Below are 144,179 nucleotides of genomic sequence, written 5' to 3'. Positions count from 1 at the left end.
GCTATTTAGGACATCTGCCATTCTATGAGTCTGCTCTGTATCCTACTTCCCATGTTGGATTGTTCTCTCCCTTTTTAATTCTATCAGTTAGTATTAGCAGACACTAGTCTTGTTTATGTGATCCCTTTGACTCTTAGACCTATCAGTGTGATCAATTGTGAACTGAAATTGATCACTTGGACTAGTGAGATGGCATTGGTACACGCCACCTTGATGGGATTGAATTGGAACCCCCTGGCACATTTCTAACTCTACCATTTGGGGCAAGTCAGCTTGAGCATGTCCCAAATTGTACATCTGCTCCCTCTCTTATTACCACTCCTATATTTAACAGAGACCACTTTTTGGTTAAATTTAAACACCCAAGAATAATTGTGTGTTAATTACAGAGTTCAACTAATAGTATTAAGTAGAACAAAAAAATACTAAAAGGGATAAAGTATTAAGTTATGCAACAACAGTCAGGACAAGGGCTGATCAAGTCACTGTTTCTCATAGTGTCCATTTCACTTCAACATGTTTCCTTTTTGGTACTCGGTTAGTTGTCACCGATCAGATGAGATGATCTTACATATGGAAAACCTCGAAGACACTACCAAAAAAAGCTGTTAGAACCAGTAAGCAAATTATTCAAAGTTGCAGGGCACAAAATCAAAGTACAAAAACCAGTAGCATTATTGTATACTAAGAATGAATCATCTGAAAGAAATCAAGAAAGCAATCCCATTTCCAATAGCTATAAAGAAGTAAAGTACCTGGGGATAAGTGTAACCAGAAATGAAAGATCTGTATAATGAAAACTATAAATCAAAGAGGACACAATGAAATGGACAGACATCCCATGCTCATGGATTGGAAGAATCAATATGACTAACACACATATACTACACAAAACAATTTACAGAACATTGCAATCCCTATCGAAATGACAATTTTCAAAGAACTAGAAAAAATACTACCAAGTTTTTATGGAACCACAAAAGATCCCAAATAGCCAAAACAATCATGAACACAAAAAAAGCAGAAGGAATTATACTATGTGGTTTTAAAATATATCAGAGGGGCTGATATTGTAGTGTAGCGGGTTAAGGCGTCACCAGCAACACCAGCATCCCACATGTATACCTCATGCCCCGGTTGCTCCACTTCTGATTCAGATCACTGCTAATGGCCTAGGAGTACAGCAGAAGATGGCCCAAGTGCTTGGGACCCTGCACCCATGTGGGAGACCCAGATGAAACTCCTGGCTTTTGCCTGGCCCAGTCCTGGCCATTGTGGCCATTTGGAGAGTGAACAAGCAGATGGAAGATCTTTCCCATGTCTCTCTTTCTCTCTGTAGCTCTATCTTTAAGTATATATATGCATATATAAGTGTATATACATATATTTAAAGAGCTTGTTTTTTATATATACATATATAAAACAAATTTTGTTATATATAGTGTATATCTAACAAAGTCATAGTAATTAAAACAGCATTGTATTGACATAAAAACAGATCCATAGACCAAAGGAACATAATAAAGATCCTAGAAGTAAACTCATGTATCAACGGGCAACTGGCCTTTTTCGAAGCCGCTAAGAATATATACTGGAAAAAAAGATTGTCTTATTAATAAATGGAATGCCAGCATTGCAGCCTATGTCTTTACCTGCTATACCAAAACACCAGCACCTTTTTAATATATATATATATATTTTTTTGACAGGCAGAGTGGACAGTTAGAAAGACAGACAGACAGAAAGGTCTTCCTTTGCTTTTGGTTCACCGCGCTGATCTGAAGGCAGGAGCCAGGTGCTTATCCTGGTCTTCCATGTGGGTGCAGGGCCCAAGGACTTGGGCCATCCTCCACTGCACTCCTGGGCCACAGCAGAGAGCTGGCCTGGAAGAGGGGCAACCGGGACAGAATCCAGCGCCCCAACCGGGACTAGAACCCGGGGTGCCGGTGCTGCAGGTGGAGGATTAGCCTATTGAGCCGTGGCGCCGGCCCCTTTTAATATATTTTAATCAAATCAATTTTGAACATTTTTTTCTTTAGTTGCTTTTAAAATCTCTTTATCTTTTGTGTTCTATAGGATCCTTATAATGTTTTTCAGTACATTTTTTGTATTTTCTAAATCTGAGTGTTGATGGCTTTCGTCAATTCCAGAAGATTCTGTCATAACATCAGAAGTGGAACTTCCACTGTGCGCTATTTTCTTAAGCAGTGTGGGGGTCACCTTTGGTCTACAATTATAGAACATTTTCAGGTATGCAGTCACATAACTCAAATTCCGTTTCTCATAGGCTCTCAATTATTGTGACCCTTCTAAAATTAGAGATTCCTCTTACAAACCAGCAATACTCTGCCTCTAATTTGAACTGACAGAATATTGTCCTGTATTGTATAAAGTTCAGTATCAGCTGAGTTCACACTCCTTTGTAACCGCACTCTCCCCCACACCTCTGCTGCTCTATTAGTACAACAGTACCTCTTCTTCCTAAGCAAATTGAGACAGAGATGGCTGCTCAGCCCAAAGGGGGTTGTTTTTCTTAGAATTTCAGAATGAGGACATATGAGACTCGGTTTATGAAGAAAAGAAGAGAAAGAAACGAAAACAAATGTATGCAAGGTCTTTTGAGGGAGAGGCCAAGAAACTCCAACTAGTCACATCCCTACAACACACTGTCTTCCTCAAAGGACCAGATTCTACAGATTCCATCCCCTCAAACCAACCAAATTTCTCAAGATAGGTGATATTGGGGTTTTATTAAATAAGGAACTTCAGAAACCCCTCAGCATTTCAATTCTGCAGTCACTAGTTCTGAAACTTTGAGTCTGACAGTGGGCGAGAAATAAAGTAAATTTTTACTTCTTTTCGGAATAGTTTGCTTTGTTTTTTATGGCACAGAACTCTGTTTATTACCAATTAAAATTCTAAATCCATCTTGTTTTTGAAGGAATTTCTCACCACATGTTGTTAACAAACAGGCTATCTCAGCAGCTGATATATTTTTGTCAATTCTGCTCCTTACCGGGCGTTGCAGCAGAGAAAGGCTGAATGGGAGAATGCATTCTTGACATCTATTTGCCAAATCATTGATAATCACTTTTAGAAAACAAAGCTATTGACAAGGCTCTGTGATAGTCTGAACTCTGATTTTTCCACTTCCATAATTAAGCTTTTCCTGAAATAAATTTCTCTCTAGTGTGAAGCTTCTGCTTTCATAGATCTCAAGAACGCTGCTCCAAACCCATACATGATCCCATAATATTTTTAAAATCTCTCTTAGTTCATTTGCTGGTGAAATGAAAGCTGGCTCCATCTCCCAGCACAAATGTCCCTGGTAAGTCTCAGATACAGCCTGGGAACTAGCTGTCAATGTACAATTCATGGGCATAAAACACTAGAAAATTTCACTCAGAGAAATCCCTGGGAATACAACAATTGCACATGCTTCTTTTTCTGCCTTGGGCAATGAGTGATCCCATGTCTGCAAAGGCCCATTCCTGGTTTCCAGGTTGATATCCTCATTGACCATAGGAATGGTCACACTTCCTATTCTTCCATCTCACTTAAGCAAAAATAAACACACTTCCTTCATGGGCAAGAGTTTCGGTAGGAACATGTAAAGCAATTCAAGGTAGCCCATGATCAGAAAGGTCAAATTGTGAGCCCTGGAAGGAGGAGGACAAGCATTACTCTGAGAGACTGAGGGGTGTCTGCATCCGCCTCTAGCTCTCCATGGTGTTTCTCAACTCAGGGGCTGGAGTGCTGTGTGCTGCTGTCAAATCCTCATCATTCCAGTAACAAGGGGAAAGGCCAAATCCCGCACTCATTTTGCTTTAGCACTGGAGTCAGAGACATTTAATCAATTCACATATAAGCAGAACTTACAATAAATTCATATCAGCTCAACAAAAGATCAGTGCTACACAGCAGGACCACAACGGGGAATAAGCAAAGGATGAAGTAAAGACTCATATACAGGTATTGATACCTTCAAACAATTCTCTTAACTAAAAAAGATTAGAGTGAGCACATGCAGGAATTCTTCTTGCACACGCCTGAACCCATCACCCCTCACACTCAATTCCATCATTTTCATAATTATACACAAAAGAAAAGTAATTTAACAGCTTTGCTAGCTTTGTTTTCCTACGGAAAAAAAGTTCAGAGTTTAATTCATCATATTTTAACTGAATAATAAATAATTTTAAAATAATCCCAATATGCAACATAATTTCTATAAATTATTTTTCTGTCCCAAGTATGGATCATTAAGGAGGAAAAAGGAGATAAAGAAGTAGGGAAGAAGAAATACGAGAAAGGTAGTCAATAAAAACTAAGGGGGCTGACATTGAGTATAGAGGTTAAGACTGCATAGAATCTCCACATTCAATACTACAGTGCTTGGGCTCAAGTTCTTTTTTTTTTTTTTTTTTTTTTTTTTTTTTAATTTTTTTGACAGGCAGAGTGGACAGTGAGAGAGAGAGAGACAGAGAGAAAGGTCTTCCTTTTGCCGTTGGTTCACCCTCCAATGGCCGCCGCAGGAGCCAGGTACTTCTCCTGGTCTCCCATGGGGTGCAGGGCCCAAGGACCTGGGCCATCCTCCACTGCCCTCCCGGGGTGTAGCATAGAGCTGGCCTGGAAGAGGGGCAACCAGGACAGAATCCGGCGCCCCGACCGGGACCAGAACCCAGTGTGCTGGCACCGCAAGGCGGAGGATTAGCCTAGTGAGCCGTTGCGCCGGCCAAAGGGCTCAAGTTCTAAGTCCACTCCCAACTCCAGCTTCCCACCAGAGCTCACCCTGGGAGGCAGCAAGTATGTCTCAATGAGCTTGCTCAGCTGTTGCAGGCATTTGGGGAGTAAGCCAGTGGATGGGATCTCTCTTTCTCTGTCTTTCAAATAAAATAAATTTTTCAAAAGAGGAATAAAGAGAATGATAGAAAGACAATGAGGGAAGTAAAAAGTAGTAAGAAGGAAGTCAAATATAAATAATAAATAATAAATATTAAATAAAAATAAATAAACAGAATAATAACAGTTTTTTTTAAAAAAACTGAGGTTACTGTAAAATGCCTCTTTCCTGTTCTTTCCTTCTTTATTGAATTTATGATGACTTTTTAACTTAATCTTGATAATAGTGAGCATACAAACATTTGAATTTTTAAATTCAACTTATTTTAACTTATTCAACAAATTTTAACTTATTTAAAAAGACATATTTATTTGAAAGGCAGGGTGACAGAGAGAGAGAGCAAAGATAGAGAAAGAGAGAGATCTAAGCCAGTGCCGCAGCTCAATAGGCTAATCCTCTGCCTGCAGCACCAGCACACCAGGTTCTAGACCAGATGGGGCGCCGGATTCTGTCCCGGTTGCCCCTCTTCCAGGCCAGCTCTCTGCTGTGGCCCGGGAGTGCAGTGGAGGATGGCCCAAGTCCTTGGGCCCTGCACCCCATGGAAGACCAGGAGAAGCACCTGGCTCCTGGCTTCAGATCAGCACAGTGTGCCGGCCATAGCACGCCAGCCACCCGGCCATTGGAGGATGAAAAAAAAAAAAGAGAGAGAGAGAGAGAGAGAGAGAGAGAGATCTTCCCCAAACTACCACAATAGAAAGGTATGGGCCAGGTCAAAGCTGGAAGGCAGGAACTCCCTTGTCCGTTATCCTACTTTTTTTTTTTTTTTTTTAATTTATTTGACAGGCAGAGTTAGACAGTGAGAGAGAGAGACAGAGAGAAAGGTCTTCCTTTTCTGTTGGTTCACCCCCCAAATGGCCACTACTGCCGGCACGCTGCAGCGATCCAAAGCCAGGAGCCAGGTGCTTCTTCCTGGTCTCCCATACGGGTGCAGGGGCCCAAGCACCTGGGCCATCCCCCACTGCCTGCCCAGGCCACAGCAGAGAGCTAGACTGGAAGAGGAGCAACCGGGACCAGAACTGGCACCTATATGGGATGCCAGTGCCGCAGGCAGAGGATTAACCAAGTGAGCCACGGCGACTGGCCCTCTCCTACTCTTTTGAAAATCATCATGATATAATAGTATATAGTTCGGCTGAAATATACAAGGAGGGGCCGGTGCTGTGGCACAGCAGGTTAAAGCCCTGGCCTGCAGTGCCAGCATCCCATATGGGCCCTGGTTCGAGTCCTGGCTGCTAAACTTTCAATCCAGCTTCCTGCTAATGCGCCTAGGAAAGCAGCGGAGGATGGCCCAAGTGCTTGGCCCCCACACCTGTGTGGGAGACCCAGAAGAAACTCCTGGCTTTAGATCGGCTCAGTTCCAGCTGTTATGGCCATTTGGGGAATGAACCATAGGATGGAAGACTTTCTCTCTTTCTCTCTCTATGTAACTCTGTCTTTCAAATAAATAAAATAAATCTTAAAAACAAATAAATTAAATGAAATATACATGGAGATAGAGAAAAGCTTGTTCTTGTTTCCATTTTATGCTTTCAAAATTTTATGCTTGTATCTTTCTCATCAGAAAATGGATTCTGAGTTTGTATTTATGGGTATGTCAATTGTATCTCTGGACCAAAGGAGGCAATAAAAGAGAACTGCTTGTCCATGAGTGTTACTTAAAATGTTATGAAGCTCTTCCTTTCAGAGACAGAGAGGGCACAGAAAGGGTGCATGTTCAGCCGACACCTCCAATTATTTACTATCAAATGAGTCTGTCAGAAGTTCAATAAAGGGAACAGATGCAGGGAAAAACTTGCTGGATGCTATAATCATTACTTCCCATACTATCTAAAGTACTGACTAGTGCAACATGGCAGAAAAGGAAGATCGCAATCATCAAATAAAATCCACGCAAAAGTCTCATTCCCCAATAAGAACATGCTGAGCGATTGTTCCACATGGCTCACCTATTTAAATTTTTATCTCTAACAGGTCAAATTTTTCTGTTCTTTTATTTGTATCAACCAACTATGAAATTTTTTACATTGCTCTATAAAAACTCTGCACTGATGTATATGTGGTAACCATCATCACAATTTTTATCACTCCAAAAGGAAATCCTATACTCATTAGCGGTCACCTCCTTCCCTTCTATCCCTTGCCCTAGACAACTACTAATCTACTCTTTATCTGTATAGATTTGCCAGTTATGGACATTTCATATACATGGAATCACTCAATATGTCATCTTTTGTGTACTTATAATCTTTTAAAGACAGAAACCTAGAGTAAGACTTATTCACTCAAGAGGAAATTAGTGAGAAGGAATCGTGATATAATAAAAATAATAATTAGCTTGGAGTCAGACAGACCTGAATTAAAATTCCAATTCAGCTATTTACTAGTTGTGTAACTTTGGGCAAGGCACTTTAATCTATCTGAGCCTTGGCTTGCTCATCTATAAAATGGAGGTAACAAAGCTACTCTTGAAAGATAATTGTGAAATTTAGAAAGATGGTATCTAAAGTTCCCAGAAAAGGGATAGCTCAGTAAAGAGAACTTATTATTTGCATTTATCTCTGTATGTCAAATGGTATATGACACAAGAGATAGTATACTTGCTGGTTAATTAATTAATGGATGAGTGTTAAAGAATTCAAATGCCTTTCCATCGGAATGTCAATAGACTTCCAACAACTTAGAGGAAGGAGTCAAAGTTCCCAAGGCAATGACAGTCCTAAAAGACCTAAACTAGCTTCCATTTGTTTCCAGACACTTTTCTCCCTCAGAATAATATAAACCTCAACACAGGGGATAGCAGAGTTAGTTGATTTGAAAACCAGAGGGAACACAGTTGGATTATGGCCCTCATACTGGTACTCAGAATATATTTAGAAAAATCTGCTTATCCGTTTCAACTTCCAGTTTTCATTTGCATAGATGTTTATCTAATAAGCATTTCTACTTTTCCCATTACAGGACAAAGAAGCTTGAATCACACTTGAACCATATATGAATTCTCCCTTAGATGAGCAATACCATGTGATTCTTGAGGAGAAAAAACTACAGAAAGGAAAAGAGATGTTTTTCCAAAGAAAGTTCCACTGCCATAAAACAATTACATTCTATCTAGCAATGTCCAAATAAATTAGAAACCTTCACCATAACAATAGGGCTCTCTCATAGAAAACAAAGGTATTAGCATCCCAATACAATTGCACAAAATAAAGGTAATAAGGAATAAGAAGGGTGGGAGTGTGGGCAGGAGGGAGGGAGAGGTGGGAGAATCACTATGTTCCTAAATTTGTATATAAGAAATGCATGAAGTTTGTATTAAAAAAAAAAAAACCTTTAAAAAAGTCATACGTTTAGCTGAATCATGTAGTTGAATGGAGAATGTAATGATTGAATCAACAGCTTGAAGGAAATTGAATAGTATGCCTTAAAATAAAAGGAGTACATAAATAATTCAATCTCTATGGAACAGAAACATGGCAAGATTTTTAAGTAAGAAGGGATCTATCTAATTCCCAAAAGATTGTAGTGTAAATCTCATACGTTTTCTATGGAACTTAATTTTTTTAGAAAACCATAATCCTGTAAACCATGGGAGCAATTGAGGAAATCATTTTTTCACTGGAATAGATTATTTGGAAATTGACTATTACAGCATTTATTTTTACCAAAAGAGAGAAAAAAATAGAAATGATCTTGGAAACTTTATCCATTTCAACATTTTTTATAAAGAGCCAAATTACCTTCTAGCTAGAAGCATCTGTGTGAAATTCACATTGAAAAATATAAATCTGATGTCCTGGAAATGCTTAAACTGATCAATTCCAGCCCTTCCAAGCAAGCTGAGGAAATTTTCAAACATAACCATGAGGAGGCTCCATTATCGTCACAGAAGTACGCTGCATGCTTGCATTTCCAACTGCTCTAATTCCTTACTTTTATCCTTTTCCAAATAACTTATCCCTTGAGAAAATGTTTACCTTCTGATCTAAGGAAACAGGGCCAATAAGTTTTCCCATCCACTTATCTCTTTAAAAATAAGGCAAAACTGATAATAATAATAATAATAATAATAATATAGATTTCTAAGAGATCTGATTCCTTATATAGTCTGGTCACTTATGTTTGTAGACAACTCATTCTTTTTTTTTTTTTTTTTTGACAGGCAGAGTTAGACAGTGAGAGAGAGAGAGACAGAGAGAAAGGTCTTCTTTCCATTGGTTCACCCCCCAAGTGGCTGCTATGGCTGGCGCGCCCATCCGAAGCCAGGAGCCAGGTGCTTCCTCCTGGTCTCCCATGAGGGTGCAGGGCCCAAGCACCTGGGCCATCCTCCACTGCACTCCTGGGCCATAGCAGACAGCTGGACTGGAACAGGAGCAACTGGGACAGAATCCGGCGCCCTAACCCGGACTAGAACCCAGGGTGCTGGCGCCGCAGGCAGAGGATTAGCCTAGTGAGCCACAGCGCCAGCCTAGACAAGTCATTCTTAAACCTCATGCTACCACCTCATCTTCCTCTTGTGGAAACAGATACCCTCTTAGAAGACAGAAAAACTTATGACCTTGCTCTGAACAATGATATGACCCAGCTATCCCAATTCTGGATTTACAGTCAAAGGAAATACAATCAGCATATGAAAGAGATACCATGCTCCCCTGTTTACTGCAGCACCATTCACAGTAGCCAAATATGGAATCAAGCTACATATCCACTGATTTATATATATAATGGAATATTATTAAACCATAAAAAGAATAACATTCTGTAATTTTCAGCAGAATAGATGAATCTGGAGGACAATATGCTAAGTGAAGTTAGCCAGATACAGAGAGACAAATACTGCATGTTCTCCATTGTAAGTGGGAGCTAAAAAATGTTGACCTCAAGAAACAGAGTAAGAGTAGTTATTAAAGGCTAAGAAGAAGAAGGGGGAATTGGAGTTAGAGGGAGTTTGGATAACAAACACCAAAATACAGTTACATATGATAAATTCTAGTGTTCCATAATACAGTGGCATGATCACAGTTTATAACAACTTATTATATATTTTTTGAAGACCCAGAACAGAAGCCTTTGAAGGTTCAACCATAAAGAAATGATATGATAATAGAAATACCAATTACTCTAATCTAATCATTACACCTGTTATACACATATTGAATTATCATACTGGATCTTATAAATATATAAGTATTATGTGTCAATTAAAAAGAAAAAAATTGAAAATACTAAATAATTACAAGTGGGAACAGTTTCTAAAGCATTCTAAAGATACTTGGCTACACAGTCCCAAAGGGACAAATACCATATGTTCTCCCTGATCGGTGACAACTGACTGAACACCAAAAAGGAAACCTCCTGAAGTGAAATGGACACTATGAGAAATGGTGACTTGATCAGCATAGCCCTGACTGTTAATGAACAACTTAATACATTATCCCTCTTAGTAGTTTTTTTTTTGTCTGTTCTACTTAATATGACTGGTTTAATTCTGTAATTATCACACAGTTATTCTTAAGTGTTGAAAATTAACTGAAATGTGATCCCTGTTAAACATAAGAGTGGGAATAAGAGAGGGAAGAGATGTATAATTTGGGACATGCTCAAACTGACTTGCCCCAATTGGTAGAGTTAGAAACATACCAGGGGATTCCAATCCAATCCCATCAAGGTGGCATGTACCAATGCCATCTCACTATTCCAAGTGATCAATTTCAGTTCACAATTGATCATAATGAAAGGACTAAGAGTCAAAGGGAGCACATAAACAAGTCTAGTACCTGCTAACACTAACCGATAGAATAAAGGGGAGAGTGATCCAACATGGGAAGTGAGATACTCAGCAGACTCATAGAATGGCAGATGTCCTAAATAGCACTCTGGCCTCAGAATCAGCCCTAAAGGCACTCGGATCTGGCTGAAAAGCCCATGAGAGTATTTCAGGCATGGAAAGCCAAGACACTCTGGCAAAAAGATCTCTGTGAGTGAGATCCCAGTGGAAAGAACAGGTCTTCAAAGAAGGAGGTACCTTTCTCTGAAGGGAGGAGAGAACCTCCACTTTGACTATGACCTTGTCTAAACGAGATAAGAGTTGGAGAACTCAAGGGGCTTCCATAGCCTTGGAAACTCATGACTGGTGCATAGGGAGATTACTGATGCCATAAACAGGAGTGTCAATTTGTAAAGTCAACAACAGGAGTCACTGTGCACTTACTCCTCATGTAGGATCTCTGTCCTTAATGTGCTGTACATTGAGATTTAATGCTATAACGAGTACTCAAACAGTATATTTCACTTTGTGTTTCTATGGGGGTGCAAACGGTTGAAATCTTTACTTAATGTATACTAAACTGATCTTCTGCAAAAAAAAAAAAAATTATCAATTCCCAACTTGACTCTCACTGGGATTAAACATGACAATAGGTCTGATCTGATTTCATCATCATTTAAAAAAAATCATCTATTATTTTTCACTTTATGTTTCTGTGTGGGAGCAAACTGTTGAAATCCTTACTTAATGTATACTAAGCTGATCTTCTGTATATTAAGATAATCGAAAATGAATCTTGATGTGAATGGAAGGGGAGAGGGAGTGGGAAAGGGGAGGGTTGTGGGTGGGAGGGACGGTATGGGGGGGAAGCCATTGTAATCCATAGGTCGTACTTTGGAAATTTATATTCATTAAATAAAAGATAAAAAAAAAGATTATATCAAAAGAAAAAAAAAGATACTTGGCTACAGCAAATAAAGTAGTTACTGTCTGTGTTTAAGACCTGAAGTAAAGAGTGATAAATTTTTAAATTTCTTATCAATATTATCCAGATTCCTCCAAAGGTCTATTAGAACGGTTTTCTAACAAGTTTAACAATAAAGGCCACTTGAAGAGCAGGCTCAACCCAGCCTCAATGCTCAGGTATCATGGAAGGGAAAGCAACATCTGCAGCTGTAACTGGGCTTCTGCTTGTGTAAGAGACTTGATATAGAGACAGATTTTTCATTTCTATTGCTGACAATCTTGGGAACCCCGAAGAAGAGAGAAAATTGAAGTGACAAAATACTGCCATTCAGGATTACCCTAACCACAACTGGAGTGAACCAAAATCAAACCCCAAACAAACCAACATGAAACTCAAGATAAAATATAAACAGAACACAAATATACTCTCGTGTAAAAGGATGGCACAGGAAAATTGTGACTCGCCAATCTTATAAGCATCCCATATTGGAGTGCCTGGGCTTGAGTGCTGCTCCAGCTACTGACTTCAGCTTCCTGCTAATGCAGACTGTAGGAGGCAGTAGTGATGACTCAAGTAATTGGGTCCCCAACATTCAGGTGGGAAACCTGAATTGAGTTCCTTGCTCCTGGCTTTGGCCCCAGAGTGGGGCAATTATGGACATTTGGGTAGTGAACCAGCAGACATGAGGGTGTGTTCTCTCTCTCTATCTTTCCTTCACTGTCTTTCTCTCTCTCTCACTGTCTCTTCACTTCTCAAATATATAAAATTTTTAAGAGAAATACATCACTCGCTGATAGGTACACAAAATTAAGCCCTGTGATTGTATTTGGTTTTGTGCCCTTGCATTCCCTAAGAGTTTTGTTTCAAGAACTAAAAGTCTACTATTCAGGCCAGTAATCACTGTCCAGTCCTATCTTTCATTTTTCTAGTGACTTCTTACTTTATCCTGGCTGAGTATATACTTTTTTATTTCTCTCCCCAGTTTCTCTTTCTTAGCATGGGAATAATAATATAGTGTCTATAGTTTGCCTTAACAGAGCTATGGTAACTGTCTTGAAACTCATGGATAGTCTTCTGATCAAATATGAAGAGCGATTTCATATATTATGACACATGTTAGTAAAATATTAAAGTGAAACATCATAGTAATGATGTTTTCTTAGTGGCTAACAGAACTAGAAGTCATAATTACACATACACAGTAGCCCTCAGGATACCTGATTATTGCCTACAATCATTTTACTGCTCTGGAAGAAAAGACTCAATTGTCCATTCAATTTAACCCCTTGTCATAAAAATAGTTTATATATGTTCCTCTAAAAGGCTATTTGCCTGTGACTGAGATATTTTAAAAATTGATCAAGGTATCTTCATGCATCTCAGACCTTCCTTAGCCCAAAATAGGAATGTGAATCTGACTTTTAACATATTATTTTAAACATTAGTTTTATGGACAATCTAAGTCAAAAGGGAAGAAGTGGAGCAAGTATTTGATATATGGGCTAAGATACCAGTAAACAAGCCCACACCCCATATCAGAGACCCAGCTCTACTCCCAACTCCAGCTTCCTGCTATTGTGCGTCCTGGGAGGTGGCAGGTGAGGACTTAAATACTTTGGTACCTATAAGCCACTTGGAAGGTCTGGACTGAGTTCTTACCTCCTGGCTTCGGCCTGACCCAGGCCCAGATGTTGAAGGCATTTGGGGAATGAGTCAGTAGATGAGAATTAACACATTCTCTCTCTCTCTCTCTCTCTTCTTCCCTCCCTTTCTCAAATTAACAAAAATTAAAAAAAAAAAAACATTTTAAAGAGCAGGGGAAAGCAAATGTAATCTATTCTATATCTGTTATCATGGGGCTCAATTTACCAAATATTGGCTTTTCTGTTGCCTTAAGGATACGAGGATCCCACTATCAAGTGAGAATGGTACCTGATCACCTCTGTGCTCACTTTCCAGAGGTTTTATGGAATAACAAGGAGAGTTTAGGGTTTAAATTCTCTCCTGGGGGCCAGTGCTATGGTGTAGCGGGTAAAGCCACTGCCTGCGGTGACGGCATCCCATATGGGCGCTGGTTGGAGTCCCAGCTGCTCCACTTCCAATCCAGCTCTCTGCTATAGTCTGGGAAAGCAGTAGAAGATGGCCCAAGTCCTTGGGCCCCTGCACTCGTGTGGGAGACCTGGAAGAAGCTCCTGGCTTCTGGATGCAGATCAGCCCAGCTCCGGCCATTGCAGCCTTCTGGGGAGTGAACCAGCAGATGGAAGACCTCTCTCTCTCTTTCTCTCTCTCTCTGACTCTGCAACTCTGCCTTTTAAATAAATAAATAAATCTTTAAAAATAAAATTCTCTCCTCCTAAAGAGCTTGCATTTCAATCCTTGAATAGTATTGGACAAATCATTTAATTTGACCTCTTGGTCTCAGTTTCTGGTTTATAAAGAGGGAATAAAAACTCCAACTTTGAGATCTGTAAATGCTTTTGCTGCATTCATCACATCTAATTTTAATTGTTTACAATTCTGTTTCTGAGCTGCTTGAAAGCAGGGACTATGTCTTACCCATTTCTACTTCTTGAATTCTCAACACAGTGTCCAAAAATACTCAATAGATATTTATTGTATTGAATCACCTACTTGTTGCATATTTGCTCTATATGTTTGGTAAGCAATATACTTATTTTTGTAAAGATGAAAACACCTATTTTAAATTCAAATATATGGTAGATTGGAACATTGTTCAGCAAATATTCACAGATAAATAAACACAGATGTTTCCTTCCTCAATATCAGAAGTACATCACCTAACATCTTGAATTTTGATTTGCTCATATGCCTTGTTTTGACTAACAGGATGGTGGTGGCATGACCTGAGCAAAGCTTGAACTGGGGTTGCACAATTGGGCTTGTTTTCTTTAATTCTTGCCTTTCATCATGAGGAGCGCATGTCTTGGTTAACCACTAGTCCAAGGAAGATGACAGATGTTTGGTGCCAGGTGCTCCCAAAGCTGGGTTGTCAGTCAGTTTTCAATGGATATTCAGATGTGTCAGCTAGAAATACTTATTTCTTTAGGTCATGTTTTAGGTGGTCTGCTAGACAACATTATGGTGGTACAACTGATTAATTCAGATGGTATTTTATTAATGAATGTGTACCATTTGCTATGGTATTAGTTCTAAAAGAGGACTATGTTTTTTTCAGTTGAACTCACTAGTTTACTTACTAATGCAAATGGATTATTCATGTCTGGTTTTTTCAGTAACACGGTAGTTAAAAATGATGACAAATTATTTCTTGAAACAAGGTATCTTTCCTCCAGCAAAGTTTACTATAACCCATATTACTTGAAGTTTTATCTAATGGTGAAATATTCCTTTTCCATTATGTATCATCCCAACTAGACTACCTAATGCTAACATTTGGGACAGAATTCTCGATAAACCAGAACCCAGTGTTTTCTCCTCAGGCATGAGGAAACTCCCTTTGAGCCTACAGGTGCAAGCTGAGGGAGACAAGGCAATGTGCCAGTGTTCTAGCCGTGTTCTAGCCATGGGAGTAGAAGCTGATCTGCTCATGCCCAGCACCAAATATAACACTTTCATTTGATGATGAAGCACTTTTTTTTTATGTTTGTTTGTTTGTTTTGACAGGCAGAGTGGACAGGAGAGAGAGAGACAGAGAGAAAGGTCTTCCTTTGCCGTTGGTTCACCCTCCAATGGCCACCGCGGCCGGCACACCGCGCCGATGGGATGGCAGGAGCCAGGTGCTTCTCCTGGTCTCCCATGGGGTGCAGGGCCCAAGCACCTGGGCCATCCTCCACTGCACTCCCTGGCCACAACAGAGAGCTGGCCTGGAAGAGGGGCAACTGGGACAGAATCCGGCGCCCCGACCGGGACTAGAACCCGGTGTGCCGGCACCGCAAGGCGAAGGATTAGCCTAGTGAGCCGTGGCGCTGGCCGATGGAACACTTCTAGGAACATTTAACTTTATGATGAGCTGGACCTGAAATAACCAACTCTCAGTGGAAAGTCCTGGTCACAGACTCACTGGCGGGTCACTGGCCAGAATCCCAAGAACTGTTTTACAGAAATAAAATGACTTGAAAAACAGGTCTTAGCCTTGTTCCACAATCATAGGGGCTCAGACTTTTGTAGTTCTCTTCCTTCTTCCCACGGGCTCTATTCAGATTCCTTATCTGACACAGACACTTAAAAACATGATGATCTACTCGTTCAGATAAGTCTAAATAGCAGTCTCTTATACCGAAAACAGACCAAACATGGTGCTATTTTTGTTGCTCTGGGATCCATTGAAAAACAACCACATGTGATAGATGTTGCCTAAAAAATCCAGAGATTTATACCTCTTTCTTAATGGTAGGCACACAAGAGTGCCCAATCTTTACCTCTGGACAGAATATCCCAGGATGATGTTGACAACCTGACCTAGAAACTTCTACAGTATGGTAGGCACCCAAATTTTCAAGAATTTTATCTCCCAACTACTGGCACAGATGTCTTATGGGTATCTAGGGTATCTGTTATTTCCTGCTTTCCAGATATTAACAGTATAATGTCAAAGATGTCATGTACTAATGTGCAAGGTAAGATGTTAAAAATAGTTAAATTCCTTGGGACGTTATGGGGGGGGGTGGGAAGCCATTGTAATCAATATTATGTACTTTGGAAATTTATATTCATTAAATAAAAGTTAAAAAAAAATCTAAAAAAAAAATTCCTTGGGGGAAATGATATAAGTCTTAGACAAGACTGTTTTTTGAATAGTGTTGAAATGGGCCAATTAATTACCAGGTGCCAGGAGGTGTGGTGTTTTGGTCCTGTAAAAAATAGCTACATGTGAATCACTGCTTCATCTGAAAAAACCACCGAGTTTCAATAATTCACTGTCATTCGTCAAAGACCAGTCAAATTGACACATTACTTGGGAATATAATAGAAATCAAAATCAATTTGCTCTGTCTTGCTAAACCAGAACATTACAGGCTGGATAATTAAAAAGAAGAAATGTATTTACCATAGTCCTGGAGGCTGGGAAGGCCAATATCAAGTTGCCAGCAACTAGTGAGGATTTTCTTGCTGAGTCTTCCTATAGCAGAAGGTGAGAGAGTAAGATAGAATGTGAGATTGAATATGAAGCCTCAAGCCCTTTAAAAATTCGTATTAACCCATTCCTGTGGGTGGAGCCCTTCAGGACCTAAACACCTCCCATTAGGTCCCACCTCCCAACACTGTTGCACTGGAGTTTGAGTTTCCAACACGTTTTTATGGAGGACACTTTCAAACCATAGCCAACTTCTCCAATACGACTTCTAACTCTTTGACGATGGCAATGATCTCTATGATCCTTAAGTACGGAGTCTTGCTTTGGTTTATAATTTTGTTCATATGACAGAGCAGCCTATAATGGTTTTTACTCAAAGGTTCTCAAACTTTAGCATTATCAGAATCACCTAGAGGAGGGGCTATAAGACCTAAATTGTTGGATCCTACTGCAACAGCTTCTTGCTCAGTATATCAGAGTGGAAGCTGAGAAATCTGCATGTTTAACAACTTCCCAGGTGACACTGAGAGCAACATAGGTATGCCTGCAGATTGCAAATTGGATAAATACAAAGACACTTTAAAGGAATTTAGCAGCTTCAAGTGTTTAGCATGGCATGGCATCAGTGTTTCACATAGAAGAAAATGGGGATTAGTGGTGAACTAGGAAAGTCAACTAAATGATCATTGGTTAAGAGATCTCCTACTTTTTACCTCAAACAGCTGCTATAAATTTTAAATTTTAAATGAGGTTATGACTATAAAGTGGCAAATACAGTCCCTGGTATATAGAAACACTCAAGTGTTGTCATTACTACTGTAGTTTTCTTTTTATTGATTTAAAAATCATCTAACATAACCATTAATCATCTGTGAACCTTTGTATATGTCATTTAACCACCCAAGAACTTAGTTTTGTTCACCTGTAAAATAAAGTTGTTGTAATAGTTGACCTTTAATCTTCTTCCAGATCCAAAAATCTCTATTTTATATTTGTAGGAATCTATTAAAATTATCTTAATAAAGACATTACATTCACTGAGGGTATAAAAGCTCATCATAATCACAGCTCTGAGGTTCTGATAATCTTTTCTTATCTAAATTTTTCATCCTGTGTCATACAAACTTTCTAAAAACTAGATTGGACTTTAGGTCAGTTTCTACCTTTGTTTCTGCCTGGGAATATAGACCTGAGGTGCTATAAAGAGAAAACCCACATAGGAAAGGTTGTATTTTGTATTCATATTTTTCCAATTTGTATTTTCTCTAATGCTGTACTTCAGGGACATTAAGCCCCATTTAGAAGTGCCACAGAGGGGCCAGCGTTGTTGTATAGTGGGTAAAGCCACCATCTGTAATGACAGCATCCCATATGGGTGCCAGTTCATGTTTTGGCTGCCCCACTTCCAATCCAGTTCCCCACTAATGGGCTCAGAAAAGCAGCAGAAGATGGCTCAAGTGTTTGCGCCCCTGCCACCCATGTGGGAGACCCAGATGAAATTCTTGGCTGCAGTTTAGTCTAGCACTGGCTATTGTGACCATCTGGGAAGTGAACCAGTGGATGGAAAATCTGTCTCTCTCTCTCCATCTATATCTCCTTCTTTTTCTTAACTCTGACTTTCAAAAACTAAAAAAGAAAACTGTTACTGTTTTACGTAGATGAGTATAATTATAATCATGTAACAGATTATTTACCATACACTGAACACTGAGAATTTCAAGTTGTTCTAGGATTTAAGCTCCAAACAATTAATTTAGATACCATTGGAGGGCCACTCTCTAAAATTCTGCATAACATCATTCTTAGTATAATTTCAAATATAAGTATATGAGGAGTCTTAAAGATCATGGAATGTGTATTATGAAAAAAACAAGGATGGATTTTAAATTTTTGCACCAAAATAAACTTATCTTTTTTTAAAAAAAATTTATTTATTTATTTGAGAGGTAGAGTTACAGACAGTGAGAGGAAGAGAGAGAGAGGTCTTCCATCCGCTAGTTCACTCCCCAAATGGCCACAACTGCCGGAGCTGCGTGGATCCAAAGCCAGGTGCTAGGAGCCAGGATCCAGGAGCCAGAAGCCAGGAGCCTCCTCCTGGTCTCCCACGTGGGTGCAGGTGCCCAAGTACTTGGGCCATCCTTACAGCCTTCCCAGGCCACAGCAGAGAGCTAGATTGGAAGAGGAGCACCCAGAACTAGAGCTGGTGCCCATATGGGATGCCAGCACTGCAGGCGGAGGATTAACCTACTGAGCCACGGCACCAGCCCTAAACTTATCTTTTAATAACATTTTTTCCATGAACCATTTGGATTATCCTCATGAGCAGCAACTTAATGATAAGAAAGCAAAACAAGCCAGATATGAAATGTGATCTTGCCTAAAACAGTTAATTTACCATTGACTATCTGTTGGTCCTCTTTGGAAATGTCTCAGGTTTTGACTGAAAGCTACATTTTCACAGGAGAGACTGTTGTCTGTACACACACAGGATCCCACTGTCTCTTGTCTGTATAATAACTCCTCTCTTTTTTGTATCAAAAATTTTCCTTCTTTACCACATCATTCTTCTCTACACATAAAAGTTGCTGTGATTTTTCCCATCTTGAAAAACAAAAGCTTCATCTTGGACTCAAACTCTTTGTGGGTATTGCCTACTTGCACCTTCCTCTGTAGCCATGTACCTGAAAGGCACTGTGCCCATTCACCTCTCCATTTCTTCTTCTCCAATGCAGTCTTGAGCTGATTCTTGTTAAGTTCACCTCCATTTCAGCTAAATTTTTATCATCTTGATCACCATTAACTTCCACACTGCCATCCAAAGGCCAACCCTTGGTCTTAATTAAGTTTGGCTTCCAGAAGACTATACATTCTTGCTTGTCCTGCTACCTCACTGTCTGTTTCTTCTTGAATTTCCTTCCTGAATGTTCCTCATTTTCCCCATTTCTAGAAGTTGGAACATACCAGGGATGTGTCTGCATACATCGTTCATTCACTATATTATTCTCCAGGTGATCTCACTTGCTCCAGGGCTTTAAATACTAGCTATATGCAGATGACTAAAAATCATCGGGCCTTCCCTGACCATCGTATTGAACTCAACATTTTCTATTTTTCTTGCTTTATGTCTTGTCACTGCCTTTATTTCTTAGCCGTGACTTTATACTATATCTCTATTCACTTCTTTGCTCGTTGTGTCTCCCTGTGACTAGAATGTAGACTCCAGGAGAGTAGTAACTTGCTGTTGTTCTCTGCTGCATCTCCATCACCCAGAAGTTTGTGTGTTATGTCCTAGGTACTCAAGAAATATTTGTCGAGTGAACAATTAACACTCAAATTCATTCCTTCAAATCATTTAACACCCACTTACTCTATGTCACAGCACCAGACAAGCAATAGCTTTCCCTCAGGGTGGGGTTCCTGCAGGCTGTCTGAATTATTTTCTGCACAGCACAGCAAGATGGAGAAAGGTTGAGCTGAGAGGTGGGCAAGTGGTAGCAATTCTAATTATTGTCTAAACCGGGAATGGCAAACCAAGTCTAGTTCAAGACAGTTTAGATTGGAGTGGGGAAAACCATGGGATGGGCACAGCTTCATAACTATCAGATGAAGAATGGAGAAACAGTGCTCGTAATACCAAACAAGAATATCCAGGGAAGCTCTCAGATGTCCTGGAGCAGAAGAAAATTTGGACACCCATAGGAGGGCTGCCACTCTACTGCCTGCTTCCTTGATGTCTGTGTAGGATCATGGTTGCCTAGAGATGCTGCTGCTCAATCCAGTATCAGCTGCAGGGGCAGACCTGGGGCAGGTACTGTAGGGAACGCAAAGGTAAATACAACAGACTCTCTACCTTCAAAGTGCCTATAAACTAACAGAAGATGATAAGACACAGCTAAAAGGAGTAGGAAGAGCATTACATAACATATAATGTGCTCAGCAGAGCCATGGAATCATAGAAAACCACATCTGTAAAGGAAGCTATTTATGGATTGTGTTTAAATATAGAACTAGTCTCTTGGGTAGAAGAAAAAGAACAATTTTCCAGTCACATATCTCATCATCTGCACAATGTACGGTTTAGACATAATTCTTTTTTATGCTTCCTTTCAGTTCTAAATTGCAATGACTCTTAATTTACATGCCCTATATAGATATACACACATACGTAGATAATAAAATCTTATTAATTTGCAATTTATGGTCAACCATCAAAAGGAGACTATTTGCTCTATCAGTAACATTAGTAGCTTGTTCAAAAACAGTGTCAACACATTATAAAAGGAATGCTTATCAATTTTAAAGAACAAACTGTTTTTGAAGCATTTAGAACCTCTATTAGTAAACAAGCAACAGAAGTGGACGTCAGCCACTTATCGAGTATTTATCAAGGTCCCTGAGCTAGGGCCTTCTGGAGATAAGGGGGTTGACTCACTATGTTCCTGACCCTCACTTCACCTCAGGGCACCCAAAAGCCTTGACTGAAGGAGCAGCCAGAGGAACTGACTTACAGAAGCACCATGGCCTAGCAGGTTATTCCCAGAACCTCCTACTCCTATTTCTTGTTCTGGAAGTAAAACAGCACATGTGCAAAGAATATAACAAAGAAAATGAAGGCTCCTTTATTCACTGGTTATTATGTAAAAGTCATTCATTCAGAAAGATTTATTGAAAGGCCACTGTGCAGGAGGCAGTATTATAGATCCTTATGACACTGTAGATTTTTCAGTACCAAGTGTTTATTTCATCTGCAGCTCTTCAGAATATGTTATAAGAACATCTCATTATTATACAGTTAACTCTAATGGGAGTTTTAATTACATTGCCTCAAAGGCTGCATGTGGATCCCACAGGCAAATGGGAATGTAACCAACAACACAAATGAGGGTGATTAAGGAATACTAAAAATGTATTAAAAGCTTTTAGGACTAAGGTCAGAAAAGAAGAATGAGATGCAAATTGAAAAAGAGCCAGGTAAGGAATAGAAAATCAGAATCTGGGAATCACATAATTGGAACTTTTCATTATACCTGAAAACACTTATCACAAAGTGAATCCCAGAAAGAAGACGGATACAGGAAGCAGTAATGGGGACCACAACCATCAGATTAATTGAGTCATCTGTGGCTGAGTTGAAAGGCTAAGCAAGAGAGCACAAGGCCTTCAGTCTCCCTTGAAGACATCGAGGTCATTTGCAACTGGGTGCCTGCCATAATGCTGTTCCTCTCACCCATGCTCTGACTTCTCACACACTCATCCTTGAAAGCCTTGCGGCAGTTTCTGCTGACCCAGTGCAGCCCTCTCTAATTCCTCCCACTCCAAAGAGTCCCACTTTCTGAATGCCCAGTGAACATTTATAGCATCGCAGCTGACTGCTAAATGGTTCTTTGAGGAGTACTCAGTTGCTCTGGATTAGACCAGATTCCTTGGTTGCAGGATTTATACCTTAAACTTTTTAATAATTCATATCCTTACCTGAAAAATCTTCTAAAACATAATAATTAAATCACATTAATTAAATATTAAATGAATTGCATGTATTAAAAAAACTGTTGGAAAGTGAAACTATGTTGGATAATTGGGGACATAAGGTCTATAATACTCATTGCACCTAACTTGTTATGAAACCTAAAGGAGGCATTTCAATATTTTTGGCTGACAAATTGATCAATGCTAATAAGGAAATGTTTCTTTCCTGAGAACTTTCATTCTAACCAACATATTAATATATACAGTTTATTAGTGCAAATAGTCAAACAATATCTCCACAGGTAAATTCAGGATATTTACTACCAGTACCCTTTGAAAACTTCTTAGGCTCCCATAACCTCTATCTGCATAACAACACCACCACTCACCCAGGGACTGAGACCACGAACCTGGCACTGACTCAGCACTCTTGCCTCACTCTCTTATTTGATTCCACTCCATATTAAGTTGAATGTCTCCTGCCTCCCCTTCAGCACAGCCTCTTCCTTGGTCCCAGCCTTAACATCCCCACTCACTCAGGCTCTCTGGTCATTTTCTAGTCAGTTGCCATGGAACTGGCCTTACCTCTCTCCAGTCCTTGCCACATACAGCCAGGGATGATCTTTCTAAAAGGCAAACATGTTCATGTTATTCTCCTTTATAAATCTTGCAATCACTACTAATATCTAAAGGATAAAGTCCTAATTTCTTTGCCTGTCACGTGAGGGTCCTCATAATCTGATCATCACCTTTCTTTTTAATTATCAGCTTTGGCCACTTGCTTATACACATCGTACCTTATAAATTTTCTAAAATTGGCAGATGTTGAAGTACCATGACTCTTCACCTCACAATACAGAACAATCTTTTATCCTGTACCCATTTAAACTATTTGAGTTACCTTCAGACCTAATCCAAGGGACCAATTTCTTTCTTGGCCTATATTGCAGGACTAGCACCACTATGCCTAGTGAACCCTAATAGAATATATACCTATTTTACCTACTAGACTTTCTCTACTCATAGAGGTGTAGGAAGGAACATAGCAGGTTCTGGTATGGGAGGAGAGTATACAGTTTTGAATTTCATACATTACTATCATAATAAGCACTCAAATGCTTGATGAACACTGGTGAGTTGGTGATGAGAGTTTTGAAGAGAAGGGATTTCACGGAGAGACAACAGAAGCAAAGGCTCAGAAGCAGCAAGGAAGAAGGAAGCTGAGAACAGCCCAAGGTGTCTCATTCTTCCCCCCGATATTAATAAATTGTAGGTTTTCATGAAGGGGCTAAAGGTTCAAAGATGTATTCTCAAGTAAAAGATGAAATAAGACAAAAAAATAACAACTTCTGCCTGTGAGGCTGGAAAACTGGTGGTATTTTAATGGAAAGTGGTAAGCTTGGACTGTCTATTCAGACCAGTTCTTACCATCTGGATTTGAAACAAACATCCAGGTGGAAAAACAAACAATTATCTACAAACGTCTTCACTCATCTGTGGAATTATGCCACCTGGTGGCAGTTTCCTCAATTTTAAAAATTCAGTTTTTTAAAGTGGTACAAACTTAAATTTTGAACTTGCAAACCCAAGCATAGTACCAAGCATGAAGTAGCAATTGAAAAACATTTGATTAATTAAATGAATAAGCTAAATGTGTAAGTAAATGATTGAACAAGGCAAAGCTTTGTGGTGAAAAGAGCTTTGATTTGAGTAAAGGGAATTGTTATCTTGTTCCTTACTGCTTTCTATCCAGAGAAAACCTCCAGACTTCTCTGGGTCCCACACTGATATATATGCGGAGTCACTCAGTAGGTGATGTGTACAGTAGGGCCTATCTCTAACGGTCTTGGCTATATATTAGGGCTTCAGTTTAATTATATGAAAACAATTACTGGGAAAAGCCCGTTACAGTTACATTATTTGACTTTTTGAAACAAAATATATAATATATATGGTTTTCTAGAAAAGTATTCTCTGAGCTCAAAACTCATTGGAGGTTCAGAGCATAGGAGTTGATGTGCAAACTTCTGGTTGTTGAACTTGAACTTACAGCTGGAGAAACCTTTGGAGTTCTGACCAACACTCCTTTTCATTATGTCATCATCTCTCCTCAGCTAGAAGCTTCTCAACATGGCTTTCTAGATGCCATTACTCCTCAGGAACCTCCCACAGCACACTTTTTCATGTTGTAACATGAAAAATATTTGATGTCCAGTTTAATTTTCTTAAACGTTTTCACCTCTTTTCATTGAAGATAAATCTTATGCAGAGAAAGTTAATTGGTCTCATTCTGCATTTTGGACAAAATTCATTTAAGTGAAGAGACAACATGCCTTCCTAAGACTTTAGTATATGAAGTTCCAGAATCTGCCATATTTATCTAGGATGTATACATAATTAAAGGGGCTACATACAGTATTTATACAGGAGCATAACAGCCAATCACTTGATTTCACTGTGAGGGAAGTGTGATATTAAGAGACAAAATGGAAAAGGGGGAAAGTCCATTGTCAGGCAAGAGTCACAGAAACAAGAAGTAAGATACTAAGAGGACTGGAGTTGGAAAATGAATTAGGGGAATTTTCAAAGGGTATGTGTACGTTTCAGGAGTGAGGAATGAAACAGTATAAAATAATGAGAAATGAGAAGAAATCCACTTTGCAAAATGTGGTTGAAGACATGTTGACAGCAGAGAGAGAATGTATGGAAAGTAAATGCCAGGCGGTAGTAACAGCATTAAAATCTCTAGAGATGCCTCTAGGTAGAAGCTGGACTTTTGTCAGTACTTTTTTCTTAAGATCTGATGCAATGGCTACTTTCCAGATTTAAAAGTTTGACATCTTAAATTCAGTTATATTGAGGCAACTAGAAAGAGTAAACATTCTTGAGCATATATTGCCATCCAGTGGATGCATGAGCACAGTGCACAAAACCTTTGATAAAGTAAATACAAAGACAGTAAGAGGTTACGACCATGATGCTAGCTAGTTAGCCTTAAAGCTTTGTTTCAAGGAAGGCTATATCATAAATGACCCAAAACCAAATCACACTCCTCATTCAGAACACCAGATGTAATTTTAATAGACATTTTTCAAGTATTCTAGTAAACACTACCCAAGGGTTTCAGCAATGAATATTATGATATGTACATTTACCACCACATTAGACACTAAAGTCTCATTAGTGATAATGAAACTGGAGCCATGAATTCTCAAAAAGATGAGGCAAAGTTTCTTATAATAAACCAGAAAGAGGACTATTAAGGCAGTGACTAAACATTTACATCTTCACTCCCCACAGAATTCTCAGAGCTATGGTGAATTACATTTTTGGCATAATAATTTTAAATTTCCCCTTATCTGAATGCATATATACAGACAATGGGTGAAAGTGGGGTCATTTAAGTAAGTACTGAGGCCATGTTTATGTAAGGATTTCAATTTACAGGAACTCAACTATTCGAGCCATCATGGCTGCCTCCCAGGATCTGCACAGCAATATTCTTCATTTAGGATAGCCCCATAAGAGTCTTCTGGCATTCCGTAGACACATCTAAACCTATCTATTTTGTTTTCTTAAAAGAACAATAGAATTTATGGAATTAGAATGGCATGGGAAGTGCAAAGATATCTTCATCTCTGAGACTTTGTTTTCAGCTGTTTATACAGCATCCTTACCGGGAGATCTATTCATCTATTTTGAGTGCCTATAGATAGGGAACCCATGAACTCATGTCCTTCTCCATCTTTGGGCATGACATTTTTTTTTTCTTTTTCTGTTTGAGAGTCAGAGTTAGAAAAAAAGAGAGATTGCCCATCTGATGGTTCCCTCCCCAAATGCCCCCAAGAGCTTGACCAAAAGCATGAGTTGGTAACTCAATCTGGGTCTCCCACATAGGTAACAGGGACCCAAATGCTTGAGCCAATACCTGCAGCCTACCAGGGTCTGCATTAACAGGGAGCTGGAATTGGAGTGAAGCTGGGATTCTAACCCAGGAACTTTGGAGTCAGACACAGGCATACAAAGTAGTATCTTAGTCACTACACCAAATACCTGCTTCATTTAATAAAATAAAAACTGTAAAATAAGGTCCTTCTATTAAATAGTTGTTTCGTCATCCTAGCAGAAAAGTGTAATCTTTATTATCTCAATTTTGTGACTTATGGATCTCTTCCGTATAAACTATCTGTTCTATGTGTTACTGTAAATGGCATATGACTCCCACACTCTTGGTTTACGTAAATATCCAAAAGTCAGAAGCTTTTGTACCCCACAATCATGCATCCATGCAGAGGGAATTGACAGTGTTAGTCTTCTACTTTAACAAAAAAACTCGACATGAATATATACTTTTTCAAAAAGAGGTGTTACTTAAAAACTTATCACTAGGGCAATAATAAGCTTAAATGTTTTAAAAATTAGGAATTAAAAAATAAAATTTTAAAAGTCTCTTTAAATCTAATAGCCACCCTGCCACTTTTTTTTTTTAATTCTTGACATTGACCACTTGCAAACAAACAATGATTCAGTTTTCCCTCACTCTAACTTTGCAGTATCCTTTAAATTACGTCCCCTCCTCCATATTTCTTAGAAACTGGTAGTTAACTTTAAAGCTCAATTGTATTCAACCACAACATTTGTACAAGGACTATTTTAAAGGTTCTGTGCACTTCCTATTCTAGTAGATTGAGAAGAGTGTCTGATGGTCTTATGTTGATTAAATCACAGTAAGAAACTATCCACTGGATTATTGGATTGAGATGGCTTATCATCTCTCCTTCTTCCCTTCCTTCTCTTTTTGTCAAGAATGCATGATAAATATTTTCATGACTTTTAGACACCTAGGGAGATAGTTCCACGATTTTGTTCTTATAAATACTGTTATGAAGATTTGATAAGTTATACAAAGGGACTTTTAAATATTAAATTCTTCTGGAATTTCCAGAATGAATCCCATTTGCTTATGATGTATATTTAATGTTTTAGATGCTTATGAAGTATTTTAATGTTTTAGGTAGCAATTCATATTTTTATTCTACAAAATTTTTGCATTGATATTCACAAATGAGATTGGACTATAATTTTCTTTTTTGAGTAAACTTTATCAACCATTAGTCATGATCTATGGTGTACTTTATAAAAAGAATTTGAAAGCTTTATTTCTTTTTTATACTCTTGAAAAATTTAAATACTGTGGGGTTTACCAGATCTTCAAAAGTTTGGTAGGACTCCTTGGTGAAAACAATTGGCCTAGACAGATTATCATGGGATGAGGATAGCCAGGAGATTTTAACAACTTGTCAGTGCTGTCAAGAATTAAATAAAAGATTCTTTTATTTCTTATTTTCTCTGCTTCAAATATTATTTCTCTTGTTTATTTTTGTATTTTGTAAACATGTATTTCCAGTTAGGTCGATTAATAGCTTCTTTCTGTTTATTTCTTTAGCCAGCTTATTTTTCATAAGTTATCTGACCAAGTTCTGCTTTCATTTTTTTTTCATCAATTCCTTCTGCTTAACTTTAGTTTTCATGCTTGTTTTTACATTAAGTAGAAAATTCATTTCTTTCTTCCCATTTTTGTTGGTAAAGGTAATTAATGCAGTAAATGCGTCATAGAACACTGTATCCTCTGTGTCCCGTGTATTCTAATGTGTTTTCTTTATCATTATTTTTTTTTTTTGGGAATTAATAATTTCTTCTTTTTTTTTTTTTTACAGAAGATCAGTTTAGTATACATTAAGTAAAGATTTCAACAGTATGCACCCCCATAGAAACACAAAGCGAAATATACTGTTTGAGTACTCATTATAGCATTAAGTCTCAATGTACAGCACATTAAGGACAGAGATCCTACATGAGGAGTAAGTGCACAGTGACTCCTGTTGTTGACTTTACAAATTGACACTCCTGTTTATGGCATCAGTAATCTCCCTATGCACCAGTCATGAGTTTCCAAGGCTATGGAAGCCTTTTGAGTTCACCGACTCTTATCTTGTTTAGACAAGGTCATATTCAAAGTGGAGGTTCTCTCCTCCCTTCAGAGAAAGGTACCTCCTTCTTTGAAGACCTGTTCTTTCCACTGGGATCTCACTCACAGAGATCTTTCATTTAGGTTTTTTTTTTTTTTTTTTTTTTTGCCAGAGTGTCTTGGCTTTCCATGCCTGAAATACTCTCATGGGCTTTTCAGCCAGATCCGAGTGCCTTTAGGGCTGATTCTGAGGCCAGAGTGCTATTTAGGACATCTGCCATTCTATGAGTCTGCTGAGTATCTCACTTCCCATGTTGGATCACTCTCCCCTTTATTTATTCTATCGGTTAGTGTTAGCAGGTACTAGACTTGTTTATGTGCTCCCTTTGACTCTTAGTCCTTTCATTATGATCAATTGTGAACTGAAATTGATCACTTGGACTGGTGAGATGGCATTGGTACATGCCACCTTGATGGGATTAAATTGGAGTCCCCTGGTATGTTTCTAACTCTACCATTTGGGGCAAGTCAGCTTGAGCATGTCCCAAATTGTACATCTCTTCCCTCTCTTATTCCCACTCTTATGTTTAACAGGGATCACATTTCAGTTAATTTTCAACACTTAAGAATAACTGTGTATTAATTACAGAATTAAACCAGTCATATTAAGTAGAACAGACAAAAAAACTACTAAGAGGGATAATGTATTAAGTTGTTCATTAACAGTCAGGGCTATGCTGATCAAGTCACCGTTTCCCATAGTGTCCATTTCACTTCAACAGGTTTCCTTTTTGGTGTTCAGTCAGTTATATCCAGAAGTTCTGCAGTTTCATTTTGTAAACCTTTTCACTCTCAATGACTTGTACAATTCAGCTGCTCACCTTGCTTAGGGCCTACTACTTTGGTGATTTGGCCATGTCCACCCATATTCTGGGATTCTGAAGAATTTCATGTCACTGACTTTGGTTGAAGATGCTATTGATATTTGTGGTTTGTTTTTGGTAACTGTTGTTTTGTCTTTGTCTTTTATTCCCGTTAGTGGTTATTTGGTTTTCATAAGGTGTTCTGAAGGGATGAGCCAAACTGCTACTATGATTACAAATCTCCCAGTAGATCATTAAGTAAGATAACCAGTCAGAATTGCAAATACTTTTAAAAAAATTAAAAGTGACCCTTACAGAACATACTAGCAACCACATAAGCCCAAGTGTTTGTAAAATAAATCATTATTAGGAACATTTAAAAATATTTATTTATTTATTTGAAAGGCAGAGTTACAGAGACAGACAGAGAAGGAGAGACACAGAAATATTTTTTACCCGCTGGTTCACTCCCCAGATAGCCACAACGGGCAGAACTGGGCCAAACTGAAGCCAGAAGCCAGGAGCCTCTTCTGGGTCTTCCACGTGGTTGCAGGGGCCCAAGCACTTGGGCCATCTTCCACTACTTTTCCAGACGCATCAGGAGGGAGCTGGATCAGAAGTGGAGCAGCCGGAACTCCAACCAGGAACCTTATGGGATGCCAGCTCTGCAGGCAGCAGCTTTATGCTTTATGTTTTATGCCACAGCACTGGCCCCTAAAAACATTTTTTGCCATGATGGTTTTATAATCCAGAATAATATCTTTTTTTGCAACTCTAGAAGGGACGGAATTTTTCCTACTTATTGTGTGATTTATTTCCTTCACCAGCAGTCTGAAAAGCCTACAGTCTCAAGGCCAAGCACAGAAATCATACAGCATTGAGAGAGAAAAGCAGGCCTGAGAAGCTCAAAACTTATAATTTGGAAAGTAAAGGATAGAACAAGAATTTTAACAACTGAAACCTGGGGCATATCCTGCTCCAATTATATCTTCAACCAAGCCCACAGTTTTGGAAGGGAAGTGAGGAGTCAAGGAAAAAGATGAGTAAGAGCTACAATTAATCACTGACTTTTATCAAGGCCAAATTTTCTTCATGTACTTTAAATAGATGTGCTCTTTAGAGGGCCAGGAATTAAAATTTTCATGAATAAAATAATGACTTAAAAGGGGGAGCAGAAGATAAAATTGATAGCAGATTCTCTTATTTTGCCTCAAGTGGATTGGAAAACTGAAGATGTGATATATCATGAAGCTATGATAGAAGTAACATTAGATTTTTTTTCCCTATTGTGGTAGTCCTTGTTAAGGGGCCGGATGTGAGAACAGTGGCCCCATACTCCAAGAGAGGAACCAGGCACAAAAAGAACTGCCCCTCAACCATTATCTACCTGCAAAGACTAAAGCTTTGAGGGGGAGTTGATGGGGATTTTCAAATGGTTTTTAAAATTTACTTATTTCTGCTTTTCATTTTTATTATTATTTTTTATTTGACAGGTAGAGTTATAGACAGTGAAAGAGAGAAAGCTCTTCCTTCTGTTGGTTCACCCCGCAATGGCCACTACGGCCGGCGCTGCGCCGATCTGAAGCCAGGAGCCAGGTGCTTCCTTCCGTTCTCCCATGCGGGTGCAGGGGCCCAAGCACTTGGGCCATCCTCCGCTGCCCTCCCAGGCCACAGCAGAGAGCTGGACTGGAAGAGGAGCAACTGGGACTAGACCTTGGCGCCCATATGGGATGCCGGCACTGCAGGCAGAGGGTTAACCAAGTGAGCCACGGTGCCAGCCACCTGACTCTGACTCTCACTCTGCCTTTTAAATAAATTTAAAAAATAAAAAGCAGAGGGCCAGTGCTGGCCGTAGTGGCCATTTGGGGGGTAAACCAACGGAAGGAAGACCTCTCTCTCTCTCTCTCTGTCTATAACTCTACCTGTCAAATAAAAAAAAAGAGAGAGTGGAAGAGAGAGGTAGAGGGGGAAAGAGGGGGAGAGAGGATGAATATCTTCCATCATTCCACAAATTCCCAAAACAGCTGGGTCTGGGCCAGGTCAAAGCCAGGATCCAGAAACTCCCAACTGACTACCTAAGTACTTGAGCCATTATCAGCTGCCTCCCAGAGTGCACATTGGCAGGAGGCTTGTTCGGAAGTGAAGAGGGAACTTAAACCTAGGCTTCCCTGTTTATGCTTAACCCATTGCACCACAAAACCTGCCCCGGGATTTTTTAAAAACAGCATTGTCAGAGTCTTGTGTGTATTCTTTCCTTCCTAAAAAGAACTTCCACCTACCCAGCGAGGGTAAGGTGCTGCAGGGAATAAAGCAGCTCATTTAAGTTTTACTAAACTTGACATGTGGCATCCCAGCTGGGGAGTTGAGCACCTCCCTTGTTTAAGTCTAAAGGAAAGAGGCTGGCTAGCAACTAGGGCTGCATGAGTCTGCAGAGAAAAGAGCAAGGGCTATACCAGATGTAGTCTGCACATCCAGAATTCGATAGGGCACAAATATCAATTTTAATGTTAGCTAGACTTTTACTGTCTTTAAAAGATGTTGCCCTGAAGAACAAGAAGGCACTGTATAATCATATCATCAAAGGAGAAAATGGAAGTAAGTGGTCAACCATCGTGTTCCCAGTCTGAATGTGATGGGGGTGGGGGTGCTGAGGAGTTGAAGAGGTCTCTCACTAATATAGTCTACCTCTCATCCTTCTTGCTCACCAAACCCTGGTATCAGTAGGTGGAAAAGATGAGCACGGTAGGGAAAACTGAGGACAGATCATGCCTTCTTATTCCCCAGTGCTTGTCTGGTCCAAACTGGGAAGGGGAGAACCTTTCAACGCAGATCAGAGTAGACTTGTTAATATTCTACAATTTACCACAAGTTGTAAATAGTAAAATCTAACAATAGGTAAAGAAATGTGACAGTATGCCTTAAAACAGATCTCCATTGCAAAATTTTTTTCCTTTGGGGTAATTTTAATGTCATTAATATTTAAATAAATTCAACTAAACACTGAAGATATAGAAATACCTGGTAAACTGTGGTCCTTGAAATTGGCTACAAATTAGAATCATCCAGGAAGCTTTAAAAAACATTGGTGCTTGTCCTACCTCAGATTCTGATTTAATTGGTCTGGAATATGGCTTGGACATCAGGAATTTTAAAGCTTACCTGGTGATTCTGTTTTACAACCAAGGTTGAGAACTACTCTAGAAACAAGAGTCTACCCCCCCTAAAAAATACCATTTTACCATTTTACTATACAATAGCAATAGAGCTATTGAAAAGTTGGAGCTTTTTTTTTTTTTTTAAAGAAATCTTATTTATTCATTTGAAAGGCAGAGGTACACATAGAGAGGGAGAAACAGAGAGAAATATCTCATTCTCTGGTTCATTTCCTAAAAAATGGCCACAATGGCCAGGGCTGGGCCAGGCTCAAGCCAGGATCCAGTATCTTCATCTGGGTTTCCCATATGGGTGCAGGAGCCCAAGTAGTTGGGGGTCATCCTCTGCTGTTTTTCCAGGCACATTAGGAGGGAGCTGGATCAGAAGTGGACCAACCAGGAGTCAAACCAGTGCCCTTATGGGATGCTGGTATTGTAGGCAGTGGTTTAACCCGCTACGCCAAAATGCTGGCCCCAGGAAAGCTGGAATTTTCATGGAAAAGACCTACATGTTTGACTCTCTGGGTCACTGTCATAGAAATTTGATTACATGGTTTGCATTCATATCATTAAAGACATGTAAATGGGTAAGTTCCAAGGGCAGGGTGCGGTATAAAGTAAATACCAATATAGAAGTGAAAAGAAGTACAGTTTTGGAAATAAATACTAGTTTCTAAAATGCATGATTCTCATGGGAGGCATTTATCCTAAAGCAGTATTTTGAAGTTTATATTGATTTAGCAGTTTGAAATAGGGAGGTCTAGTGATGGGTTAAGGACTGAATACCTTAAAACAGATCTCTATTTTAAGTATTTTCCTTAGAGTGACTTTAATATAGCATTATTACTTAAATAAATTCAACTGAACACTGAAAATATAAAATACCAGGTTAAAAAAATGACAAAACACTCACACTCCAAAATACAGCTTATCATTTTTATCCTTCCTGACTTTCTATTGGATCATTAAAGGATTCTTTCCCCTTCTTTGGTGGGAGCTAGCTAAATGGAATTCTGTAGGACCTGAGGTAATTACAGAAAGGCTGGAGCATCTGGATGGAGTAGGGAGTGGAGAGAATTGAAGTAGCAAGCAGGGGCAAGGTCATGACAGAACTTGCAAACTTACTGAGTGGGTTTTCATCTTAGGGGCAGGTAGGGGAGCCATAAAATAATTTTGAGGGTTGTGGTATAACCTGATTTGCATACAGAGCAATCAATAATGTCATTATAAAAAGAGATTCAACAAGGAAAAATTAATTATAAAGTTGCTCTAATGATGTAGGTGAGAGATGACCTGACATATATTTTGACAGCTGAGATACAGACATGGAAACAGATGGCAAACGTACAAAATGTGGGAAGAAAAAGAGGGAGGGAAAAGGAGGCATTTAGAAACACTCAAGGGTTTCTGGCTGGGCAATTACGTGAAAGATTATTTTATACTCTAAGATAGAACACCAGAGGAAAGCAGGTTTTTGGCGTGAAGATTATGAGTTAGGTTTGGAGGATATTGTATTTGAGAGTCCACAGTGTATGTCCAACAAGCAACTCTATAGCCAAGTCTGGATACATATTTCAAAGTAGAAAACTTGGGGCAGGTGTTTGGCCTAGCAGGTAAAATGCTGGTTAAGATGCCCACATCCTATATTGGAGCACTCGAGTTCAAGTTCAGCCTCCTGTCCAAACACCTCTAATTCACACTCTGGGTTGCAGTAGTGATGGCTTAAGTAGTGGGGTCCCAGCCACCCCACAAGGGAGACTTGGACTGAGTTCCTAGCTTCTGGCTTTGGCCTGGCCCAGTCGAGGCTATTGTCGCATTTGGAAATTGAATCAGCAAATGGAAGATCTCTCTGTGTCTGTCTCTGTTTTTTAAATACATAAAAATAGTCAAAAAAGAAAATGAAGGGGATTAAAAACTCAATTGTCACCATAAGCAAATATATTTTCTACAAATGTTCTCATGAAATGGGGTTCTCTTTTTTTCTGGAAAGGAATGTGGTATTTTGAATTACAGTCTACTAGAAATTTTAATTATTTAACAGAATACAGTAACTGGACACCTTGGCTTTCTGAGAATTAAATAACACAAAGAACCTGCTTCAGGTACAGAAAAGATTTAGTTCACCTCAGGCAGTTGGCACAAAGACACAGAGAATGTGATGTAAACATGTTTTTTTCTCAGCAAAGACAATGCATTTAAGCAGAGTATTGTAAGTTTGTCTCAACAGAGTTGACATGTAATCACTGGGAGTTCAAACTGAATGTGCTATTCTGGAAAAAGCAGCACTAACAGGTTTCTTTTTCCTTCATTAAGCAATAACCTAGCACAGAACAATGTGTTGTACACAGCAACTGCCTCCTCTGTAATCACAAGTGAATTTTAAAAACACCACCTACAGTGGACTATACCATAGATCAGGGTTGCCATAAACACCCAAGCAAACAGATCATACTTTCCATTCTTTAGTGCACAGTTTATATTAAAAAATGTAGAGAAATCTAGATTCTCCTCCACCCAATGTATTTTGTGTGTGTGAATTTATCTTAACTAGAGCAAGGAGGTTCTACACCATACTTAACACATAACACATTACTTGTTTGCCATTTAACATGTGCAAGTATGTGTACACACACAGACACACATATAGATAATTGAGCAATGCTTTCTCTAAAGTTCTAAACTCCCTTAGATAGGTGCCATTCCCTAAGAGTTCACATAAAAAAGTAGGATTGGATCCATTGGATATAGAAATTGGGACAGCCAAATGAAAAGAAATATCAAACTCTTCTTCTTTAAGATTTATTTACTTATTTGAAATTCAGAAACACAGAGATCTTTCATCCACTGGTTCAGCCCCCAAATGGCTGCAATGGCCAGAGCTGGGCCAGGCCGAAGCCAGGAGCCAGGAGCTTCAACTGGGTCGCCCACGTGGGTGCAAGTCCTTGGGCCATCTTCCACTGCCTTCCCAGGTGCATTAGCAGGGAACTGGATTGGAAGTGAAGCAGCCGGGACTCAAACTGCATCCATATGGTGTGCGAGCATTGCAGACAATGGCTTAACCTGCTACATCACAATGCTGGCCTGTAGATTCCTCTTTGAAATATGAAATGATATAATTCATATATCACTGTTATTTTCCAGTTTCTAAATCCACAGGTTTTATGTTTATTTCATGTGACATATAGTAAACTCTGAATTTCCCTCAAAAATCTACTTACATAAAAGCAGTTACTGGATACACAAAAGTGAAATTAAGGTAGGTCAGAGTTGCTAAATGCCTTTATCTACTGACACTACAATGTGTTGTGCCTAGAGTAAAATCAATACATTCACACTAAATGTTTTTTCTTTTTTCACAATACAGTAATTAAGATTGGTTCTGTGGGGAGCAATCCGGACTGGACTAAGTTACTGAAATTAAGACTTATTCTATGCATCTGCTCTCCCACAACATGGCGTTGGGAGAGAAGTAAACAGCTTCCGCACAGCTGCCTCCAGTTCAGCTAATAAACTGTAGGACTTGCTCCTGATTGGAGGAGAGCAGCGTACTCGGCGTGTGGGCAGCCGAGTTGGGATTGGCGGAGGAGGATTATAAAGGAGGAGAGAGACGGCATGCACCGGGAACATCTATGGGGAACATCTAAGGGGAACACCTGTGCAGCCCCCAGAGAGCCGGCCGGCGGTGTGCCGCTCCCCTGCGGAAGTGGGGAATGTGGCAGGGGGAACTGCCCTTCCACGGAGGTGGAAGGGATAGTAGCCAACCCGGGAAGAACCAGCAGCAAACCCGGGGAGGGCCGAGCAGACGAAAGAACAGCGCAGGGTCCTGTGTCGTTCCTCCACGAAGAGGGGGAGCGACATAATGGTGCCGTGACTCGGATATGAAGCCTAGGCAGGGCTTAGTGTCGTTCCTCCATGAAGAGGGGGAGCGACAGGTTCAACTTTATACCAAGACACAGAGTCATGCCACTTATAGAAAAGTGCTTTCCTAAATGGTAAGGTCAACTCCTTGTTTGTTTTATAAAACATTGGAATGGAACATATTTAGTCACTACGCTATTTTCCATAACTTAAAATTACAAATAAATAAATGTCTAGTAAATTGTGGTTTGATAATTAGTACTTCCAAAAAAGTTGTCATGAACTCTCACTTGATTTACAAACTTAATTCTTATTAATAATGTGGCAACCAATATTCCCTATTTGTAGTTAGTAGCAGTGCTTTGACTAAAAACTAAACAAAAGGGGATTGGCCAGAGCTGCAGCTCACTTGGCTAGTCCTCTGCCTGCGGCGCCGGCACCCCAGGATCTAGTCCCGGTTGGGCCACTGGATTCTGTCCCAGTTGCTCCTCTTCCACTCCAGCTCTCTGCTGTGGCCCGGGAAGGCAGTGGAGGATGGCCCAGGTGCTTGGCCCTGCACCCGCATGGGAGACCAGGAGAAGCACCTGGCTCTTGGCTTCGGATCGGTGCAGCGTGCCGGCCGCAGCGCACTGGCCGTAGCGGCCATTTGGAGAGTGAACCAACAGAAGACCCTTCTCTCTGTCTCTCTCACTAACTCTGCCTGTCAAAAAAAAACAAAACAAAACAAAAAAAAAAAGAACTGTTAAAAAAAATAAACTAAAGGAGACAAACATTTGGCATAGAAGTTAAGATGCCAGTAAAGACACAGCATCCCATATCTGCACCCGGATTTGCGTTCCAGCTCTACTCCCCATTCTAATTTCCTGTTACTAGTGATGGCTTAAGTAGTTGGGTCTCTGCCACCCATGTGACAGACCTGGTTTGACTTCTTGGCACCCAGCTTCAGACTGGCCAGTGCTAGCTGGTACGAGCATTTTGGGGAGTAATCCAGCAGATGAGAGTGCTCTCTCTCTCCATTTCATATAAATAAATAACAATTTAAAACAAAAAAAAAACCAAACAACTTACTAGAAATCATTTTTCTTGTACTCAAAAAGTCCAAGAAATCTATATACAAATGTTTGAGAGTGACAGTGATCTTGTAGAGGAAATAAGATATGATTATTTAATAACTTAATAGTTCTACTTCTAAATTATTGAATTAATACTTTTCACTTAGTAAAATAGCAAAACAACTCTTCATTATATGGTATGGCACAAATAACTCAAAACCATACATAATAAAAATAACTTTTATTTGGATTGGAATGTTTTGGTACATAAAGTGAAATGTGGTTATCTAATATTCTGTAAATTTATAAACTTTGAATAAAATCATGCACAATGAAGAATTAGAAAAAAATTAATATTTTTCAACGTGTTAAATTTTTCCTTAATCTTTATTATCATTAAATAAAAGGTTACTGTACCTGAGTTTAAAATTTCTAGCCTATGCTTTATGTTTGAAGATTTCCCTGAATTGGAAAAAATGAGGCATTTTATTTTAAATTCACACTCAGTGATGGGACATACAGAATTAAACTAAACAAAGTATCAGGCTACGGCAACCTCACAACACATAACATAGTACTGAAATGGCTGGTTTATTGATTGTCACTTTCCACCGGCTATTAAACATGTTGAGGGCTACAAATGTATTTTTTGATACAACTATCTCAGTACCTCAAAAAAATTTTGACTGAATGTCTGAGTAAATGATGCTGATAAAAAGTTTAAAATAAAAATACAATTCAGACAGCTTTGATCAACTGCTAAATATGAAAGATTAGGAGTCATAAAATATGTATCCACACCTTATACCATCATAAATTATGTGACTTTGACCACCTCCAACTCAAGAGGCTCAGCTTTCTCATCTGAATAAAAAGGATAATGCCTGATCAATATATTACAAAGTAGCTCTAAAGGTATATAATTAATGCACATGAAAGTCCTTGGTAAATACCAAATGTTATTTGTGTTATTCTACTGCATATACATGTAGAAAATATATATAAGAAATCTTTTTAAGACGTAATATGACAACTGACATTTTTTTTTTCTAAATGAACATAATTTAACATTTCTCTCTTTAGCCAGCAAACATACTCAAAACTATTCATCCAAAAATACTCCTTCCGATACATTCCTCAGCTTCCTCTCTTTACAAGTATATCTTGTCCAAGAATCAACACCTATACATCTTCTTCCTCACTGCACTGATACCTGTTTCGTCACCACTGCCAGTAGAACAGCTTCAACACAGTTAACACTTTGTCTTGGAAGATTTCTTTTCTAGCACCTCCCATACCTATGTTGACTTGTTCAAAATGACTAAATCCTGTTTTTTTGTACTTCAAGGACTAATTATTTTAACTGGCTCAGCTTCTTATCTTCAAATGCTAGCACTGTATGAATATTCAGGCTCAGACCTCCTGTTTTCTCATCCTAGTTTCTCCCTGCATGAGCCAATCTGCTTCAATAGACTCAGGCACCATCTTTACATAGCCAACTTCTAAACCTGTCTTTGTCCTAAGTTCACTCCTAATCTATTTTCCAACCAAGGGCCAAACAGTTTCATTTGGATGTACTTCATTCTCTGTAAGCTCATCATTCTCCTTTGTCCCAAACCTTCTCTTTCTGTTTGTTGTCACCCTTGGTAATATCATGGAGACATTGACTATGTCTCTATTCTTCCTCACCTCTTCCTTCCTTTTATCTACTTATAGGATCTACTGATTGTACCTCTAAAATGTCTTTCTAACCCATCTGCCCTCTTCTCCATTTTAATTTCCAAGGCTTTCATCAGGACCTCATTATCTTTTTTGGAACACTTTGACCACATCTAGTATAGCCTCTCTGCTTTGATATTTCACAGTTAGAATCCATCCTGTTAAATATGATGCCAAGGAAATAAAAACACTGCCTTACTTTTGATGCTGATTTGTTCTAAATTCTTTGAAATGATATTTGAGATCCTCACTAATCCATTTCCAACCACTTTCTCCAGTCTCAACTCTTGCTACACCCTTATTTCCCTAGATCATGTTAGGTACTTCTTATAATTTCATGCCCTGGTTCATGATGGTCCCTCTTTCTGCTACAGTTGTTCTTCATTTACCAAATGTTCAGCTCATGAAATATATTACTTGCTCTGAACACAATTTCTATAATGCCTTCTGGAAAAATTAACCCTTCCTCCTTTTAATCTTCAACTGCTATTAAAATTAAATTGTAGTTGCAGATATGTTTATCTCCTCCACTGCATTAGACTCAAAAGGAAAGTCTTATTCATTTTGATATACCTATGCTTAACACAACACCTGACAGAGAGTATTCAATAAATACTAAGCAGATCTATTTCTGATTTATGTAATAAATATGGGGCAAATTTCAAGAATAATTCTGATTTGTAAAATATATTAGCTGTATCATATTGAATTTTTTGTTAGTTATTGTTAGAATTAAGTGAAAATAATTTAGCATTGGATAACAGTGAAAATATAATCTAGATTATCCATCATAATCCCTTTGGTTTTAAATAACTAGTTAAATTTCTCTCTTGTAGTCAGTTTGGAAGGAGGCAGGAAACATTTACGCAAAAATCCAATCAAGTATCTGTAAAATACAGAGAAATTATATATGAGATCATCACTAGTATTATTAGAATAGCAAGGCAAGAATCATAAAATCTATTAAAGTTTTATATATGAGAGAGCTAAAGATATTATAGAGACTAAAAATAACAATTCAAATAAAATTAACCCTAGGGAAAACTAGATATATGGTAAAGGGAGAGTGCTAAGTTATTAGCAAGTAATATTTTTATGTAACTCAAAACTATTAAATACTATTTTTAAAAATTACACTCAATCTTCCTCTATAATTCTAGCTTGTCAGTAAACTATAACCTGTGAGCCAAATATGGCCCTTCACCTACTTTTGAAGGTAAAGTTTTATTGGAACACAGATATACATATTTCTGCATTCTCAGGTTCTACTTTTGTTCAATATTGACAAAGTTCAGTAGCTGAAGGCTTAAGATATTTACTATCTGGCCCTTTAGCAAAAAATAAACAAATAAATAAAATAAATTTAGCCAACTCTGGCTATAGATAATGTTGGAAACCTAGTTGAAAACCAAGCTAGTCTGTGTATTTACAGATTTCTTATTATACTAAAACTTAGAACTTTTATGCAAAGATTTCTTCTCATAAATATAAAGACATAATAATGCTATTATGTGAAATATACAGATGTTAAATATGTAGTAGAGATACAGAACATACATACAGGATCTTTTAAAGGTAAAATACTTTCTTTTTAAACTTTTAACACAAGCTGACCAATATAATTTTCATTAATTAGAAAAAGCTACTCTTTATATGAATCTGCTTCTGAAAATGAACTTTTCTGTCACTGTTACATCAATAAAAAAGTAGAAATTTATTCTTCCCATAAGAATAAAGTAGTAAAAGTTAAATAAAATCTTTTTTTTTTTTTTTTAATGAAGGGAGGGAAAGGCTGGAAGAGAAAAAAAAAAGAGGGAGAGAAAGAGGGAAGAAAAGAGGAAGGAAGAACAGGAAGAGATTAGAGAGAGGAAGGAGAACCTACTATACCTCATTCTCTAAGTGATATGAAGCCAATCTGTGTACCAAAATTAACACCATCTCGGACATGGGAGAAAAACTTGTCAGGATGGCATGATGTACAGAGGTTGAGATCTTGGTTCTGGTCCTGAATGTTATGTGGAAGAATTCCTCCCCGTTCTAGAAGAATCCTTAGGGTAAAGATTTTTCAAAAGATACTAAGAGTTTTTTTTTACCAATAGCCAAAACAATATGAAAAGTGTACAGATATTGGAATGATACAGAATATGGAATAATCAGGAAATGGTTGGTTCTATCACCTAAGTACATATATATATATATATACTACACAATCTTCCATAGTGTCCTGCAGACATGATCTAGGTACAGAATTTTTATAATCACAATCAATTACTTATTTAAGAAGAAACTTCTCAAGATACCAGGGTATTTGTAGACACAGAAAACTTGCTTCTCCATAAACACCTTGTGATATAAAATTGTAATAAAAATCAGTGATACTTATTCCATAAGTCATATTAAGAATCACTTTCAATCCCTTCTAATTATGTGCTAAATGAGGCAGAATTTGGGTAGGGTTTTGCTGACAGGACTAGAAACATAATTCAAATCAAACATCAATTTTCCTTGTAGAAATAACAAATAGGAGCTATAGAAATAACAAATAATGGGTTAAGTTGCCACCTGTCAGCATCCCAAATGAGCTCTGGTTCAAATCCTGGATGTACCACTTCCAATCCAGCTAGTTCCTTGTTAATGTGCCTGGGAAAGTAGTGGAAGATGCCTCAAGTACTTGGGCCCCTGTGTCGCTCCCCCTCTTCGTGGAGGAACGACACAGGACCCTGCGCTGTTCTTTCGTCTGCTCGGCCCTCCCTGGGTTTGCTGCTGGTTCTTCCCGGGTTGGCTGCTGTCCCTTCCACCTCCGTGGAAGGGCAGTTCCCCCTGGCCACATTCCCCACTTCCGCAGGGGAGCGGCACACCGCCGGCCGGCTCTTCTCGGGGGCTGCACAGGTGTTCCCCTTAGATGTTCCCCATAGATGTTCCTGGTGCATGCCGTCTCTCTCCTCCTTTATAGTCCTCCTCCGCCAATCCTAACTCGGCTGCCCACACGCCGAGTACGCTGCTCTCCTCCAATCAGGAGCAAGTCCTACAGTTTATTAGTTGAACTGGAGGCAGCTGGGTAGAAGCTGTTTTCTTCTCTCCCAGCGCCATATTGTGGGAGAGCAGATGCATAGAATAAGTCTTAATTCCAGTAACAGTCTAGTCCGGTTTGCTCCCCACACCCCTGTCAGCCACTAGGGTGACCTGGATGGAGTTCCATGCTCCTAGCTTAGACCTGGCCCAGCCTTAGCTATTGCAGCCATCTGGGGAGTAAACCAGTGGATGGAAGCTCTATCTCTCTCTGTCTCTGCCTCTCTATTTCAAATAAAATCAATAAATCTTTTTAAAAATGGAATGACAATTTTTGGCAGATTTTTATAACAAAACTTCATAAATTCAAAAATTCAGGAAAACAAATCTTGAAAGTGACTGTATATTTACTTTACATAGTTTTTTTGCTAAGAACTATATTTTACTTATTAATTAGAGAATAAAGATAATTTTAAACTATCAGCTTTTTGCTAGTTAAAAGAACTGACCTGGAGAATGACTGTGAAATAAAACAGGCCAGTTTTTCTATAAAAAGTTTAAGTAGATCTCTTAAAATTGAATGCCTACTGTTTCTTCCTTCATTTTTTTTTTTTATTTATTTGGAAGTCAGAGTTACAGAGAGAAGAGTAGGGGGAGTGGGAAAGGGAGGGAGGGAGGGAGGGAGAGAGAGAATATGAATCTTCCATCTGTTGGTTCATTCCCCAGATAGCTCCAACAGCCAGGACAGGACCAGGCTGAATTCAGGGGCCAGGAGCTTCATCTGGGTCTCCCACATGGGTGTCAGGGGACCAGACACCTAGGCTATTTTCTACTGCTTTTCCCAGACCATCAGCAGGGAGCTGGATTGGAAGTAGAGCAGCTGGGATATGAACCAGCACCCATATGAAATGACAGTGATGCAGGTGGTAGCTTTATATCCTATGCCACAACGCTGGCCCCTCTTCCTTAACTTTTGAAAAAATAAATGATACCAGTCAGGCAAAATCAAATGAGAACAGATTTCATATTTAAAATGAATTTCTATATATGTTTACATGTATGTCAACTGCCTAAATATCTGCCACCTTAATTTTTCTTGGAGTTACTGTTTGCTAAAATAATTTTCATTTTAGATGCAATAGTCAATAATGAGTTCCAGAATGAAATCAAGCATACCTGGTAGCTTTTCGGATGTCAATATAGGGATTTGGTGAGTCAAACAGTCTTACACATTCAGGATGAAGATTATGAAACTTATTTGCTGATTCCCATGGAAGAGTAAAACAGCAAGGTCCTACTGAAGGTCCCAGTACAACAATAATGTCTTCCAAATGACAACCATATTCTGTTATCATAGCATGCACTGTAGCCATAGCAATACCTAACAAAGTACCTTTCCAACCTGGTAAATACAATAAAAAGGAGATAATGAAAGTTCAAACATAACAAAATTCCACTTGACTTTATCTCTAAGTTTAAAATGAGCAGATTGAATTTGTACATTTGTCAAAAGTCTAGAAATAAAAAACAAATCACAAAATTAATATTGCATTATAGTACTGGTTTTAGAATGAGATCTGCTATATATATATATATATATATAAAGCACCTGCTCAGAATAAACATTACTGGGAGTTTCCTTCCACTTCTTTTCAAAAAAATTTTGTATATTTAGTTTCCACTGGGATTCCATCTTGTTGCTCTTAACTCTCATTTTTTCACACATTTTAAAAAACAATAATAGGTCCCCATACAGTAGCATAACAGGTAAAGCCACTGCCTGGGATGTCAGCAGCCCACGTGGGCGCCAGATCGAGGGCCAGCTGCTCCACTTCTGATCTAGCTCCCTGCAGGTGCACCTGGGAAAGTAGCAGAGGATGGCCCAACTGCTTGGACCCCTGCACCCATGTGGGAGATCCGGAGGAGGCTCCTGACTCCTGGCTTCAGCCTGGCCCAGCCCTGGCTGTTGCAGCTATCTGAGGAATAAACCAGCAGATGGAAGATTCCTCTGTGTGTGTGTTTGTGTGTGTGTGTGTGTGTGTCTGTGTATGTCTGTCTATGTATCTCTTATTTTCAAATAAACAAATAGGGCCAGCGCCGCGGCTCACTAGGCTAATCCTCTGCCTGTGGCACCGACACCCTGGGTTCTTGTCCCAGTTGGGGTGCCGGATTCTGTCCCGGTTGCTCCTCTTTCAGTCCAGCTCTCTGCTGTGGCCCGGGAGGGCAGTGGAGGATGGCCCAGGTCCTTGTGCCCTGCACCCGCATGGGAGACCAGGAGGAAGCACCTGGCTCCTGGCTTCGGATCAGCGCAGTGCGGCCAGCCGCAACGCACTGCCCGTAGCAGCCACTTGTGGGGTGAACCAACAGAAAAAGGAAGACCTTTCTCTCTGTCTCTCTCTCTCACTGTCTAACTCTGCCTGTCAAAAAATAAATAAATAAATAAATAAAAATAAAATAAAGTTAAAAATAAATAAATCTTAAAAAAAACTGTGGTAAAATCACATAAAACTTACCATTTTAACTAAGTGTACAATTCAGTATATTGAGTACACTCACATTGTTGTGTAATCAACCCCCAAAATGTTTTCCATCTTGCAAAACTGAAACTCTATATCCATTAAAATTAAATAGTAACTACCATTTCACCTTTCTCCTAGACCCTGGTGACTACCATTTTTCTTTAGGTTTCTATGGACTTGATTACTCTAGATACCTCATATAAGCAGAATCAATCTGTCTGTCTTGGGATGGCCTGATTTCACTTAATATTATGTCCTTAAGCTTCCTCCATGTTGTATCATGTGTCAGAATTTCCTGCTTTTTTATGGCTTAATAATATCCCCTTGTGGGAGAGTGATCCAACATGGGAAGTGAGATACTCAGCAGACTCATACAATGGCGGATGTCCTAAATAGCACTCTGGCCTCAGAATCAGCCCTAAAGGCACTCGGATCTGGCTGAAAAGCCCATGAGAGTATTTCAGGCATGGAAAGCCAAGACACTCTGGCAAAAAGATCTCTGTGAGTGAGATCCCAGTGGAAAGAACAGGTCTTCAAAGAGGGAGGTGCCTTTCTCTGAAGGGAGGAGAGAACCTCCACTTTGACTATGACCGTGTCTAAACAAGATAAGAGTCGGAGAACTCAAGGGGCTTCCATAGCCTTGGAAACTCATAACGGGTGCATAGGGAGATTACTGATGCCATAAACAGGAGTGTCAATTGGTAAAGTCAACAACAGGAGTCACTGTGCACTTACTCCTCATGTAGGATCTCTGTCCTTAACGTGCTGTACACTGAGGCTTAATGCTATAACGAGTACTCAAACAGTATATTTCACTTTGTGTTTCTATGGGGGTGCAAACGACTGAAATCTTTACTTAATGTACACTAAACTGATCTTCTGTAAAAAAAAAAAAAAAAAAGAAAGAAAGAAAGAAATTATCAATTCCCAACTTGACTCTCACTGGGATTAAACATGACAATAGGTCTGATCTGATTTCATCATCATTTAAAAAAAATCATCTATTATTTTTCACTTTATGTTTCTGTGTGGGAGCAAACTGTTGAAATACTTACTTAAGGTATACTAAGCTGATCTTCTGTATATTAAGATAATCGAAAATGAATCTTGATGTGAATGGAAGGGGAGAGGGAGTGGGAAAGGGGAGGGTTGTGGGTGGGAGGGACGGTATGGGGGGGAAGCCATTGTAACACATGAGTCGTACTTTGGAAATTTATATTCATTAAATAAAAGATTAAAAAAAAATAATAATATCCCCTTGTATGTATACCACATTTTGCTAATTCATTCATATATTAATGGACATTTCAGTTGCTTCCACTTCTTGGCTACTATGAATACTGCTATTATGAACAAGAGTGTGCAATTATCTTTTCTAAACCCTGCTTTCATTTTTTTGGGATATAGTATATAACCAGAAATAGAATCATTAGATCACATGGTAATTCTATTTAAAAATTTTTGAGGAAGTGTCATATTGTTTTCCATAGTACCTATACCATTTTAGATTTCCCACAAGGTTTAAATTATTTCACATACTAAACACTTGTTATTTTCTACTGTTTTCAAAAATATTAGTCATCCTAATGGATATGAGGTGATATTATAGTTTTAATTTGCATTTTCTTAATTATGTGTGATGTTGAACATCTTTCTATGTTTGTTGGGCATTTGCATATCATCTTTGCAGAAATACATATTCCTTTGCTCATTTTTAAGTGAGGCTGTTTGTTGTTGTTAATGATGAGTTGTAAGAGTTCTTTATTTATTGCAGATATACCTTAATCAGATATGTGATTTACAAATAATTTTTCATTCCATGCCTTTTCATTCTACTGACTGTGCCCTTTGATGCCTAGATATATTTACTTATTTTTAATTTGAGAGGCAGAGAGAGAGAGAGAGAGAGAGAGAATTCCCAGCTGCTGGTTAGCTACTCAAATGCCTGCAACAGCTAGGTCTGAACCAAGATATAACCAGGAACTGGGAACTCAGTTGAGATCTTCTACATGGATAGCAGGGATAAAACTCCTTGAGCCATCACCTGCTGCCTTCCAGGCTATGCATTAGTGGAAAGAAAGAATGAAAAGCAGAGCCAGGACTTGAACCTGGGTCCTCTGATATGGGATGTAAGAGTCACAACTGGTAGTCTAATAGGCCAAATGTCTGATCCTACAGATGTTTTTAATTTTAATAAAGTCTAATTTATCTACTTTTACATTTGTTGCTTGTGAGTTTCTTCCATCCGCTGGTTCACTCACAAGATGGCCACAATGGCCAGGGCTGGCCCAGGCCAAAGCTAGGAGCCAGGAGTTTCCTCTAGGTCTCCTATGTGGGTAGTAGGGCCCAAGGCCTTGGGCCATTTTTCACTGCTTTTCCCAGGCTATTAGCAGGGAGCTGGATCAGGTGGAGCAGCTAGGAGATGAACAAGTGTTGATATGGAATGCCTGAAATGCAGGCAGTAGCTTTAAATGCTATGCCAGAACACTGGGCCCTTTGCCTGTGATTTTCTAAGAAACTACTGCCTTATCCAAGGTCACAAAAATTTACACTTATGTTTTCTTCTAGAAATTTTATAGTTTTATTTCTTACATTTAGGCCTTTCTTAAATTTTGAGTTCATTTTTGTATATGAGTTAAGGTAAAGATACATCATTCTTGTTCACGTGGATATTCAGTTTTCGCCACAATATTTGTTGAAAAGACTGCCCTTTCCCCATTGTATAGTCTCAGTATCCTTGTTCAAAATCATTTTACCAGGGCCAGTGCTGTGGCGTAGCGGGTAGAGCTGCAGTCTGCAGTGCCATCATACCATATGGACACCAGTTTGAGACCTGGCTACTCCACGTCTGATCTAGCTCTCTGCTATGGCCTGGGAAAGCATTAGAAGATGACCCAAGTCCTTGGGCCCCTGCACCCATGTGGGAGACCTGGAATAAGCTCGTGGCTCCTGGCTTCGGATTGGCACAGCTCCTGCCACTGAGGCCATCTGCGGAGTGAACCAGAGTACAGAATTCTCTGCTTCTGCCTCTCTGTAACTTTGCCTTTCAAATAAATAACTAAACCTTTTTTAAAAAATCATTTGCCCATACTCAAAGGGTATATTTCTGGGCTCTCTATTGTATTCCACTGATTTTATGTTCGCCTACATGCTAGATATATTTCTATCCTGTTTCAAGGATAATTATTAATAACTTGGAAATTCACATTTATAACTTAATTTTGACTGCTTAATATTTTTATTTTTATTTTTTTGACAGGCAGAGTTAGACAGTGAGAGAGAGAGACAAAGAGAAGGTCTTTCTTTTTCCACTGGTTCACCCCACAAATGGCGCCACCAGGCGCTCCCCCCAACCCCCGCCTGGCCCCATCTCCCATGCAGGTGCAGGGCCAAGCACCTGGGCCATCCTCCACTGCCTTCCCGGGCCACAGCAGAGAGCTGGACTGGAAGAGAAGCAACCGGGACAGAATCCGGCACCCCAACTGGGACTAGAACCTGGGGTGCCGGCGCCGCAGGCAGAGGATTAGCCAAGCGAGCCATGGCACTGGCCTAATATTGGGTTTTTAAAAAGCTTTTTATTTTTGTAATTTGAAAGAAAGACAGAGAGAAAGAAAAAGAGAAAGAGAAAGAGAAAAAGAGAGAGAGAGAGAGAGAGAATGTTCTCATCTGCTAGTTCACTCTCCAAATGTCCACGATGGCCCTGGGTCAGAGGACAAAACTGAGAACTAGCAGCTCATGTGTAACAAATAATACTTCCTTTTTACATCCAGGAACTGAGACTTACAAGTTAAATAACTTTAGACAACGTCATATAGCAAATCTGACTTCCACTCATCCATTTCTATTACTTTAGTTAGGCCAAAAGAAAAGAATGCTACTTTCTTCTTTATCTTTGGTCTTCAAAGCAGAATACTCACTGATTACAAGGAAAAGGAAACTCAAAAGAGCATCCCTCAATTCACATAGAATCATAGCCACTAGATAGTCTAAATACTATTTTTAAATACCTTCAGAAAACAATATAGCATCTAAAATACTTATTTAATCTTATCTTTAGAGAACAGTGACAATGAAATAATTTAGTTAAAAAATTAAAATGCAGTCTTCCAAACATATCTTGTCTTTTATCACCTCCCTACTTTCAAACATGCTGCTGACACCTGCCATTTGTATGAACACCTTTCTACAACATGGCTAACATTCCTATTCTCTGGAGCCTGGGCTTCAGAGGTTCTCAACCAGAGGCAGTACCAATCCTCTAAAGTTGTGTTTTGAAAAGCATGAAAGGAGTTGTATTTGTTTTTTGTTATTGTTGTTTTGTTGTTACAATGACTGAGAGTGCTACAGGCATGAAGAATTTTTAAGATACTTCATCTGCAATGTAGGATTACATTGCCCAAAATACCATCCTCTCTGAGAAAGACTAGCATCTAGCAAAATCGTACAAATTTCTTAGAACTCAACATAGGTATCACTTCCTTTGGGAATTCTATTCTGATTCAAAAACTTTGACTCAGAGCATGCCAGCCCCTCCCATATCACTATACTTACCACAAAATAATAGAGTTAATTGTTTACCATCCTTACCAGAAAGTTTAATTTTTGCTGAACTACAAAATTAGTAAAATTCTGAGTGCTTAAATAAGCAAACTTAGCCGGCGCCGCGGCTCACTAGGCTAATCCTCCGCCTAGCGGCGCCGGCACACCGGGTTCTAGTCCCGGTCGGGGCACCGGATTCTGTCCCAGTTGCCCCTCTTCCAGGCCAGCCCTCTGCTGTGGCCAGGGAGTGCAGTGGAGGATGGCCCAGGTGCTTGGGCCCTGCACCCTCATGGGAGACCAGGAAAAGCACCTGGCTCCTGGCTCCTGCCATCGGATCAGCGCGGTGCGCCGGCCGCAGCGCGCTGTCCGCGACGGCCATTGGAGGGTGAACCAACGGCAAAAGGAAGACCTTTCTCTCTGTCTCTCTCTCTCACTGTCCACTCTGCCTGTCAAAAAAAAAAAAAAGGCAAACTTACCAGCGTGAGCAACTCCACATGCTTTTTTGACAGGATCTGCAAAAACTATGGGGATACAGTCAGCACCAAGAGCTGCTATCGTGACTCCTCTCTGATTTGTGGTTATTCCATCATAAGATTCAGGTTCCTTCCTTCCCATAATCCAGACGTCACTGGCATGATCAGTCTAATACCAAAGATATGTGACAAAAATATGTTTTGGAAGTGAGATTTCTCACACCAGAAGCTTTTCTGAAAGTACACATTTCAGAACAAAGTAATATACTAAAGTAATATACAAAATAATACTAAAATCAATTAAATATACCACTTCTATGTGTAGTAAAACAGCAGTTAATTCTGCATATTTCATTCAAAGGATGCAGTTTAACATTTAAAAATTCAGTACAGTCCATCACAAATACCTCCCCACTAGAAATGGGTAAATGTCTATTTACAGCACTTTTCACAAGGAAATTTGACTTTTTTATAAAGAGAGCTAAATTAATTACTAAAGCATCAATATTTTTATTTTTTCTAGACTCAAGTAGAGTTAAAAATTTTATGATGAATAAGATACTATATCATTAATTATGACCTGAGTTCCATTAGTGTTGATTTAGAAAATTATAACCTTTCTTTTCCAACATTAAGGACTTTTCTTCTATATCAAATAGAGAAGTGAATGGTACTACAACCCCTGAGAATGCATCATATTTTTAGAATCAGGAACTCCAGATGAAATATATATCATAGAGTTGATCTTTAGGCTGTATATAAATCTAAGAAAAACACAGCATTATTCTAAAATTTTAGATAAAACACCAGATGCAAAGGTTAAAAAGGTTAAAGTTTATGCCATTAAGCAGACTAAAAAACATACTTTAGGTCTCAAAATATAAAGTAAAATTTTACCTTTATTCGGTAAAATTTTTTCATATTAAATCCTGCAGTATTTGCCAATCTACGCAGATTTTCTTGAACAACTGCCTTAGGATCTCTCCGTTTGGAACTACAGAAAAGATTGAATGAGCTAAGCGTTGGTATATAAGATATCCCACCTGTTCTTGTAGTAAATCCATGTGTGAAAATATCTGTTGAGGATAAGTGATGAAGATTAAAATGATGGAATACAAAAGACTATAAAACCACGTCTGTTAAACCTGCCCAAATTTCTTCATCCTGTGTTTATTAATCTAGCTTCTGATTTCTACAGCACTTTGTATTTCCATATTCTCTTATTACTTACTGGTCTGAGTTTGTTTGTTTCACCTGCCTATGGGATTATTGATCTGCAAAGGGTATTCTGTCCCATTTGACTTTGTTCAACCCAATGGTATACAGTGTTGTTAATACTATTCAACCAAAAGGAAAGATAATTTTAAACTTCACTATTTTGAGAAGGTGCCAACTAGTGGAAGTTTCAAACTTTCCAGGTCATAAATCTTATTTTAAAGGAGGGCTTTTTTTTTTTTAATTATTACTATTAAAGCAGAATTTTCAAAAAGCAAACTCTTTAAATTAGAGTAACTTTGTAGGGGTCATCCTTTGACACCCCTGACATCACAGGCCATCCATGACACCCTCACATTGCAAGTGATGCTAATGAGCAATAATCTCACACTGTCAATCAAAGAAAGGAGGAACAAGAAGTGAACAGCCTCGGAAGACAGGCTTGCTTTTTCTCTTTCACAGTAAAAACAACAGTTAGGGTTTAATATACCTGGGATCAAAGGAGATGTGATAATAGTTAATTCTCCTTTCAGCGCTGGCAGACTGCTCAAATATGTTTCTATTTCTTTCTGGATCTCTTCTAGTTCTTGAGCTGTGATCACATTTATTTCAGTGGACTGTTTGAAAAAGCCATCCCTCAAAGTCATCTGTAAATCTTCAAACTCGAAATTGTAAACATCAGTGAAGAGTTCATCAACAAAGGCCTTCATTAATGCTTTTCTGTGCATGGGTACAATGATCTTAATGCTGCTCAGATTTTTTTCATCAATTTTTTGTTTAATAGTATACAATGAGGCAGCCATGCTGGGATTGTTAACAGTCTCAAATTCTCTCAAGAGAGTTGATAATCCATTGCTTGCTTCTAATTCACAATTATCATGCTCACCATCCCTTTCACAGCTGATGGGGTTATGACACATTATGCAAAGGAACTTGGCCTTGGAAGCATGGTGGAATTTGATGGCATTCAATGTCTTCAGTAATCTCTGATGGCTGTTTTTCTGAGAGTTCAATTTCAAATCAAAGAGATCTATCACAACTGCTTCTGCCATTCTTCAATGCTTTAAAGTTCTTCAACGACTTCTGTGCCAAGTTAATCACCTGTAAAGAAAAATTGGCATAAAAATATATCAACTTCTTACAGATATAAAAGAAATTTGTAGTAGATTTTAAAAGTGACCGTACTGATTTGAAAATGTAAACAAAATACTAAACCCAGGCCCTTCTCAACAAAACTAATCCACTATTCGTCATCAGACAACCACAACAGCGAAAGTGAAGTCACCTTCTAATTCACTTTCTGAAAGTGTTGGTATGTCTTTCCAAAAAAGCAGTTCCTCTGTGCTGTTTCTTCTCTATATAGAAATGTTAAGTAGGGAATTACTTCTTACGTTAGACAAAGCTTATTTCTTAATTATAGGTGTTAACCTATGTGATGATCCTTAATCCTGACAGGACTGTCATATTAGGTCATACTTTTTCATAGGAAATACGAGGTCCTGAAGTTAGGCAGGTTAAGCAATGCTGTACCTGAAAATCGTGTCGTTAAGGAAACACAAGTTGTGAGACGACTGCTCCATCTCTTTAGGATTTACACAGTACGATTTGGCTTCCTACCTTCGTTCTGACTCATTCTCAGCAGATTTTTCTCATTTTCAGTCCTGGTCCTGCCACCCCAGTCCTCGGTGCTGCCCTGACCTCTGCTCCCCACATCTCATGCGCTCCGGTGGAGGGCCATTTCCCGTTTTGAAAAGGTGACCGCTTCCTTCCCCTCCACACTGTGGATTTCCACACGGGGCCCCTGTCACCGCCAGATCCCTGTCCCCCACAGGACCCCTGCTCGATACCTAGAACTGTGCACCTGCCCTGGTGGGGACCTCCACCCCCTTTCACTGCCCCCTTTCCGCCCTCCCCCACCCCCCTTTCCCTGAGAACTTTCCGACCGTCAGATGCACACCAGAGGCGGGCTCCGGGGTCCCGCCCTCTCACGTTCCTCTGCATACCTGGTCTGCCGCGGGGAGCTCGGTTAGGACGGGCCGCCCCCCACCTCTTCCCTGAGTCTCAGTGGAATCCGGAGCCACGAGCTTGTCACCTGGAGTCAGAAGCCCGTCCCGGAGGCGGCGACGCCCGCCCCTCGTCACCTCACCTCACCTCACCTCACCTCACCCATCCCACCTTGGCCTCACGGATCCCCCGCCTGGCATCGACCCGGACTCTTCGCGCAAACGACGGCCGGCCGGCCGGGGCTAGGACGGCAGACTGCAGCGCGGCGGCACGGAGCTCCCGGGTCGAGCGGGGCTGCGGGGCGTGCCCCGCGCGGACGCGGCGGGCCGGGCGCCCTCGCTGGGGAATCCCGGGATGAGCTAAGCGCGCGCGCCCGGCGCGCCTCAGCAGTTCCGGGTCAGGGCGGCCCGGCGGAGCCCGTCCTGCGACCCCGGCGAGGGAAGAGGAACAGGCGCCTGAGCGCAGCAGAGGCCTGTGGCCGGAGCCAAGGCGGGTCCGCAGCCGGCAGGCAGGCAGGCAGGCTGGGCTCCGAGAAGGGGAAGGGGCTGTGGGCCCCGTGAGGAGGGGAGGCGAGAGGGGCGACCGGGTCCCGTGAGGGGAGCTGGGAGGCGGCAGCCACCTCAGGATTCCAGACGTTCTCTGAGCACGGAGGCCCCATCCCCGCGCCGAGGGGGCGCTGACGCAGCAGAGTGCTCGGGACACCTGGCCCGGGAACCGCATCACGTTACTTCTTGGCAGCTTGCCCTGTCTGGAGTTCAGATAGTGGGTTTCTGTGGGGGAAATTCCGCTAGTGTTTTGTTTCCATTGTTTCCAGAAACAAGTTGCTTGGTCTCCTCCCGGGGTGTTTTTTTTGCTGACTCTGCTGTTCTAGCTGAGGAGACCCAACGGGCTCTACAGCGCCCTCATAGCTTTGACAACGCGTATGTCCTGGGTGTCTTTTTAAAAATGTGGGACAGTAGAAGTCACTAATCCTTAAGTCCTGATAAAGGTACAATTAAACATCCTTTATCTGTACGCCAAGAGTAAGTTTTTAAGTTGGGAGCCGCCACTATGTGAAATGCAGGTGTTGTGGTGGAGGGGAACTCATTAGCTCCCTTCCTCTTCTTCGCTGTTCACGTAAGTGCTGAAGCATTTTTACCTGAATGAGAAAGAACCTCAGATTTCTGGCAGTTTAGAAGAACCCTCAAGAGTGGCACTTATTTCTACTTCTCTGGAGAATGAGAACACTAGTCCAGATTAAGAACCTTCCTTTTCAGTATTCATGGCATCTGGTTTTATCAAAATTTTCATTGATTGGACATTGGTTAAAAACCCTGAGCAGTAGATGGTGCACCTGATTAGGAGGTGCTCTTACTGCCCTGAGCTTGTTTTTATGTTAAATCCTAACTTAGGCAAAATAGAAGTCTCTTAGTTATAGAGTAAGTTTAAAACATTTATCTCTGTTCTTATGGACGGTGATGGGTTTTCGTATTCCCTCAGGCAACAGTTGTGGTAGCAAAACTATTCAGAAGAGTGAGGCTGTTGGGGAAGACGGAGTTTGTTATATTGTATTTATATACTGTTTCCTTTTTTTAAAAAAGTTTCATTTATTCGAAAGAGTTAACAGAGAGAAAAGAGGGAAAAGACTAGTTTACTCCCCAAATGGCCACTACAGCTGGGGCCAGGAGCTGGGAGCTTCTTCCAGGTGGCCCACATGGGTGCAGGGGCCCAAAATCGTGCAATCTTCCTGTGCTTTCCCAGGCCATTAGTAGAGAGCTGGTTTGGAATGCCTACAGGCAATGGCTTAACCCACTAGGCCACAACTCCAGCCCCATACTGTTTCCTTTTACCTTCTGGTTCCATCCTCATCTAATCCTTTACTACATTCTCACACACCCTACTCCCCTGATTCTCAATTCTGGCTGAAAGAACTACAAGTGGTACTTTTAAAAAATAACAATAATGCAGACACCCCATTCCAGATACACAGTGAATCAAAGCCTCTGTGAGCCATGCCTAGACACGTTTTCTTTTGTCTTATGAGCCTTTTTAAGATTGATTTATTTACTTGAAAGGCAGAGAAAAAAAAAAGCATGAGAAAGAGAGAGAGAACTTCCATCCACTTTTTCACTCCCCCAAATGGCAATAACAAACAGGACTGGGTCAGGCAGAAGCCAGGAGAACTCCATTCAGGTGTTCCTTGTGGGTGGCAGCGGCCCAAGCACTTAAACCTTCTGATTTCCTAAGTATATTAGCTGGGAGCGGGATTAGAACAAGAGCAGCAGGGATTAGAACCAATGCCCATACAGGATGCCAGCACTGAAGACAGTAGTTTATCCTGCTGTTCCACAATGCTGGCCCCCATCTTTTTTGTATTAACCTCTACAGATGTTTCAGATGCATAGGTTTGAAAAATAAATCTCCTATTCCTGAGCCACATAAAGGCTGTTCTGTGGATAGGCCACATGATTTTATCCTTTACATTTGCTTGTACTTAGACACCCCCCTTCTCTTTATATGGAACCTTTATCTATATGGAACCTTCCTTGAATCCCCATCCCTCAACAAGAAAAATTAATGACTTCTTCATTAGCATTTTGTTCCTGTGCAAAAATCCCTATCACACATGCTATCTGGATCCATAGCCAACCAGTAAATTGAAAATGTTGGTTAAACATTGAATTGTACACTTTAGAAGAATTAGAAACTAAAGTAATGCTTTGTTTTTAACAGAAAAGGAAAAGCCAGTTAAGCCAGATTATTGTTTAAAAAGTAAGAAAAATACCTTAAACTTTTAACTGTAGCCTAAAACAATTATATACTTGTTCCCAATCTCTTGAGAAAGGCCAAGCCCTTTTCTTTGTGTGTGGTCTGCTGCTTGTAGTTCTGCATTTTATGTCTTACATAACCAGTACTTCATACTATAGGGAAAGATTTCACAACATTTTGACCCTGTAAAAGGAAAGTAACTTCAAGGCACTTATAAAGTAATCTGAATGCATGTTTATTCTTTATAATGTTTTATAGTTATCTCACACACATTTGTTTTACACTAAACATAGAATTTAAAGAAACAAACTTCATAGTATTTTATTGATTATATAACATTTAACTAAGTTATGAAAACACAGTATGAAGTACAACTGGAATGAACAGGTTTGGAAACAAACACAAAGAACTCATGGCAAGATGGAATGGTTCAACTAGTAGAAGCAGAAATAAGCAGACATACTAGAGAAGAGTTTCCTAATCATGAGCATTTAGCATATGGGGATTAGCTCCATATGACTTATAAAGGAAATAGAGTGAGTTAATGTTAGAGATCAAGTGTGTGTAGGTTAAGAAAGCATCAACTCTATCTCTCCTTTTTAATTATTTTATTATGTGTCTTTCTCCCTCGTAGACTTGGAGCATTTTGAGGGGAGAGATAGAGCCTGGCTGTTCAGGGGAACTACTGGGGAAATCCCCAGACATTCTTACAACACCATGTAAATTTTCTCTTGAGAACAAGTGGAATTTAAAAAGCTGTGAACAGTTGTTTTTAAGCTATTTTCACTAAAATTTATGGGTCTTTCCAGAAAAGGCCATGTAACAGATGCAAATTTCATTATCAAAAGCTTGTATTAGTTCCTAAGGCTGCCATGGCAAATTACTAACAACTGGGTGGTTTAAAGTAATGAAAACTTATTCTCTCACAGTTATGGAGGCCAATTATATGTTAGCATATTTTCAGGACCTTGCACCCTTTAAAGCTCTCCTTGCCTTTTCCATCTTCTAGTGGCTCCAGATGTTCCTTAGTTAGTGGCTCCATGACTTGGGCCTCCTCTGCGTTTGTCTTCACATTGTCTTCTTCCCTGTGTATGTTGAGTATCAGAATCCCTCTCTACCTTTCTCTTATAAGGACACCTGTATGGAAATAAAACAAACCAAATGAGGATAAGCAAGGGATATTTATTCAGAGCTTATATGGTGGTGAGCCATATAAGCCAAATACACCATCAAGTGTATTTGGGATGGCTGGCACTGCGGCTCACTAAACTAATCCTCCACCTGCAGCGCCAGCACCCCAGGTTCTAGTCCTAGTTGGGGCGCTGGATTCTGTCCCAGTTGCTCCTCTTCCAGTCCAGCTCTCTGCTGTGGCCCAGGAGTGCAGTGGAGGATGGCCCAGGTCCTTGGGCCCTGCACCCACATGGGAGACCAGGAAGAAGCACGTGGCTCATGGCTTCAGATAGATGCAACACACCGGCCACAATGCGCTGGCTGTAGCGGCCACTTGGAGGGTGAACTGGCGGAAAAAGGAAGACCTTTCTCTCTGTGTTTCTCTCTCTCACTGTCTGACTCTGCTTGTCAAAAAAAAAAAAAAAAAAAAATAGTGTATTTGGCAGAGTTCAAAGGCAGGTAGAAGAATGGGTATGCCCTTGTTGGAGGCTGTTGTTATGGCACAGCTGCTGGCAGACTAATTAGATATTAGGCTATCCTTTGTGGTTAGGGGCATATTTTGTTCCAAATTCAAAGTAGAAACAAAAATTAGAAAAGATGTCAATTATTAGTCAAGTACTGCCTAAGGTTAACTTTCTGGATTGTTACTAGATAATAGACTTTTTTATAAGTGATTTGTAGATAGCAGCCCTGGCTTCTTAAACTGGTTACTGTAGCTAATAGGTTGGTTTCTTGTGTTGGTTGCTGCAGATTGTGGATCAAATTTCTACATATATTTAAAGATTTATTTATTTATTTAAGAGAGGGAGAAAGAGAATCTTCCATCTGCTAGTTCATTCTCTGAAATGGCTAAAACAACAGCCAGGCCTGGACCAGGTGGAAGCCAGGATCTGGGAACTATCTAGTCTTACACATTTGCAGCAGGGGCTCAAATACTTGGACTATCCTCCATTGCCTTCCCAGGCATATTAGCTGGAAGCTGAATCAGAAGCAGAGGAGCTAGAACTGAAACTGCACTCTGATATAGTATGTGAGCATTGCAAGCAGAGGCTTAACCTGGTGTGCACAATGCTGGTCTCCAGAGTTCAATTTTTATATATGATCTGGTCATTGCGTATTCAGTCTCTCACCTGCCATTGAATTTAGGGAGCACCTTAAATCCAGTATTATCTCATTTCAAGATCTCCGGTTATATCTACAAAGATCTTTTTGCAAATAAGACCACACTTACATGTTCTGGGAGTTAGAACATGGACATATCTTTTGGGGGCTCTTCTTTAGTTTACTACAATGCTCTCTTAATTTTGGAACCATTCTTGTTTAGCAGAGGAAAATGGCCTTGTCCCTTACTGTCCTAAATATGAAAAGTATATAGATTATGAGTAGATTTCACCAAAGGCCTATAATTTCTGTCCTGGTGGTAGGAGACTTTGGGAAACATTTGTCTAGGCATCCTTTAAAGCTTCCAAAATAAGATATTTTAATAGTCTAGCAGTGTCTATATATTCAGAGAAATTCCACTGTTGGGAGAAAACCAGAGGCAATGTGGAGAATGTGTGAATGTTGCCAATATTATCTTGGATAAGCAGTTAATGAACAGTACCAAACCCTGTGCTTGCTTTCTGTTTTCAGTGTCTGAAACTTGAATCTCATTACCTGGGCAGACAAGAGAGTAATCCTTCATTTTGGCAGATTCTAAGATATTGATATATAATATGTATATAATAACTTTAGTAATTCAACTAATAAATATGTTTTGGATGATTGATAATGTTATGACTTCTCTTAGATATAGTTGAAAAGGCTTGGAGTATTCTCTAAAGTCTGTTTGTATTGATTTATGCAATTCTAATGAATTATCAGTAGATGGCAGTAGATTATTTTCAGTTTTATTTATCACTTCGATTCAACAGAGATCTGCAAGAAAAAAAAAAGCAAAAGCAAACCTAAAACTTTCCAATTTTATAAGACTTATTATTTCTTCAATAGTTGTTTTAGGTAAATATCACCCAAGAATTCTTCAGTGTTACTGCAGAAATAGAGATCAAGAAGTACCAGATACTTTTAATTGTACAAGTCTAATTTTCTTCATTCTTGAAATTAATCCATTAAATATTTTAAGGAGCACAAAAATGAGTAAGGTACCATCTTGGCCTTCCTGGAGTTTATAGTCTAATGGAGAAAGAACAAAATAATAAGAATAGAAATTTGTTGAGTATTACTGTGTGGCAGGAACTTGCTTAATGTTTACCATGCATTACTTTTAGGCCTCACAATAACCATAATAAGGCAAGTAATACTGTTGTTTCTAATTTACAGATAAGCAATGAGGTCCAGGTTAGAAATAATTTACCTAATAAACTAGTAAATGGCACAACTTAGATTCAAAACTAGCCCTATCATTCTCTAAGACTTACACTGTTATCTGTCATGGTATAACAGAGATATAGAAACAGTTGTACTAAAAAGAGAGATCACATTTTCCAGAAATATCAAAAAAAAAAAAAGGACTTCTTAACAAAAACGCCAATTAGAATGAAGTTGAAAGATTGGCTGTGGTGCCATGGATTAAACCAACACCTGCAGTACCAGTATCCCATATGGACACTGGTTTGTGTCCCAGATGCTCCACTTGTGATCAAGCTCCCTGCTAATGCTCCTGAGAAAGAAGTAGAAGATGGCCCAAGTGCTTGCACCCTGTGGGAGACCTAGATACAGCTGCTGTTTCTTGGCTTTAGTGTGGCCCAAGCCTATCCATTGCAGGCATTAGGGGAGAGAACTAATATATCTCTCACTTTCCTCTCCCTCTTTCTCTAACTCTGCCTTTCAAATAAATAAATAAATCTTCAAAAAAAAAAAAAAAAAGATTGGCTGTATTGTTGACATTATTCTGTTAGAACAGGGTGAATTGGAATGGAGGTAGACCACAGTTAGGCACTTCTTACATGCTAAGCACTTTTTTTAGATTTATTTATTTATTTATTTGAAATGCCAAGCTCCTCTACTTCTCATTGATCCAACTCCTTACTAAAGTGCCTGGGAAAGCAGCGAAAGATGGCCCAAGTGGTTGGGCCCTTGCCACCCATGTGACAGACCCAGAAGAAGCTCTTGGCTCCTGGCTTTGATCTGGCCCAGTGGATCCTGGCTCTGCTGGTTCACTCCCAAACATCTGGGAGCTTCATCCAGATCTCCCGCATGGGTGCAGGGGCCCAAACACTTGGGCCATCTTCCACTGCTTTCCCAGGTTATCCGGTAGGGAGCTAGAATGGAAGCAGAGCAGCCTGGACTCAAACCAGAGCCTCTATGGGATACTGGCATTGCAGGCAGTGGCTTGACTCACTAGGCCACAGTGCTGGCCCCCTCAAATATAATTTGAAGGTGGAATCAATGGATTTTGCTAAAAGAATTGTGTGCACCATGTAAAGGGAAGAAAAGTTCAGATTTGGGCTATACAAGGCAAGATTGTAAGACAAACATCAAGAAAGGACCTATATAGGAATGGCAGTAGTAAGAGTTTACGCTACTCAACCTGAAGTCCAAGACTGGTCAGAATATATTGAAGTGCCTTCTGTGCCCATTTTATATTTTTCTATTGAAAACTGGAGCACTCAGCCCACCATTGAAGATTGGTCTGCACCTCCCAATGGCTCAGGTCATTGAATGGGTAGGAACAACCACCAAGTGGTCTGAAAGCTGTTTTTCCATAGGTCCCTTTTTATTAAAATTTATTTATTTATTTGAAAGGCAGAGTTACAGAGAGGCAGAAGCAGAGAGAGAAAAAGGTCTTCCATCCACTGGTTCACTCCCCAAATGGCCACAATAGCCAGAGCTGTGCCAATCCGAAGCCAGGAACCAGGAGCTTCCTCGGGGTTTCCCACGTGGGTTCAGGGGCCCAAGGACTTGATCCATTTTCCACTGCTTTCCTGGGCTATAGCAGAGAGCCCAATCGGAAGTGGAATAGCCAGGACTTGGGCCGGCGCCCATATATGATGCTGGCACTGCAAGTGTTGGCTTTACCTGCTATGCCGCAGTGCTGGCTCCTCCATGGGTTCTTAAGCAAAATGGAAATAATCATGAAAGAAAATAAATGCTAGTTTAAGAAAATATGATATTTTTATAAAACATACATGACCAATGGAACAGAATAGAGTCCACAAGAAAAGTCACACATCTACAGCTAGTTGATCTTTGACAACAGTGCTAAGAATATGCCTTGAAGAAAGAACATCTTTTTAATAAAGAGATCTGGGAAAATGGGATATCCAAATGCAAAAAAATGACACTAACCCTCATCACACCAATCTCTACCCATGTACAAAAATCAACACAAATGGATTATAAGCCTAAATGTCAGGCCTGAAACTGAGATTACTTAGAGGAAATAGTAAAAATGCTTCAGGATATTGATATGGGCAAGATAAGCCCTCCAAAGCACTCAAAACAAAAGCAAAAAATAGACCAATGATATTTCATCAAACCAAATAGCTCTACACAACAAAGGAAAAAATCAGCAAAGTTAGAAGAGAGCCCACAGAATGAGAGAAAATATTTGCAAGCTATAAATCTGACAAGGGGTTAATAACCAGAATATAATGGAACTCAACTCAATAGCAAAGAAGAAAAAATATAAAAGGAAAATCCAATCAAACAGACCTAAAGAGATATTTTTCAAAAGAAGACACACAAATGGCCAACATGTATATGATAAAAATACCCTCTATCACTAATCAGGGAAATACAAATCAAAGTCATAATGAGGTACCAACTCACTACAGTTAGATTGACTTATTAAAAGCAGATAACAAGTTCTGTTGAGGATGTCAAGAAAAGGGGGCCGGAGCCATGGCTCACTAGGCTAATCCGCCTGTAGCGCCTGCACCCCGGTTTCTAGTCCCGGTTGGGGCACCGATTCTGTCCCGGTTGCTCCTCTTCCAGTCCAGCTCTCTGCTGTGGCCCGGGAGTGCAGTGGAGGATGGCCCAAGTCCTTGGGCCCTGCACCCGCACTGGAGACCAGGAGGAAGCACCTGGCTCCTGGCTTCGGATTGGCACAGCTCCCCCAAAAATTAAAAATATAACTACAATATGGTCCAGCAGTCCCACTGTTGGAAGGGGCCAAACAAGTAATGTACCCCCAAACTTAGCAGAAATCCTGAGAAGAAAAAATAAAGGAGGATGCTCCATCTGAAAATAAGAGTGTATTAGAGCAACTTACATATGGAATTCTAGACCAAGGTAGCAGGTGATTTCAGCAACAATGCTTATCTCACACACAACAGTTGAAGAGGCAAAGTTTGACCCTTTTACATATGAGGAGCTGAAGGTTGGAACTTGTGCTACAGCATTTCTTTACTGATCTTTAGGAATATATCTTAGGCATCTTGCTGAGCATTTTGACTATCAGTAAGGTTTGTGATAACACTTTGAGGCTGGAAAGTGACACCAGTTAGGCTGACAGGTGGCCAGTCATTAGCATCCTAAGAGAGACTCAGTACAATGTCATCATAATTTGCTGTTACATTCCCACTACAGAGTATATGAGTGTATCCAAAGGAAATTAAACCAGTCTGTTGAAGAAAAATCTGCACTCCAATGTTTATTGTGACATTATTTACAGTAGCCAAGAAATAGAAACAACCCAAGTGCCCATCCACTGGTGAATGGATAAAGAAAACATGGTACATATACACAATGAAATACTATTCAGCCATAAAAAAGGATAAATTCTTGTCATTTCCAAAAACCTGGATGAGACTTGAGATCATGTGTTAAATGAAATAAGCCAAGCACAGAAAGACAAGTGCTGCATAATTTCATTCACATGTACAATCTATGAAGTCAGATTGCATGGAAGTTGAAAGTATAGTGGTAGCTACTAGAGAGTAGGAAAAATAGGAAGAGGGAAAGTTTGATTAACTTTCTAAATTATAGCTAGATAGGAGAAAGTTACTGTATTCTCTTGCACAGAAGGGTGACTATAGGTAACAATGCACTGTATATTTTTACAAGGAAAAAAGGCTAGAAGGATTTTAAATATTTTTACCATGAGGAAATTATAAATATTTGGAGATAGATATGTTTACTGTGATTTGAAATTACACTATATATATATACATACACACATATAATCTAATCATCAAACAGCACCTTGTAATTATGTACAATTTTTATGTAACCATTAAAAATATTTTCAAAGATTCTGGCTTGTGTCTTGGGTGGGACAATCAGGGTTACAATCTTCAGCCACCTACTTATGGAGTATCTTTAAGGATTTTTAAAAAGGCCTCTGAAACATCAGCAATGGACTCTCCTTTATGAATGTCTTAGGCAATTCCAGTTCAATTATTCTGGGTCCCATACTCTTTAGAGACCTCTCTACTAATGAATCCAGGTTCTTGGCCTGAACAGTGAGAAAGATTAACTATTATAATTTACTGAGATAGAGGAGGCTTTGAAGGCATTACCTTAGTGGTAATGAAGGTGTATAGACAAGGGGAAACAGAGTTCAAGCTGAAATATGTTAGTCAAAAAGCCTTTTAGAAATCCATGTGAAGATATTGGCAATGTCATCTGGGTCTACTGTTTTAAGAAAGTTGTTTAGGATGGAATATAAATTTAGGTGTGTCAGCCTATACATGGAATATAAAGATTTAGAACCTGAATAACATCACTTGTGGAATGAGTATAGAAAAGAAAGAAATTTGAGAAATGAGCTTTAAGACACTGAAACATGAATAAAAAAGATGAGGAACGGTCAGCAAAAGAAACCGTGAAGTATGGTGTTTCATAAAAGGTGGTCATGATCAAATGGTGTCAAATGATACTAGTAGATCAAGTAAACTGAAGATTGAACTTTTCCATGAATGTAGCAATAAGCAGGTCATAGACACTTTGATAAGGACTTTAAAGGTTAAATAATGAATGATTGATTCTAGGGAGTTCCAGAATTATAGGAGAGAACAAGCATAGCATGACTAAGGAAGTGGGAAGAAGTTGGTAAATACCTGAAGGTGGATATAGTAACAAGCAAGGGTGGCACTAGTGGTTGTTGATTTATGATGGGCCATTCAATATCATATGTTTGACCAAGTAAAGAGAAATTCTGTTGAGGGGACATTAACTTAAGAAATGTCCTTGAATAGGTGAGAAAGGAGTAGAAAAATTGTCCTTTGATAGGAGCAGGGACAATTTATTCATTGTGAGAAAAGGATATACTAGTGTATAGTTCAAGTGTAGAAAAACTGGTGATTGGGTTATTTCCCAACCTGTTTCTTGCCCCCCCATCTCAGTTAAATAAGTAGTTATGTTATCAATTGGAAGAAAAAGGAAAAGAGATATTGGAGGTTTGAAGATAGAGGAAAATGAAAGAAATAATCAAGTATGAATGGCAAATTCTAAGGGCCTAGGATCAAGGATCAACTTTACATAAATGACCTTGAATTTAAAGTGAGACAACAGTGCAGTTGTATGTCTTTCTTTACACACATTCAGCTAATTGAGTGTAAATGAAGCAACTGGTTGGAGATTTTTTCCAGGGAAGTAGGACAGGGAAAGAGCCATAATGAATAGAAGGTATGTACAAATTCCAGGTAAGGAGAGATGGATGCATGAGGACCTGGGGGATCATATAAAGACAGAAATGTCAGTGGATTGAAAGACTTGATGTGACTAAATCCTTATAGTCAAAATACTAGGTGGAATTAGCTAGAAAATTATAAGGTAGTTTGATTCTGAGATTATGGATAAGGTACAAATATTATCTGGAGGTGGCTATGGAGAATGGACAAGAAGACACCAAATAACTGAGAAGTCAAAGTATTAGATATATCATCTATGTGATGTTGAGATCTCAAAGAAATAGAAGAGTAACTATACAGAAACAGTAGGCCATATACAATTGTCTAGGAATGAAGAGGGGACATCTAGAGGCTAGTTGGTAATAAGGAAAGGTAAAATAGCCATGTATGATGGCATGAACTTCAAAGAAACCAGACAATTTTAGAGGAGGGGAATAATAGTCTTGGAGAACAGGAAAAATGGCTCACCTCCAGACTTAGTGGCATGAGGATGAGTAAGCAGTGTCTTTGAATTTTAGTCAAAGCAAAAAGGTTAAGTGAGATTTTACTGAAGAGGTTGAAGATGTAGGCCATTTAGCTGAAGATGGACCATTAGGTTTAGAAGTCATAATGGAATGATATAAAGAGGTTGGGGAGAATAACAGTAAATGATTTACCAAGATGTATAATGAGTATTCATGATTGGGGAGGGGTGATCTGAGAGGCTTCTTTTGAAGACTAAGGTCTATAGGGGTATAGATTCAAATACAGTTTTAGTTTCCTTCTAAAATCTCTGACCATTGTATTTTAATCTTTTGCACTAATGGTGAAATGTCATTGCCATTCCTGTGACATATTTGACAATTAATTTAGCTTTCTATATTACCTATATTTAATGTGAAAAAAAGAAAATGAAAGAGTATTAATATACATTATTTTGTAGGAAAAAAAAAAAAACGGTTAACTGACGAAGGGGAAAGAGGAGATTATAGACTCAGAGAATGTCAAGCGACAAAGAAAGGACGAGCCAAACAGTTCTTACAGAAGGTAATGGAGCAATCTTTTTTTAAAAAACAGGCAATCAATAAATATTTTATTGTTGCTCATTATTTATTTATTTTTCCCCAGAAACCTTTTATTTAAGGTATATAAACTTCATGCATTACATAAATACAACTTGAGGAACATAGTGATAGTGGTTCTTCTCACTGTACCCACCCTTCCACCTTACTCCTACTCTTTCTTCTTCTGCCCTCTCATTCTTATTTTTTACTAAGATCTATTTTCAATTAAGTTTATAAACATAAGATTAACTCTATACTAAGTAAAGAATTTAATAAATAGTATAAAAAAAACTGTTCCTCAACAGTTTTTTGATTTCTCTTTTGATTTTTTTCAACGACCCAGTGTTCATTCATTCAGGAGCATGTTGTTCAGTCTTCATATGTTTGCATATGTTCTAGAGATTATTGAGTTGTTGACTTCCAGCTTCATTCCATTGAGGTCAGAGAAGATGTATGGTATTTTGATTTTTTTTAATTTGCTGAGACTTGCTTTTGTTTTGTAAACTTTGAAGAATTTATTTCAACTTCATTTATTTATTATATTTCTTGGAATGGGAATATATACATTATTCACTAATAAATGGCTAATGTTTTAAATTTACAATATTATTTTCAGAAACTTAAAAATTAAATGGGAAAAGTATAAAAAGTTCTCTGCTCTTCAGATTCAAAATAACACTTTTTACACAACCAAAACCTTTAACCAAAAATCCATAAATGCAACAAAATGGTCACAATTATCTTGATTATTAACACTGAAAAATATATACATGGTAGCTTCTGAAACATGGCAGATCAGTAATGGTCCAGTTTTTCGTTCTAAGTGTCGCTCCCCCTCTTCATGGAGGAACGACACAGGACCCTGCGCTGTTCTTTTGTCTGCTCGGCCCTCCCCGGGTTTGCTGCTGGTTCTCCCCGGGTTGGCTACCGACCCTTCCACCTCCGTGGAAGGGCGGTTCCCCCTAACCACTTTCCCCACTTCCGCAGGGGAGCGGCACACCACCGGCCGGCTCTCTCGGGGGCTGCACAGGTGTTCCTTCAGATAGATGTTCCCCTTAGATGTTCCTGGTGCATGTTGTCTCTCTCCTCCTTTATAGTCCTCTTCCACCAATCCCAACTCAGCTGCCCACACACCGAGTACGCTGCTCTCCTCCAATCAGGAGCAGGATCAGCTCCTGGAGGTCATCACTCAAGTTGGCAAGAAGCAGCTGCGTAGAAGCTGTTTCCTCCTCTCCCAGCACCATATTGTGGGAGAGCAGATGCATAGAATAAGTCTTAATTCCAGTAACTTAGTCTAGTCCGAGTTGCTCCCCACACTAAGCACACAAAGCTTTGCTCTTGATCATTTTTTTAAAGATTTATTTATTTTTTTACTTGAGAGACAGTTACACATAGAGAGGAGAGGCAGAGAGAGAGAGAGAGAGGTTTTCTATCCGATGGTTCACTCCTCAATTGGCCACAACAGCCAGAACTGCGCTGATCTGAAGCCAGGGGCCTGGAGCCTCCTCCTGGTCTCCCACGTGGGTGCAGGGGCCCAAGGACTTGGGCCATCTTCTACTGCTATCCCAGGCCATAGCAAAGAGCTGGATTGGAAGTGGAGCAGCCAGGACTGGAACCAGCGTCCATATGGGGTGCCAGCACTTCAGGCCAGGGCATTAACCTGCTACACCACAGCGCCGGCTTGATCATTATTTTTATTTCACCTTTTTCAAACACAGAAATTGCTCCAACTTTCTTTCAAGTTAAATAAACTTTTGGCATTTAATATTGGTGGTTCTTGCTAAGATTTAAGGATTCCCAACAACAATAATCAGAAAATGACCCACAGTTAAAATTATCCTAAAGGACTTACCACCTGAACTGTAGTCTATAATAGAGAAAGTTCCATGCACTTGTGAGAAGAATGTATATTCTGCAACGTATGATGAAAAATTCTGTAGATATCCATTATGTTCATTTGGTCTATAGTGCTGAGTAACTGTTGTTTCCTCAATGATTTTTTGTCTGGTTGATCTGTCTATTGCTGAAAGTGGGGTATTGAAGTCCCCCATTACTAATGTATGGGAGTCTATGTCTCCCTTTAGATACATTAACATTTCTATTAAATAGCCAGGCACCTTGTAATTAGGTGTGTATACATTTATTATAGTGACATCTTCCTGTTGAACTGATTGCTTAATCATTGCATAGTGCCCTTCTTTATCTCTTTTAACAGTTTTTGTGTTAAGTCTACTTTGTCTGCTATTAGGATGGCTATCCCAGCTCTTTTTTGGTTTCTGATAGCATTGAATGTCTTCCATCCTTTCACTTTCAGTCTGTGTGCATCTTTGTTGGCATGATGTGTTTCTTGTAGGCAGCAAGCGTATGGGTTTGTTTTGTTTTGTTTTCCATTCAGTCAGTCTGTATCTTTTAACTGGAGAATTGAGGCCATTTACATTCAAGATGATGATTGATAACTAACAACTTGGCCCTGCCATTTTTCCATAAATATTCCTATTGTTTACTTTGGATTTCCTTTGTACTTTTACTGGGAGATTTTGTGCCTTCACTTTATTTCATAGTGATGACAATGTTTCTGTGTTTCTGTTTGTAGCATATTCTTAAGCATCTTTTGTAAGGCTGAATAGATGGTGACAAATTCTTTTAATTTATGTTTATTAAGGAAGGTCTTTATTTCACTTTCATTCATAAATGAGAGCTTTGCAGGGCATAGTATTCTAGGTTGACACTTTTTTTCTCTTAAGACCTGGAATATATCTCTCCATTCTCTCCTAGCATATAGGGTTTCTGATGAGAAGTCAGCTGTGAGTCTAATTGGAGATCCTCTGAAAGTAATCTGGCATTTTTCTCATGCACATTTTACAATCTTTTCTTTATGTTTTACTGTGGAAAGTTTGACTACAATGTGTATGGTGAAAATCTTTTCTGGTCATGTTTATTAGGAATTCTATGTGCTTCCTGCACTTGGACATCCCTTTCTTTCTCCAAATTAGGGAAATTTTCTGTAATTATTTTGCTAAAAAGGCCTTCTAATCCATTCTTTCTTTCCATGCCCTCAGGAACTCCTAAGACCCATGTGTTGGTTTTTTTGATAGCATTCCATAGATCTCCAACAGTGTTTTATAGTTTTTTATTTATTTTTGTTTGTTTGTTTGACTGTAAAATTTCCAGAGACTTGACTTCTAACTCAAGATATTCTTTCTTTTCCCTCACCAATCCTGTTGTTAAGGCTTTCCACTACATTTTTTATTTGTTCTACTGAATTTTTCATTTCCAATATTTTCATTTTGATTTCTCTTTAAAATCTCAATTTCATGAGAAAAATTTTCTTTTATGTAATGTACAGACTTCTTTAGTTTGTGGATTTGTTCTGATTACTTCTAAGTAATCCTACCATCAATTTTTTTAAATTCAGTTTATGGCATTTCTTCAATCTCTTCATTTTCACATTGTAGTGTTGAAGTGTTGTTGTGTTCCTTTGGGGGCATCATGTTGTCTTCCTGATTCTTTTTTCTTGAATTGCTGCATTTATTTTTAGGTATTTGTAGAGATAAATGTTGGTTAATTTTTTTTTCTCTGTGATAGCTTTTATCTTTGGACTATGCCTCTGTGGATTAATGAGTGTCTGCTCTTTCAGTGAACACCCTGAGGCATGTGCTGGATGTGGCCAGGGGCCTGTGCTCAGTGCTCTAGGATGAGGGAAGTGTCCAAGGTGACTTCCAAATTGGGCATGCTAAGTCTTCTCCCTCTCTCTTTTTTTAATCAGAGTGGAGGTTTGTTCAGCTCTGTTGGAATAGTCTCATGCTCACCTCCTCTCCTTAAAGGAGACCAATGTCTGGATGCTAGCCCCAGTGGGCACAATATTCATCCGTGCTGCTACAGGAACCATACAACAGATCCATGCAGTCCTCCGTGTGAGCTTGGATCCTGCAGCAAAGACTCTCACCAGGGAATCAGGGAGCCAGGGAGCCCCAAGCGTGTGGAGCTGCTCAAGTGACTGCCCAAAGACCCAGCTACACCATGTGCCCTCACATTTAGCCACAGTATTTTCTCAGTCCCAGTCCCCAAGGCTCTCACACTTACAAGTACCCAGCCTCCTGTCAATTCTCTCAGACCTCAGGCATCTCTCCTCAGTTGGTTGCTAGGCACACTGACACGAGCTGGTGCAGCTGTAACGTATGTCCAAAATGATGCCCACCTGCTCTAGGCTAGTTACAAAACACTGGTGCCCAGTAGTCTGGGAGAGAGAAGCACGCCCCTATTTTTTTCACTCTAGGTTGGCAGGTACACTGTCCCCCACAGGGTTCCAAGCTAGACTAACACCAGGCTCTTCCTGAATCTCTGTTGCCAGTGGCTTGGGCAGTTAGTCTGCTCTCACCTCACTCTCCATAGCTGGTGCTGAGGCTCTCAGCTGTTGGAGCCCTGAGTTGGACGTGTCCACACCCTCCACCTAGATCCACAGTGTCCCTCTAATTTGCATGGAGTTTCCTCTGCCGTTTTTTCCCTAGCTCTTCTCTAGGACTGCACTCTCTCTATGTTTTTAAAACTATCTTCCCCTAGACTAGAGCAGTAAACTCCCTCCTTTTTCTGTCATCTTGGTGTCTCTCTTGAAGCAGTCTTAAGAGAAATAATTAAGAGATCAGAAGAAACAAGAAAAAAGTAATATGATAGGATAATTGTGTTAAAATTGATAGCAAATTAAAGATAGAGGGGAGCAGTTAAATTTTGCTAGAAAGATACATAGACAGCATTTTAAAAAGGTAAAACAACTTGAAAATATAGACCTATAAAGAAAATGTATCAACTATAATTTCTATACAGTTGTTATGGTAGTGTGTAATTATAGTATATGTGCAAAGGCTCTGGAAAAAAAGTAGGACAATCAAAATATTTATACTACTCCATAAAAGAATAGGTATGACAATGATGTAGGCCTGTTATTATTGTCTTTGATCTTGGTTTTGTTCATAGTTAGAGCGGGAAGATTGCCAGTCCTACATTAGTTTATTTATGAGAAACAAATCTTATTTTTCACGATTTTGAGTAAAGAAATAAAACTTTCTTAAAATGTCTGCATTTAAATTTATATTATGGACTTTTTCTTTTGCCTAGATATGGGTAAGCAAGACACATCTTCATTGACTTATGTGGTAGAGCAAGTTGAAAAACAACAACAATCACAAACCTCAGAAATAGAGAAAAGCAAAAAAATGCTGTTTAATTTGCAGGTAACTTATATAGTCTTTTTAATGCCTTTACTTCAAAATGTTATTAAATTTGTGAGCTATTTAGAATTCAATAAATTAGAAAGTCATTTAGGATATTTACTATTGGAAGTCAATTTCAAATTCATATTTACTCTCAATTTTTCTATTCTCCTTAAGTAAATTTTATATTAGTATCTAATTTTATTATACATTTATGCTCCAGTACAAGTTTCTTTTTTTTTATCTTTTATTTATTAAATATAAATTTCCAAAGTACGACTCATGGGTTACAATGGCTTCGCCCCCCCCCATACCGTCCCTCCCACCCACAACCCTCCCCTTTCCCACTCCCTCTCCTCTTCCATTCACATCAAGATTCATTTTCGATTATCTTAATATACAGAAGATCAGCTTAGTATACCTTAAGTAAGGATTTCAACAGTTTGCTCCCACACAGAAACATAAAGTGAAAAATAATAGATGATTTTTTTTAAATGATGATGAAATCAGATCAGACCTATTGTCATGTTTAATCCCAGTGAGAGTCAAGTTGGGAATTGATAATTTCTTTTTTTTCTTTTTTTTTTTTTTACAGAGATCAGTTTAGTGCACATTAAGTAAAGATTTCAATCGTTTGCACCCCCATAGAAACACAAAGTGAAATATACTGTTTGAGTACTCGTTATAGCATTAAGCCTCAATGTACAGCACATTAAGGACAGAGATCCTACATGAGGAGTAAGTGCACAGTGACTCCTGTTGTTGACTTTACCAATTGACACTCCTGTTTATGGCATCAGTAATCTCCCTATGCACCAGTTATGAGTTTCCAAGGCTATGGAAGCCCCTTGAGTTCTCCGACTCTTATCTTGTTTAGACACGGTCATAGTCAAAGTGGAGGTTCTCTCCTCCCTTCAGAGAAAGGTACCTCCCTCTTTGAAGACCTGTTCTTTCCACTGGGATCTCACTCACAGAGATCTTTTTGCCAGAGTGTCTTGGCTTTCCATGCCTGAAATACTCTCATGGGCTTTTCAGCCAGATCTGAGTGCCTTTAGGGCTGATTCTGAGGCCAGAGTGCTATTTAGGACATCCGCCATTCTATGAGTCTGCTGAGTATCTCACTTCCCATGTTGGACCACTCTCCCCTTTATTTATTCTATCGGTTAGTGTTAGCAGGTACTAGACTTGTTTATGTGCTCCCTTTGACTCTTAGTCCTTTCATTATGATCAATTGTGAACTGAAATTGATGACTTGGAATAGTGAGATGGCATTGGCACATGCCACCTTGATGGGATTGAACTGGAATCCCCTGGTATGTTTCCAACTCTACCAATTGGGGCAAGTCAGCCCGAGCATGCCCCAAATTATACATCTCTTCCCTCTCTTATTCCCACTCTTATGTTTAACAGGGATCACATTTCAGTTAATTTTCAACACTTAAGAATAACTGTGTGATAATTACAGAATTAAACCAGTCATATTAAGTAGAACAGACAAAAAAACTACTAAGAGGGATAATGTATTAAGTTGTCCATTAACAGTCAGGGCTATGCTGATCAAGTCACCATTTCTCATAGTGTCCATTTCACTTAAACAGGTTTCCCCTTTGGTGCTCAGTCAGTTGTCACCGATCAGGGCGAACATATGGTATTTGTCCCTTTGGGACTGGCTTACTTCACTCAGCATGATGTGTTCCAGATTCCTCCATTTTGTTGCAAATGCCTGGATTTCGTTGTTTCTTACTGCGGTATAGTATTCTAAAGAATACATATCCCATAATTTCTTTATCCAGTCTACCGTTGATGGGCATTTAGGTTGGTTCCAGGTCTTGGCTATTGTGAATTGTGCTGCAATAAACATTAGGGTGCAGACTGCTTTTTTGTTTGTCAATTTAAACTCCTTTGGGTAAATTCCAAGGAGTGGGATGGCTGGGTCGAACGGTAGGGTTATCTTCAGGTTTCTGAGGAATCTCCAGACTGATTTCCATAGTGGCTTGACCAGTTTGCATTCCCACCAACAGTGGGTTAGTGTCCCTTTTTTCCCACATCCTCGCCAGCATCTGTTGTTGGTAGATTTCTGTATGTGAGCCATTCTAACCGGGGTGAGGTGAAACCTCATTGTGCTTTTGATTTGCATTTCCCTGATTGCTAGTGACCTTGAACATTTTTTCATGTGCCTGTTGGCCATTTGGATTTCCTCTTTTGAAAAATGTCTATTGAAGTCCTTGGCCCATCTCTTAAGTGGGTTGTGGAGTTTCTTGATCTCTTTGTAGATTCTGGTTATTAACCCTTTATCTGTTGCATAGTTTGCAAATATTTTTTCCCATTCTGTCGGTTGTCTCTTCACTCTCCTGACTGTTTCTTTTGCAGTACAGAAACTTCTCAATTTGATGCAATCCCAATAGTTGATTTTGGCTTTGACTGCCTGTGCCTCCCGGGTCTTTTCCAGAAATTCTTTGCCTGTGCCAATATCTTGAAGGGTTTCTCCAATGTTCTCTAATAACTTAATGGTGTCAGGACGTAGATTTAGGTCTTTAATCCACGTTGAGTGAATTTTTGTGTAAGGTGTAAGGTAGGGGTCTTGCTTCATGCTTCTGCACGTGGAAATCCAGTTTTCCCAGCACCATTTATTGAATAGACTGTCCTTGCTCCAGGAATTAGTTTTAGATCCTTGATCAAATATAAGTTGGCTGTAGATGTTTGGATTGATTTCTGGTGTTTCAATTCTGTTCCATTGGTCTATCCATCTGTTTCTGTACCAGTACCATGCTGTTTTGATTACAACTGCCCTGTAGTATGTCCTGAAATCTGGTATTGTGATGCCTCCAGCTTTGTTTTTGTTGTACAAGATTGCTTTAGCTATTCGAGGTCTCTTGTGCCTCCATATGAATTTCAGCATCATTTTTTCTAGATCTGAGAAGAAGGTCTTTGGTATCTTGATTGGGATTGCATTGAATCTATAAATTGCTTTTGGGAGAATGGACATTTTGATGATGTTGATTCTTCCAATCCATGAGCATGGAAGATTTTTCCATTTTTTGGTATCCTCTTCTATTTCTTTCTTTAAGATTTTGTAATTTTCATCGTAGAGATCTTTAACGTCCTTGGTTAAGTTTATTCCAAGGTATTTGATTGTTTTTGTAGCTATTGTGAATGGGATTGATCTTAGCAGTTCTTTCTCAGTCATGGCATTGCTTGTGTATACAAAGGCTGTTGATTTTTGTGCATTGATTTTATATCCTGCCACTTTGCCAAACTCCTCTATGAGTTCCAATAGTTCTTAGTAGAGTTCTTTGGATCCTCTAAGTACAGAATCATATCGTCTGCAAAGAGGGATAGTTTGACTTCTTCCTTCTTGATTTGTATTCCTTTGATTTCTTTTTCTTGTCTGATGGCTCTGGCTAAAACTTCCAGAACTATGTTAAATAGCAGTGGTGAGAGTGGGCATCCCTGCCTGGTGCCAGATTTCAGTGGAAATGCTTCCAACTTTTCCCCATTCAATAGGATGCTGGCTGTGTGTTTTTTATAAATTGCTTTGATTATATTGAGGAATGTTCCTTCTATACCCAGTTTGCTTAGAGTTTTCATCATGAAAGGGTGTTGAATTTTATCAAATGCTTTCTCTGCATCAATTGAGATAATCATATGGTTTTACTTTTGCAGTCTGTTAATGTGGTGAATCACATTGATTGATTTGCAAATGTTGAACCATCCCTGCATACCAGGGATGAATCCCACTTGGTCTGGGTGGATGATTTTCCTGATGTGTTGTTGTACTCTATTGGCCAGAATTTTATTGAGGATTTTTGCGTCTATGTTCATCAGGGATATTGGTCTGTAATTTTCTTTCAGTGCTGCATCTTTCTCTGGCTTACGGATTAAGGTGATGCTGGCTTCATAGAAAGAATTTGGGAGGATTCCCTCTTTTTTATTGTTCTGAATAGTTTGAGAAGAATTGGAGTTAGTTCTTCTTTAAATGTCTGGTAGAATTCAGCAGTGAATCCATCTGGTCCTGGGCTTTTCTTTGTTGGGAGGGCCTTTATTACTGTTTCAATTTCTGTTTCAGTTATGGGTCTATTTAGGTTTTCTATGTCTTCATGGTTCAATTTTGGTAGATTGCATGTGTCCAGGAATCTATCCATTTCTGATAGGTTTTCCTGTTTGCTGGCATACAGGTCCTTGTAGTAATTTCTGATGATTCTTTTTATTTCTGTGGTGTCTGTTGTTATGTTTCCTTTTTCATCTCTGATTTTATTGATTTGGGTCTTTTCATTTTTTAGTTAGTTGGGCCAATGGGGTGTCAATTTTGTTTATTTTTTCAAAAAACCAGCTTCTCGCTTGGCTGATTTTTTGTAATGTTTTTTTGGATTCAATCCTGTTAATTTCTTCTCTGGTTTTAATTATTTCTCTTCTCCTACTAGATTTGGGTTTGGTTTGCTGCAGTTTTTCTAGGTCCTTGAGGTGCGCTGAAAGCTCATTTATTTGGTGCCTTTCCAATTTCTTGATATAGGCACCTATTGCTATAAATTTGCCTCTTAACACTGCTTTTGCTGTATCCCATAAGTTTTGATATGTTGTGTTGTTGTCTTCATTTACTTCCAGAAAGTTTTTGATTTCTCTTTTGATTTCTTGAATGACCCAGTGTTCATTCAGGAGCATGTTGTTCAGTCTCCATGTGTTTGCATACTTTCTGGGGTTTCCTGAGTTGCTAATTTCCAGCTTCATTCCGCTGTGGTCTGAGAAGCTGCATGGTATGATTCTAATTCTTTTAAATTTGCTGAGACTTGCTTTATGGCCTAGTATGTGATCAATCCTAGAGAAGGTTCCATGCACTGCTGAGAAGAATGTGAAGTCTGTAGATGTAGGGTTGAAAGTTCTGTAGATATCTGTTAGATCCATTTGGGCAATAGTGTCAATTAAATCTGCTGTTTCCTTGTTGATCTTCTGTCCGGATGATCTGTCTATTTCTGAGAGTGGAGTATTGAAGTCCCCCAGTACTATTGTATTGGAATCTAAATCTCCCTTTAAGTCCCTTAACATCTCTTTTAAATAGACCGGTGCCCTGTAATTAGGTGCATATACATTTATAATAGTTACATCTTCCTGTTGAATTGAACCCTTAATCATTATATAGTGTGCCTCTTTGTCTCTCTTAACAGTTTTTGTGGTAAAGTTTATTTTTTCTGATATTAATATGGCTACACCTGCTTTTTTTTGGTTTCTGTTGGCATGGAATATCTTTTTCCAACCTTTCACTTTCAGTCTGCATGCCTCTTTGTTAGAGAGATGTGTTTCTTGTAGGCAACAAATAGTTGGGTTGTGTTCTGTGAGCCAGTCAGCCAAACGGTGTCTTTTAACTGAAGAATTCAGACCATTAATGTTCAATGTGACTATTGATACGTAGTGACTTTGCCCTGCCATTTTCCCGGAAATATTTTCTAGTATATGCTTTGAGCTTCCCATGCTCTTTTACCGGTAGGTGTTCTTCCTTTCCCTTCTTTCATATTGATGGCCGTGTTTCTGTGTTTCTGAGTGTAGCACATCTTTAAGTATCTTTTGCAGGGCCGGACGAGTGGCCACAATTTTATTATACATTTATGCTCCAGTACAAGTTTCAAAAATGTCATTGCAACTGTAGTATAAGCAAATAAACTCAACATAATCACATAAAATTATTTTAAATTCATTTCTATTTGTTAGTTTTTCCTAAAATACAAGCTTGAAAGAAGGATAAGTTCAAAGCCAATGTTTTTGTAGGTGTGACTTCTAAAGTTACTAGTTGTTGGTGAACATTTCAAGTGCCTCCCTCTATGCTCCTTTGCATTAGTTATTTATAATTCCAATACAGGGAATATGGGAATCATATGTGGTTTTTGAATATAGCATAATTAGATATAACTATACTCTGTGAATCTGACTAAAAGCAGTATTTTACTTGTAATTTGTATAGGTTATCAAATATTTCATAGAAATGAAAATTGACTCTATAACTGAACCTTAATTCCAAAGGCCAGATTTACTACTTTTTGCTCTGTGATTGAAATTGTGCTTCTGTTTTCTCATTTGTAAAATGTAGTGAATAATAGGCCTTGCATGAGGCTTTCATGAGGATTAAATGAATTAACTTATAAATAAATACATGTAAGGTATCCTTGATGGGCCTGGTAATAGTATAGGGCCTGATTTTGACATTGACCTTAAGTATTAATATATCAGCAGACATGTGATGACAATAATTATATACGGTAATATGAAGATCTTACAAATACTTGCATTGCTACACAAGTGTAGAAATTAATAAGTAGACTATAATACAAAAATAATAATGTCTGAGGTTTCTATAAATATTTTTTTGTAAAACTTCTGAGTTTTCATATATTATATTGAAGGCTTCCCTTAAGTCCTTATTCTTAAATTACTAAGATCTAATGAAGAGTGAGGCAAAGAAACAATTGCATGCAGGGTAGCAGTGTCAGTAACAGAGGTATGAATACAACATATTTCACAGAAGAAGAAATTATCAAAGAAGAAGTGATGTTTCTGATAAGTTTAAAGACTAGCTAGAGTTCACCTAAATGATTGGGACATATGGGACAGGTTTAAAGGTTAGAGGGGGAGGAGGAGGATACCCCAAATAAAAACAACCTGATAAAATTCACAGAGGCATAAATAGCACTGGCACATTCATAGAAATATAGGTAGTTTGGTAGGTGGTAATGTGGATCAGAATATGTTTTGGGCAGAAATGGGAAATATGGGCCATGATAACAGACTTGGACTTTACCCTAAAGGTGATGGATACTCTTTGATGGGGTTTAAGAAAGGCACAAATAATTCTATTTTAAACAGGGAATTCTAGATCCAAAAAAAGCACTTGTTCTAATCTAGCATCCATTCATGACAAAAACTCTCAAATGTTAGGAATAGAAAATTCTTCCATTTAAGAAAAAACATCTGAGGCCAGCATTGTGGCATAGCAAGTAAAGCTACTACTTGGGATGCCAGCATCCCATATGGGTGCCAGTTTGAGTCCAGGGTGCTCCACTTTTGATCCAGCTCCCTGCTAATGTGCCTGGGAAAGTGGAAGATGGCCCAAGTGATTGAACCCCTGCACCCATGTGGGAGACCCACATGAAGCTCCTGGCTCTTGGCTTTGGCCTGGTTCAACTTCAAACATTGCACCCATTTGGGGAGTAAACCAGCAGATGGAAGATGTATCTTTCTGTCTCTTCCTCTCTTTCTTTCTCTCTCTTTCTTTCTTTCTTTCTTTCTTTCTTTCTTTCTTTCTTTCTTTTATTTATTTGACAGGCAGAGTAGACAGTGAGAGAGACAGAGAGAAAGGTCTTCCTTTGCCGTTGGTTCACCCTCCAGTGGCCGCCATGGCCAGCGCGCTGCGGCCCGCGCACTGCGCTGATCTGATGGCAGGAGCCAGGTACTTACCCTGGTCTCCCATGAGGTGTAGGGCTCAAGCACCTGGGCCATCCTCCACTGCACTCCCGGGCCACAGCAGAGAGCTGGCCTGGAAGAGGGGCACCAGGACAGAATCTGGTGCCCTGACCGGGACTAGAACCTGGTGTGCTGGCGCCGCAAGGCGGAGGATTAGCCTAGTGAACCACGGCGCCGAACTCTTCCTCTCTTTCACTTTAACTCTGCCCTTCAAATAAATAAAATAAATCTTCTTTAAAAAGCATCACATAAGGGGTCAGCACTGCGGCTCAACAGGCTAATCCTCTGCCTAGCGGCGCCGGCACCCCAGGTTCTAGTCCCAGTCGGGGCGCTGGATTCTGTCCCGGTTGTCCCTCTTCCAGGCCAGCTCTCTGCCATGGCCAGGGAGTGCAGTGGAGGATGGCCCAAGTGCTTGGGCCCTGCACCCCATGGGAGACCAGGAGAAGCACCTGGCTCCTGCCTTTGGATCAGCGTGGTGCGCCGGCTGCAGCATGCCAGCCACGTCGGCCATTGGAGGGTGAACCAACGGCAAAGGAAGACCTTTCTCTCTGTCTCCTTTCTCTCTGTCTCTCTCCCTGTCCACTCTGCCTGTCAAAAAAAAGCATCACATAAATCCCGTAGCCAACTGCATACCTAATGGTGAAAGACAGCTTGTTTTTTACCTAAAAATTATGAATGAGGCAGATATATGATCTCACTTCTATTCAGAATGGTACTGGTGGTTCATGCCAGTGCGATCATATAAGAAAAGAAAATAAAACACATCCAAATTGGGAAGGGAAAAAATGTTTTTGTTTATAGATAACATTGTTATTTTAGAACATCTCAAGGAACCTACAAAAGCTATTAGGATCAATCAGTGAATTTAGAAAAGTTGCAGGATTCAAGATTAGTATACAAAAATACAAGATTAATATACAAATTCTATATATTGGCAAAAAACAATCAGGACTTACAATTAAAAAGCAACAGAAGTAGCATCAAAATGCTGCAATACTTATAGGTAAATTTGACAAAAGAGTTACAAGATCTGTAAAACATTGAAAATAAAAATTGAAGAAGACCTACATAAATAGAGTTGTATACCATTTTCATATATCTGAAGACTCAGTATTGTTAATATGTCAGTTCTCCCTATTTTAATTTATAAATTAAAAACAATCTCATCAAAATTCTAGCAGTCTTTTTTTTTTCTTGGAGAAATTGACAAGCTGATTCTAAGCATCATATAGAAATGCAAAAGATCTAGAATAGCCAAAATGATTTTGAAGAACAATGTTGAAAGTCTTGGCTGGTGCTGCGGCTCAATAGGCTAATCCTCTGCCTGCGGCGCCGGCACACAGGGTTCTAGTCCTGGTCAGGGCACTGGATTCTGTCCCGGTTGCCCCTCTTCCAGGCCAGCTCTCTGCTATGGCCCGGGAGTGCAGTGGAGGATGGCCCAAGTGCTTGGGCCCTGCACCCCATGGGAGACCAGGATAAGCACCTGGCTCCTGCCTTCTGATCAGCGCGATGCGCCGGCCGCAGCATGCCAGCCACGTCGGCCATTGGAGGGTGAACCAATGGCAAAAGGAAGACTCTTTCTCTCTGTCTCTCTCTCTCTCACTGTCCACTCTGCCTGTCCAAAAAAAAAAAGTCTTATACTACCTGTGATGTTGTCTGACACTAACAACCATTTTCAGAATCTCTAGACACCAACTAGAATCCCAACAGTTCAGTTCATTTCTGACATTCTCTACCTAGAGTTTGCATCAGATCCTAAAGTTGAAGGACTGCATTACACAAGACTTCTCCCAATTCAGATGTCAATCACAAGTCCAGGCTTCTGATATTTCTGCTAACTATAAATCAGGGGTACCCACATATCTCCTGCTCGATGTTTGATAATGTACTAGAATGACTCATAGAACTCAGGAAAGCCTTTAATTCACTATTACCAGTTTATTGTGAAGGATACAATTCAGGAAGAGCCACATAGAAGAGACACATAAGGCAAGGTATAGGGGAGGAGATATCCACAGAACTTTCATGTTCTAAGCATACCACTCGCCCAGTATCTCAAAGTGTGCAATGCAGAAGCTCTGTGAATCTATTTAAGGATTTTTATAAAGGTTTTATCACATAGGCATGATTCTTTATTAACTCAGTCTTCAGCCACTCTCCTTTTCCAAGAGGTTAGGGAGGATAGGGCTGAAAGTTATAAGCTTCAAATGAAGGCTTGATCTTTCTGACAACCAGCCCCTATTCAAAACCTATCCACGGACCCACCCAAATCATCTAATTAAAATAAAAATGTTACTATCAACCTTATGTTAAAACTCCAGGGGTTTTAGGAGCTCTGTGCCAGGAGCCAGGAACAAAGACTAAATATTTTTCTATGGTACCATACTGCCTGATTTTACTATGTTACAGAATACTGTAATCAGGACAACATGATACTACCTAAAGATAGACATGTAGGTCCATGAAGCTAAATGAAATATCCTAAAATAGCCTCATACATACCATTGATTTGTGAAAATGTGCTATACCATGTTCATTGGAGAAGGATAATCTTTTCACCAAGTGGTAGAGGAATAATTAGATTCCTAATGGAAAGGAAGGGAAGGAGGGAGGGAAAGAGGGAGGAAAGAAACAAGAAAGGAAGGAAGAAAATTCATCCCTCAAATTGCACCTCATATATACATATACAAAAACTAAAAATGAGTCATAGGCCTAGATATAAAACTTAAAATTACAAAATAGCTACAAAAAACAGAAAAGCATAGTGATGTTGGGTTTTGTAATTATACATTTAACACAGGGCCAGCTCTGTGGCATAGTAAGTAGGTTAAGCCTTCTCTTGAGGTGCCAGCATACTATGTGGGCACCCATTCATATCCTAGCTGCTGCTCTTCCAATCCAGCACTCTGCTAATGACCTGGGAAAGCAGTAGAAGATGGCCCAAGTGCTTGGGCCCCTGCACCCACGTGGGAGACCTGGAAGAAGCTCCATGCTCCTAGCTTCAGATGGCTCAGCTCTGGCCATTGGGAGTGAAGCAGTGGATAGAAGACCTCTCTCTCTGTCTCACCCTCTCTCTCTAATAATTCTGCTTCTCAAATAAGTAAATATTTTTTAAAAGTTATATATTTAACAGGATAGAAAAATACTTAGAAATGGGTTTATCAAAATTTTATTTTAATTTTCTCTTTAAAATATATTGTTATGAAAATTAAGGCAAGATATCTTTGCTGTGGTGGCCCTTTGAGTTGTCACAGACTGGGAGAAAATAATTGAAAGTACATCTAACAGTGTACTTGTATTTATACTGAGAATATATATTCCTAACCCACCAGAGTGACTGCATTTAAAATGACAAGCCATTTGGCTGACACCGCGGCTCACTTGGCTAATCTTCCACCTGAGGCGCCGGCACCGCGGATTCTAGTCTCGGTTGCTCCTCTTACAGTCCAGCTCTCTGCTGTGGCCCAGGAAGGCAGTGGAGGATGGCCCAAGTGCTTGAGCCCTGCACCCGCATGGAGACCAGGAGGAAGCTGTTCTGGCTTTGGATCGGTGCAGTGTGCCGGCCGTAGCAGCCATTTTGGGGGGTGAACCAACAGAAAGGAAGACCTTTCTCTCTGTCTCTCTCTCTCACTGTCTAACTCTGCCTGTCAAAAAAAAAAAAGATGACAAGCCATATCACATGTGAGTATGGATATGATAGGCCTGAATCTCACAGAACCTGTTAAATGGAATGTAAATGATATATAATCACTTAGGAAAACAGTTAGTAGTTTCTGAGAAAGTTACACCTATCCCTACCATATAGGCTAGCCATTTAACTTCTGTGCATTTACTCAAGACAAATACATGTGTATAATCATAAAATGGGAAACAATCTAAATGTCTGACAACTAGATGAGTGGCTGAAAAAATATGGCATACTGATATGGTAGAATACTATTCAGCAATAAACGAGAAGACCTATTGATATACACATTGCCATGGATAAATCTCAAAATAGATATGTTGACTGAAAAATTAAGACTAAAACTAAATATGTACAAGCACTGTACAAGGGAACTTCAAAAGGTTCACAGAAAATTTGTATATGAAGAAACCTGCCAAGATTTCAAATATTTTTGCATCAAATAAACCTCTCAATTCTATTTTCCATGAAGATTTTGAAATATCCTCATATGACTCTATTTATATAAAATTCTTGAAAATCAAGCTAGTCATTGCTGATGGAAATGAAATCAGTTGATTGCTATAAATAGGTGAACAAGGAGGGAGGGATTGCAAACATCTGGAGGAAACTTATGGACAATGGATATTAATTGTGATTATGATCTCATGAGTATATGTCAAAACTCACCAAATTATAAAGTTTGAACATGTGAATTTTACATCAGTTTTGCCTTAATAAAGCTGCAAACAAGAGAAGTGAAAGAAGAAAGCAAAAAGGAGAAGAGAATAGGAAGATGACAAATTTGGAGAAGGATAATTAGAAGAAAAAAATATAATTCTAGTATAATCGTAGACATGGATTGAAGTAGAAGGATACTGAGGCCAAGAAGCAAAGCTAAGAGCCCATTATGTCAGCCCAATGAAGAAACAAAATGATGAAAAAACTGGTATAAATATCATCTCTCCCTATATTGATTAATAATAGACTTGGTAGCCTGACATAGCTGGCAGGGCAAATGTCCCTTTCCTGACAAGTCTATGTTCATCATTCATTCACTCATTTAATAAATATTGAGTGCCTACTTGGTGTAAGGTTCTGTTTTAAGCACTGAGAAGATGATGATGGTAAAGACAGGCAAATTTCACACAGTCATACTTTGAATAGGGGATGCAAGCAGTAAAGATATAAAAAGAATATAACATAAATAGATTAATATGTTACAGAGAAAACAGAATAGGGTAATGCATGGAGAGTAACTTAGGGAGGAGGGTATTCGCTAATTTATGTTTTGTTTCAGGGAAGACTAAGGAATAATACTGTAGTATTATAATTCAGGAATAATACTTAGTATTATAATTAAGCTTTAGCTAAATTAGGAAAGACAAAGACCTAAAAGATAGTAGCTATGGGTAGAAAATTTTAAGCTAGAGGGATCAACAATTACAAATACCCTTAATTGGAAGGAAATAGGCATATTTAGTAAACAGAAAGGAAGCTGGAAGAGGGGAGAACAGTATGAGAAGGATGGTAAGGTAGATAGCTGCCACAGTGTATATGGCCTTATAAGCCACTTTGAGGCTTTTAAATGTTATCATTTTTCAATTCAGAGGGAATCCACTGGAGGATCTTAAGCAGAGAAGCAGTATTCCTACTTAGATAGAGGGAGCCTATCAGGCAGAAAGGTAGAAAGGTGGGAGAAATGAAAAGAGGGTGATGAGTTAGAAGTTAGCTTATCCTACAAAGGTTGGTTAGAAATGAATTTGGAATTTTTATCTTAGAGGCCCAATCATTAAGATTTTCTGGGTGCTGGTAAATAGATTGTAGAGGGGAAAGGGGCTATGGAATAGAGAAGAATCAAGAATGACTTATAGGCTTTCAAGTATCCACGTGGAAAATCATACCGTTTTTTGAGATCAGAAGGCCTAGGAAGCAACATATTTGATGTGTAATAAGTGGGCACAATTCCACCCCTTGACTCTTGAGTTTGAGCATGTGACTATCTGAGGAGTTAGCAGATGTGATTCAAGCAAAGGCATTAAAAAGCTCTTAGGTAATTGAGCTTCCACTCTTGGGCATCTGCTGTCATGATGAAAAGGACAGGCCTGGGTAAACTATTGGAAGGAAAGATATAAGTTTAGCAAAGCCAAGACACCCCAGTCAGCCCAGGTAATACTAACCTAAATTACTTTTGAATCAGCCAATCCAAGGCATTTAAACAGAAATCCAACCAAGATCACTCAAGTTCCGTGGCCAACCCCTAGCTTCTTATAGTCATGTCAGCAAGAAACACTTATTTTTTCAATTTTTATTTATTTATTTATTTGAAAGACAGATAGATAGAGGAAGAATGGCCAGGGCTGGGCTGTTACTAAAGCTAGAAGCCTATAATTCAAACCAGGTCTCCCACTGGTAGGAAGCAAATTACCTGAGCCATCACCATTACTGCCCACAGTCTGCATTGGCAGGATGCTGGAGTCAGAAGCTGGAGTAAGGAATTGAACTTGGGTACTCTGATATGGTACATGAGCATCCTAACTAGCATCTTAACTGCTAGGCAAAACACCTATCCCAATAAATACTTATCATATTATTTCACTGAGATTTTGTGATTCTGGAAATAGATAACTGATACAAGAGAGAATAGGCCAACCAAAGGGGAAAGATTAGCCTGATCTGGGGACAGGATGAATGTGCGATGGCCATTATAAGCTGAATGTAGAACACAGCAGCCACTTACATTCTGTGAATTGTCAGCAGACATGTAGCTCAAGATGTGAATATGGATGAGATGAACCCAAGGATTATATAGAGAAAGAAGAGGAAAAATACCATTTTACATGTTAAAATGATCATATTAAGTGTGTAATTGATCATATAAAGAGGATTAAGTGCCAAAGGGATTACATAAATAAGGCCCAGTGTCTGCTAATAACAACATATAGAATTAAAAAGGAGAGAATGATCCAACATGGGAAGCAGACCACACAGCAACTCATAGAATGACAAATACCCTAAACAGCACTCTGGCCTCAGAATCAGTCCTTAAGGCATTCTGGTCTGGCTGGAAAGCCCATGAGAGCATGTCAGGCATGGAAAACCAAGACTCTGTGGCAAAAAATGTTCTACATGAAGGATCTCTGTGAGTGAGACCCCAGTGGAAAGAAGGGGCCGTCGAAGAAGGATGTACTTTTCTCTGAAGAGAGGAAAGGACTTCCACATTGCTTATGGCCCTATCTAAACACTGATGGAGTTTATGGGCTCAAAAGTCTTCCATAGCCTTGGCAGCTCATGTCAAGAGCCTCAGGTGATCACTGACATCATAAATAATAGTGTTAATTGTTAAATCAACAACAGAACTGTGCACTTAATCCCCATGTAGGACCTCTGTCCTTAATGAGTTGTACTATGAGAATTAGCTGTAAAACTTGTTTTCAAACAGTATTTTATACTTTGTGTGTGGGTGTGGATGCAAATTATTGAAATCTTTTATAGAGTTGGTCTTCTGTATATAAAGTTAATTAAAAACAAATCTAATGAAGAATGGGATGTGATAGGGAGTAGGAGGTGGGACAGGAGTGGGAGTGGGAGGGCGGGAATCAGGGGGAAGAACCACTATATTCCTAAAGCTGTACCTATGAAATTTATATTCATTAAATAAAAGCTTTCTTTAAAAAAAAAGAAATCTGAAGAAGAGCTACATTTGAAGGAATTATTGAGATTCGAAGGAGTGCTCAGAGTTAGCTAAGGAGAACAGAAAAGAGTGGTGATGTGAAAACCAAATTCACAAGGGGCATCAGTTAGAATTATCAAATGCCCCAAGGAGACAGAATAGATATCTTTGTACCCATTTTGCAAATGAATAAAATGAGATTTGAAAGGGTTAATTCAGTTTATTGTGCATGATCATACAAGCTATCAAAAAACAGTAACGGTGTTGGAACGTAGACCTTTTGATGCTTACCTCAAAGCTTTATAATTTTTAATCATACTCTCTTGAGTGTGTACTTCTGTTTCCTATAAATATATTATTAAAATGGCCATAAAGTATATATAAAATATTACAACAAAATAATTAAATGTAAATATTTAGAACTAAATGAAATCTAAAAAATAAGAAATATATAACTCCAGGGTCCTTGTGAAATTATAAAATAACTGTTTCTTTAATGTATGTTGCATTCTACTATACCAATTTTTTCTATATCTGGTAAATATATATGTTTATGTTAAGTAGATTTCCAACATGCTTTATGGATCAAAACAATGACTTTCCTCTCATGTTGAATATCATGAATTAATAATGTTGAAATATATTACAGAATGAACTTGATGAGCTTGAAAAACAAATAGCAGCAGTCTCTGCAGAAACTAAAAAAACAGAGAGGCAAATTTATCAGCAAGATACTGCCATAGAGAATACCAAACTGCAGTGTAGAAGCCTGGAAGCTCAAATCAAATCCTTACATGCAGAAAATGTACAGCTTAAATTTGACATAGAAACAGCCCAGGAAGATTTTGAGGAACGCATGATAAGATATAATGCATATTATGCAAAAATAAAAGCACACCGAGATAGTTTTGGAGAGAGAGAAAGCAAATGCTCATTTATGACTGAACTACATGAAAAACGAGAACTTGTTCAAAAGCTAAAAACAATGAAAGAGGAACTTATACAAGATCTCCAAAATCCAGAAGGAAACCGAATAACGCAAGTTCAGGTTTGAATTATTACTTATCAAAACTTGTTCTAATACTCCTCTTTTTTCAAATATATATATTAAATGATAAACTCATCCTTAAGTCCATAATTCTACTACATTCAGAAACTATTTTAATAATTTTTTAAAACTTGGATAAGTATATGAGTTATATACCTCCCATCCTAGATATACAAATGCATAAAAGAAACAGCCACAGATATACTGTTGATTTATAAAATGTATGGTCATATAAAATCACAGCAAACAATGAATCTATTTGTTGCAGAAATTGTAATTCACAAAAATGCTGAAGACTTAGCTTCTATACTAATGCATCCAGATCCGTTTAAATCACTTTAATATGCTTAATGCTATTATGAAAATAATCTTGAATTAATAATTTCACCTTAAACATTTTTCTATTTTTCTTATTTTTCTTAAAAGGCAGTAGAAGATACTGAGTTAAATTATCTATCATTTCTTGCTAGAGAATTAAAAAGCTACAATAATTACCAGATTCCTTTACATCTTATTTATATTTGGTTTCTAGTTCTATGCTTTCAATCCTGAAGTTTGTTTGTTTGAATAATAGTTCTTTATTCTGTATACTTATAGAAGTATCTAAACTCATTGATAAGGATCAAACTTTTATTTGTTTTCTTAAAGACACACTGAAAATATTTTATTTATATTGACCATTCTTTTTTTGACTCGTATATTTAAAATTTTATAAACATGCAGGAAGACATTACAAAGCTAAAGGATAAAATTTTAACTGTGAAAGAATCTATCATAGAAAAAACTTGTTTTATTGGGGAAGAGAAGAAGACACATGAAAAATTAAGAAAAGAAATAGAGGTAAGTCTTAATATTCTGGATTTTAATACTTTATGGAATAATTTCTTAAACTTACATTATGTTCATATTTCCAGTTTGCTCCCAATTTTCAAAACAGCTAGAGATCAAGATTATAAAACTCAGTAGATAAATACAAATCATAGCTAGATCATTAGAGATAACTGCCTCATTCAAAGGTGTTCAAATATGTGAATGTATTAAAATAATTTATTCCTACTTAAATATGGCCTATAATTCTTCTTAATCCCTTTCTACCAAAAACTTGTACTTAATTAATGGCTGGGATACAAAGGCTATAAAAATCAAAGATGATGACCATTCTCGACAATAGAGATACCTCAAAACAGATCAAAAGATAGCAAAAATAATTGTCATTCTAAACCTCTCTGATCTCATCTTTAACAATTATCAAGAGCCAAGAAAACAAATATACAAAATTGAAAGTGAAACTAAATTCATAGTGTTGTACTACCTGTAGATTTCTGAAGTCATTATTGTTTAGAAGAATGGAGAACAAAAATGGAAAAGAACGTGCTATAAGAACAAATTTAAAAATTTTCTTTTTTTAAAAAGATTTATTTATTTATTTGCAAGTCAGAGTTACACAGAGAGAAGAGAGGCAGAGAGGGAAAGAGAAAAGTCTTCCATCCACTGGTTCACTCCCCAGATGACCGCAATGGCTGGAGCTGCGCCAGTCCAAAGCCAGGAGCCAGAAGCTTCTTCTGGATCTCCCACACGGGTGCAGGGGCCCACGGACTTGGGCCATCTTCTACTGTTTTCCCAGGCCATAGTAGACAGCTGGATTGGAAGTAGAGCAGCTGGGTCTTGAACTGGCGCCCATATGGGATGCTGGCGCTTCAGGCCAGAGTGTTAACCCGCTGCGCCACAGCGCAAGCCCCAATAATTTTCACCTTTAAGACATTAATTTGGAAAAATATGCATATTTCAACTTGCTCACAACTTGCTTGTGACTAACTTGAACACAATAAAAGAGTCCCTGAAAAATTTGAGTATTAAAATTTCTCATCTTTACAAATTTTCTGTAATACCATGATTATACCATATAGTTCACTAGGAATTTAAATTTTTTGCCCTTTTAGGTATCAAGATTTATTATTAAACTAAATATTAATATAATTTACAAGTGATAGAAAAGTAAGGGAGGAAGGATTAATAAAACAGAATAGAAATAATTCATATATAGATGGAGCAAGCAAAATAAGGCATATGGGGAAAAAAGAAGGCTGAATGAATTTGGATTCCTCCCTCATATCTCTCTGTTTCTTTCTCTTTCTCTCAGACACACACACTTGTAAGAATATTAAAGATGATGAAGGAGAACAACTTAAAAATTTGTGTTAGAGAAGTCTTTCTTTTAAAAGTTAAAAAAGAGGGCCGGCGCCGTGGCTCACTAGGCTAATCCTCCACCTTGCGGCGCTGGCACACCGGGTTCTAGTCCCCGTCAGGGCGCCGGATTCTGTCCCGGTTGCCCCTCTTCCAGGCCAGCTCTCTGCTATGGCCAGGGAGTGCAGTGGAGGATGGCCCAGGTGCTTGGGCCCTGCACCCCATGGGAGACCAGGAAAAGCACCTGGATCCTGGCTCCTGCCATCGGATCAGCGCGGTGCGCCGGCTGCAGCGGCGGCCATTGGAGGGTGAACCAACGGCAAAGGAAGACCTTTCTCTCTGTCTCTCTCTCTCACTGTCCACTCTGCCTGTCAAAAAAAAAAAAAAAAAAAAAAGTTAAAAAAGAAAACAAACTCTACAACCAAATATTTTTACCTTTAATTATGTTTAATGTTTCTAGATTATGGAAATACATTTTAACAAAGAAAACAAGATTCAGTTTTGTAGAAGACATTTATAACTCATTTAATCAGGAAAATATAAGAAAATATAAAATGAGTAAAACATTGAGTAAATGGTATGGAAAGACTTATTTTTTGAAATATGAATATCCAAAAAGCAATGGAAAATATAACTAAACACATTAACAACATCAATTAAAGAAACCACAATGAAATCCCATATTTATCCCAACAAATTATCAATATTATAGTTGGTCAGATGTGGAGCACTTTTAATACATTAATGATGAGAATGTAAATTTCTAAAAGCACTTTAAAAAGAAATTTGAGAATTTTTTTTACACTAACATTTAAGCAAAGTGTGCTTGTCATATGAATAAATACACAAGGATGGGCCTTTGGCATAGCAGTTGCCTCTTTGGACAACCACACTCCATATCAGAGTGACTGAGTTTAAGTCCTGGCCCTGATTTAGATTCCTTTTAAACTACACCCTGGGAGGGGCCGGTGCTGTTGCATAGCTGGTAAAGCATCCAATATGGGCGGTGGTTCTAGTCCCAGTCCCGGCTGCTCCACTTCCTATCCAGCTCTCTGCAATAGCCTGGGAAAGCAGTACAAGATGGTCTAAGTTCTTGGATCCCTGTACCCATGTGGGAGACCTAGAAGCTCCTGGCTCCTGGCTTTGGATTGGCACAGCTCCAACCATTGTGGCCATCTGGAGAGTGAACCAGCAGATGGAAGACCTCTCTCTCTCTCTCTCTCTCTCTCTGCCTCTCCTCTCTCTGTGTAACTCGGACTTTCAAGTAAAATCAATAAATTTTTAAAAAAAAAATATACATTGGGAAACAGCAGATGATGTTTTTTTGTTTGTTTGCTTTGACAGGCAAAGTTAGACAGTGAGAGAGACAAAGAGAAAGGTCTTCCTTACATTGGTTCACCCCCTAAAATGGCTGCCGCGCCGATCTGAAGCCAAGAGCCAGGTCCTGGTCTCCCATGTGGGTGTAGGGCCCAAGCACCTGGGCCATCCTCCACTGCCCTCCCAGGACACAGCAGAGAGCTGGACTGGAAGAGGAGCAACCGGGACAGAATCCGGCTCCCCAACTGGGACTAGAACCCGGGGTGCTGGCACCGCAGGCGGAGGATTAGCCAAGTGAGCCGCGGGGCTGGCCCAGATGATGTTTTAAGTACTTGGGTCCCTGTTACCCATGTGGGAGACCTAGATTGAATTCTGGACTCGTGGAATTGATCTGGCATTGCCAACCTTTGAGTAGTCAACCATTGGATAGAAACAGTCTCTTTGTCTCTAATGACTCTAAAATAGATGAAAATATATAAATAAAAATAATAAGTATACAAATTCTAAAAGTTTAGCTTAATGAATTTTGACTAATATAAAGAAACATATGTGTTACTATCATCTAGATCAAGGTATAGAACTTTGCCATCATATCCAGAAAGTTTTGTGCTTCTTTTGTCAGGCAATCACTATTCCAATTTTTAAAAACAGCTTTATGAGTACTTAACTCACATACCATACAATTCACCATTTAAAGCATGTAATTCAATGGGTTTTAGCATATTTACACATATGTGCAACTGCCACCAAAATTGATTTTCAGAATTTCTCATTTTTATGGTTTTCATCATGAAACTTCTTTCCCTGAGGTTTAATAAATGCTTTTTAAGTTTTCAAAACAGGAAGGCCGCTGTTAAGATATGTTTGTGCATTTTAATTTTATTTATATTGCTTCTAATACATTTTAAAGTATTTCTCAATTCTGTCACAATGTTATGGTTAAAAAATAAAAATTTAAGAAAGTAAAAGTTCTCTATAGTAAATTATAAAACTGGAGAATAAAATAGTCACACTATTGTTTGGAGAATGTAACATTTTATAAAATAATTATACTTACTGGTTGGAGATGTTAGTAACTTCCTTCTTGAACCAACCAGTATTAAAAAGAGGATGAATTAAAGTGCTAAAATATTCTATTATTTATTCCTTTTTTTGAGTCATTTTTTTTGGTATCTCTTCTGTTTATATTTTGGCTTTTATACAGTTTGAGTCATCTTTTGCACTCTTTTGTCCTTACCTTTAATGCTTTTGTTCATTGTATATTTTAGTTTTTATATTAACATTGTTCTTCTATTTTGTAGTCCAGAAAAAAATGAAGATGGCTTTTTATTTTTTTTTAAAGATTTATCTATTTACTTGAGAGGCATAGATACAGATAGAGAGAGGGAGAGACAGAGAAAGAGGACTTTCATCCACTGGTTCGCTCCTCAAATGGCTGCAATGGCCAGAGCTGATCTGATCTGAAGCCAGGAGCCAGGATCTTTTTCTGGATCTCCCATGCGGGTGCAGGGACCCAAGGACTTGGGCCATCTTCTACTGTTTTCTCTGGCCACAACAGAGAGCAGGATCAGAAATGGAGCAGCCAGGATTTGAACGGGCACCCATATGGAATGCTGGCACCGCCGCAGGTGTTGGCTTTACCCACTACGCCATGGCACCGGCCCTGGCTTTTGAATTTCAGTTTTTCTGTCAAATAAATGCTTTCAGTATTTTTAGGCTAGATCTGAAAAAAAAAGCATTTCTAAATATTTATTCTAAAATGTCTTTATATATTTTGTCTGTATATATTTTAGAAGAAGGGGATTAAGTGTTAGAGAGAGGAGAATAAAGATAAGTTATGAATCATTGATGAAAACTTGTGAAAGCAAAATGCAGCAGATACAACCACAAAGCTTTAAATATAAATCATTAAGCAACGATCCGTGGTTTTAGTTCACAGTAAAAGAGTTATTTGTCAAACCCAAGAGAAGATTGGAACAGTTAAGACATTTTTAGCAAATTATGAGTGCTGCAAGCAATATTTTGTGAAAAAGACATTGTGTAAAGAAAGCATCGATGGCTTGCTTTTGCTTAAATGTTCTACAATCTTAGATCAAAAGAAAAGGATAAGAACAAATTTGGTGCACTCTCAGAGCTACTAGAGGTCATATAGCATATTTATCTTGGTACTGTAGAACATGCAGCCATACAATTGACAAATACACTTATTTATTGATATCAGTAACAGAAATGATTACACACTGGGAGCCATTCCTAAAAGAAAAATGCAAAGAAGTGAAGTGGAAAAATATAACCTAAAGTCAGGATGAGAATTATTCAGGGACCAGTGCTGTGGCATAGTGGGCAAAGTCATTGCCTATGGCACTGGTATCCCATTTGGGCACTGATTTGAGTCCTGGCTATTCCACTTCCAATCCAGCTCCCTGCTAATGACCTGGGAAAGCAGTGGAAGATGGCCCAACTACTTGGGCCTCTGCACCCACATGAGAGACCTGGAGGAAGCTCCTGGTTCCTGGCTTCAGATCAGCCCAGCTTATGACCTTTTGGGGAGTGAACCAGAAGAGAAAAGATCTCTCTGTGTGTGTCTGTGTCTCTCTCTCTTTCTCTCCCTCTTTCTCTCTCTCTCGCTCTCCCTCTCTCCCCCCTTTCTGTAACTCTGCCTCTCAAATCAATAAATAAATCTTTTTAAAAAATGTTTATTTATTGATTTGAGAGGCAGAATTACAGAGAGGTAGAGGCAGAAGCAGAGAGAGGAGATCGTCCATCCGCTGGTTCACTCCCCAAATGGCTGCAACAGGCAGAGCTGGGCTTTCTGTAACCAAGAGCTTCTTCCAGGTCTCCCACGTGGGTGCAGGGACCCAAGTACTTGGGCCATCTTCTACTGCTTTCCCAGGTCTTAGCAGAAAGCTGGATCAGAAGTGGAGCAGCTGGGTCTCAAACTGGCACCCATATGGGATGCTGGCACTGCAGGCGAAAGCTTTACCAGCTATGCCACAGCGCCAGCCCCCAAATAAAACTTTTTTAAACAAAATTATTCAGATAGATAGCTAGGTTAACATGTTAACAGATTATTCTGTTTTGTAGAAAATACAAGAAGAAATGTTCAGTGTCATTTAATATTATGTATTGGGTACCTTGTGTTTTTCAAGCACTTTATATAGGCTATTTATTTAAGTTCTGATAATAATGCATATTAATAGAATTTCAGAAAATTTAAATATATGAAGTTCTACAACTAATGAGAAGTGATAGAGTAGGATGTGACTTTGTATCTGTTGGACACAGTTTCTCCCAATCTTTTCTTTTTAAAGGTTTTCAATTTTAGGAATACACTCTCTCTGATAAATATTAAGATATAAATTAGATATAAATTAGAGGAAAGACTACATTTTTTATACCACCTCCTATTGTATTCCTTTCTCTAATCATTCTTCACTTCTTTCTAATGGTGCATATGGTCACTTATACCTACACCTCTGTGGTAGTGTATAGATGTACTATACATGTAATTTTATAACTGGTTTACTTACTGAACAATTTGTCTCATATGTTTTTCATATTGGTCTTCTTTTTAACATATACTAAATACCATACCACACTATACCTGAGAAAATTTAAATGGTTTCCAGCTTTTCATTATTAAAAGTAATGTTATAATGAACATGATAGTACACCCACCCTTTGCACCAAGAAGTAGAATTAAATGTCATAAGGTCCACACTCTATTATTTAGAACCTTCTCTTAATAATTATGAACAGATCTATTAAAATGTATTACATTTGAAATATACTGTTTTATGAATTTTATACTGTTTATACTGTTTTATGAATCTTCCTCTCTTTCCTTCCCCATGAGGTTGACAGAGTAAATATTCAGTTTGGCCTTATTGGGAGCCCCAGATTTACTTATTAACTTCCTTTAAATCCATGGTTATAACTTAAACTCTATATACATAGTGGATAATTCTCCAAGGAGCACAATTGATAAATAGCAGAATATAGATGAGCTGAGTAGAGATTTCAGCATCTACCAACCCAGTGGTAGCTGCCTACTTTGCACTAATGCCAAATCTTAAGAGTAAAGACCACATTCAGAACTAATAAGAAGACAAATCGGGACTTAGGGCAAGGCCTCCATCTAAGGACTAAACTAAAATAGACTCTAACAAGTGAAAACAAAGTCTTACAATTTCAGGATGATCCACAAGTAACTTAACTCACTGTTAGGATAAAACTCAGCATTTTTCAATGGAAAAATAGCAGAATCCATATGTACACAATGTTCAGTTAATAACAAAGCATTATTAGACCTATGAAGAAACAGAAAATGTATTACCCATAGTTAGAAACATAGTTAAACAATAAAAATAGAACAATAGTTGACTCAGAAGTTGTTAGACAAGTACTGAAAATTATGATAAATACATTAAACATTCAACAGAAAACTATGGATATAATCATAGATACAGTGAGTAAAGAGAATTTTTTAAATTCCTTTAAAAGAACCCAATGGAAATCTTAGAACTGAACAACAAATAAAATGTTGAATTAAAAAGCTGTATTGGTGAAATTAACAGCAGACTAGATACAACAGAAGACAAATTCTTTTCTAAACATGAAGACAGATCAATAGAAGTCAACAAAACAAGAACACAGAGAAAAGTATGAAAGAAATAAAGAAAACACATAGAGCCTTTGTGACCTGTGGAACCATATTAATGGCACACAGTATTAGTTCAAGAAGGAGAGGTGAGTAGATTCAAGATTTAAGAAACTCAGAAACTCCAGGCAGGATAAATACAGAGAAAAATAATCCTAGGGAATTATAGTCAGGCTACTGAAAACCAAATATAAAGAAAATCTTAAAAGAGGACTTTTAAAAAGTCACGTTAAATACACAAGAACAATGATAAGAAATATTATTATGGTAGGCATTGTGGTGCAGTGGGTAAAGCTACTGGTTGAGATGCCTCCTGTATAAGAGTAGATTCAAGTCTTGACCACTGTATTTCCAATCCACTTCCCTGCTAATATGCCTGGGAAGGCAGCAGATTATGAACCAAGACTTGGGTTCCTGCTTGCCATGTGGGAGAACTGGATAGGTCTCCTATCTCCTGGTTTTAGCCTGGTCCAACCCCAGATTTTGTTAAGGATTTGGGGAGTGAATCAGCAGATGCAAAAAACCTCTCCTCCCTCCCCATCCTGTCACTTTCTCTTTCACTGTAAGAAATGCTAAAGAAAGTTCTTAAAGCTGGAAAGAAATAATACTGGAAGGAACTGAAAATGAAGAATATAGGGGAAAATAAATTATTCATCTTCTTTCCTTAATTATTTACTTTAAAAACAATAACATAGATTTTATACTATATATACATTTAAACTATAGTAGCATACCATTCTTCACCATTTGTTTGACAGATATAAAACTAAATTTTACAAAGCTATATTTGCAGCAAAACTGATACACACAGGCATTTCTTTTTTTTATTTAAAAAAATATCCTGTTATAAGGCTAAGTGAAAATAGATTGTGATATATTATGAATACATACTGAGGAGGAAAGAAAAAAATTAGAGAAGAAATAAAATAGAAATAAAAACTATAAAATAAATCAATGAAATGAAGAGCCATTGTTTTGAAAAAAGTAAATAAAATTGATAGACTCTTGGCCCAACTAACCAAAAAAGGGGGGGAGGGGAGAAGACCCAAATTAATAAAATCATAGATGAAAAAGGAGATATTACAACTGATACCACAGAAAACCAAATAATAATTAGGAATTATTACAAACAACCATATATTAACAAATTGGAAAATCTATAAGAAATATATAGATTTCTGGATACCTATAATTTACAGAAATTGAGGCACAAAGAAATACAAACCCTGAACAGACCAATAACCAAGACTGAGATTGAATTAGTAATAAAGAGTCTCCCAACAAAGAAAAGCCCAGGAGCGGATGGCTTCATTGCTGTATTCTATCAAACTTTTAAGGAAGAAATAATCAATTCTTCTTAAATTATGCAAAAACAATTGAAAGGGAGGGAACCCTTCCAAACTCATTCTATGAGGCCAGCATTACCTTAATTCCAAAACCAGAGAAAGATACAACAAAAGAGAACTAGAGACCGATATCTCTGATGAACATAGTGGCAAAAATCCTCAACAAAATTCTAGCAAATCAAATCCCACAACATATAAAAAAAAATCATCCACCTACACCAAGTGGATTTATCCCAGGGATGTTTCAACTTACATAAATCTATGAAACATGATACAGCACATCAACAAAAAAACCCATATGATTTTCTCAATAGATGCAGAGAAAACATTTGATAGAGTACAACATCATTTCATGATTAAAAATAAAAACTTCAAAAATTGGGTATAAAAAAACATAATCAAGGGAATATATGACAAACCCACAGCCAACGTCATTTTGAATGAGGAAAGCTGGAAACATTTCCACTAAGATTGAAAACCAATCACATTATTCAATATAGTTTTGGAATCATATTATTCTACCAACTATATTATTCAATATAGTTCTGGAAGTTTTAGCCAGAACTATTAAGGAAGAAAAAGAAATCAAAGAGATACAAATTGGAAAGAAGGAAGTCAAATTATCCCTGTTTACAAATGTGTGATCCCTTACATAGGGGACCTAAGAGACCACTGGAACTCATAAAATAATTTGGCAAAATAGCAGGATATAAAATCAACACACAAAATATCAATAGCATTCTTATATACCAACAATACTATGACTGAAGAAGAACTTGTAAGATTAGTCACATTCACAATAACTACAAAAATAAATACCTTAGGATAAATTTAACCAAGAAGATGGAAGATTTCTACAATGAAAATTACAAGACATTAAGGAAAGAGAGAGAAGAAAGAAAAAATTGGAAAACTCCTCCATGTTCATGCATTGGAAAAATTAATATAATCAAAATGTTCACACTACCCAAATCAGTTTACAGATTCAATATGATCCCAATCCAAATACCAAGGACATTCCACTCAGATATAGAAAAAGCAGTGCTGAAATATATATATGGAAACACAGGATATCCTGAATATACCTAAAGCACTCTTAAACAACAAAAACAAAGCCAGAGGTATCACAATACCAGATTTCAAGGCATACTACAGAGCAGTGATTATCAGAAAAACTTGTAATGCTACAAAAATAGACATGGAGACCAATAGAATGGAATAGAAGTGCCAGAACATAATTCAAACATCTTCAACCAACTAGTCTGTGATAAATGAGCTAAAATAACTCCCTGAAGAAAGGACAGTCCCTTCAACAAATGTTATTGGGAAAATTGGATTGCCACATGCAGAAGTTTTAAACAAGTCCCCTACCTCATGCCCTATTAAAAAATCAACTCACAGTGGATCAGGGATCTAAACTAAGGTGAAACCATCAAATTACTAGGGAAAATATATGGGAAATGCTGCAAGATATTGGCCTAGGCGGACTTCTCAGATAAGACCCCTGAAGCACAGGTGATGAAAGCAAAAATCAACAAATGGGATTACATTAAGCTAAGAAGTTTCTGCACAGTAAAGGAAACAACCAACAGAATCAACCAACAGAATCAGAGAAAGCATTTGCAAACTATGCATGATCAAGGATTAATATCCAGAGTATAAAGGATTCCAAGAGACTTAACCAAAACAATCCAGTTAAGAAATGAGCAAACAATAAGAACAGACATCTTTTTTAAAAAAAGTTTCATTTATTTATTTGAAAGAGTTACAGAGAGAGACAGAGAGATCTTCCATCCACTTGTTCAGTCCCTGCAGGAGGCTGCAATGGCTAGGGCTGGGCCAGGCAAAGGTAGGAGCCAGGAACTTCATCTAGATCTCTTACATGTGTGGCAGAGGTCTAAATACTTGAGCCATCTTCTACTGCTTTTCCTAAGCTGTTAGCAGGGAGCTGGATCAGAAGTGGAGCAGCCAGGACTTGAACTGGCACCCATATGGAATGGCAGCATGTTGGCCCTAAACAGGAATTTTTCAGAGGAGGAATCCAGATGGCCAACAGACACATGAAAAGATGCTCAGGATCAAAATGCAAATAAAAGCCACAATTAGATATAACCTCACTCCAGTTAGAATGGCTATGATCCAAAAATGAAAAATAACAAATGCTAGTGAGGATGTGGAGAAAAAGGTAGCCTAGTGCACTGTTGGTAGGAATGCAAATCAGGAACTCCATTATGGAAAACAGTATGGAGTTTCCTTAGAAAACTACCTCACTCCTGAAAATGTACCCAAAGGAAATGAAAGCAGTATATGAAAAGTTACCTACACTCCCATCTTTAAAGCAGCTCAATTCACAATAGCTAAGATATAGAATCAACCTTAACATCCATCAACTGATGACAATGTGATATATATACACAATGGGATATTACTCAGACATTAAAAAAGAATGAAATCTTAACATTTGCAACAAATGTATGCAACTGGAGATCATTATGCCAAGTGAAATAAGCCAGACCCTAAAGACAAATGACTGCATGCTTTCTCTTATTTGTGGTAGTTAATATATAGAGTATAAAAATTGGGTGGGTATCCATATCATTTGGTATATAGTTATATATATTAATTTCATGGTATGCATATTGTATTTCAATAAAGTGTTTTTTAAAAAAGAATACATATTGAAATTCTGGATAACTTATAACCTTTTTTAGAGTTTTTGATTGATATAATAATTGTACACATTAAGGGTACAGTGTAATCTTTTGATTTATGTATGCATTGTGTAATGATAAAATCAGAGTGATCACTGTATCCATCACTTTAAACATTATCATTTATTTCTGGTGAGAAAATGCAAATCCTCTATTTTAGGTATTTTGAAATATAAAATGCATTATTGTTAACTATAGTCACCCTACTAAGCAATAGAACACCAGAACTTACTTTTCCTATACAGCTGTGACATTGTTTTCTTTGGACAACCTCACCCATCTACCTTCCTTCTTCTTCTTCTTCTTTTTTTTTTTTTTTTTTTTTTTTTTTTTGCAAGGCAGAGTTAGACACTGAGAGAGAGAGACAGAGAGAGAGAGTTATTGACAGAGAGAGAGGGAGAGAGAGAAAGGTCTTCCTTCTGTTGGTTCACCCCCCCAAATGGCCGCTACGGCCGGCGTGCTACGCCAATCTGAAGCCAGGAGCCAGGTGCTTCCTCCTGTTCTCCCATGAGGGTGCAGGGCCCAAGCACTTGGGCCATCCTCCACTGCCTTCCCGGGCCACAGCAGAGAGCTGGACTGGAAGAGGAGCAACCAGGACAGAATCCGGCGCCCTGACTGGGACTCGAACCTGGGGTGCCGGCACCGCAGGCAGAGGATTAGCCTAGTAAACCGCGGCGCTGGCCCTGTCTATGAACTTCTTTCATACTCTCCCCAGCCTCTGGTCATTTCTGTTCTACTCTCAACATCTTGGAGATCAACATTTTAGATTCCACATACAAGTGAAATCATGTGGTATTTGTCTTTCTATGACTGGCCTATTTCACTTAACTTGGTGTTCTTTAGGTCCATTCATGTTGTTACAAATGACAGGATTTAAACCCTTTATGGCTGAATAATAGTTCATTGTGTATATGGGTATTTCGGTTAATTCCATATCTTGGCTCTTATTAATAGTGTCTAGAGAAACTTCTTGGAAAAATGCATATAGGTATAAATATAGCTAGAAAACAAAGAATAAATTAAATGGAACAACAACAAAAAAATACTTGATTTGCCTAAAAGAAGACAGGAAAGTACAGAAACAGGGAAAAGACAAAAGACACTAATTTAAGACAAATATTGTAGTAGATTTAACCTCAAAAATATCAGTAGTTACATTAAATGTAAATGACCTAAACACTCAAGTTAAAAGGGAGAGATTATCAGCCTTTTTTTTTAAGTTGCAAGAATAACCTCTTCACAAGGCACTTTTAAAATAAAGATATAGATACTCAAAAGTAGAAAGATAGACAAAAATAAACTATGAAGACACCAATCTTAAGAAAGTTGGATTGGTTATATTAATATCAAGTCAATTTCAACATATAGTCTACTAACAATTTAAGAGGATTAATCAATTTACCAAGAAGAAATAACCATTCTAAATATGCTTACCTAGTAACAGAGCTTCAAAATACATAAGCTAAAACTAACAGAGCTAAAGATAAAAAGAGACACTTCTATAATCCTATTAGAGGTCTTAACATTTTTGGGTAATTGACAAAACTATACAGAAAATCATTTGATATATATGCTGACATATATGAGTGGTCTTCCAAAAGTTTATAGAAAATGTATATTTAATAGATTTTAAAATTTTTGCACCAAAATAAAAGTATCTTTTAATGCCTTTTCCAAAAACTTTGAAGTACCCTCATATATACAATGGATACAATGTGTAAGTGGATATATATCTTCTTGAATATATTCAATGTATTAAAAAACTACTTTTGAATATACATGTACTTTCATTATGTAATATATTTTAGCTTATACTAGCTTTCTATTTAAAGTAATTTATGTTCGCCAGTATATCAACCGGCCTCGTTCATCAATTTGAATACATCGTCTGAATTTTCACAATTAATAAAAGCTGAAAACTTAAAAAGACTTAAAAAGCTTATAGTAATTAATGTGAAGTGTGAGTTTACAAGTTTTCACTTTTTTTATAATAGTATTTTGAAATGCTAAGACCGTAACTCTCCCACTGCCTCTGCAGCTGCTACAGAGCTGTGTTTCAATATAATTGATTTCTTTGCAATCCAGTTTGTATTTTATACATTAAAAAATTATTTCATGAAAGACTCTATGGTATTCACTATACTGTCAGAAGTTTCCATGGCACAATCAAGGTAAAGAATCCTTGAGTTCTTCGACAACATTTTTTTTTTTTTTTGACAGGCAGAGTGGACAGTGATAGAGAGAGACAGAGAGAAAGGTCTTCCTTTGCCGTTGGTTCACCCTCCAATGGCCGCCGCGGCCGGCGTGCTGCGGCCGGTGCACCGCGCTGATCCGATGGCGGGAGCCAGGAGCCAGGTGCTTTTCCTGGTCTCCCATGGGGTGCAGGGCCTAAGCACCTGGGCCATCCTCCACTGCACTCCCTGGCCACAGCAGAGGGCTGGCCTGGAAGAGGGGCAACCGGGACAGAATCTGGCGCCCCTACGGGACTAGAACCCGGTGTGCCGGCGCCACTAGGCGGAGGATTAGCCGCACACCAAAATTCTTGTATTTCTCTCTGTTTCATAACCTCTAAGTGTATCTTTGGCTCAGCAGAAATACTAATTTACTTAAAGGCGAGGAAATGGGCTCCAAGATCTCCTATATCTTTTACACCTATGGATCCGTGTTTTAGTGACTAACTGGTTACAGGAAATGGAACCATTTTTCTTAACTCATGTTCAAAGAAAAATTTCCAACAAATTTAAGAGTTTGAACAAAGAATGATTCACTAATCAGGCAGCCTTCGGAACCAGTAGAGGTCCAGAAAGCTCCACTTCACATGTGGGCATGCGGCATTTATAGACAGAAAACAGAAGCGAAGCACAGGAACTGCTTGATTGGTTACAGCTAAGCACTTGCACTTTTTGAACATGGTGTGGTCAGTTGACTGCTGTGATTCAAACTCAGCTTCTGTAATTGACTAAGGCTCAGCTACTTTGTTATAAAGATATACTCCCAAGTTGGGCTTCTAGTTAGTTTATTAAGTGACAGTTCTTACTTAGGAATGCAAATTAGGGTGACCTCAGGACAAATTTAGTTTAACACTGTTAAGTGCCTTGACAAGTAGAAGGTACTTCATCCTGGATGTTTCATTTGGATTCAAACTCCAAACACCATCACTTGTTAGATATGAAAACCTGACCAAATTACATAAGCTCTTCGATTTTTAATTTCTTCACACAAAAATAATACCCACATCATGAGTTGTTATGTATGAATTTAATTATATGTACAAAGTCCTCAGCACAGTATCTAACATGTAGTAAGTGTTGAAAAACTAGTTATCATAAAATTACTGTTTATATCATTATTTGCGGTGAATGGTTTCTAATCAAGTGATTTCCTCTTTAAACAAAGTATCCTTTATGGGTGTTTACTATGTATCTTTCACAAGCACTGTTGATTGTATACTTTTTACAGGTACAACATAAGAGATATGATGCAATTCTTAAGCGTCTGCACTGTCAGGTGAACAAGCTTCAATCAAATAGAAGACAATGGCAATGGAACATTCAACAACTTGAAAAAACTGCAGCTGAACTAAGAAAACGTGTTGGAATGCAAGAATAGCATTGCCGGAGGACAATGTAGAGCACAGACTATGCCAACAAAAATTATGGGACAGAATGTTGATGAAATCCTTTGAATTTTAAACAACCATCATCCATCATCCATCAGAGCCCATCTTAATGACAGATATATTTTCTTAGTTTAAACCGATTACCCATTTATTAAAGTACTCTCCAACCCTACAATTGATAGCAGTGGATAGAAAAAGAAGAATGCTTACAGAAGAAGAGTGGAAGAGTCTGAATGAATATTTTGAATGTATGAGATGTAAAATGAGTTCCTGTTTATAACCATGTTGGATTCACTACCCTAAGAAGTTAAAAATAAAGAAGAAACACTTGAATTTTCAATGGCTCAAACTAAGATATTAAAAATAGTTGTTTCAGACTTTTTATTTGAATTTTGTTTTTGTACAACTGCCTTCACAGTAGCCCATAAATACTGATACTTTCAGTAGTTTTGTTATATATTCAAAGCTTCAGATATTTTACTCAGTTTTCTTTTCTTCAGATGGTAACAATCATTTTTCTTTATTATCAAATAAGATTTTAGAGTGTTGCAATGTGTAAAATGTTTTCACTTTTCTTTCTATAAATTCTTTCTTCCTATTCTATGACTAAAGTTATAACATCATGGAAGACAAATCTAAGCTCTTGAAAGAGTGTGTATAAACTAACATTTTTTCCCCATTGAAAGGCAAATCCTTTGTCCATGCTAATAAATCATAGGTTAAATTGTCTTTTTTTAGGATAAAAGTGGTCCTTATCATGGCTTCATTGACTCAAATACTTAGAAGCAAAAATGAAATATTAAATACTGAAGATACCATTTTTTTAATAACTGTGTATTAATTACAGAATTAAACCAGTCATATTAAGTAGAACAGACAAAAAAACTACTAAGAGGGATAATGTATTAAGTTGTTCATTAACAGTCAGGGCTATGCTGATCAAGTCACCGTTTCCCATAGTGTCCATTTCACTTCAACAGGTTTCCTTTTTGGTGTTCAGTCAGTTGTCACCGATCAGGGAGAACATATGGTATTTGTCCCTTTGGGACTGGCTTATTTCACTCAGCATGATGTGAAGATACCATTTTTAAATATTCACTTGTGGGATTAAGTTATTTCAAAGTAACAACATCAAAAAGATAATTCAATCCAATCTTATCCTCACCAATGTGTGGAAGATTCTGGGAGAATGTAGCTGATATAAAACCTGATATTAATAATCTCATTATGTATAACATTGATAGTCTTATTCTGGTTTATCATGGCTTACTATGGCTAATACTTCAAATGGCTTATCCTGTAACTCAACAAGCTTTGGTCCATGCCTCAAAAACACAGTTACAAATTAAAGTGGTTGAATCCACAGAGTGGATGCTCACCTCAATCAAAGATGAGACTGAACCAAAGCTAATTGTGTAGATAGAACTTAATTAAATTTGCATATTAATTTCTTCCTATAGTTCTACTTTATGTTTAGTTATAACTTATGAAAGAAAAAATCTATTTTTCTAAGCTATCTGAAAATTTATAATGGATTCAAAATATTGATACATAACTAATGCCTTGAATTATATTTTTGAAAGTTTGCTTTCAAATTAAGAATTAAAGAAAATACACTTAATCTGCTTAAGATAATGTTTCCTATGTGAGAGAGTAATTTTCAATGTAGTTTTCTAAAATATTCTTAATACATTTTAAGTATTATGAGTGAGAAATTATTTGAGAAAGAAATTTTCCCCTTGATCTAATCTTGAAAAGTATGTCAGATAATATAGCCTTTCAGAGTAATCAAGAAAAACAAAAAATTGAGGTTCCTCAGGCCTGATATTTAGTAGATATTATATTTCAGCACAGTTATAACTCTAAATTTAGAAAACCGAAATTCTGTAGTTTTTTTTTTTTTAATATAAATGAACCTCCCTTAGACCATGAGCTCTTCTGGCTTACCAGTTTTTCTCATACATGCTTCTAGTTTAAAAATTAGTCTTCTTGGAGTAAACACCCAATTCAGAACTGTATTCCTTGTTTTCTTTTCCTGGGAAGTGGTCTAAGTTCCTGGCAGACTAAATTGTTCTCACAGCACAGGCCAACTCTGGTCCAGGTGGCCTCAGTGAACCCTGCAGAGATGTCATCCAGTCTTCTGTCTTGAGCATCATCTGCAGTCTGGGCTTCACCTACTCCCTGTGGTCAGCTTCTTTGTCCAATCACAAGGACTTTTTTTTTAAACTTTTATTTCATGAATATAAATTTCCAAAGTACAGCTTATGGAGTACAATGACTCCCCCCCCCCCCATAACTTCCCTCCCACCCGCAACCCTCCCTTTCCCGCTCCCTCTCCCCTTCCATTGACATCAAGATTCATTTTCAATTCTTTATATACAGAAGATCAGTTTAGCATATATTAAGTAAAGATTACAACAGTTTGCACCCACATAGAAACACAAAGTGAAAAATACTGTTTCAGTACTAGTTATAGCATTAAATCACACTGTGCAACACATTAAGGATAGAGATCCTACATGAGGAGTAAGTGCACAGTGACTCCTGTTGTTGACTTAACAAATTGGCACTATTGTTTATGGCATCAGTAATCACCCTAGGCTCTTGTCATGAGTTGCCAAGGCTATTGAAGCCTTTAGAGTTCTCTGACTCTGATCCTATTTAGGCAAGGTCGTAGTAAGAATGGAAGTTCTCTCCTCCCTTCAGAGAAAGGTACCTCCTTCTTTGATGACCTGTTCTTTCCACAGGGATCTCACTCGCGGACATCTTTCATTTAGGTTTTTATTTTTTTTTTTTAATTTTTTTTTTTTTGCCAGAGTGTCTTGGCTTTCCATGCCTGAAATACTCTCATGGGCTTTTCAGAAGGATACACATGCCTTAAGGGCTGATTCTGAGGCCTGAGTGCTGTTTAGGACATCTGCCATTCTATGAGTCTGCTGTGTATCTCGCTTCCCATGTTGGATTGTTCTCTCCCTTTTTTACTCTATCAGTTAATATTTGCAGACACTAGTCTTGTTTATGTGATCCCTTTGGTTCTTAGTCCTATCATTATGATCAATTGTGAACTGAAATTGATCACTTGGACTAGTGAGATGGCATTGGTACATGCCACCTTGATGGGATTGAATTGGAATCCCCTGGTATGTTTCTAACTCTACCGTTTGGGGCAAGTCAGCTTGAGCATGTCCCAAATTGCACATCTCTTCCCTCTCTTATTCCCACTCTTATATTTACCAGCAATCACTTTTCAGTTAAGTTTTAACACTTAAGAATAACTGTGTATTGATTACAGTATTCAACCAAAAGTATTAAGTAGAACAAACCAAAAAAAAAATACTAAGAGGGATAACGTATTAAGTTGTTCATCAACAGTCAGGGCAAGGGCTGATCAAGTCACCTTTTCTCATAGTGTTCATTTCACTTTAACAGGTTTCCTTTTTGGTGCTTGCTTAGTTGTCACTGATCAGGGAGAACATATGATATTTGTCCCTTTGGGACTGGCTTATTTCACTCAGCATAATGTTTTCCAAATTCCTAACAGGGATCACTTTTCAGTTAAAATTTAAACACCTAAGAATAATTGTGTGTTAATTACAGAGTTCAACCAATAGTACTAGAACAAAAAAAATTCTAACATGGATAAAGTATTACATTGTACATCAACAGTCAGGACAAGAGCTGATCAAGTCACTGTTTCTCATAGTGTCCATTTCACTTAAACAGGTTTCCCCTTTGGTGCTCAGTTGTCCCCGATCAGGGAGACCATATGATATTTGTCCCTTTGGGACTGGCTTAGTTCACTCAGCATGATGTTTTCCAGACTCCTCCATCTTGTTGCAAATGACCGGGTTTCATTGTTTTTGACTGCTGTATAGTATTCTATAGAGTACATGTCCCATAATTTCTTTATCCAGTCTACTGTTGATGGGCATTTGGGTTGGTTCCAAGTCTTAGCTATTGTGAATTGAGCTGCAATAAACATTAATGTGCAGACAGCTTTTTTGTTTCCCAGTATAATTTCCTTTGGGTAAATTCCAAGGAGTGGGATGGCTGGGTTGAATGGTAGGGTTATCTTCAGGTTTCTGAGGAATCTCCAGACTGACTTCCATAGTGGCTTAACCAGTTTGCATTCCCACCAACAGTGGGTTAGTGTCCCTTTTTCCCCACATCCTCTCCAGCATCTATTGTTGGTAGATTTCTGAATGTGAGCCATTCTAACTGGGGTGAGGTGAAACCTCATTGTGGTTTTGATTTGCATTTCCCCGATTGCTAGTGATCTTGAACATTTTTTCATGTGTCTGTTGGCCCTTTGGATTTCCTCTTTTGAAAAATGTCTATTGAGGTTCTTGGCCCATCTCTTAAGTGGGTTGTTTGTTTTGATGTTGTGGAGTTTCTTGATTTCTTTGTAGATTCTGGTTATCAACCCTTTATCTGTTGCATAGTTTGCAAATATTTTTTCCCATTCTGTCGGTTGCCTCTTCACTCTCCTGACTGTTTCTTTTGCAGTACAGAAACTTCTCAATTTGATGCAATCCCAATAGTTAATTTTGGCTTTGACTGCCTGTGCTTCTGGGGTCTTTTCCAAGAAGTCTTTGCCAGTACCTATATCTTGCAGGGTTTTTCCAATGCTCTCTAATAATTTGATGGTGTCGGGTCGTAGATTTAAGTCTTTAACCCATGTTGAGTTAATTTTTGTGTAAGGTGAAAGGTAGGGGTCTTGCTTCATGATTCTGCACATGGAAATCAAATTTTCCCAGCACCATTTATTGAATAGACTGTCCTTACTCCAGGGATTGGTTTTGGATCCGTGATCAAATATAAGTTGGCTGTAGATGTTTGGATTGATTTCTGGTGTTTCTATTCTGTTCCATTGGTCTATCCATCTGTTTCTGTACCAGTACCATGCTGTTTTGATAACAACTGCCCTGTAGTATGTCCTTAAATCTGGTACTGTGATGCCTCCAGCTTTGTTTTTGTTGTACAAGATTGCTTTAGCTATTCGAGGTCTCTTGTGTCTCCATATGAATTTCAGCATCATTTTTTCTAGATCTGAGAAGAAGGTCTTTGGTATCTTGATTGGTATTGCTGTGAATGTATAAATTGCTTTTGGGAGAATGGACATTTTGATGATGTTGATTCTTCCAATCCATGAGCATGGAAGATTTTCCCATTTTTTGGTATCCTCTTCTATTTCTTTCTTTAAGGTTTTGTAATTTTCATTGTAGAGATCTTTAACATCCTTGGTTAAGTTTATTCCAAGGTATTTGATTGTTTTTGTAGCTATTGTGAATGGGATTGATCTTAGCAGTTCTTCCTCAGCCATGGCATTGCCTGTGTATACAAAGGCTGTTGATTTTTGTGCATTGATTTTATATCCTGCTACTTTGCCGAACTCTTCTATGAGTTCCAATAGTCTCTTACTAGAGTTCTTTGGGTCCCCTATATAAAGAATCATATCATCTGCAAAGAGGGATAGTTTGAGTTCTTCCTTCCCAATTTGTATCCATTTAATTTCTTTTTCTTGCCTAATAGCTCTGGCTAGAACTTCCAGAACTATATTGAATAGCAGTGGTGAGAGTGGGCATCCCTGTCTGGTACCAGATCTCAGTGGAAATGCTTCCAATTTTTCCCCAATCAATAGGATGTTGGCCGTGGGTTTTTCATATATTGCTTTGATTGTATTGAGGAATGTTCCTTCCATACCCAGTTTGCTTAGAGTTTTCATCATGAAAGGGTGTTGTATTTTATCAAATGCCTTCTCGGCATCTAATGAGATAATCATATGGTTTTTCTTCTGCAGTCTGTTAATGTGGTGTATCACATTGATTGTTTTACACACATTGAACCATCCCTGCATACCAGGGGTAAATCCTACTTGGTCCGGGTGAATGATCTTTCTGATGTGTTGTTGCATTCTATTGGCGAGAATTTTATTGAGGATTTTTGCATCTATGTTCTTCAGGGATATTGGTCTGTAATTCTCTTTCAATGCTGCATCTTTTTCCGGCTTAGGAATTAAGTTGATGCTGGCTTCATAGAAAGAATTTGGGAGGATTCCCTCTTTTTTATTGTTCTGAATAGTTTGAGAAGAATTGGAGTTAGTTCTTCTTTAAATGTCTGGTAGAATTCAGCAGTGAATCCATCTGGACCTGGGCTTTTCTTTGTTGGGAGGGCCTTTATTACTGTTTCAATTTCTGTCTCAGTTATGGATCTGTTTAGGTTTTCTATGTCTTCCTGGTTCAATTTAGGTAGGTTGCATGAGTCCAGGAATCTATCCATTTCTGATAGGTTTCCCTGTTTGCTGGCATACAGGTCCTTGTAGTAATTTTTGATGATTCTTTTTATTTCTGTGGTGTCTGTTGTTATGTTTCCTTTTTCATCTCTGATTTTATTGATTTGGGTCTTTTCTTTTTTTAGTTAGTTGGGCCAATGGGGTGTCAATTTTGTTTATTTTTTCAAAAACCAGCTCCTCGTTTGGCTGATTTTTTGTAATTTTTTTTTGGATTCAATCCTGTTGATTTCTTCTCTGATTTTAATTATTTCTCTTCTCCTACTAGATTTGGGTCTGGTTTGCTGCAGGTTTTCTAGATCCATGAGATGCATTGAAAGCTCATCTATTTGGTGCCTTTCCAATTTCTTGATGTAGGCACCTATTGCTATAAACTTTCCTCTTAACACTGCTTTTGCTGTATCCCATAAGTTTTGGTATGTTGTGCTGTTATCCTCATTTACTTCCAGAAAGTTTTTGATTTCTCTTTTGATTTCTTCTATGACCCATTGTTCATTCAGGAGCATGTTGTTCAATCTCCATGTGTTTGCATATGCTCTAGGGATTCCTGAGTTGCTAATTTCCAACTTCATTCCTTTATGGTCTGAGAAGCTGTATGGTATGATTCTAATTCTTTTGAATTTGCTGAGACTTGCTTTATGACCTAGTACGTGGTCAATCCTAGAGAAGGTTCCATGTACTGCTGAGAAGAATGTAAATGCTTTCTGTGTAGGATGAAAAGTTCTGTAGATATCTGTTAGATCCATTTGGGCTATAGTGTCGTTTAAATCTACTGTATCCTTCTTGATCTTCTGTCCTGTTGATCTGTCTATTTCTGAGAGTGGAGTATTGAAGTCCCCCAGTACTATTGTATTGGGGTCTAAGTCTCCCTTTAAGTCGCTTAACAGATCTTTTAAATAAACTGGTGGCCTGTAATTAGGTACATATACATTGATAATCATTATATCTTCCTGTTGAATTGATCCCTTGATCATTATATAGTGCCCCTCTTTTTCTCTCCTAACAGTTTTTGTGGTTATGTTGTCCGATATTAAGATGGCTACGCCTACTCTTTTTTCATTTCATTGCATGGTATATCTTTTTCCAGCCTTTCACTTTCAGTCTGTATGGATCTTTGCTGGAAAGATGTGTTTCTTGTAAGCAGCAAATAGATGGGTTTTGTTCCTTAACCCAGTCAGCCAATCGGTGTCTTTTAACTGGACAGTTCAGGCCATTAACGTTCAATGTGACTATTGATAAGTAGTAACTTTGCCCTGCTATTTGCCAAAGATATTTTCTAATATATGTTTTGAACTTCCTGTGAGGTTTCCTTCGTTTACCTTCTTTCATATTGATGACCGTGTTTCTGTGTTTCTGTGTGTAACACATCTTTAAGCATCTTTTGCAGGGCTGGACGAGTGGCAACAAATTCTTTCAATTTCTGTTTGCTATGAAAGGTCTTTATTTCACCTTCATTCACAAATGAGAGCTTTGCAGGGTATAATATTCTAGGCTGGCAGTTTTTCTCTCTTAGTACCTGGGCTATATCTCGCCATTCCCTTCTAGTTTGTGGAGTTTCTGATGAGAAGTCAGCTGTGAGTCTGATTGGAGATCCTCTGAGAGTAATCTGACGTTTCTCTCTTGCACATTTTAGGATCTTTTCTTTATGTTTCACTGCGGTGAGTTTAATTACAACGTGTCATGGTGAGGATCTCTTTTGGTCATGTTTATTAGGGGTTCTATGAGCTTCCTGTACTAGGATGTCTCTGTCCTTCTCCAAATCTGGGAAATTTTCTGCTAGTATCTCACTAAAAAGGCCTTCTAATCCTTTCTCCCTCTCCATGCCTTTAGGAACTCCTAGAACCCGAATGTTGGGTTTTTTAATAGTATCCTGAAGATTCCCCACAATATTTTTTAGATTCTAATTTCTTCTTCTTTTCTTTGGTTTGACTGTATACTTTCCTGTTCTCTGTCTTCTAAGTCCGATAATCTCTCTTCTGCTTCACTCATTCTGTTTTTAAGGCTCTCTAATGTGTTTGTCATTTGATCAATTGAATTCTTCATTTTATTATGATTTCTCATCACTATCACAGTTTCATGTTCTACTAGTTGTTTCATTTCATTTTGATTCCTCCTTAATAATTCATTTTCACGAGAGAGATTTTCTATCTTGTCCATTAAGGATTTCTGTAGTTCAGGAATTTGTTTTTGAATACTTCTTAATGTTCTTATCAATTTTTTGAGATCTGCTTCTTGCATTTCTTCTATCTCATCATCTTCATAATCTTGAATTGGGATGTCTATTTCATTTGTGGGCGTCATAGTGTCTTTCTTGTTCTTGTTACCTCGGTTTCTGCGTATGTTGTTTGGCATATTGGAGATATTCTTTGGTTTCTTCTCATTATACTGTGACTCTAGATTAAGTGGACTGTCTGCTTTTGATGGATCCTTAGAGGCTGTGATGGGGGTGGCCAGAGAGCTCTGTTTGGTTCTTCAGGGTTAAGGGTGTGCCAGAGGTGACTCACCCAGATTGTTCTCCTGCTTGCTTGCTCTCTCTCTCTCTCTTTCTTTTTTTCTGACTCAGTTGGGAAGTAATTCCACCCAGCTGAGTGGAATTGAGGGTAGCTGATGTATGAAATCTGGCCCCTGTGGGTATTTGTCTGGTTACCCTGGGACCACACAAAGAGTTTATGCATCCCTTAGTGTGGTCTCAAATTTCTCAGCAGTCTCTCACCAGTTTGCCCAAGTTACCGAGTTTGTGTACTCGGTGAGTTCTCTCGCCCTCCCCTCAGATTTTCACAGTCTCAGTTCGTTAGCTCCTCACTTTCACTAACTAAGTCTTAACCTCCTGTTATTTCTCCCCACCAGAGTCAGGTTTTTCTGCTTGGCTAATGGCCAGTGCCTCTTTACGTATGTAAAATGGCGCCTGCTCTTTGTCTTGCTCTGCTTTGTAAGGTGAGTGGAGAGAGAGGCTAATGTCCCTGCCAGTTCCCCTTATTTGTTCGTTTTTTCTCTCCTCCAGTCTGCCTGGTGAACTTTCCCCAGTGGGGCTTTCATTCCCTCTAGGCTCTTTCTGCCTTTCCCTGCCAATGTCTTAGGTTACCGAGGTTTTTATCTCACCTCCCCTTCCAGCGCTGGCGCGCAGACTCTGCGGCATGGCTTCTGCGGCTCAGCTTCTGCCATGGTGCAGTTTCTGCGGCTCGCTTCTGCGGCGGCGCGGCTCGGCTTCCACGCAATGGGCGACCTTGCTCTCCCTGTAGGTCCTCTGTGTCATATCCACTAGATCCGGAAGAGTTTCCTCTGCAATTTTTTCCTGAGCCTTTTCCTGTGGCTACAGTAACTCCACTTTTATTAAACTATCTTTTCCTGGACTATCAGTGTGCGCCCTCACTATTCCGCCATCTTGGCTCCACCCCAATCACAAGGACTTTTCTAGTACCATTTAATTCTCTTTATATGCTGACCAACTTTTTTCTTTAGAAACTTTTAGTCTATCCATGTATTGTTCCTCAGTATGAATTCTGTTATAAACTAAATCTTTAAATGTTCTTATGACTGTCAACAGCTAAGAAAATATTAATGTTTATTTATTTTCATCTACTTAAAAGGCAACTCATTTGGGTCTTCCATGTGGGTGGCAGGGGTCTAAGCACTTGCTCCATCCTCTCCTGCCACCCAGCATGCATTGGCAGTAAGTGGGAACCCAAGTGGAGTAGCTTGTACTTGACCCAGCACTCTCATATGGGATACAGGCTCCTAAGAGGTGGTTTAACTTGCTGTGATGCAACACTGGCCCCACAGCAGTTTTTATCTTTCACAACACCCAATTTTCTGCAAAGAAAAGCTGTTATTTCAAGAATATTCTTTCTACTATAGACTTTTAAAATGCCTAATATGAAGCTCAGAGCTGATTCATGACTTCTAAATTTTCAGCAGTATCTTTCCTGATCCTGTCTTGCTAGATGCAGGAGTGATGAGGAAATGTAAATAATTAAGAAAAGATAACTAGTGCCAGGGAAAACTAGGAGGATAAAACCCACAGTTAAGATCTCAAAATATTACTTACTAAATGTGTAACTTATGGGCAAGTTATAGTTGACCAATATAAAGAAATTGATACCTACTTGTAAGCCATATCTTAATAAATATGGAAAATCAGATTGTACACAGTAAAGCTAATCAGCTAATCAAATTAGGCATCATGGGCACCTTCATGGTCAATATAAATGATCTACATGTTATATGTCATACCATATCTGTTTCTCAATTTATTAATCATACTATTTATTGTTACTGTCATACATACTATTACTCAATTTATTAATCATACTATTTTTCAAATACTGCAAATATGAAACAATACTAAGCAATAGGAATGTTCTGGATAATTATATTGTGTCCCATTTAGCAATGTATATATTATTTCATTGAATTCTCAAAATAATGGTGTAAAGTATATATTATACTTGATTTACAGATGGGGAAACTGAGGTGTCTGCAAGTTAAGTAACTTGCCTAAGATTTCATCACATAGGTCATGATGGGCAAAGTTAAAATTCAAAGTCCTAGTTTAGCTACATGGCACTACAAGAAAATGATTCCCAAGGTAAACCTCAATTTCACTGTAAACAATTATTTCTGTATTAATCTTTATTTTGATAAGTTATAAAGCATAATATTGATTTAATCAAAGAAATTTTATGGTTAGAAATGAATAGTAAATAGGTGTTGGTGCTGTGGTGCAGCAGCAGGTTAAGCCATGGGCTGTAATGTTGGCATCTCAAATGGGTACTGGTTCAAATACCAGCTGTTCCATTTCTGATCCAGCTCCCTGCTTATGTACCTAGGAAAGCAGAGGAAAATGGACCAGGTAACTGTGCTGCTGTGTGGGAGACTCAGAAGAATTTCCTGGCTCCTGGCTTCAGCCTGGCCTAGCCCTGGGCGTTGTGGTCTTTTGGGGAGTGAACCAGCAGATAGAAGAGATTCTCTCTCTCTCTCTCAAACTTTCAGATAAACAAACACATCCTAAAAAATGAATGCCACTCAATTTATAGGGAATACCACATGTGGAGCAGTGTTGGAAGAATATTTTGGGGGCTGGCATTGTGGTATGAGACCAGTTCATGTCTTGGCTGCTCTATTTCCAATCCAGCTCCCTGCTGATGCTTCTGTGAAGGCAGTAGAAGATGGTCTGAATACTTTGGCTCCTGTCACCTGTGGGGAGCAACTCGGACTAGACTAAGTTACTCGAATTAAGACCTATTCTATGCATCTGCTCTCCCACAATATGGCGCTGGGAGAGGAGTAAACAGCTTCTACGCAGCTGTCTCTCGCCAACTTGAGTGATGACCTGCAGGAGCTGATCCTGCTCCTGATTGGAGGAGAGCAGCATACTCGGCATGTGGGTAGCAGAGTTGGGATTAGTGGAAGAGGACTATAAAGGAGGAGAGAAACGGCATGCACCAGGAACATCTAAGGGGAACACCTGTGCAGCCCCCGAGAGAGCCGGCCGGCGGTGTGCTGCTCCCCCGCGGAAGTGGGGAAAGTGGCAGGGGGAACCGCCCTTCCACGGAGGTGGAAGGGTCAGCAGCCAACCTGGGAAGAACCAGCAGCAAACCCGGGAAGGGCCGAGCAGACAAAAAAACAGCGCAGGGTCCTGTGTCGTTCCTCCACGAAGAGGGGGAGCGACATAATGGTGCCGTGACTCGGATATGAAGCCTAGGCAGGGTTTAGTGCCGTTCCTCCGTGAAGAGGGGGAGCGACAGTCACCCACTTGAGAGACCCACATGAAGCTCCTGTCTCCTGGCTTTAGTCTGGCCCAGCTCTTGCCATAGCAGCCAGCTGGGGAGTGAACTAGCAGATGGAAGAGCTCTCTGTCTCTCCTTCTCTCTTTCTCTGAAACTCTGCCTTTCAAATAAATAAACAAAAAAATCATAAAAAATTTTGGCTAAGAAAAATGGAATCCTATTTATAAAGATTGATTTGGAAACTTTTAGAGTTCACATGGGAGATTGCAATTAAAACCTTTAAGTTCTTATATTATTTTACATTGAACATGGAATTCACTGTTCATCCATAAAATTATTAAAGGGCTATATTAATACTATGGTGATTTCAGATTACTGGTGAAGTAGTCAGTAATTCAAAAGAACATGAGTTTTAATTTGTGAACTTCTCATATTTTAGTTGCTCATATTTTCAATATTATGAATATTTTATTTTTCATTACTCAAGCTAATGACCAGAAGCTAAAAGTTATAAGCCTGTCAAAAATAACTTTTTATATGGATTTGTAATGTGTTTCTAAGAAAAGTATTTTTTCTTTGTTGATAAATTTGGCAGTGTAAGGAATAGGTCTTCTATATCACATTAGCTGCCATATAACACTATTTCTTGAATGTACTGAACTATGACCAAAACGAGGAAAAATAAATTGAAACAGATACTAATAACAGAATAGATTTACACAATACATAGCTAAGAATGGGATACTCCAAATTGCTTTTTCTTTTCTGCAATGTTCCATTTAAATAATGGCTGCAAGCTCTAGATCGTTAGAAAAATAAAAATAGCATATGATTTGGTAATGACAGGGTTGCTGTTTACATAATGCAGTGAAGACAGACATGAAGTAATGAGACTTCAACCTCTTAATTAATGCGATGATGTTATTTCAAAAGCAAAACTAGAGTTCATGTGATAAATAGTTTTAAAAGCCTTCTTACCCAGAAAGCTCTCTGGCATAAAAAATCATGTCAAAATTGAAAGAAAGCCTTTAAATTACCAAAATTTTCTAACACTGCTCAATCTCATAGCACAAGATAATTTAGCAGCAGTGATAATACACTGGTAGTCTAAGATAAATCTTCAAATGGGTTTTGTTTAAAATAAGTCAAGACACCTACTTTATTGTCTATTATTCATTACATTATCTTACATAGAATAAACACACGTAATCCCTGTGCTTGTATTGCAGAAGCTTCCTCTGGGTGATTTCAAGACTGTCTTTCTCAAAATTCACTGTGCTTCTTTGGAAGAAAACAGAGTCTACAGTTTGTGTGAGTTGTTTCATCCCCAGTGACCTAGCCAAACTAACTCATGCACAGTCATCCAGCCAGATGTCAGCACATGTACTTGGTTGAAAATTTCTTATTATTCCAGTTCAGCCATCCTTTCCAGAGACTTTATATAATAAGTCTCAAAGTGTCTGTCATTCCTTAGATGTAACGTTGACTTTGTTGGGCTATTGAATAATGTTGATACTACTTTAATTTTAATTTGTGATTCATAAAGATTTGTATAAAAAAGTCTCAGAAATACTTTTTTACCTTTCACTAATTTAGATTATTCATCTTCAAAGTCTTCCAGTCTCAATTAATCTGTCAATGCAATTTGCCTATGCACAATTTACTGATGATTAGTTTAATTCCTTCATGTTTCTTTCATCTCTTCCATCAAAAGTGTCACTTCATTCAGATTTTAACCTTTTCAGTCTCTGTACAACCATAGGTTACAATTCCCATTTTTATTATAACTTCAAAGCATTATCCACTAGTCTAATATGAAATTCTAAACATTGAAAGCAATCTCTTTATTTGTAACTGGTATACAAGAGAATCTATCTTCTCCTTACTTTAAAATGCTTCACAAAGAAAAGCTTTCTCTGTTGTATTTGATAGACACGGTCAATACCCTGCCAGATCCTTTCAGACTTTTCCTTTGTTCTTTTCAAGTAACCCTTTCCCAACTGAAGCATGATTTTGCCTCCAGATGCCCCTGCACTAGATGGTCTTTGGAAGGTTTGCCACCCTGGAAAGGAAGGCATTTGGAGAGTGAAGCAGCAGATGGGAGATCTCTGTCTCCTCCAGCTCTCTTTCTCTCTCTCTCTCCCTCTCTGTCTTTGACTTTCAAATAAGTAAAATAATTTTTTTGACAAGCAGAGTGGACAGTGAAAGAAAGAGACAGAGAGAAGGTCTTCCTTTTGCCGTTGGTTCACCCTCCAATGGCTGCCACAGCTGGTGCATTGTGGTGATCCGAAGGCAGGAGCCAGGTGCTTCTCCTGGTCTCCCATGTGGGTGCAGGGCCCAAACACTTGGGCCATCCTCCACTGCACTCCCTGGCCATAGCAGAGAGCTGGCCTGGAAGAGGGGCAACCGGGACAGAATCCGGTGCCCCGACCGGGACTAGAACCCGGTGTGCCGGCGCCACAAGGCGGAGGATTAGCCTATTGAGCCACGACACCGGCCAAATAAGTAAAATAATTTTTAAAGGCCTTTTCCTGGTATTTCAGTCTTACACAGCTACTTTTCTCATTCTTGTCTTGCTACTCTTACCAGTTTCTCCTGGGAAGGCTTCAATATTAAATCACTTGCTGAAGATTCTTAATCTCAGAGACTACTTCTGGGAATCCTATGCTAAGTCACCTTGCAAAAACATTCACACACTGAACACTGTTTTCAAGAGATGACTATTTACTCCTGTTTCTCCCTCACCCCAGAGCAATTCCACTCAGCACCTTCGAAATCTAATCACTGTCTCATTTGGTATAATTTTGATATGATTTGTTTGCTTTACATAAAAAAGGAAGCCAAAAGGTACAACCTTTATTCCATGTATTAGTACATCAATAGAGATATAGCATTAACTTCATTCCATGTATTCAGTATAATAAGGGTATACCATTAGTTAGCATTAAAAATAATAAAATTCTTTTTTATTGTTTTACAGTTTTTAAATTAAAATCTATTATTTCCTAATGCTAGTACAAGCATAGCTGTTCCTGCTTGCTTTTGGTTTCCATTTGCATGGTATGTCTTTATCCATCCCTTTACTTTCAGTCTATGTGTGTCTTAACTGGCGAAGTAAGTTTTCTTTTTTTGAAGATTTTATTTATTTATTTGAGAGGTAGAGTTACAGTGAGAGGGAGAGACAGAGAGAAAGGTCTTCCTTCTGTTGGTTTACTCCCCAAACGGCCGCTACGGCCAGCGCTGCGCTGATCCAAAGCCAGGAGCCAGGAGCTTCTTCCTGGTCTCCCATGTGGGTGCAGGGGCCCAAGGACCTGGGCCATCTTCTGCTGCTTTCCCAGGCCACAGCACAGAGCTGGATTGGAAGAGAAGCAGCCAGGACCAAAACCGGCGCCCATATAGGATGCCAGTGCCTCAGGCCAGGGTTTTAACCTACGGCACCACGGCACGGCCCCCAAAGTGAGTTTTTGTAAGCAGCATTTTGTCAGGTTTGTTTTCTTATTCATTCAGCCAGTCTGTATCTTTCAATAGGGAAAATTAGTTCATTTACACTCAAGGTATTCTTGATAAATGAATACATATTCCTGTCATTAATATTTTTCTGATTATCTTATATATCCATTGTTCCTTTCTCTGATGTTCATTTTTGTGGCATGGTGCTTTTCTGTGTTGACATGGTGTGACTTTTTTTATTTCTTTTTTCTGTATCTGTTCTATGGTTAAGTTTTATACTTTCTCATGTTTTCATGATGATAGTTATCATCTTTTTGTTTCAGTAAGAGTCAGTCTAATGATGATGAAACTTATAAGTGTTTGCTTGTCATATAAAGTCCTTAGTTCTCTTTCATTTCTGAAGGACAGCTTTGCTAGGTGTAGTGTTCTTAGTTGTCAGTCTTTCAGGACTGAATAGATCAGCCTTCCTCTCCTGCCTGCAAAGTTTCTGTTGAGAATTGTCTAGGATTCCCTTGTAAGTACCTTGGCACTTCCCTCTCTGTTTTTAGAATTCTCTCTTCATCCAGCAGTTTTGACAGTTTGACTATAACATGTCTCATAAAGGATCCTTTTTGGTTGAATCTTTTAGGGGTCCTTTGAACTGTCTGAATCTGAATCTTTCATAAGGTTTTAAAACTTTTTCAAGAATTATTCTTTGAATAGGTGTCCTGTGACTTTTCCCTTCTCCTCTTCTTCTGGAACATCCAATAATGTGAATTTTTGCTCACTTAATTGTGTTCTATTAAGGCTCAATGGCTTTCTTTGTTATTTTTCATTTATTCTTCTTCTTTTTAAATCTGACAGTGTTTTTTCTTAAGATCTGCCTTTAAGCTCATAAATTCTTCTGACCGCTCAATTCTGACGTTGAGGCTCTCACCAACAGTATTTACGTCATACTAGTCTTTAGCTCTAAGACATAGGAATGGTTCTCCTTTATGTTCACTCCCTAGTGGCTGAATATTTCATTTATCTCATGATTTATCTTCCTAATTTTGTTAAACTGTTCTGTCTGTATTCTCTTGTATCTCATTATGTTTCCTTAAAGTCATTCTTTTGAATGGATTGCCTGACGTGGTTACCTTGTTTTTCATGCTTCTTGCACCCATATGTTGGTATTTGTGATCTAATGATTTATTCAACTTATAGGGTGGATTTGATAGTAAAAGATCTTTTACTGGCAATGTGTCCTAGGGTGTTGGTTGGATATCTTGTGTTGGCTTTGGTTCCAGATGGGCCCGTTAGTGTAGTGTTTGTGCGGATTCTTCAGCTACAATCAACAATGGTAATGTCTGCTGGTGTTTCAGTGGCATAGGAATTGTGGGATTGCACAGTCGAATGGGATGCTGTTTCCTTAGGCAGATAAGGTTTGCTGGCAGTTCTGGGTGTACTGCATCCTGAGGTTGATATGGAGTGCCTGTCCATTCCATGAGTCATGTGAGGGCAGGATCATCTTATCAGTCCCAGATGGGTGTGGAACAGCATACCTGGCAGCAGAGTGGGGTGCCTATCTGTGTCTGAGGGCCACATGGGCCTGAGTCACACCAATAAATCCGAGAGGCATGTGTCAGAGTCCAAGGACTGCACAAGTGACTTTGACAGATTCCACCCTGCTTGGGAGGTCTGGCCATCTGACTCCTGAGACCGAGTGGGTGGGCAGTATGCTTTTTAGGGCCTCCACAGAGTGAGCTGAGAACAGGCTGTGCATCTGCTTCTTGAGGAATAGGTATAGGTATAGGGAGTATTTTCTGATTGCTTTCTGAGGGCTTCAGTGGCCCACACTACTCAGGAAAGGCTGCTCAACTGCCTTCAGGGTTGTGGGTGGGTGGATAGAGTTGCTTATCCACTTCCCTGGGCATCTGTGGGCCAAACCACCCAGGGTATGCAGCATGGCTGCATTCTGGTGCTCACTGAAGGTGGGTGGGGCCTTTTGAGGAGCTTCAGTGAGTCAAGCTTGTCAGGGTTGGTTGCCCAGGTACCTTAACCTTTTAAATATTGGATATTAAGTACTAAATATTATGGATATTATTGAATTTGATTTGACATAGGATAATATCAAATAAAATATAGTTCATGGGGCCAGCATTGTGTTGCAGTAGGTCGAGCTGCCATTTGTGACAGCATTATCCCATATTGGAATGATGATTCAAGTGCCAGCTGTTGCACTTCCCATTCAACTCCCTGCTGATGTGCCTTCAGAAAGTAGTGGAGGATGGCCCACTGCCACACATGGGAGACCCGGATAGAGTTCTAGGCTCCTTGCTTCAGCCTGGTCAAGCCCTGGCCATTGTGGCCATTAGTGAGTGAATCAGTAGATGGAAGATCGATCTCTCTCTCCCTCCCTCTCTCTCTTTCTCTCCCCCCTCTCTCCTGGTCACTCTGCCTTTCAAATAAGTAAATGTTTAAAAATTAAAAAATAAACAAGAAGATAATTCATTTGTCATTTATAAAAGAATATGAAAATTAGTTGTTCCTTGACTACTTTCAAAAATCCACTTTAATAATTTTAAACTAAAGTATATGAACATTTATCAAGATCAAAGCCTTTCAAAAAATGCTCTTCTGGAGAATGTAGTGTTACTTTTAGGTAGCTCTAAGGAAAATAAATGTTCTGAACAAATCATAAGAAATGTGCTTTTGTGTGCTGCCATTATAATGACTTTGAACTGTGCTTTTAAAGTATTTTGTATATTGAAAAATTATATAAAGCATTTCTTCCTTTAAAAAAGAAAGGTGTAATAAGCTTTGTGAGAATTCAGCTAAACAGGTGGACTGTATGAGAAGAGAAAGGAAAATTCTTATTAAAAACAGAAGTCATAAAATTTCTGTGAATATACTAGTGTAATAATAAATTTAATTTATATTTAGGATGACTTGGAGAAATTTAATTCTATTTTATGGTTTCTGCATAGTTATGCATGATTATGGAAGTTATAATTTTAGCTAATTTGTTTCCAATGACACACTTTCTTTTACAACTGTACCTATTGTAAAATCATTTTCAAGAAACCAGCATTGTCTATTATGTTATTTTTGAACTACTAAAAATAGCCATTTTTATAATTTTCAAATTTTCTTTTCATTTTTCTCCTAGATTTACAATATTTCATGAGCCAATGACACAGGGGTTTTGAGCACTTCTCAGAGTTTTGGTATCAGAAATATCCTTAACCATGCTCATTACATTAGGCCTTAGATAGTGTTAATTTTCTCACACAAGTAATGACTTTGAAAAACCCTTGTCTAGACTGTTGAAGAACAGTGTTTTTTTTCATACTATTTATTGAACTCTTTACTTAACATAGAGTTAATCATACGTGTATAAAGTTAATTGAAAATAGATCTTAGTAAAAAATAAGAATGGGAATAGTAGAGGGAGGAAGAAGAGGGGTGGGAGGGTAGGTATGGTGGGAAGAATCACTATGTTCTAAAGTTGTAATTATGAAATGTATGAAGTTTGTAGTCTTTAAATAAAAGGTTTCCAAAAATTTTTTTTCTCACACAAATGGAGTTCTGAGCTTTTATTAGGATGTTCCAGATCCTTTAATTTTCAGATACAGTTTGGTATAACAGTGGTTGCTTTAACTAAGGATATTTGAGAAATAATGTCCACAACAAAATGAGAAAGCACTGAATAGTCAGTAAATAAACAACCACAGCACCACAGTGTAATACCTCATATACTAAAGAGAAAATGAGTATTCTATAATATTAACTGTTGTAATTGCTAATATTACATAATGATTTAGGCAAATAAATTCAAGAATACCAAAGTCCCTGAAATTATATGCCTTCCTTGAACCTGAATTTAAAAGATAGCCCTATGTAATATGGTGGACATTAGCTAGGTATGAATAAAGAAAAAAAGGCCAAATGTACTTATTTTTTTAAGGATTTATTTATTTGTTTGAAAGGCAGAGAGAGAGAGAGAGATCTTCCATCTACTGGTTCACTCCCCAAATGGCCACAACTGCCAGGGCTGAGCCAGGCTGAAGCCAGGAACCAGGAGCTTCTTCCAGGTCTCCCACAGGGGTGCAGGGGCCCAAGTACTTGGACCATCTTCCAATGCTTTCCCAGTCACATTAGCAGGGAGCTGGATAGGAAGAGGAGTAGCTGGTACTTGAACTGGCACCCATATGGGATGCCAGCATTGCAGGCAGCAGCTTAACCTTCTACGCCACAGCACCGGACCCAGATATAATTTATTTTTAAATGTGAAAAGACATTATTAGTTTGTATATAACCAAGAATATAAACTCATTGAATGAATTAAGAGAAATAATATATTACAAACATTATGGATAATATATTCTATTTTTTAAAGATTATTTATTTATTTGAAAGTCAGAGTTACACAGAGAAAGAAGAGAGGCAGAGAGAGAGGTCTTCCATCCACTGGTTCACTCCCCAAATGGCCAAAACGGCTGGAGCTGCACCAATCCAAAGCCAGGAGCCAGGAGCTTCTTCTGAGTCTCCCACTCAGGTGCAGGAGCCCAAGGACCTGGGCCATCTTCTACTGCTTTCCCAGGCTATAGCAGAGAGTGGCCTAGTAAGTGGAGCAGCCGGGTCTCGAACCAGCACCCATATGGGATGCTGGCGCTTCAGGCCAGGGCATTAACCTGCTGCACCACAGCACTGGCCTCCAATATATTCAATTTTTTTAAAGTGGCTATGAACTGTGTGTCAAAGAGCTGGGAATATTTAGCCATCTCTAGACCGAGGACTATTTCCATTAGGATAAATATTTCCTGTTCTTCTATCCCAACTTCGTCATATCTTGAGTCTTTCACCATCCTAGTCACATTCTTTTGAATATATTTTGCTCTGATATTTTCCTATCAAAGATATAGAGTAGAAAAGGATACCTAAGGTATAACCTGATAAGCCACTTATGGAAGAGTTCTATTTCATCCCATACTTTGGACTCAATTTTAATTCAAGCTAAGTTTACAAAGGCTTTTTTTGGTAGTCACATCATATAATTTGCTCATATTCAAGCAAACACTATTCTGAATAGGAAAATAAATTTCAAGGATATTGGTAATAGCATGTGCATTCTCTAAAACATCCTCAAAAAGGGAATTATGAAAGCTAACAGTTTCTGAGCTTTTACTGTGGGCTACTATAACAGTATGAAGTACATCACCAGCAGTACCATTTTAGAGAAGAGAAACTGATTTATATGTTGTAGTGCTTTGGCCGGCCAGAAAACCTGATTCACAGTGAGAGGAAGCATAGATGCTTGATTCTGCTTCTGTAAGTTTTAGCTGATTTTTAGCAATATGCAAAGGCCAGGTTTTCTTATTAAGGCACCATAATGAAGTCATAGAGCTTTCTATATTTTATATTTTAATCAATGATATTATTATTATTATTTATGTTGAATCTTTGATGAGTGGTGTCTTCTTCAATTTAGCTTTTATAAGGGATCTTCAAAATGTTCATGAAAAATGCATATTTAAAAAACTGTACATGGATTTAAATTTTTTTGCACCAAATTTTTTTTGCATCAGAATAAACGTATCTTTCAATTCTATTTCTCCATGAACTTTTTGAAGTACCTTCATGTACCTTTCGCCAATATCCTAAGTGTTTCATAACTTAACTTGGCTTAAAGGGTTGTGAGTTGTCCCAGACACAGTACCTGCATTCCCTGCCTCAGACCCCATACCTTCCTTTTTTTTTAAATTTATTTTTTAAGGAATGCAAATTTCATATGTACAACTTTAGGAATATAGTTATTCTTCCATATCTTCTTACTTTACCATGGACTTCTTATTACTTTATTAGGGAATAGTATGTAGAGACAACAACCTGAGCACTAAGGGTGCTCATTAAAACTAGGTTGTTTCTATTCCTAGGACTCCTCAGTGGGTATAAGTGAGATATATAAAATTTTGGGGCCCAAAATAATAATCATTGTATGCTATATTTCAAGTCAAATTAAAAATTATATATAATTTTATTTAACACCTTCAAATTTATATTTTTCTATTATGCTAACAGTCTTATTTCCTAAGCTACATTAATGCAAATATTTATTATTTTTGAAAAACAATAATGTTTTTTAAATGGTAAACCAATTTCAGACTTTTTTGTGTTCTTTTTAAATCCCTTAAAATAATCAGTTGTGCCATGAAATGATGATATATCTATATGATTCCAGATTCAAACTATAAAATTGGTATGTTTGTTTACAAAGTTCTGAGTTAATTTCCTGCTCCTTACTTTTGTTTTCTTCCTCTCACATAAAAAAACAAATGCTTTCTCCAGCCTTAGCAACCACTACCCTCTTCCTGTATCTATTACTCTAGATATCTCATGTAAATGGAATCATATAATATTTGTCCTTTTGTGCCTGACTGATTTCCCTTTGCATAATGTTGTCAAGATTTATTTATGTTGTAGCATGTGTCAGAACTTCCTTTCTTTTTAAGACTGACTTACATGCCTTTGTATATGTATACCACATTTTGTTTATCCATTCATTTGTTGATGAACAATTGCATTTCTTTGACATGATAGCTATGGTAAATAATGCTGTTATAAACATGGGTGTACAGAAATCTGTTTGAGTCCTCACTTTCAGCTTTCGAGTTATATATTCTTGAATGTCTGAATGTCTCTCCTAAAAATCATGTAGGGGAGGGAAACTTAATCCCCAATGCAACTGCCTTGGTAGGTGGAGTCTGACAGGCTCCCCTCACAAATAGGCTGATGCCATCAAACAAACAGCTTGCAGGAGTGGGTTCTCCCTTGTGCTTTTTGGCCATGTGATTTCAGAGTCTGTCACTCTCTTGACATTCCACCCTTCACCACGTGAGGACTAAGCAAGAAGGCAAGCCTTACCTGCTCTGGCTTTGATCTTGTACCTCCCCACCTCCAGCACTACCAAAAATGTATGTCTGCTCTTTAGTTACCCAGTCTCAGGTATTCTGTTACCGCAGCACGAAATGGACTAAGAGATATACCTAGAAGTAGAACTGCTGGATTACATGGCAATGCTATGTTTAACTTTTTGAAGAACCACAATGTTCTTTTCCAGGGCATCTGCACCATTTTACATTTCCTCCAGTAGTACACAGTGGTTCCAATTTCTTCACGTTTTTCCAAATCTCATTATTTTCTGGGTTTATGAAAAATGTGATAATCCTCTTCATAGATGTGAAGTAGTATCTATTTGTGACCTTGAACATCTTTTCATGTCATACAACCAGTTATATATCCTTCTTGAAAAAAATCTCTATTCAAGTTCTTTGCATATTTTTTAACCAGGCTGGTTTTATTGTTGTTTTTGAGTTCTGGAAGTTGTTTATATATCCTAGATATTAATATCAGATCTATGATTTGCAAATATTTCCTCACATTTTATGCCTGTCTTTTTACTTCATTCACTGTCCTATCATGTACATAATTTTTAAATCTTGATGAAGTCCAATTTGTCTATTTTTATTGTTGCTGTGCTTATGTTGTCATATCCAAGAAAGCCTTGCCAAATCTAATATTTCCAAGCTTTTCTTCCATGTTCTCTCCTATGAGTGTTTTGGCTTAGCTCCTTACACACAGGTCTTTTATCTATTTTAAGTTAACCTTTGTTAACTCAAAACTTTTGCTTTCGTTTAAGGGCCTACCCAACTTCATTCTTTTTCATAAGGCTATCCAGTTTTCCTAGCACAAGTTGTGGGAAGGATTGTATCCTCCTCGTTGAATTGTCTTGACAATATTGCCAAAAATCTTTAAACCATATATGTGAGGACATATTTCTGGATTTTCTATTCTACCCCTTTGGTTAATGTAGCTATCTTAATGCCAGAATAGTCTTTGTGAAAAGAATAGCAAATATTTTCCCTAGTTTTTCAGTTTTATTTGTTACTTACAGTAGTAATTACTTTTACCATGCCAAAGTTGTTTTTTTTTTATGTAAATTTATCTATATTTTTCTTTATTGTTTTTATATCTTGTTCTTATAAAGGAACAAGGCGATTTTTTTCTAGACATAAATAATAAAATGTCAATTTGTATAGTGATTATATTTAATTTTATGATAAAATGTGCAAAGAAAAAGAAAAAGTGTACCCCTTTGGGAAATGTATGATAATAAACCAAATTGGAAAAGAGGATTGCTGGCCAAACTAGAATTTAATGTTTTGTTTGGAGAAATGATGACAATGAGATGATGGTGGTAATGATGATGATGATAACTACTACCCAACAATTTCATGCTCTAAACAAGGATGTCTTTTTCTTAAGATTTATTTTATTTATTTGAAAGTCAGAGTTACACAGAGAGAGGAGAGGCAGAGAGAGAGAGAGGTCTTCCATCCGATGGTTCACTCCCCAGTTGGCCACAACAGCCGGAGCTGCTCTGATTTGAAGCCAGAAGCCTGGAGCTTCCTCTGGGTCTTCCCACGTAGGTGCAGGTTCCCAAGGACTTGAGCCATCTTCTACTGCTTTCCCAGGCCGTAGAAGAGAGCTGGATTGGAAGTGGAACAGCCAGAACTCAAACTGGTATCCATAGGGGATGCCGGCACTGCAGGCAGTGGCTTTACCCTCCACACCACAGTGTCAGCCCCCACAAGAAGGTCCTTACATGCCCTAAGTATAGGGGAAAAAGAAAGCAGAATCTCTAAGAGTCTTAACTTTAGAGGTATATATTTGAGTTTTAATACATGTTTTACGAGATTTAATTTCATTTATTTATTTATTTATTTATTTTGACAGGCAGAGTGGACAGTGAGAGAGAGAGACAGAGAGAAAGGTCTTCCTTTGCCGTTGGTTCACCCTCCAATGGCCGCCGTGGCCAGCGCGCTGCGGCCGGTGCACCGCGCTGATCCGGTGGCAGGAGCCAGGATCCAGGTGCTTTTCCTGGTCTCCCATGGGGTGCAGGGCCCAAGCACCTGGGCCATCCTCCACTGCACTCCCTGGCCACAGCAGAGAGCTGGCCTGGAAGAGGGGCAACCGGGACAGAATCTGGCGCCCCAACCGGGACTAGAACCCGGTTTGCCGGCGCCGCTAGGCGGAGGATTAGCCTAGTGAGCCACGGCGCCGGCCCTAGATTTAATTTCAAACCCTGTCACTTACTGGTTGTGTGACTTTGAGCAAGTTTCTTAATTTTTTTTTCTTTTTCTGATGATATTAGGCCCTGGGCTTCATTCTCCTCTGTGACTCACTTTATTTTTATTTAGTAAATATAAATTTCCAAAGTACAGTTTATGGATTACAATGGCTCCCCCCCACCATAATTTCCCTCCCACTCACACCCCTCCCATCTCCTGCTCCCTCTCCCATTCCATTCACATCAAGATTCATTTTCAATTCTCTTTATATACAGAAGATCGATTTATTATATATTAAGTAAAGATTTCATCAGTTTGCACCCACACAGAAACACAAAGTGTAAAATACTGTTTCAGTACTAGTTATAGCATTACTTCACATTGGACAACACATTAAGGACAGATCTCACATGAGAAGTAAGTACACAGTAACTTCTGTTGTTGACTTAACAATTTGACACTCTTTTTTATGGCATCAGTAATCTCCCTAGGCTCTAGTCATGACTTGCCAAGGCTATGGAAGCCGTTTGAGTTCTTATATTTACCAAATTTCAATTTTAAAATCTGCAGAAATATAAATGAAAATGTATTTACTTCTTGGAACAGTTGTGGGATTAAATAACAAATACACTTGTAATGGTCTTAGTAATTAGCATTAAGTATTCAATATATGTTAGCTACCATTAATCTTGATTTATAAATGAAATCACTAATGTGATAACAAAATCACATAAAGTCACATAAATAGGATGTTTTAGGGTTGGGATTCAAACCCAAGCTCCAATGTGTTTTCACTCTAAAGCACCTATGCTGTCATTACATCAGTGGAAAGTAATTTTGACATGAATGCTGATGTATAGAAATGCCTAGAGTAGAACAAACTATCTGTTCAGGGAATCATTTTCTGATTAGAAGTAAGATATGTATGCAAGAAACTTACTGTACAAAAGCACGGGGCATGACCCCATGACTGTTGCCTCTTTTTCCGTAGCCAAATGGAAGGTATTCAAGATTGTAGAACTGATAATTCAGAGAAGAAAAGGACTGAGATGGTGTCACTGGTTGAGATAATTAAGATCTTAAGTTGGTAACTGATCAAAAAGATAGAGTAAGTGTCGAAGAGATTTCACAAATAAGACCAGTGTCTGCAAATAATGAAGGGTAGAATTAAAAGGGAGAGAATGATCCCGTGGGAGAAGCAGGACACACAGCAGACTCATAGACTAGCAAATGCCCTAAACAGCACTCTGGCCTCAGAATCAACCCTTGGGGCATTCGGATCTGGCTAAAAGGCCCATGAGAGTCTCATAGGCATGGAAAGCCAAGTCACTGTGGCAAAAATGACCTTAATGAAAGATCTCGGTGAACAAGATCCCAGCAGAAAGAACAGGTCATCAAAGAAGGAGGAACCTTTCTCTGAAGGGAGGAAGGAACCTCAACTGTGATATGGCCTAGACTAAATAAGTTCAGAGTTGGTGAACTCAAGGGGCTTCCATAGCCTCAACAGCTCATGGCAAGAGCCTCAGTGATTACTGACGTCATAAATAAGAGTGCCAATTGTCAAATCAACAACGGGAGTCACTGTGCACGTGCTCCCCACGTAGGATCTCTGTCCTTAATGTGTTTTACTATGAGAGTTAACGATAAAACTACTAGTCGAACAGTATGCTATATCTTGTGCAGTTGTGTGGGTGCAGTCTGTTGAAATCTTTGCTTAGTATATACTAAGTTGATCTTCTGTATATAAAGATAAGTGAAATGAAACTTGATGAAGAATGGGATAGGAGAGGGAGTGGGAGAGGGGAGGTCTGCGGGTGGGAGGGAGGTTATGGGGGGGAAAAGCCACAACAATGCAAAAGTTGCACTTTGTAAATTTACATTTATTAAATAAAAAAAAATCTTATGTTGGATTGTAGAGGCAGAAACCACAGAGTATGTGGGTAAGGAGTGAGTGCATCCCTGCAACAGGGCTATTGCAGCTGGTCCAGGGGTATCCAAGAGTAGACAGGCAATCTGAAGCAGAGCAGGACCAGGAGGAACCCTAGCAGCGAGTCAGTGGGGAACACTTATTCCCGACTCACGTTTCCATAAAGGGAAGAAAAGATCAACCTGTTCTTCAAGAATAGAAAATTCTGGTAGGAATGTTTTTAGTTTATCTCTGATCTTCATCCTTTCCCAACAGATGAACTGACTTGTCTTTTGTGAATTTAGAAGGCTTAGCCCCTGACTCTCCTATGAGCCACTCTGCAAACAAAGTGCAGAGAGGTCGCATTTCCTGGTGGCTATTGTAGTAGAAAATGGAGTTCAACAAGACTGTTGCCTAAATATCTGCGGGTGTGTTCCCCAATCAGCTTTTTCAATAATGAATTTAACATCTTGGTAACTATTTGCTTTCCAAATGAGGGCGTGGAAAACAGGAGAGTAGCAGGGGTCACGGTAAGCAGGGGCTGAAGCAGATGGGTGACTGCTGCCAGGAAGCTCTAGTGGCGGCAGGCAGGCCACGTCTTGTTGGAGTACCGACACAGAGAGTCAAACGTCTTGGCGCTCAAGGTGTGTTCACTGCTTTCTGGTAACTAGACCACTCTCATCATGGAAGTGCGAGCTCATTTTCCAAGGAATGGAATTTGAGGGCTTAGGTGTGAGATCCAAAGGGGTGATTATCTCAAACCAAAAAATGAGAAAGTGTAGGTAACATATGTTCACAGCACTTTTGAGAAATGAGATATTAAATCAAAGACTAGAAACATTACAGTAATTTGTGGAGTAGCAAGAAGAGTCAAGAGAAGGATTTTTCAGAGCCTGGGCACTCTGAACTCTCTTGTTAAGCTCCTGAAAGGGGGACCTTGAAGATGCAAGAGAGTGGAAGGTAATTCACGCAGTGGATCCTGGGAGGCCAGGAGTGGGCAAGCTCCAGGGCAGAGAGGGAAGAAGTAGCCTTAAGAGAAAACATCACTGGTGATACAGGATAGGGGGAAAAAAGGAGAGGAATGACTCAAGGATATAGAAAATTGTACATGAGGAATCAAAGAGCTCTTGTTTAGATAGGGGTAAGGGTAACAGATGAAGGTGAGAGTATAGAGTTAGCTCATTTGAGTAGAATGAATGGTGTGAACAGCCTCAACATTATTGGGAGGTGGGTGGGGCAGTTGGCATGAATGATATAAAAATGCAGATTAGAATAAATCTATGGTTAGCCCATGGAGCTCAGCTTTGCAAGGTTTGTCTAGGAATGTTCTGTTGTTCAGGGTTAGGAGGCACAGCAAAAAAGGGATGGAAATTGAATTAAATAAATTTGATATACCAGACAGATTTTAACTCTTCTTTCTTTTTCACCATTTATTCATATTAGAAAGACAAAATGAGAGGGAGAGAAAGAGACAGAGAGAGATACCTCCCATCTGCTAGTTCATCCCCAAATGGCTGTGCAGTCAGGATAAAAAAAGCCAGGAGACAAGAACTCATTCCTGATCTCCCACATGGATAACAGGGACTCAAGTACTTGGGCCATTTGCTGCCATTTCAGACACATTAGCAAGAAGCTAGACTAAAGTAGAGCAGGCATGACTCAAATGGTCACTCCAATATGGGATGCTGGCATCACAAGTAGGAGTTTAACCCACTGCGCCAGAACACCAACCCCCTTTTCTTCATTAGTAATTATGAATTCTGACCTCTATATCATCATATAGTCCAGCCCTCTGCTGTGGCCCGGAAGGCAATGGAGGATGGCCCAAGTGGATGGGGCCTGCACCTGCATGGGAGACCAGGAGGAAGCACCTGGCTCCTGGCTTCGGATCCGCACAGCGCATCGCCATAGCGGCCATTTGGGGAGTGAACCAACGGAAGGAAGACCTTTCTCTCTGTCTCTGCCCATCAAAAAAAAAAAAAAAAAAAAAAGGAAAGAAGGAAAGAAGGAAGTATGGATATCTTCTTAAAATTGTACCTATGAAATATATGAAATCTGTTCTCTCTATATATTTATAAAAATCTTAAAAACTCTGCTTACAGAACATAAACCACTCTTAATGAGCCACATGGGTATATTTACTGGAGAATAAAGAAATAATTTCCAGCTAAATCCTTTCCATTTTTAATCTTGCTATATTTTAATTTCTCTCCTGCCTTCTCATTCACATGTGGCTTTCCTAGCAGAAATTACAATATTTATTTGTATAATAAAAAAAACTAAAGTCAACATCTCAGCTTACAAGTGAAGTGTCAGTGTTTATTGACTATCTAAGAAACACCAGACATTTGCTGGAGCACTATGCAAATATATAATTTAGTTTAATTAAGTATCCCAATTGGTAAGGTTCTGGGTCATTTCTTTAACAATTTTACATCTACTAAATGCATCGCTCTACAATAAAATATAATGTGCAATGTGTAGTCCTTTCTTTCCTTTATCTTATACTCACTTGTAATCCATAAAAGAGATGAAATCTTGTCTATAATGAAGTACCAGTGTTTCACAAATTTTCAGAGAAATTAACTGTGGGGAGCAGCCCGGACTGGACTGAGTTACTGGAGTTAAGACTTATTCTATGCATCTGCTCTCCCACAATATGGCGCTGGGAGAGAAGTAAGCAGCTTCCGCACAGCTGCCTCCAGTTCAACCAATAAACTGTAGGACTTGCTACTGATTGGAGGAGAACAGCGTACTCGGCGTGTGGGCAGCCGAGTTGGGATTGGCGGAGGAGGACTATAGAGGAGGAGAGAGACGGCATGCACCAGGAACATCTAAGGGGAACATCTAGCTGAAGGAACACCTGTGCAGCCCCCGAGAAAGCCGGCCGGCGGTGTGCCGCTCCCCTGCGGAAGTGGGGAATGTGGCCAGGGGGAACTGCCCTTCCACGGAGGTGGAAGGGATAGTAGCCAACCCGGGAAGAACCAGCAGCAAACCCGGGGAGGGCCGAGCAGACGAAAGAACAACGCAGGGTCCTGTGTCGTTCCTCCACGAAGAGGGGGAGCGACATTAACAAGAGCCATCTTTGATGTGATGGACAGGATTTGGATGAAGGAAAGGAAAGGATTAGATATTTCAAACCATAGCAGGTGCTGTAACAACTCTGGTACTCAGCCTATGGGTCTAACTACTATGGAGAAGATTCAAAGAGAATCTTTGGATCAGAGGCTGGGAGGTTTTTAAGTCTTAAAATACACCTAATAGAGGGCTGGTACTGCGGCTCGCTAGGCTAATCCTCCACCTGCGGCGCTAGCACCCAAGGTTCTAGTCCTGGTTGGGGTGCCAGTTCTGTCCCGGTTGCTCCTCTTCCAGTCCAGCTCTCTGCCGTGGCCCAGAAGTGCAGTGGAGGATGGCCCAAGTGCTTGGGCCCTGCACCCACATGGGAGACCAGGAGGAAGCACCTGGCTCCTGGCTTCAGATCGGCACAGCACACCGGCCATAGCGGCCCTTTGAGGGGTGAACCAACAGAAGGAAGACCTCTCTCTCTCTCTCTGTGTCTAACTCTGCCTGTCCAAAAAAAAAAAAAAAAAAAAAACCTAATAGATATGAAGAGAGAGCCATTTGGATTTTGAGTTTTTCTCTTAAAGCCAACATCTGAGTGGAGTTTCTTTCTTTTTTTTAAAGTATCTTTATTTAATTGAAATTCAGAGCTAGCGAGAGATGAGAAGAAACAGAAAGATGTCTCTCATCCATTGGTTCACTCCCAAGATGGCCGTAATGGGCAGGGCTGGGCCAGGGCTGGGCCAGGCCAAAGTCAGCAGCCAGGAGCTTCATCTCAGTCTCCCATGTGGGTGGCAGGGGTCCAAGCACTTGGGAAATCTTCTGCTGCTTTTCCAGGCCATTAGCAGGGAGCTGGATTAAAAATGGAGCAGCCAACAAACTGTTGCACATAGGGATGCCAGCATTGCAGGTGGTGGCTTAACCGGCTTTGCCACAACACTGGCCCCAAAGGAGATGTTTCTATTGTGCATAGCTCTCACTGCAGCCAATGGGGTTGATGCCATTTTATCATGCCTCTTGAAAGTTAAAAGAAATAACCTGGTAATCTCTGACTTTGATAAATGCTTACGCAAAACCTACCAGAATACGAGAGCACCTTAGAAAGTCAACTGGTGAATGCAGTGAAAAGATAAGTTTATTTTGGCCCAAAAACATTTTGAAAGCCATGCATAGTTTTTTCATAACTTTTTGAAGACTCCCTGCATTTCAAAAATATTTTGCACCAAAATAAGCTTATCATTTCATTCCATCTTTCATGAACTTTTTGAGGTGCCCTCATATATATTATGATCTGTGAACCTATAGCAGGTCATCCATAACACCAGGCTGCCTCTGAATCAGGAAGCCCCTGGATAGTTGGGTGAGATGTAGGTGGTCTCAGGAGCTGAGCTGGTTCATATCTACTCACTCCTCCCAAATCCCCAGGTCTTTTCACAAAGCAGCTTAATGGTTAGTCTGGCTCAGCATTGGCACACTCCTACCATATGTAACACTTTGACAGATTTATTCATTTATTTAACAAGAATACCCAGGGAACAACCACTTTGCTCAAGCCACTAGGATCCAGAGTGAAAAGATAGGCATGGCTCCTGCAGTCATGAAACTTACAATTGAGCAAGGAAGGAAGAAAAAAAAAAAAAACTATGGAGTTAATTATTTAGTTCCAAATATGCTAAATTCTCTGCACCTCCCTTACATAACTCCTACATAACTCCTATAAAGCATAGTGGTTGTATGCATGTGTGTGTGTGTGTGTGTGTAAAATATGGTTGGATTAGCTTATGTTGTATTTGTTTTCTGTATCCAGTAGCAAATTCCAATAAAATAGAGAATTACTAAGTTCTACCAGAAATTGAGGTGGACTTAAATGACATTTTATTTTTCCTTCTTTGCTCTTTTTATATTCAAGCCAATAGCCAGTGCTATGCTCTATTACTTTGGAAGCAGAAAATAAAGGGCCCACACCCTTTCTGGCTTTTGTTTCTAAAACTAAAGCTAAGAATAGGGGACTCCTGCATTCCTAGTTGGTCATGGTGCCAGGAGTTGAGTTGTATGTCTGCTTCCAACTCTAACTTCCTGCCAATGCACAGCCTGGCAGGCAGGAGGTGATAGTTCAAGTACTTGAGTCCCTCACACCTACAGGGGAGACTAGGTTGACTTTCCAATTCCTGGAGGCGGCTTGACCCAGTCCCAGTTGGTGTAGGTATTTGGGGAGGTGAACCAGGGGCTGGGAGAGCTCTCTGTTTCTCTGCTTTACAAATAAGTAATATAAAATAAGAAAAATAAGTCCATAGAAGAAGTTAGACTTTTTATAGAACATGTGTAAGGGAGAAAATATTTGCAGGAACAAGCAGAGTTTGAAACATGTAAGAGTCTTCCTCCGGAACGGAGGTCCTGGGGCAGGGAGGCGTGAGATGCAGCCTCCAGGAAATACCCAGGGAGGTGGCAAGAGCCTGGTGCAGAACAGCTTCAGGTGGTGGATATGACAGTCTAGGGAGGAGCATGTGGAAGCATCAGAGGGCAGCCAGACTGGAAGAGACACAGCATTACAAAGAGATCAAATTCCCTTTAGGGTACAATCATGAAACTGCTCTCTATCCACGCTCTGCTGTCTGTGTCCTCCCTACCACTTGACAACTCCCAGAGAGATCCCATAGTATTTCTGGTCATTTTTAACCACAGCTACAGCCTTATCTTTGGGGAAGCATAAGGCCAATGTTAATTACCTATCTCTACTAAAGTGTATTTCTTTCTCTCCACTGAGATCTCCTGACTTGGTTTGGGTACCAGGAGTAGGATGTACACGCTGTTTCTACTGCGGTCTTCTTACTTCTGCTCCACAGGGAAGGAAATTGAGAGCAAAGAGATAGTTTTTGCTGTTTGTAGCTCTGCCTTAAGTTCATTTAAAATGTGTTCCCCTGGGTTCGGCGCTGTCACACAGCTAATTAATTCACAGCCTGCAGTGCCCATATGGGTGCTGGCTCAAGTTCTGGTTGCTCCATTTCCAATCCAGCTCCCTGCTAATGGTTTAGGAAAAGCACCGGTAGATGGCCCACGTGCTTGGGCCCCTGCACCCATGTGAGAGACCCAGAAGAAGCTCCTGGCTTCAGCCTTTCCTGGTGCAGGTCATTGGGAAGTGAACCAGTGGATGAGAGATTCTCTCTCTCCTTCTCTCTCTCTCTCTGTCCTTCTTCCTTTCTCTGTAACTCTGCCTTCCAAATAAATAAATAAATCTTTTATAAAGTGCTCTCTTTCTCTGTTGTATTTGCAGATTATTTAAATGCAGTCCCAAAGCACTCTAATCCCCACCGTTCTCTAGTGAGATACTTCTTATCATGCCACTCAGCTCCTGTCCCTGATGGTGTTCCCACAGGCTCCTTCTGCTTTGGACTTGAATCCTTTCACTTAAACAGACAGTCGATGAAGGTGGCTATATCCCGGCTCCCTTCTGTTGCCCATTTGATAGAGTGCAAAGTCCTGGAACAATGGGACATTATGGGGATAGGGATGCTTCCAAGAAAGGCAGAGGTTGAATTTTCCTCCAAACAGAAATGATGAGAAAACCAGAGTCAGAAATTAAGTTGTCATAAAAAAAATGGATATGTCTGGCATTACTACAGCTGGTAAAATAATGTCACCTGTGCAGGTCATTCGAAGGTTTGAAATCATGAGAATTGTTTAGTAGAGTGAAATGGGAAAAAATGTCTTCCCCTTGTTCCCTATCCCCAGCCTTCTGTCCCTCTCCCTTGTTTTGTCAGTAAATCAGTAGTTCAGGATCCTCAAATCACTACTAATTGCTAGATGTTGCAAAGTTATCTTCTGTTTGCCACCTTCTCTCTAGGGGTCACCTTGTCCCTGCTGTGGCAGCTGACGACCATCCTGCTTTGGCAATTTTCTGTTCTGTTGGTTTTCTCTATTAAGTTATAAGATAGTTAGCAAGGAAACCCATCATTCTTTCCTTGGTGGTGGGAGGGGCCCATTACTTGAGCATTTATCCAGTAGTAAATAGTGGTTCTAAAAGAATAGAATTTCGTGCTTAAGAGTATATAATGTCAAAACTACATTAAAGTCAAACCAATATTTCATTGCTAAAAAAGAATTAGAAATGAAAAACATAGGATGCTACTGTATCACTGTATTCCGCTTCATCTCGGAAGAGGAAATAGATGCTGGGTCAGCGGTGACATGTCTGGTTAGTAGGGAAAAGAGAACAAAGAGAGGGCGTCTGTGTACTGGGTCTGCAGATTCAAACGAAGCTTGCATGGTTGGCAGCCTCTCGGGAATCACACCTCCGTGTTTTCTGTCTCTCACTCTGGTTTTCTGATTTGTCAGATCTTTTTGATTTTTCAATTACCCATCTCGGAAGCCTTAGAAAGATAACAAAGCCTAAACCTTGGTAACTTTGATAAAATTCTCACGAAAGAAACAGGGAAGGTGGGGCGGAAGTAGTGCAGCATCTGCTCTCCGCTCACGCACAGTATGCTTTGGGGAGGACGACATGGTTTCATGCCAATTTCAGGTCAGGAGTTCATATGCAGCATCCAAGACTCCTCCTTCAGTTGGTCACAAAGTCTTTCACAATTGTGTCAAAGTCCTATCCACTCATAGAGGCCTAGTCAGTGAAATTGGCATATTAAAATTCTTGCTTTTTAAATGTGCTAAAAACACATTTTATAGACTCATTACGTGTTTTGTACCAGCTAATTTTTCCTCACAAATTAGAACATTAGACATGTGGATTTTATGCCATCATCATTTCCACTGATTACTGGCAGAAATATTAGGGATCCGATAGTGTGGAATATAATTAAATAAAGCAATTTCAAATGGATGGAGGAGGGCATTCTGTCCTCATGTGGATCATTTTATTTTAGCTAAACCTATTTCTCATGTATATTTATTAGCCATTCACATATACCCTAGACACCGTGTGCCCTGCAAAACAGAGTGAAGGGCTGAGAGATACCCCGCGCTATTGTACTCCATAGTAATTAGCACCTAAAATCCTGGACGTAGTGCAATGTGGGCAGAAAACCCAGTTCCATGGGCTCCCTGGCAGCATTTCTGCTGGGCAGCACATTTGAGTGGGAGTCATGCATTCTATGTGCTATTCAAAGCAATTCGCCCCTCAAAGCAAATCGTATCTCCCGATTCCTTAATTTTTCAGTAATAGAGGTTGGCAAAATGCTTAGGAAGAGACAACATTGGCAGAGATCCTCAAGGCCTTGTTTTACCAGAGATTTCAGGTTTCATACCAATTTCTAATTTATAGATTATCTAGGTAGTTTTTCACCCCATTTGGGGAACCCTTAGCCTTCAAATATTTAAAATATCTGATGCTTCCTGTTCCCTCCATAAGGGGAGAGAAGGCAGAGTATAATACTCCAATCTTGTGTTTATATAATAACCACATTTGGTTTTAAGTCTAGGTCACTCTCTGCTTTCCTTTTGTAAATGTCTATACTTGCATACATTAATTATTACTTATTTATTCATTTTTCTTTGAGAAGCAGAAAGAGATAGAAACATAGACAGAGAGATATTTCAAACTACAGGTTTAATCCAGAAATGCCCACAACAGAGGCTGGGCCAGGTTGCAGCCAGGAACCTAAAACTTAATTCAGGTTTCCCATTGGGTGGCTGGGACCCAACTACCTGAGCCATCACCACTGCTTCACAGGGTGCACATAGCAGAAAGCTAGAATCAGCAGCAAAACTGGGACTCGAACCCAGGCCTTCTGATCCGGGACACAGACATCCAAGCAGGGTCTTACCTGTTGCACCAAATGCTTGCCCTGCATCCATGAATTCTTAATGATTAAACCTTACTCCAGGATTTTGTCCTAAATTTGAGGAGAAACACAAAATAGGAACTTCTTAGCTGAGCACAACATAAAACAGAAAGTGGAGAGTTCTCATCTCTGACTGCACATTAGAATTTCCCAAGAGGATTTTTTTAAACCATCAAATCGATGGCTCCCTTCCAAATCAATTAACTCAAAGTTTCTTAGGAGGCCTGAGCCCTAGCATTTTGCAAAGTTATGTAGCTGGAGTTGAGACCCACTGGAACAGATACAGCCACGAGGAGTGAGAGGAGCATGCACCTATGACAACAGGAGACTGGGGAACAGAACCAAAATCATGCTTGGAGAATAACAGAGCCATCGATGGGGCAGTTCTGCACATAGGGGAAAGGTGTGGGGAATCAGTGTGAATTGGATAGAACTACACACAAGAAGTGGGCTCTGAGATCACCAAGTGAGGAAGGCCTTGGTCTGGAAAGGGACTGATTTCGAGACTCCAGGAGGTCTCTTAACTAAAGACATACCCTACAGTCTGGATTATGAATTTCCAGTCTGCAGAATATTCAACAAATCTTACATTAAACCAATTTGGCGGTGGGGTGGGAGGTTACCTTTGACACAGTCGTTAAGATGCTGCTAAGAATGCCCGCTTTTCATATCCGACATATGCCTGGGTCCAAGTCCCAACTCCACTTTGTGTGACAGCTTCCTGCTAATGCTCGCCTTGGGAGGCAGCAGTTGATGGCTCGAGTAGTTGGGTTCCTGCCGCTTGTATACGGGAGATGTCCATGCACACACTAAAGCCAGCAAGGCTTTTACAAATCAGACCTACGGGTTACCCCAGCTGCCAATAGCAGCATCTGAGAAAGACAACAGTCCCAGACGTTGGGAAACCTGGATTGAGTTCTGCGTAACTGGCTTCAGCCTGACCCAGTCCCAGATGTTGGCATTTTGGGAGTGGACCAGCAGATGGAAGATCTCACCGTCTGTCTTCCTCTCTCTTTCTCTCCTCCTCCCCTTTTAAAAAAATCAATTAAAATTTAAAAATTAAAAAAGAGCTTTTGGGTACTCCAATACACTGCTAATCATGTCATTCTTGAGGACAGAAGTGAGGTGAGAGGTGGCATTAAATAAGCTACTATTTACTGAGCACTCGCTCTATGTAAGAAAGCATGGAAGATGTAAATAGATACAAAGCTTGGTCCCTGGCCTTTAATGAGTATATTTCCAATTATTTGAAAAGACAATTGCAAAGTAACAATATTTATGTTACAGATTATTCCACATTTTCATTTTCCAATCATCATCTATATCCCTCTTCTTTAACACAAGGACCATTTCAAAGCAGCCTGGGACTGATCGTCATGTAGCAGCTCAGACTATACAGGCCACAGATTGGGAGGAAGAAGATAGCTTGACGGCAGGCGCCGTGGCTCAATAGGCTAATCCTCCGCCTGCGGTGCCGGCACACCGGGTTCTCGTCCCAGTCGGGGCACTGAATTCTGTCCCGGTTGCCCCTCTTCCAGGCCAGCTCTCTGCTGTGGCCAGGGAGTGCAGTGGAGGATGGTCCAAGTACTTGGGCCTTGTACCCTCATGGGAGACCAGGAGAAGCACCTGGCTCCTGCCTTCGGATCAATGCAGTGCGCCGGCCGCGGCGGCCATTGGAGGGTGAACCAAGGGCAAAGGAAGACCTTTCTCTCTGTCTCTCTCTCTCTCACTGTCCACTCTGCCTGTCAAAAAAAAAAAAAAAAAAAAAAAAAAAAAAAAAAAAGAGAGAGAGAGAGAGAGAGAGATAGCTTGACACAGGCCTCACAGAGGGCTTAGCCCTGAGCTGGATTTGACGGTGGAGTTCAGTGTAGACAAGTGAAAGGCTGTGTCCTTGGTCCTGGAGATGGATGCCTTTCCCAAAGATGGATGCTTTTGTTGGCTGAGTAAATCAGAGACAGGTCTGGTCCAACCATACATCACCAGCCATCACCAGAACCACACACAGCCTTTCCCAGACCAAAGCAATGGACATTTTATTTAAAAATGCAGGAACACTAAGTCTGAAAACACAGTTGGGTAGAGAATAAGTGGCTTATTACAATGCATGACAAAATAATTATTGAATGTTTCCAGACTGTATGTGCCACTCTGCGGGCACCTAAGTTCACGGAAAGCCATTTTTTCTGCATTGGTAGCTGCTATCAACAAGCCTCATCAAGAATGAGATCAAAGAATCAGAGTAGGAAGTAAGAGAGGGAGAGCCTGCAGGGGGCAGCAGAGTGCCAAGAGGAAAGAGGGGATTCTAAAAAGACAGTTGAGTCTGGGGAGCTACTCAGTGAATCAGAGATGGGACCCAGGAACACACAACCCCAGATGGTGCGGCTGATGAGCTGACGTGAGCTGCTCTAGAAGAATCCTTGCAGGAAAGGGCTAGTCCGTGTTGGTCCTCTCACCTGCACCAAAGGGGTTACAGCATGAAAAGTATCAAGGTCATAGACAGTGGTTCTCAACCTCCAATGCACCTAAGGGTAGGGTGTTAAATAGATTCCTGGTTTATGATCCCGCAGGTCCGGGGTTCAGGCCAGGACCTTGCATCTTCAGCAAGCTCCCCAGATGATCCTAATGTTGGTAGTGTGAGGACCACAGTTTGAGAAACACTGTGCAGGGCTGTTGTCAATGAGGGTGGATTGTGAACCATCCTGTGCATCAATGAGTTGACAGCTGGCAGCACAGGCTGGGGGACCCAGCGCCCCGAGTCTACCAGGGAGAAGGTTGACAATACACATACACACCTCTTTCTCTTCCACCACTTGAGGAGCCTGGACTGATCATTTCTTAGGAGTTGGCCACAGCTCCCTCACCAGGAAAGGTGTTTCTTTTTTTCCTTCTCTTCTTTGTAAAGAGGGAAATATGGTAGCCACTGGCACAGGTCACCCTGAGTTTGGAAAGCAGAGCCGTCAGCTGAGCAGAGGAATGGATTATTACACAAGTCTGTGGAGGATTCTCTCGATTTTTACTCGGAGATGCTTAGATGGAGGTAATTGAACTAACTTTCTACAAAGGCTTTAAAAATACCAAGACAGATTTCTTTAAAAGCAATTATTTTGTTTTTATTGAATATTGCTTTTAATTTCAATAGTAAAATGGCTTAGAATGTATTCATGAGGAAACAAATACAGCTACTCAATTATTTTTAAATGGCTTGAAATCTCCATGACAGGCAACAAAAGTCTTTTCTTCTTTATGTATTCAATATTGATAATACAGCTGGGATCATCCGAAAACCCTGCAAAGGCCAGTAGATGGCACTGTTTGCTGTGTTTTACAAATTAATTCAGGGAAAACTACTCCCCTCACCCCAAACCTATGTTTTTTTGAATCCTATAAATCCAACCTCCATTTAAAAAAAAAATGTTACTTACAAGGAGCCAAATCATTTTGTCCATTTCTGGGTCTATACTGGGTGGCTTTGTCATAATTTATTAAATGGAAAAGTAAGTGAAGAGTAAAACCTGGACTGATAGAAACCCTTTAACTTGATCCTTTTTTTTCAGTGTTCCTTGGACTCTGTTTTTCCTTCTCCTCCACCAACCCTGAACACATTATAGATGCCATCTCATCAAAAAAGAAGTTCAAAATCAGTTTCAGGCCAGAACTGCACTTGTCTCTCAATGAAATTAATGCTATTTATTCAAACACTATAGTACATTTGTAAACAAATACTTTATTGTGCCTTTTGATGTGAAAAAGACGCTACCACATGTTGACACTGGATGCTTTAATGAATCCAGGGTTGTATATATATATATATATATATGTTTTTAGAATAACAAATATAGGTAGATTGCAGAAATAAAAAGGGGCACAAATATGGACTGTGGCATATCAGCCCTACCTCTCATCAGGTGACCCTGGGGACAGTGATTACCTTTTATGAGCACCAATTTTACCATGTGTGTAATTGTGATAATGCCTACTCGATAGGGTTATTATGAAAATGAAATAAGGCAATGTACAGCTTCTAGTACATTCTAGTATACAGTAGACACTCAGTGACTAATAGCTGTGATTTACTCTGTTCCTTCGGATGTAGTCTCCTTCAGTCAGGCGAGCCTCACACAAAGTATTCTTCAAAAACTTCAGAAAAACAAATCCCACCATCTCTATTTGAGAAATCTTTAGTCTTAGCTCTTCCCCAAACTGAGTGATGTTGATTTACCGTGTTTTCTCATCATTAGCATCCAGCCTGTATTTTAAAGCTTCGGGGGCTGCAGAGGCCCAGGGAGGCAAAGCTGCAAGCATCAGTTACTGCTGAAGATGAAGGCAGCCGTACCCTGCAATCTGCCACTCAGCTGCCAATACTAATTTAACACGGAGAGGTGAACACATGGCTGAAATGTTTAGCCCAGTATCTATTTTTCCCATCTTGGTCTACGATTATGAAAATTATATATTGTCTAGCAAAGCTAGTATTTCTAGTTAGTGATAGTTTCCCAACATCAGGGCACTAAATACATCAAAGTGCCAACGTGGTCTAGTATGAATTAAAATTTGATTCTCTGTCAGCATTCAATGTGATTAGAATTCAGAAGCCAAGCAGCAAAAGATTAACCAAATGAGCTGAAATATCCAGAAGGAAGAGAAAAACCAAGTAGTAAAGACAAAGGGGAAAAAATCACCGTAACAACGACTTGACTTTTCTATATTTATTCATGTGTATTTGCTTCACTTGGTTGTCAATTTTAATTGGTCTGCAACATGCTGTAGTTCTAATGTATTCAGAGTTTCAGTTGTTATTTCTGCCATCAATTACAGTATCCCCAAATGCCGTCTATTCCTAGTGAATAATAAAGGTTTCTCTTATTATAGAAATAAATAGCTTATTAAATCTGCTGTTAGTTTTTATACCTAATGACACAACTCTTTACAGGTGTAGAAAATAGGAAACTGTCTCCTTCGCAAATCACATTTACTTTACTCAGAACAAGGCTGATCACCAAGGTTGACTCAAAGCTAATTAGGACTTTGTGAAGGTTAAAATCAAGGCTGCTATATACCAAAATGCCAGGATTCCACCACTGGTCCTCATGTCTTCCCAATGCAATTGTGTTTTTTTTGGGTGTCAAGACTATTTTGAAAAAGGAAAGACTGTGTGTGTGTGTATGTGTGTGTGTGTGTGTGTGTGTGTACACAAGTGCATACATCCATGCAAACCCTGATGGTTTTAGAATCTGAGGCTACATGACATACTGAAAAGAGCAGAGGCCTCGGAGAAAGACAGATCTGGATTTCCAGACAGATTCCAGCATTTATTAGTGTTCTTACCTTGGGAACTTATCTAACCTTTCTGAAGCAGAACTGTGTCATCTATAAAAAATGAGAATAATACTTTCCTTATAGGAAGTGATTGGTGAGTCCTATCACAGTGCCTGAAATTCAGATGCTCAGTCCTTGATTAAAACGGGTGAAGAACATGGCTGATGCCCTAAAAGACTTCATACACAAAAGTCTGGATTTCCAACAACAGGATAATTATTTTTGAAGATGACTTTAAGAGCAATAGCAGAAGCATTTATTAGGAACATGTATTAGTGCATTTACATGTAACAAAAATAACACTGAGCACAGTATTAAGTCAAGTGAATCACAGAACACCAAGACAGGACATTGCACTATGTCGTGGCCATCCATTGATTCACTGCTGCTAATAGAAATCAACCCCTCCTTGCATGACAATTAATCAGTATTTTTCATTTTACTTTAAATAAAATTGTCTAATATTTAGATACTTAAGTTTGTTAATTTAGCCAGTGTCAACACGTATGTAATAGACTCATATATCACATGTATGTATGTATTGTGCATTACATATTAGATATAAGGGTATTTTTTTAAAGCTCATGGAAAATGGAATTAAAAGAAAAGCTTATTTTTGTGCAAAAATTTTGAAATTCATACATGGTTTTTCTCATAACACATTTTCCATTGATGACCCCTGTATGTATGTGCATATATATATATAGATACATATATAAATATATATACATTTGTATCTTCCCTAGTCAGAGATATTAGTTACTAAGTGGCTAATTAGTATACAAAAATTAAAGATAAAGAAAAATAAAAATTAAGGATCATATGGCAAGGAGTTGGAATCCATGTCTATCATTTTCTCATCACGTCTCTCAGATTTTGACTTGACGTGAAAAGCTGGGGAAGTACTTAAAAGCTCAGATGACTTTTTTAAAAGGGATAATAAAATTGAACTACCACATGTGGATACTGGCTGCATTAATGAATAGGCTTGCATACCCCATTATTATTCAAAATGTTATTAAACTACATTACCATAACATCATCATTTGAATAAGCTTTCCCCCCAAGAGTAATAGTTTGATGTTTTGTTAGTTTTCCTGGAAAATGAAAAACTGAACTAAATATATGAGGATAGCTGCAATATAACAATATATGTGTTAAAGAAAGATTGGGGCCAGCACTGTGGCGCAGTGGGTTAACGCCCTAGCCTGAAGCGCCTGCATCCCATATGGGCACCTGTTCTAGTCCCGGCTGCTCCTCTACCGATCCAGCTCTCTGCTTTGGCCTGGGATAGCAGTAGAAGATGGCCCAAGTCTTTGGGCTCCTGCACCCGTGTGGGAACCTGGAGGAAGCTCCTGGCTCCTGGCTTCAGATCGGCGCAGCTCTGGTCGTTGTGGCCATCTAGGGAGTGACCAGCGGAAGGAAGACCTCTCTCTCTCTCTCTCTCTACCTCTCTCTGTAACTCTGTCTAAGAAAGAAAGAAAGAAAGAAAGAAAGAAAGAAAGAAAGAAAGAAAGAAAGAAAGAAAGAAAGAAAGAAAGAAAGAAAGGAAGGAAGGAAGGAAGGAAGGAAGGAAGGAAGGAAGGAGGGAAGGAAGGAAGGAAGGAAGGA

The 144,179-nt window shown here is 39.0% G+C and overlaps 2 protein-coding genes across 13 annotated transcripts; one reads left to right on the top strand and one right to left on the bottom strand.

Moving 5' to 3' along the window:
- Positions 1-37,275: 37,275 nt before the first annotated feature.
- On the bottom strand, positions 37,276-53,174 carry LACC1 (laccase domain multifunctional purine nucleosidase 1). 8 transcript variants are annotated; one of them, XM_002712964.6, is made up of 7 exons: positions 52,527-53,174; positions 51,014-51,624; positions 50,206-50,384; positions 49,312-49,477; positions 42,954-43,179; positions 40,656-40,816; positions 37,276-39,654 (listed from the first exon to the last, which is right to left on the bottom strand). In XM_002712964.6, exons 2-6 carry the CDS (start codon positions 51,573-51,575, stop codon positions 40,657-40,659), a joined length of 1,293 nt encoding a protein of 430 aa, XP_002713010.1. In that variant the 5' UTR covers positions 51,576-51,624; positions 52,527-53,174; the 3' UTR covers positions 37,276-39,654; position 40,656. The 8 variants fall into 8 exon arrangements, with proteins under 8 accessions (XP_002713010.1, XP_051706626.1, XP_051706630.1 ...); XM_051850666.3 differs by having other exon boundaries at positions 52,699-52,836; XM_051850670.3 differs by having other exon boundaries at positions 50,352-50,384; positions 52,527-52,830.
- Positions 53,175-64,870: 11,696 nt separating this feature from the next.
- Positions 64,871-141,073, top strand: CCDC122 (coiled-coil domain containing 122). 5 transcript variants are annotated; one of them, XM_070048768.2, is made up of 6 exons: positions 64,871-65,045; positions 70,175-70,290; positions 85,702-86,100; positions 86,824-86,940; positions 115,182-115,263; positions 140,807-141,073. In XM_070048768.2, exons 1-6 carry the CDS (start codon positions 65,000-65,002, stop codon positions 140,965-140,967), a joined length of 921 nt encoding a protein of 306 aa, XP_069904869.1. In that variant the 5' UTR covers positions 64,871-64,999; the 3' UTR covers positions 140,968-141,073. The 5 variants fall into 5 exon arrangements, with proteins under 5 accessions (XP_069904869.1, XP_089159766.1, XP_008258225.1 ...); XM_089303640.1 differs by lacking the exon at positions 85,702-86,100 and having other exon boundaries at positions 140,807-141,063; XM_008260003.5 differs by lacking the exons at positions 115,182-115,263; positions 140,807-141,073 and adding an exon at positions 101,778-102,311 and having other exon boundaries at positions 64,889-65,045.
- The last annotated feature ends 3,106 nt before the right edge of the window (positions 141,074-144,179 follow it).

This window comes from Oryctolagus cuniculus, chromosome 9 (genome assembly GCF_051225735.1).
Source record: "Oryctolagus cuniculus isolate XC-2025 breed Fujian yellow rabbit chromosome 9, ASM5122573v1, whole genome shotgun sequence".
NCBI classification, from domain to species: domain Eukaryota; kingdom Metazoa; phylum Chordata; class Mammalia; order Lagomorpha; family Leporidae; genus Oryctolagus; species Oryctolagus cuniculus.
The sequence above is the reverse complement of the archived record's forward strand: the minus strand, read 5'-3'. Positions and strand labels throughout refer to the sequence as shown.

Excerpts from the sequence above, each read along its gene's own strand:
- LACC1 (XM_002712964.6), bottom strand. The coding sequence starts at position 51,575 with ATGGCAGAAGCAGTTGTGATAGATCTCTTTGATTTGAAATTGAACTCT. Across the intron at positions 50,385-51,013 it reads CACATCTCCTTTGATCCCAG|ATATTTTCACACATGGATTT; the intron begins GTATATTAAACC and ends TATCCTCAACAG. Across the intron at positions 43,180-49,311 it reads ATGTGGAGTTGCTCACGCTG|GTTGGAAAGGTACTTTGTTA; the intron begins GTAAGTTTGCCT and ends TGTATTTACCAG.
- CCDC122 (XM_070048768.2), top strand. The coding sequence starts at position 65,000 with ATGTCAAGCGACAAAGAAAGGACGAGCCAAACAGTTCTTACAGAAG. Across the intron at positions 70,291-85,701 it reads AAATGCTGTTTAATTTGCAG|AATGAACTTGATGAGCTTGA; the intron begins GTAACTTATATA and ends AATATATTACAG. Across the intron at positions 86,101-86,823 it reads ACCGAATAACGCAAGTTCAG|GAAGACATTACAAAGCTAAA; the intron begins GTTTGAATTATT and ends ATAAACATGCAG.